A 144,179-nucleotide genomic window follows, 5' to 3' on the forward strand; every position below is an offset into this window, starting at 1 on the left:
CTTAAGGGAAACATATATATTGTCCCTTCAGTTCTCTAGAAGACTGCTCTTTAAAAAAGTGAGATGCTATGCCAGAAACAAATGTTTTTATATTTGTGGCAACTAGTGAGAGCCAAAGCTGGAATTTTCATGAAAGCCTATGAGAGTTAGGGGCTCAGCTACCAAAGAAACTCCCCAAGTCTCTTTGAAAATTCCAGCCTGAGATAGGAAAGAAGAGCAGGCTGCCCAATACTGAACTGATTGTGGGAGCTAATGAGGAAGTATTTAAAAGCAGGAAGACAGAATGTAATGAAAGAAACAGACAAAGTGGTTAACAAGGCAATGATCATGGAAGTACTTGAAGAATTCCATGCAGACTGTGCAATTGTTATGGCTATAAGAGGGTGCTAAGTTGTCAAACAAAGTGAACTCAAGATGGAGGAAGATGAATGGGCCTCAAGAGCACGAAAAATGTCAGGACAGCAGGGAAAGCAGGAGAGATTTATCTTAGATAGCAGAAATGCTGAGAACTGGAATGGTTCAGAATCAATGGATGACTCTGAGCAGCAGATGTCTGCGAGTCAGGTTTTGAAGAAAACTGGCAAATATGAGTCACACTGCATAGCCATGGAAAAAATTTGTTTCAGTGGCAACAAAAAAGAGCACAAATCCTTTCATGGCCCACCTTCCATAGCATGAGATTTTTCAGAGACATATGGTATCAGGCTTTGTAGCATCCAATCTCATTGCATGCTATTTTTACATGTGAAATTTAGTCCCCATTACTAAAAGTGGGACCTGGAGTTAGTAATCTAAACGTATATTCCATTTCAAATGTAATAATAAAGGACTGTGCTAGATAATGCTGTTTGAGCTTCCACACAAGAAATTCAGGGAAAAATATAGCAAGAGTGATAGAAAGAAACACACAGACAAGTGTCAATAATTACTTTCAAAGGCCAATTGCTGTTTGTTTCCAACTGTGAATAAAGAGTTTACTTCATTCCCCTTCACACTCTGAACCCTATCTCTCATGCAATAAATCATAAATAGTAATAATTATACGTTGTACTTTACACTTCACCTTTCATCTGAGAATGTCAAAGCATTTCATGAACAATTAGTTAACTCGATGAATTCATTAAGTTTCACACATTCTTGCCAGATGGAGGATATTGTACCCAGGGTAAAAGGAGGCGTCTCTCTATCTCTTCGCATCTACACCTGGATTCTTTTATGAAGGCTCAGTCCATACTTACTGAACACACTATTCAGTACATTTTAATAAGCTACATCAACTGATCCTGAGGGAAGGCTGCCACCTCTGTGGCTGTGATGGCGGGTTTCTCTAATGTCACTAAAACATTCGCTAGCAAAAGAAAATTTCCTTAGAACAGCATAATGCCAGTACTGGCTACCAGTTGAGAAAAGCAGTCAGGATCTTGCACAACAGTAATAACCTCATGTCCTTCCGTCCATCTGCCTTACATGAACCACTAAAAGGAGAAGCTGAGGTGTAACATGGGTGTCTGATACTAAATAACCCCTAGCAAATCTTGTGGTTGTAACAACAGCATAATTGTCATTACACGCCAAATTTAGGCTTTGATCCTGCAAACACTTCTGCACATATTTAACTTTAAGCATGTGAGTAGTCCCATTGAAACCCATGGGTTCTAAAGACATTGGTTCATATAAACCATGTTTTGCTTGTCAGTAACATCCGATATGGAACTATAATGCTGATATTTGTATGCTGATGGCACCACGCTGACACTTGATGCAGCCATCAGCCGAACAAAAAGCACAAGCTAGGAGAGGCATGTCGTAAATAAATTCAGAGTTGTCATTAATCTCAGTACACCCTTTTATTTCCTCATTCTGGTCTAAATTGTTCCATCATGAAAATTAACACGTGATTCCCTCAAATATTAGCAAACCTCTTGACTACAGCAAGACTACAGAGTTGATTCCAAATCCTCTTCTGCCTGGCAGGTAGGAGAGACCATTATGCATCTAACTGTGGGTGGGCTTTGTTCAGGTCTGCATTGTCTCAGTACAAGTTAAGGTAGCAGTATTCAACCAGTAACTAGTGTCATACAATAATAGTAATACATAGTACTTTTCAAGTATAGAAATCACAGTACTACTAAAGTTAGGTAAGCATAGAATCATAGGACTGGAAGGTATCTCAAGAGGACTTCTAGTTCAGTCCCCTGCACTCAGGCAGGACTAAATATTGTCTACACCATCGCTGACAGGTGTTTGTCTAACCTGCTATTAAAAATCTCCAATGATGTAGATTCCACACCTCCCTAGGCAATTTATTCCAGTGCTTAACCACCCTGACAGTTAGGAAGTTTTTCCTAAGGACCAGCCTAAACCACCCTTGCTGCAATTTAAGCCCATTGCTTCTTGGCCTATCCTCAAAGGTTAAAGAGAACAATTTTTCTCCCTCGTCCTTGTAACAACCTTTTAAATACTTGAAAACTGTTATCATGTCCTCTCTCACTATTCTCTTCTCCAGACTAAACAAACCCAGTTTTTTCAATTTTCCCTCATAGGTCATGTTTTCTAGACCTTTGCTCACTGTTGTTGCTCTTCTCTGGACTTTCTCAAATTTGCCCACATCTTTCCTGAAATGTGTCACCCAGAACTAGAAACAATATTGCAGTGAAGGCCTAACTGGAAGAATTACTTCTTGTGTCTTGCTTACAAAACTCCTGCTAATTCATTCCAGAATGATGTTTGCTTTTTTTGCAACAGTGTTACATTATTGACTCATATTTAGTTTGTGATCCACTATGACCCCCCAGATACCTTTCCACAATGGAGTACTTTGTATTTGTCCGTATTGAATTTCATCCTATTTACTTCAGACAATTTCTCCAGTTTGTTCAAATCATTTTGAGTTTTAATCCTATCCTCCAAAGCACTTGTAACCCCTTCTAACTTGGTATCATCCACAAACTTCATAAGTGTACTCCCTATGACATTATCTAAATCATTGATCAAGATATTGAACAGAACTGGACCCAAAACTGATCCCTGCAAGACCCCTCTTAATATGTCCTTCCAGCATGACTGTGAACCACTGATTACCAACCAGTTATGCACCCACCTTATAATAGCTCTGTCTCGGTTGGATTTCGCTAGTTTGTTTATGAGAAGGTCATGTGAGACAATATTAAAAGCCTTAATAAAGTCAAGGTATACCACATCTACCACTTCCCCCCATCCACAAGGCTTGATACCCTGTCAAAGAAAGCTATCAGGTTGGTTTGACATGATTTGTTTTTGACTAATCCATGCTACCTATTACTTATCACTTTATTATCTTCTAGGAGTCTGCAAATTGATTGTTATCTTTCTGGGTACTGAAGTTAAGCTGACTGGTCTGTAATTCCCCAGGTTGTCCTTATTTCCCTTTTTATAGATGGGCACTATATTTCCACTTTTCCAGACCTCTGGAATCTCATCTGTCTGCCATGACTTTTCAAAGATAATTGCTAGTGGCTCAGATATCTCCTCAGTTAGCTCCTTGAGAATTCTAAGATATATTTCATCTGGCCCTTGTGACTTAGGAACACTATCCCCGATAATGTCACGGCTAACCTGGTGGCTGAACTTTGTGACTTTGTCCTTACCCATAACTATTTCACATTTGAGGACAATGTATACCTTCAGATCAGCGGCACTGCTATGGGTACCCGCATGGCCCCACAGTATGCCAACATTTTTATGGCTGATTTAGAGCAACGCTTCCTCAGCTCTCATCCCCTAAAGCCCCTACTCTACTTGCGCTATATTGATGACATCTTCATCATCTGGACCCATGGAAAAGAAGCCCTTGAGGAATTCCACCATGATTTCAACAATTTCCATCCCACCACCAACCTCAGCCTGGTCCAGTCCACACAAGAGATCCACTTCCTGGACACTACAGTGCTAATAAACAATGGTCACATAAACACCACCCTATACCGGAAACCTACTGACTGCTATTCCTACCTGCATGCCTCCAGCTTTCACCCTGACCACACCACACGATCCATCGTCTACAGCCAAGCTCTGCGATACAACCGCATTTGCTCCAACCCCTCAGACAGAGACAAACACCTACAAGATCTCTGTCAAGCTTTCTTACAACTACAATACCCACCTGCAGAAGTAAAGAAACAGATTGATAGAGCCAGAAGAGTTCCCAGAAGTTACCTACTACAGGACAGGCCTAACAAAGAAAATAACAGAACGCCACTAGCCGTCACCTTCAGCCCCCAACTAAAACCCCTCCAACGCATTATTAAGGATCTACAACCTATCCTAAAGGATGACCCAACACTCTCACAAATCTTGGGAGACAGGCCAGTCCTTGCCTACAGACAGCCCCGCAATCTGAAGCAAATACTCACCAACAACCACATACCACACAACAGAACCACTAACCCAGGAACTTATCCTTGCAACAAAGCCCGTTGCCAATTGTGCCCACATATCTATTCAGGGGACACCATCACAGGGCCTAATAACATCAGCCACACTATCAGAGGCTCGTTCACCTGCACATCCACCAATGTGATGTATGCCATCATGTGCCAGCAATGCCCCTCTGCCATGTACATTGGTCAAACTGGACAGTCTCTACGTAAAAGAATAAATGGACACAAATCAGATGTCAAGAATTATAACATTCATAAACCAGTCGGAGAACACTTCAATCTCTCTGGTCACGCAATCACAGACATGAAGGTCGCTATCTTAAAACAAAAAAACTTCAAATCCAGACTCCAGCGAGAAACTGCTGAATTGGAATTCATTTGCAAATTGGATACTATTAATTTAGGCTTAAATAGAGACTGGGAGTGGCTAAGTCATTATGCAAGGTAGCCTATTTCCTCTTGTTTTTTCCTACCCCCCCCCCCCAGATGTTCTGGTTTAACTTGGATTTAAACTTGGAGAGTGGTCAGTTTGGATGAGCTATTACCAGCAGGAGAGTGAGTTTGTGTGTGTATGGGGGTGGGGGGGATGTGAGAAATCCTGGATTTGTGCCGGAAATGGCCCAACTTGATTATCATGCACATTGTGTAAAGAGTTGTCACTTTGGATGGGCTATCACCAGCAGGAGAGTGAATTTGTGTGGGGGGGTGGAGGGTGAGAAAACCTGGATTTGTGCTGGAAATGGCCCACCTGATGATCACTTTAGATAAGCTATTACCAGCAGGACAGTGGGGTGGGAGGAGGTATTTTTTCATATTCTCTGTGTATATATAAAGTCTTCTGCAGTTTCCACGGTATGCATCCGATGAAGTGAGCTGTAGCTCACGAAAGCTCATGCTCAAATAAATTGGTTAGTCTCTAAGGTGCCACAAGTACTCCTTTTCTTTTTGCGAATACAGACTAACACGGCTGTTACTCTGAAACCTAACTTGTCTAGATAATTTTTAACTTTTTCTTTCCCTATTTTTGCCTCTGATCCTACCTTATTTTCACTGACATTCAGTATGTTAGATGTCCAAGTGCTACTAAACTTTTTATGACAACTGAAACAAAAAAGTCATTTAGCAATTCTGCCATTTCCACATTTTCTGTTATTGTTTTTCCCCCTCATTGATAAACGGGCCTACCCTGTCCTTGGTCTTCCTTTTGCTTGTAATGTACTGGTACAATGTTTTCTTGTTACCCTTTATGTCTCTAGCTAGTTTAATCTGGTTTTGTGCCTTGACCTTTCAAATTTTGTCCCTACATATTTGTGTTATTTGTTTATATTCATCCTTTGTAATTTGACCTAGTTTGTAGGACTCTTTTTTGAATTTCATATAATTGAAGATCTCCTGGTTAAACCAGGTTGGGCAACACTACCTCTGTTTTACAAATAGGAGAAACTGAAGCTCCAGGATGTTAAGATCCAAATTTTCAAAACTGGCCACTAATTTTGGTTACCTCTGTCTCTCATATATCTTGACTTTAGTAAGGCTTATTGAAGTCAATAAGAGGGTTTCCATTGACTTCAGTGAGCATTGCAGGAGGCCTATGGATGATTGATGTTCAGACATGCTGGAATCGATGGAGCTGTGGGTGATCAGTAACTTTAAAAATCAGGCCACAGTTGTCTATACTTGAACACCAAAAATACAGGGGCTAAATTTTCAAAAGTAGCCTAAGTGATGCCCAAGGTCACATGACCTGTGCCATTGGCAGAGCTGAGAAAAGTATACAGGACTCTCAACTCTCATTCTGGTGCCTTGTCCACTGGATCAATCTGCCTTTTCGGGCTGCGGTTATTACATGTTGTGTATATACATGTACAAAAGAAAAAAAAATAAAAATACCAGGCAACCAACACAAAATAAATATATGAATATAAAGATTAGTGTAAAGGTCAATTGAAAACTACATTTTCAAAGTAATGCTGAAAAATAATGCAGTTGGTAGAATGGTCAAAAAATTAGAAAATTTTTTCACATTTTTCCCCTCACAATGTTCATGAACAGTGCTACTGAAATTTCCACACTGGCTGCTCTAAAAACCACACAGAAAAACTTGTCAATTTTCCCAGGGTTTTTAAATCAAAATTTGAAATTTTGACAACTTTTTATAGCAACGTTGAATTTCCAAACACTTTCAACAAGGCATAATGGCTAGATTTATGTGTGTGCTCTTGTTTCAAGATTCCACTGGTCTTACTCCATCCTTTCCTCTAACTGAGCATATGCAGACTAGTATTCTCAAGAGGCTAATAATATTTATACCAAATTTATGTGTGTGCTGGCAGACCAAGGTCACGGCATTTAATTTGATTATCTGGAATGTATTATTCCAGTTGCAATTTGAAAAAAAAAGTCAAATTTTATGCAAAGGTCAACAATTATGTAACTTCTTTCGGAGCTCTGTCAAAGCTTATTTAAGAAATAAGGTTTTAAAAAAAGCTGCAAGATTGCAGCAGTTTGTAGCATACATGTCAGCAAAGTGGAAAGAATATGACACACCAAATATATGTTTGTAATAGATCAGTGTGCAAATTAGCTGGATACTGTTAAGGTAGTGGCTAGATGGATCGAAGAGAACATGTTTTGGGATTTGTCATATTTCTTTCCACTCACTGACATACATGCCGCAATACTGTAGAATTCAGATCCAAATCTGGATCTGAATTTTGCTTTTGCTCCAAATTTGGGGATGTTCAGTGCTGGGGTTTTGATTTGTCCTATTATAAAGAAAAGTGTCAGCTGTAAAATTCATATCAAGTTCTAATTCCCCCCTTCCTCCCACTCCCTAAAAGTTCAAAGAGTTTTGGGTCTGGGATTTTGTTCAGGCCCATATCTAGTCACAGAGTTAGTCACATCAGCAGTAAGTGGGTGCAGGTCTAGTCCATAATTTAGGGTTGATGCTTTTTAATGTGGTCTAGTAGTTCACAGAGCAGATGTGAATATTTCAGTGATTTTTTATAGGTCTTTTCATCTTTGTTTTTAAGTGCCTTCATGCTGAGAGGTGAGTTGTAGAACACATCTTAGGTCTCATGTGAGCAACTCGTATTACTTTTCCTTCTCGTTTAGTATGTGATGTAAAGGTGCAGGAATGCTCCTTCTGCAAACTATTATATACTCTCACATTTTGTTACGTGTTTCTTAAGTATATTGAGCTTAGCTTGCGTACTTTGTTTTATTTGCTCAGTAATCTGCTTTGTTCTGTCTGTTATCTCTTATATTCACTTAAAATTCACCTTTTGTAGTTAATAAACTTATTTCTTGTTTATAATATAACCCAGTTTATGCAATTCCTAATGGGGTGGGGTGGGCAAGAAGAGTGTACATCTCTCTTAACATTGAGGAAGAGGGCGGATTTTTATGAGCTTGTGCTGTGCAGATTTTTCTATACAGTACAAGACAGTATTATTTTGGGTTTATCTCCCCAAAAGCGGTGTGCACGTGAGGGCTGGGAGAGGCCTTTCACACAGAGCTGACTTCAGTCTGTGGTTGCAGTGGGGTGTGGCCCTACCTATGTGTGTGTGTGCTGCAAGAGGCCGGAGAGCCTAATTCAGGAAAGCAGGAAGAGGAAACCCAGGCTGATTGAGCAGGGGAGGCTCAGTGAAATCCCAAGACATCAGGTGGCATTCCAGAAGTGGGTTCAACCCATCACAGCATGATCATTTAACTGCACAATATCTCAACATCGCTGGAAGCTGTTGAAGTCCAGTTAATCCACCTGAAGGTCTTCTCACATTGCTTTTCACCATTATGAGACAGTAGAATCTGTGTTAGTAGTGTGGTGAGATAAAAATATATCTTTTTGGCCAAACCATACCCCCATTTGAAGATAGGTCAAAGCTAGTGTAGGCACGTTGTGCAGGCTGGGGAAATCCCTATTTGTGGTATGGAAATATCTTGAAAATCTGCATTTCTGCAGTTGAGATAAATTGTCTTATCAGCAGTTTATCTTACGTCCACCTCATGGATCTCATTGATGAATATATAGTCCGTTCAGAGTTTATTTCTCTTCCTCCTTTCATGTAATACTAGTTATGGTGAATGCTGATAACACAGTTGTTCATTTGGCCTTACTTCAGACCATCTTTGGGAGGGGCGAAAAATGAATCTAAGGACTAAACATTCAACCCCCATGTTTGAGGATCATGGTTAGTAACCTGGTAATCCTTGAGCACTTTTGTGATACTTGTCAATACTCTCCAGCCACTAGCTGTGTGTTTAGCTTTGGCTTCTCCTAAACTTAAAAGTTTAAAATATTTGATGAAGAATATCTATACTGGCAATAAATTGAGTCTGGGTGGAAATTGACAGACTGATTGCTCAACTTGCACTGGAAATGTTCCTCTTCCCTGAAAAATTCATTTTGTATAAAAGTTTAATAGTTTTTAAAAGGTTTCTCTTCCATACAAATGAATAGCATGTTGGATCTACTTCATGTAATGTGTAATGCTGGCATTAATTTTGTCTTCAGAGAAAGACCCTCTGTCAGATTGCCAACAGGCAAAAGGACTACTGAAGTGATGGCTAAATGATTTAGAAATTAGTAAAATGGTGAATTAGCCATTTAAAATTTATCTAAGATAATGAAAACCAAGTAGAATGATTCAGACCATAAAATAGTATGTCTGCAGCTGAGGTCACGGGCGATGCTGTGCAAATTCCTATGTTCAGTTCACAACGGTAATGAAGAACATAGAATGTTTTGATTCTTCATGTACTAGCTTATCCCAAGAGAATACTAGATTCTAAGATCTAATATGAACATAAGCTCTTCTGTTTCCTTGCAACATGTTGTCTATGGTAATACATGCCATGTACCCTATACATTTAGGTACTTGATGTATTCGCCTTCAGGTAATGGGATATTGATATCCTAGTAGTTTCCACACTGAACCAAATGGCCAAACCTGTGCATTTTTATTCTACTAGCGTATCAGTTTATTCATCACATGCAATATATTTATGTGAAAGCAATGTACAATTTCCATAAAAATACCGATAAGGAACTTCTGCAGTCCATTTCCTTTTTATTAATTATAGTAGCCTGTAGAAGCCCCAAACAGGATCCGGGCACCAATATACTCAGTGCTGTACTAACAAGTAGCAAATCACAGTCCGTGAGCCCCAAAAGACAGTTCCAAAGAGCTTCCATAAAATTAAATACTAGGATCAAACATCTCTTGAGTGGATATATGCAAATATAAAACCATAATTTCCTGGAGTAAAAAAACAATGCATTTTTCATGTTGAACCTTTTGGCCATAACGTGATATGAAACAGGTAGTTTCTTGTATATATTTAATGTTGTCATTGTCAATTGCTTTGAAACTGTTTCCATGAAGCAGTCTCCTTGACCACATTACAGAGTGTTCATACTCAACATAATTCCAGCAGAAAAATGTTTGGGCATATGTGTGTGTGTGCTCTGTGTTGCTCTTTTCCTTCTAAAATTTAATAAGAAATTAGCAGTGGGGGAATAATCCCAGACAGTTAATTTAAGAAAGCTAAATAATGACACCTGGTACTTTAAGATATGGGGTACCCTCACCTCTGATTGACTTCAGAAACAGGCCCTAAATTTGCTGAGATTCATGTAATATAAACCTTTGCCGACATAACTGACATGAAGTTGCAGTCTACTTCCATGTACAAATGTTTTTGCACTACTGCATCTTACTAACCTTACTTGAGCTTTAAAAGCTTCAGAGTCTTGGACAAACACTTTAAATGTTAGAGAAAAATACTCTACATTTTGCTTATAAATGTGAGTTCATGCTCTTCCTCCTAAAGCCCTTCATTCTTTCATCAAATAGGCTTCTTTTAAATTCATTGCTTTTTTCCACTGTATAAACTAGATGGACCTAGATACTTACAGGAAGAATCTAAAGTGTTCAGTTGTTATTAGAGTGACGATAGCTGACTCACACATGCAAAACATTAAAGAAACCTTACAAATGTTCAAGTGATTTTTGTTTTGTTTTAGGGCTATGGAGCACCAAACCACATCCTGTAATATACATGAATCTCCCCCCTGCCCCCGCTTTTTTTTTTATTATGCAGTATCATTTAAGGCTAATAAAACAATCAAGGACAACATTTTTATTCTCTATTCCCAGCATTTTATTATTTTTATTTAAATATAACATACTGTACATTGTTGATCAGCCTTTAAAAAAACAAAAACAAAAACCCCCACCCTCTTTAACTTGATCAGGAGTCCCCTCTTATGGTAAAAGGAACTATAATACTCTGGGAAGACTGTCTGCAGCACAATTCTACCACAGTAAATACCAGAGCATGCCTATAGTGCAGGCCATCATTTTCCTTCAAGAATTTTTTATTTTTGTTAACCATCAGGAACCAACCATTCGTTCCACAGAATAGCTCCTGTCCCCATCTCTATTCACTTTAGAAAAGTGATATTTTCTATTCTTGGCCTCTGTGAGCAGCGATATGTTTTGCTAGAAGCTGTTTTAGTGTTTTGAAATCCTGTAATTATGAATGTTTACATATAAACTCCCCTAAGTCATCTAAATGGTTCTGTGAAATGAGAACCTAGTTTGTACCATAGATGTTGTTAAAGTGGTTATCCAATACTATATTTGCTCAACCAAACATTTAATTTTTGTTGTGGGTGGTCCATTATACATTGTCATATGCAATTATTACTTTAAAAATTTAAACAAGAAAGCCTCCCTCTCCATATGATAAGTTTTGCTATTCAGTCTCAATTACAAATTTAATTTTAACCTCTGAAATTCTACTGTCGGTCGATTTTTAAAAAAAATCTCATTCATCAACAAATAGGTTGGAAACCAAATACCATGAAATGCACTGGTAGCTGCAAGCCAAAATGCTGTGCCTCAAATACACTTTTTTGTTATAAAACAGACAACTTTGTTTTGAGGAACAGGAAATACAATCTGACCGTTCTTTATGTTTTACATGTTATGGGAAAGCTGCTGCTGCTGTTTTTTTTTTTAATACACAACTAATACTTAAATAACAATTAACATTGGAAGTGCTGGCTAAGGATTGACTCAAATAAGTTATAGAAGATCACAATAACACCAGCCTTTCTTCAGGTAAAACTTTAGTTAAAAAAAAATACACAATTTAGCAAAACTCTCCTTTTGTATCAAAATACAGGTTCCAAACAATAAAAATAAAACCAACTTTCCCCCAACAATACTGAAGATAGAACTGCACGTCAATATAATCTCATAGTTATCACTTAAAAGTATTTAGAAAAATTATTATTATACTACTTTTTTTTTCTCACTACGGACACCGCAGAGAAGTTTATGCATTTATTTAGTGGAATACAATGTGAAGACAGTGGTACATGTTGGCTGATGTACTGTTTTCTATTAAAAAGAAAAGGAGGACTTGTGGCACCTTAGAGATGAACCAATTTATCTGAGCTCACGAAAGCTTATGCTCAGATAAATTGGTTCGTCTCTAAGGTGCTACTAGTCCTCCTTTTCTTTTTGCGGATACAGACTAACACGGCTGCTACTCTGAAACCTGTTTTCTATTAATCTGCTCTAACAAAATGAATCTCAAGACGGCTATATTGATGAGTTTTCCAGAGCTCTCTAAATTTACAGAAATAAGTGAAGCAAAAAACAAACCTTATATTCCGTTAGGTTGACCAGACTTCATAATAGGCTTTAACTCATTTGCTTAAATTAAGCTGTGGGAATAGTAACATTTCATAAAAAGTGCCTGATATTGTGTTTTTTGAGCATTCATTTATTGTGATGGATATGAAAGACATTCTAACTTGGGACACGGTTGCTGTTTTTTTAGCTGGCTCTCATAATGTTATATGCATATGAAAGTAGTCTCTGTTAATTGCATGATCATGAATATTCTATGGTCTTTTTTCAGGAAATGGTCCCAATATATGTCTGTGGCTCTTCAAGCTGTTAATGAGGACAATTTAGTTGAACATGAAGGTTACTGAATAAGGACTGCAGGAGTGTGCTCTTTTTGGACTCACTTTTCGGGAGCCAAATTCTGCTCTCAGGTGCTTCCAACTGCACAGGATAATTCTGCTTGCATTTAAATGCATGCAATATTGCAATCTCATTAAAATCAATGGGCATGAGCCACATTTAGAGATTGTTCCAAAGGCCACTACAGGCAGTGAAAAGATTCCCATTAACTGCAATGAATTTTGGATCAGACCCCGAAGAAAGACTATACATTAGTCTCAAATACAAATCAATGGTATCTGAATTACATACACATCCCAAACACGAACGCACCTGAGTACAGATTTGGCCTCTCCATCCACTTCATACAAGCAACAAGACCCTCCTGACAATGTATTTCTTGAAGTTTGTTCTTGAGTGATGGCAGGTAGGATTCACAAACATAAACACATCCAATGTGTGTGATAAATCTGAGCACTGCTTCAGGTTCTTTTGCTTAAGTGCAAAACAGTTTAGAAGAAAACAGATTGGACATATTCACTGCAATGCTGACTTTACCTTAAAGACTTGTCAGTTTCCTATTCTCAGGCAGTCAGTGAGGTTTTGAAAGTTTACTCTATCAACCCCCGTGAGAAAAGCTGAAAAAAGGGGAAGAAATAAGGAAGCAACTGAGGAAATCATTTAAAACAAAAAAAAAAAGATATTTAACATCCTATTAAATAAATAACTTAGAGAGAAATAAAAAGGAATGAAGTTAGAATACACAGGCATACCATATTATTCATTTTGTTAGAACAGTTTAATTCTAATATGCTTATATTTCCTAATCCTATCCATTCTTCCATGAGGCTACTCCAGAAACTTCTTTATTTGTGCATATGACCCAAGTGCTTCCAGTAAATGCTTGCATGTTTAACTGTTCATTGGATCATTAGGTTTGAATGAGCAATGAAGGTCTTTGATACGAGTTAGTATTCCATAAATAACTTTCCCCGAAGATCATTCAACAGATTGTCTCACGTCCTGCAAGTTCTATCGCAGAGATAAAAAAACATTATTCACACTGGGAATAGTTCCCATCCCATTTGATCCAGCTTGTATCTTGATTATAAGATATGACACAGAACTAATTAAAAGTCCTTCATGTGCCAGCAATGAGCACAAAACCTTCAAAGGCTTCCCCCCTTTTTCAAACAAGCAGACGTCTGCATTATTTCTTTGCTTTTACTCTTCAAGAGGATTACCAAGTATACTTGACAAAAGAGCCTTTGGTTCAACTGCATCAATAAAACAGTTCCTTCATCTATGACATTACTACCATTGGAAGAAAGTGAGCTGAGGTGTTTTTCCTCCTTGTTTTCTGTCCTCTCTTTGTAGCTCCTCTTCCATTCAAGGCCACAAACATTTGTCTTCCATTGTGCTTCCAATTTAAGGATGCGTATGTGTTGTATCCATTTTCTTCTATTCTTTCCTTCAATTTACAATCGCTGTTAAACTCTTTCTGTAAGAAGAGAAAAATGAACAGGCCAGTTCAGAATGTAAAGACTTTTTAACCATATTGAGGATAAAATAATATCTTATACAATAATAACCTGAAGGATTCCAAAGTGCTTTACAACTTTTCCACATAATCTAGATGATTATTATAAAATTATACGGTTTGCTTATTGAAATATTTAATTGCATGCACATTATAACACATCGGTTATGCTACAAAATAAAAATGTAACCGATTGGGCACTAAATAATTACATATAGTAATAAAATTATATAATTCACCCACTAGTGTAATGAAGCCACCTCTGGGATGGAACATGGCAGCAATGAAACATCAGTTTCTTAGTTATAAGGTTTCTCTACATCACAGTCATGGACTCATTCACTATGTTGCACTTCTAAACAAATGCAATCTTTGACGTGTCTTGATCCAGGTTATTGGTAGCACATGTTAAATGAATCTATAAACTATAAATTTTAAACTGTAAAGACTCATTTAAACTAAAGTCCATTCATACCACTGTGGCATTGCAAAGGAGACTTTAAGCGGGTGCAAATCACTCTGACAGTGTAAATGGACCTTAAAGTGGGTGTGATGCCCCTTTAACATGCCAAAATGGTATAAAGGGCCTTACCAGAAATAAGGATCAGGACCTGAAAGATTTCAGTGCCTGGCCCAATATCCATATTGTAAGAATGTTCACAGTGAACCTAACAAAATTCTGCATGCACACTTCCAAGGATGAATGGTTTCCATTTTTCAAGAAAATTGGTATCAGTTTGCTAGGAGAGGATGTAAAACATAAAAGGCAAGTATGTTGTCATGAGAGGCTAATTGTTTCTGTAATATTTACCATACACAGATCTGCTTTTCAGGAGTGATGACAAGAATGTCTTTAATAAACAAATAGCTTCCATATTGAAAAAAGGAAGCCATTTCAATAAAGCCACTTAAATACAAATTGGAACTCTTTTGCAAATAGGTCATTTGAAACCCTGCACATTGAAATGTGCAGTAAGACACAAAGCAGTATATATTTCTGTAATTCCTACATTTCAGAAAGCAAGTTCTTATTTACAGGGAAGCCCAAAAGAACCCTACAATGGAACATGTAAACACTGACCTGACCTGCCTACCTACCTACATATGGTAATTCTAAGGCATCTATTCAAATGCCAAGACAAAAATTAACAAGAAAGAATATGCTGAAGTAATAAATTGTTATTTATGGTACAAATAAGATTATTTTGAGGTGCTTTAAACATTTTATTTTTGATGAATGTTGTTAGATACTTTGAGCATTTAAAATATAAAAACCATCCACAGATATATAGTAGGAACATTTATATAGCAGATAGTTTAAGTGAGTCTTTAAAATAATTACGTGGTTTCACAGACATTTGAAGATACATAGAGGCAATATACGACAACTACTTTACATACAATTCATATAAATCTTCACTACTTATTCCTGTAGATTTCCATTTTAAAAAGTGATCAAGAGTTCATTATACTTAGATACAACTAAGAACTTTCAAACCCTTGCTTAATCTTTCACCTATCCTCAGGGCTTTTCTACCCTTGAAGGGCTACAGCTGCATTGCTGCAGTACTTTAATGTACACACTACCTACATCAACAGGAAGGGTTCTTCCATCAATGTAGGTCATCCATCTTTCTGAGAGGTGGTACCTAGGTTGATGGAAGAATTCTTCTGTAGACCTAGCATTGTCTACACCAGGGGTTAGGTAGGCTTTACTATACTGCTCAAGGATATAGATTCTTCACAGCCATGAGTGATGTAGCTGGGTCAACCTAACTTTTTAGTGCAGACCAGGCCTCAGTTATAAACTACAGAAAGCATACTTTTGTTTTCTTCACACAGTTGACTGACTCAGTCACACTCAATTTGACTTTCAGAATGCTCTGAGTCACAGTATTAGTCCATTAGCAGAGTTATGTAAGCTTGGAAAAACATCTCCAGGGGATATGCTCTCCCTTTCCCAAACAGCTCTTTATATTCATCACTTTAGAAACCTAAAGACTGCTTGGACTTGCTTTAATATTCCATCATTTGCTTTAATGGAGAAAAAAAGGCAAGTGGCCATTAAATTAAGCAACAACTCTAAGCCACATTAATTCTCCTTCTGTCTGGTCAGTCCTGAATCTGATAAATAAATCAAATTAATGAGCTCCTGCCCCTTTACCTGCTCATACTAGCTGTAAAATACCAGTCAAAAAGGCTGGCAAATATTTTTGCTAAAAATAAAAATAACTCATTTGACTCCTTTTTCCTAGATGCAGAATTCTGATCCAAACTTTCAGCCTAGTTCATAGATGACATAAAGAGATTAGATGATGGAATCAGGTGGTAAAAAAGTTTTACTGACATAAATTTGGGCATCAAACCCATTAGTGAATTATGCAGGATATTCTAAACAAATGCCAGTGTCATGCTCTACCTGCAAGTTTATATATGGTCACCAGCCAATCAGGGTCAAGATCATGTGGCCACTCAGGGAGCTGGCTGAGGAATCCTAGAAGCTAGAATCATAGAATATCAGGGTTGGAAGGGACCCCAGAAGGTCATCTAGTCCAACCCCCTGCTCGAAGCAGGACCAATTCCCAGTTAAATCATCCCAGCCAGGGCTTTGTCAAGCCTGACCTTAAAAACCTCTAAGGAAGGAGATTCTACCACCTCCCTAGGTAACGCATTCCAGTGTTTCACCACCCTCTTAGTGAAAAAGTTTTTCCTAATATCCAATCTAAACCTTCCCCACTGCAACTTGAGACCATTACTCCTCGTTCTGTCATCTGCTACCATTGAGAACAGTCTAGAGCCATCCTCTTTGGAACCCCCTTTCAGGTAGTTGAAAGCAGCTATCAAATCCCCCCTCATTCTTCTCTTCTGCAGGCTAAACAATCCCAGCTCCCTCAGCCTCTCCTCATAAGTCATGTGTTCTAGACCCCTAATCATTTTTCTTGCCCTTCGCTGGACTCTCTCCAATTTATCCACATCCTTCTTGAAGTGTGGGGCCCAAAACTGGACACAGTACTCCAGATGAGGCCTCACCAATGTCGAATAGAGGGGAACGATCACGTCCCTCGATCTGCTCGCTATGCCCCTACTTATACATCCCAAAATGCCATTGGCCTTCTTGGCAACAAGGGCACACTGCTGACTCATATCCAGCTTCTCGTCCACTGTCACCCCTAGGTCCTTTTCCGCAGAACTGCTGCCTAGCCATTCGGTCCCTAGTCTGTAGCGGTGCATTGGTAGCTAGCCTACCCACGTCTGATTTCTAAAGTAAGTCAAAGAGTTGGTGCAGTGGGATGGCCAGTGCTGCTTCCTGAGGACCCACTGGGCCTGGGTTCAAGACTGGAATTTGAGACCAGGGTCCTGACATATACACTATAGATATATGTAGTATGTGTGTAAACCAGAGTTTAGTTCACCCATTCATGGGGTTATATTATGTGCATCTGTGAAAATGATTGGTGATAATTCATATCTTACACAAACACATATTCTATCTTTTATAGGTAAGTACAGGTTTACCAAACTCTGATTAACCAAAGTTTGATTATGTTCCTGAGGATGTGATTATCCCCCTCTCTACAGTATTCTCATGCAATAATCAGCTTTGCCCCTTTAAAGCTGGTGAATCTGTAAAGCTGACCAGTATGCTGTCCAGTGCACTCTAGGGTTGGGAACCTGGTGTACAGCCTTTAAATGTCTTCCAAGCTGTTGCTCCATTATCTGAAACCCCTGTTTATGAGGTTTCAGATGCCCCCCCACCAAATTATTGACAAACAGGATTGTACTGTAGACATGAAAGAATAAAATACTTTTAACATTTTAATTTCTTTTTAGATTCTTCCCAAATTGTCTACAGTTTTCATGCTGTGTTGGCTGCTACTTAGTGGGAGACCTGACCGGACCAGACACCAGAACAGGCCATTTCCATGACGAATACCAGCAGCCACTGCCAAACTTTAGCCTAATGAACTAACCACGATGAGCTGGTTTATGAGAGCCTGAAATTTTGATGAACAACTCCTTGCAGCTCTAATTACTAGAAAATTACAGATAACTGAGCAAGTCTATGGTTATGACTCCTGCAGGGGGGGAAACTATGGTTATGACTCCTGCAGTCCATTTTGAAAACAAAAGCAACATACTTACAGAGCCATAGACTTTTCCTTTCTTGTTCATGGCTAAGTAATAGTTGCTGTTAATCGATTTAACAGCCACAACTCCAATTTCCACTGATGTTATCTCCAATATGCCTAAAATACAAAAATGAAATAAAATAAATCAATAAATGAGAGGCTCAGCTCAAAGACTTTTAATCATTTCATTGAAGAAAGAGATCTGCCCGTTATAGAAAAAAAGAGATCAAATTTAAAATGAATCCCTTCAAATCATGCTAAAATCCAGTTAATATTCAGAACCAACCAACAAGCTTTAGTAACATTCCTCTTCAAATCACTACAAGAGAATACACAAACATTGTTTCAATTATCATGTTTCCTTTGCTAACCCTGCATTTAAAACCCCCATAAAATACGTAAACAGCTCCACCCTTAGCATAGATTTCACTAAAAGTTACCAAAAGAGACATCTGAACTACAGCATTAAATTAAATCTACAGCATATGTCAATAGAATGTCAGATTTGCCCCAATCTTCAAAAACAGTGGTAAACTATTTATTCCTCGTAGGACATTTAGATAAACTAAATCTCTCGGCTGCATTGAGCTGATAAATTCATTTTTGGCAAGTGTGTTGACATTCTGGGATATAGTAAGACTAACCTTGATGTTCACATTATCTTGGGATGGCAGAGAAACACTCTGCTCTGTTTGTAATAAATGTGATTAGCATTTTTTTGTTAAAGAAGAAAGCTTTCTGGGATACTGAACGGCTCAAAGGACCAGTAATGGGATACAGAGTCTTTTATCTTTAAGTTATTTTAATCCATATTGGATTGTGAGTGTGACAAGTCACTGCCCCATGTGTGATGTTAGTGGTTCCTGTTAATATTAGACAAGTCTTAATATCAACAAAACCACCACAAAATGTCATCCCACAGTGTCAGTAGCAGGCCAGTGGGTATGAAGATGGAGCTCAAACTGAACATGTCCACACTGGGATTCATATCTTGTTTAGGAGCCATATTTAAATTCAGGTTAAATATAGCTCATGTTAAACTGGTTTCTAACATGGCTTATGCAGCCAGTGTAGGTGAGTACAAACCTTTCTCCCTGATATATAAACAGATCTATACGACATGCTAAAATAGTGGCCTGCCTATACTAGTGCTCATCAAGTTGATACAACCAGAAAAACTGCGTGAGTGATCGCAATGGTGGGAAATTTTAGGAATAACAAATCCTAGGCCTTCCATACTGGCCAAGCAACCTTAGGAACAAATTTACTTGGAACCAGGTTTCAGCAAGTTTTCTACAGTGATGAGCTGCCAACACTTGAAGCAATGGCAACCCACAACAATTTCCCTCCAAGCTTGTGATAAACCTTGTGTCCAAGGGGTGCAAGTGCTCTCAGAATTAAGGGGTGGGGTGCTGGGGAATCCATTTGTTTTCCCAGTCACCTAAAAATTCCCTATTATAATCACAACTAGGGAAGAAAACAACATAACTAGGCATTCAGTGCATTAGCTGGCAATGTTTATTTTTTGTCCTTAAAAACCATATTGAGTACATTCAAACTACAGAACCTAATTTACTCAGTTTGAAGTGGGGCTTGGGGTGAAGACCTTATGTGAGGTCTTCCTTTCCTGGGCCTTTCTTTCATAATTGTGCTACATACAGGGAAAAGCCCATTGTGAGTGGGGAACATTGGTGGGGTGATGCTAAGAAGCTTGCAATAATGCTGTCTGGTCTGTAGTAAAGGAATTCTGCCTCTAGCATGGAGGGCTTGTAAGAGGAAATCTGTTGTTTGGGCCATGCACATTAAAAGCATTGTGAATCTATGTATGAGAGAACTAGCAGGTAATTTTTAATGGTGAACAAGCTGGTGTGGTAGTTAACATTTACCAAAAATAAAGAAAAACATCAAATGGACCCAGTCAATATTATGGATTGTTTTTTCTCACTGAAGGATATGTGGCTTCACTGGTGCATCCCGCAGCCACAGAAGTGAGAGAAGGCTTTCCACTGACCTGTTACGAGTTGGGTTTTGTACTAACAGCCTGCCACAACTAGCCGGATCTAAGCTATTATCAAGCCAGGCTAATGAGAGGTGTTAACCCAAGGTCTGTTCTATACTTAAAACTTAGATTGACATGGCTGTAGCACTCACGGGTGTGAAAAATCCACACCCCTAAGTGCTGTAGCTATGCAAACCTTACCTCACATATATATGCAGCTAAATCAATGGAAGAATGCTTCCATCAACCTAGCTACTATCGCTTGGGGAGGTGGAGTTCCTACAGTAATGGAAGAAACCCCTTCCATTGCTCTATTCTGTGTCTTAACTACAGGACTACCCTATGCCACTCTAGTGCCCATAGTGTAAACATGGCTTAACTCTTTAGTGAAGATGTACCCTTTGGCAGCATAGCCAAAGGGAAATAAGGCCGGGACAGGAGTGAGGAGCTCCCAAGTTCTAATTCTAATTCTGCTTCTATTACAGTGGAGGCTACATTGCGTCATTTCACCCTTCCATACCCTGGATTCCCCTGTAAAATGGGGCAATAATACTTCTTTACTAACAACAGAGGAGAGTTTGAGAATTAATTAATTAGGGCCAGATCTCAGATGACCTAAACCAGTGTAGCTCCATTGACTTAAGTGGAGTTAAGGCAATTTACACCAGCTGAGGATATGGTCTTTAATGTTTACACAGCTCTTTTGAAATTTATTGCCACGTTCACCTGTCACACCCATATAGCTTCAGCCCATATTGGCTTTCCTACAAGAGCATTCTATGATGAACAGCAGCTCTCTAGTTTCACCCAGCTGTTGGCCATCCATCTCCCTCAAAGTACTCCAGCTCAGAAACAAGCATCGCTAAATGGAGTGTATAGGACAAGCCTTTGGTGGGGTGAATATGTGGTGCAAGCACTCCCTCCTCTGCCAGCTGCTCCCTTTTCCTGTGTGATTGATATATTTTTGCTCTTTCCATGCCAGACAGTGATGGGGAGAACACAGACCATTATTTATAAGGAAATTTTAAATGGCTGTAATTCCTAGTGTGGTTCAAATAAAACCAGGTTGGATCCATTTCTAACAATAAAAAATCTACATTAGCATTTCAAGGGACTTTATTAATAAAGATATGTCAATTTTGATTAAACTGAATTATATTTTGTCATATTATACTTGTAAGAATTGCAACATGTTAAAATAGAATGTCATTCTATTGACCAATATAGTATCACTTTTCAATAGAATATATTTGTGAAATTTTCAAGTGCAGTTTGAAACTGGATAGTATATTACTCAAGTACAAAATTGGAATTGAATTAGCCAGTCCTGTTTTGTACTTGAATGATGCACAAATATGTTGTACGTTGATACAGTACTTTAATGCCTACAGTGCAATGAACCTTACTCAGTAGAAGATCAAATACAATAGATTTTTCTGGTAAATTGTGGTCAATCTCACACTCCATGTTATCCTCACTGATAGAGTGGAAACTAACTCACCAGGATGAATGTTATTGCACTGGAATTAGTTTGACTGCACCGAGTAATGCTCGCCTAAAATGTGGCTAGGTTCTTCTGAACTATTATCAGTTTACCATCACCATTGGTACAGGATTTATTCTCACTGAGTAAGTATGTTTTAAAAACTTGGAAGCGTGGATAAAAACCATGATTTATGTCCCAAATTATAACTTCATAAATTCTCACCTCCAGAGTCTTTCTGGAGATTTCAGTGGAGGTTCAAGTTTGAAATTAATCCTATGTTCTTAATTTACTCTCAGGTGGGTAACATCAACCAAATTCTGTGCTTACTTCCGCCCCCCTTCCCCATTGCCAATGCAACCCTGGAAACTTCAATAGAGCTGCACACTAGGTCTGTACAGAATTTGGCTCTACTAGATCACAGTGCTTCTCTCCCTATGCAATTTGGCCTAACGTATAGTCTCTTCTTTAGAGAAGTTATGTTTCAGGGCCCCAATTGAAAGTCCATTTAAGGCAATGGAATCTTCCTGTTTATTCTGTGATACAGCCATATGCATAATAAAATTTAGATGAGACCACCAGTTAATTTGACATAGGTCACAAAAGAGCCACATATTGACTTTCAGAGCTGGAATGGATTCAAACCAATGGCCTCTGATAAAAAAGATGAAAATACCTGCATACAAGTACTAGTCACTTAAGTCATTGTGTTATAAGCTGGCCCGGGTAAGAAAGAAACAGATTCTTACAGTAGAACATCCCCAAATTGTAATTAAAGTTCTTTTCACCATCTAATGATTAAGGGAAATATTTGTGGCAAAATACATTATAGGTCAACTTCAGTCAACCATTATTCCATGCATTTATACAACGTCCAGCACAATAAATTCCTGGTTTATGACTGGGGCTTGTAGGCACTGCTGCGATACAAATATTAAATAATGATACTACATCCAGGGCTTGCAGGATTAGGCCCTATATGGTGCAGAAGTTTCATATTCCACAAATACAATAAGCTTCAGCATGACAAATAAACAGAGTCTGGCATTTTCATGACTTAGTCTTTTAATTTCTATAAAATATGTAAAGTGGAAATTATTTTGTGTATAATTTGCCTTCATAATAACCACTATGAAAAACTAATGAAGCAATTTTGGGGAATCTCAGTAGTAGTTGCTCAATTCAGTTTCATGTCTTGTAGGAATTTGGAAAGAAAAAGAAAAATCTTTGTGGCCTCCATTATGGTTTTAAAACAGATATCACACTATTATTTTACAGTCGTAACTCTATAAACTGCAACAATTACAGCTAATCCCATTTTACCACATCCGCTGTAACAGCATGGTTTTCAATACCCAAATCATTTCCAACTCATTGTAATTAGAAACATTCCCAATATCAACTTGAGATGTGCCCTGTAGCCATGCATGTGTTCCCAAAGGCTAGAAACATATTCACCATAGGAACCAAATATTATATATTTACCTTATTTTACCTTAAATAAACTGTATTTTTATAGTTTATATAAGTGGTCATTATACAAATGACAAGGCTAGAGAAGAATGGCTGGCCATCTCACACTACACAGAGGAATTGTAAAAAAATAGCACTTATAGTTTTGTATTGCTATTTGCAAACTTCTTGTGTTCTTATAAAAGTGCTGGGCATCTGAACTGAAAATATTTACTGTGGAATTTAATCACATGGTTCCTTAGGAAATAGTTCAGTATTTTTTGTGATTAATAAAATATCTGATACTTTATCAAGACACTACTGCACTAATAATTGAATGCAGCTATGAGAGTTCTGTATGTATCAGTCAAAAAGGATTATAAGGCTCCAGGACCTCTTTCTTTGTGGTGTAGGATGGCCAATCATTCCTCTGTTACCTTGTCATTTGTATAATAAGCACCTATAAAATCTCTAAAACTGCAGTTTGTGGGTCTGTAAACTTAGACTGGCAGAATAATTCCACCTTCCATTGCCTGCCCCCAATTCTGAGCCCTCCGCCTACCCTTTTGATGGTGATCTCTTATGCTTTCTACCTGTTCTCTCCCCACAGGTATTGCCTCCCTGTTCCTGTAATGATCTTGGGGTTCATTACACAACAGACCAGTGAATGAGAAAGGAATAAACCTTTTATTCCCCCACTTCCAGGATACGTCTCAAAATTCCTGTATTTATAATACTGACCGTTATGAGGGAGCCTCTATAAATTACAGTCTTGCACAAACATATATTTACATTTTCCATCCTAAAAAGCCAACTAACTCACTATAAACAACTATCTAATAACACATACATTCAATTCTCAACCTGACTAGTACATTTCCGTAAACTACAATTCATATACCTAATGTATCAACTGTCTAGAGAGGAGAGGTTTACCAGCACATCTCTATACCCCATTTTCCAGGCAGGTTAGAAAGTCTCTCAGTTTTTCAGGACACTTGATCTCCCCCTCTGATCTTCTCAGTATCAGCCTTTCATTAAAGTCTGAGTTGTTGTCTTATTCCTTGACAGTTTCTCCTTTGTCCATTGATAAACGATCAGTTGGTTGGTAAATGACAGAGTCCACTGTCTACTGTCAATGTATTAGAACTTTCTGGGATTATGCTTGGATTCCTTCAATTAAAGCAAAATGTATCCCCTTGGTCCACCTGAACTCCGTAAGACCTTGGATTCAGCTGTTCTTTAATGGTACCCCTTTGGCCCAAAGTTTTAGAGGCATGATTCCTCAGGGACACTATCACCTGGGTTAAGAGATGGGAGATCACAGGTCCTTTTGTCAAAATAATATTTCTGCGTCCATTTCTGATTTTCTTTCATCTTCCATATGGTTTTGTTGTCATTAGATTTCAGTAAATTATAGGGATTGATAAATTAGATCTGATCCTTCTTTCCATGTACAGCTGACCTGGAGAAGAACCAATGTAGCTTTATAGAAATCACCTTCGCTGTCGAATGTCTTTTTCATAAGGTCCTTCTCCACCAGTAAACTCCTTTCCATAAATCCATTTGATTGGGGGTAATTTGGATTTGATGTTTTGTGATGAAAATAACCAACCAATGGCAAAGTGCCTACAACCTGTGCTGGAAAATTGTGGCCCATTATTGTTAAAGTTTGCATCTGGAATTCCATGTCTGAAAAATATTCCCTTCATGCCAGCTATTGGTTAGTCTCTAAGGTGCCACAAGTACTCCTTGACTTAGTACTAGTACTGTGCAGTGAACAAATTGCTGGATACAGAGACTAATCATCTGGGACTATTAAATAATCCTTTGATTTCCAGATAAATAAATCGGTGCCTACCTTCTCATAGGCTTTTGTGGAACTGGGTGAGGTCTCAGAGGCTCTGCCTGTTTATATGGCTTGTATTTCAAGCATGAAAAGCAGTTTCCTATCACATTAGCAATGTCATGATTGATCCGCAGTCAATATATCACTTCTCATGCCCATTGTTTGCATTTCTCAATTCCTAAATGACACTTGTGGATCTTCCATAGCATTTCTTTCCAGAGGCTTATTTGTACTACAACCTTGCTGAACCTGAAAATCATCCCATCTATCATAGTAAGTTCATGTCTGCAGTTTCAATAGTCTCTTATTCTTGGAAAACAATTGTTAATTTCTTCAGGTCACCCTTGAATTATCTCTTCTTTAAGGATCCCCAGTGATTCATGTTTCTCTGGTTCCCCTCTTATTTGTTGCAGTTTTTCATTAGCTACAGGACTTAACTTACAATCAGATCTATGTAGACTTGCATCTCTATCTCTACAGTCTTCTCTAGTTTTGTAGTGGAGTCATTGCTCTGGAAAGTGCATCTGCAGGAAACATGAATTTACCAGGTGTGTAGGTTATAACCAAATCATACTTTTGCAGTTTTATCATCATTCTTTGAATCCTTAAGTTACAATCATTCAGCAGTTTGCCAAATAATTCTAACAGGGGCTTGTGGTCCTTTTCAACATCTACAGCCCAGCCATAAATACATTGATTGAATCTCTCACAGGCAAACAATATTCCTAAAAGCTCCTTCTCAATGTGTATATCAGGTTTCCTCATCAGTCAGTGATTTTGATGCATACTCCACTGGTTGCCAAAAATCATTGTGTTTCTGTAAAATCACTGCACCTAACCCAGATTGTGAAGCATCTGCTAAAATTCCAATAGGCCTGCTTGGTGTGTAGAAGTTCAATATGGGCTCTTGTATCAGTTGTTGTCTCAAAACTTCCCATGATTCCTCCTGTTCTGAATCCTAGTACTATTCATTTTTACTTTCTAGGAGTTTCCTCAAAGCTGCTGCTTTTGTAGATAGATTAGGTATGAATTTTCCAAGTAATTAACCATTCTCAGGAACTGCTGGATATCTTTGACTGTGGACATGGCTGAAACTGCTTATCAGGTTTTACACCTTCGCTGGAAATAGTATCTCCAATAAAAGTCAGTTCTGTAATCCCTAAAACAAAATGTCTCCCTATTTAGTTTCAAGTTTGCAGCTCTATTGGAAGCCAACACTTTCCAAAGGCTACAGTCATGTTCCTCTGTAGTTGAGCCCCAGATGATGCTGTCATCCTTGAGGTGTCGACACCATTAATATATATGTAGTTCTTATGTATGGTTTTGTGGTACACTTCTGTTGCTGATGTTATCCCAAAGGGTAGGCATAAGAATCTGTATCTTCCAATGGGGGTATTAAAGGTGCATTGTTTTGAGCTTTCTTCAGTTAATTTTAGCTGCAAAAACCCCGAGGAGGCATCCAATTTACTGAAAGATTATGCATTCACAAAATGAGCCATAATCTCTTCTCTGTTGGCAGTTGGAAGTGTTCTCTTTTTATAGCCTTGTCGCAGTCTCTAGGATGTAAGCATATGTGTAGCCAGCTTTTATTTTCCTCCACAAGGACTAGGGAGCTCACCCCTTCCATTGACTCTTCAATATTTTTGTGTTACTTGCATTGTTTCCATCCTTGAGAGCTTAGCCTTGAATTTATCATGGAGTACAAATGGCATCTTTCTCCATGGATGGCTAAGTGAAGGGACCCTGCAAGCAACCCAGCCCTTAAAACAGATCATGATGTTCTTGAATAGGTGCCTCATAGCCAGGTTTGGTATGATCTTGTAGTGAGAGCACCCATTTTACCAGATTTCAGAGTAACAGCCATGTTAGTCTGTATTCGCAAAAAGAAAAGGAGTACTTGTGGCACCTTAGAGACTAACCAATTTATTTGAGCATGAGCTTTCGTGAGCTACAGCTCACTTCATCGGATGCATACTGTGGAAACTGCAGAAGACATTATATATACACAGAGACCATGAAACAATACCTCCTCCCACCCCACTCTCCTGCTGGTAATAGCTTATCTAAAGTGATCATCAAGTTGGGCCATTTCCAGTACAAATCCAGGTTTTCTCACCCTCCGCCCCCCCCCCCCCCACAAACTCACTCTCCTGCTGGTAATAGCCCATCCAAAGTGACCACTCTCTTTAAAATGTGTATGATGATCAAGTTGGGCCATTTCCAGCACAAATCCAGGTTTTCTCACCCCCCCCCCCCAAACTCACTCTCCTGCTGGCAATAGCTCATCCAAACTGACCACTCTCCTTACAATGTGCATGATAATCAAGGTGGGCCATTTCCGCATAAATGAGCCATTACCAGCAGGAGAGTGAGTTTGTGTGTGTGGTTTTTGGAGGGGGGTGGGGGGGTGAGAAAACCTGAATTTGTGCTGGAAATGGCCCACCTTGATTATCATACACATTTTAAAGAGAGTGGTTACTTTGGATGGGCTATTACCAGCAGGAGAGTGAGTTTGTGGGGGGGGGGGGGCGGAGGGTGAGAAAACCTGGATTTGTGCTGGAAATGGCCCAACTTGATGATCACTTTAGATAAGCTATTACCAGCAGGAGAGTGGGGTGGGAGGAAGTATTGTTTCACGGTCTCTGTGTATATATAATGTCTTCTGCAGTTTCCACAGTATGCATCCGATGAAGTGAGCTGTAGCTCACGAAAGCTCATGCTCAAATAAATTGGTTAGTCTCCAAGGTGCCACAAGTACTCCTTTTCATTTTACCAGACTGAGCTTTTCACAGAGTGAGACTGACACCAGGCCTAAAATTGGTGTCACCTCTTTTGGTACTACAATAAATGAGAGCCCATATGTGATGGTTTTATATTTGATGCTAGCACTGTACCTCCCCTTCACTGGTATATTTTTTCCAGAATAACTAGTTACTTTTGTTGGTCACTGTTTTGGTCTTATATTCAGTCTCTCATAATCTTGTTTAGACAGAATATTAACTTGAGCTCCATGTCCAGTTTAAGTGGAATAATTGTTTCATTCACTTTCATTGGCCGTATCTAGTCCCTCATGAGTTGTACTTCATCCCAGGGCTGGTCTTCACTACAGAGCTAAATCAGCACTGCTGCAATTGATGCAGTGGCATCAATTTAGTGGTCTAGTGAAGTCACACTCAATCGATGGGAGAACGCTCTCCCATTGATTTCTGTACTCCATCTCAATGAGAGGCAGAAACAATGTCGGTGAGAGAGCATCTCCTGTCGACACACCATAGTGTTGACCCTGTGGTAAGTAGATCTAAGCTATATCGATTTGAGTTACCCTATTAATGTAACTCAAATTGCGTAACTTAAATCGACCAGCCACTGCAGTGTTGACAAGCCCCCAGCATGTCTATGTAAAACTCCTCAACCAGGTAGTCTTCAACTGCATCCATTTGACTTTTCTGCATTTGGGATCTGCATCATTTTGCAAAATGATTTCCCCCCCACACACACTTGTGACAGAGTTTTCAAAGGCAAAACACTATTTTGGGCTGTGCTGTGATCCACACCTTCCACATGACTGTCTGTACCCCGTCTCTTCATTAACAGTAGTTTTCACAGAGGGTGGTTCCACTTTTTGAGTTGACTTCTAGTGGCTATATGCTTTTGTACTTGTATGAGGATAACCCCTTCTGGTGAATTCAGCTCTTTGGCTTGTGCTTACACAGTTTCTGCTGCTCTGCACATCTGGAATGCCTTTCCTAAAGTTAAATCTCCTTCACAGAGCAGTCTCTCTCTCTCTTAACTGTTGTCTTTACTGCCACAACTGATTCTATCTCTGACCAGAGGCTCTGTCAGCTCAAAAGTCATGGGTTTTACTGAGTCTCCTTAATTCTGGGGCATATTGCACTAACACAGTGTTTCTCAACCTTTTTGATACCAGGGAGCAGCTTGCCGCCTTCCTAAACTGTGTCAGGGAAATCTCAGGAACCAGTGTCAGCCCACAGACTGGTCACTGAGAATTTTTTTGCAAATATGTAAAAAATTGTCTCTTTCAAAGGCTTCATTCCTTTTTGGCATGCAACATTGCTCAAATTTAATTAGTATTTTACTTAACATCATGCTTTCATCTTCTTCAACTTAAAGTTGTTAAAACATCCAATGCTTCCTCCCCAACAACGTGAAAAAAAAAGACTAATGATTTTACTTCATAATTTTTATCCTCTGCCAACATTGCTGCTAAATACAATTCAAATCTCTGTCAGAATTTTTTCCCAGTTCTGTGCAACATTGCCTGGCAGTTGCAGACTGGATGGAAGTTTCAGCACATCCATTTTTGGCTTTCTTCCCTTCTGAAGGTAGCCAAGCTACAATTGTGCTCATAAAATACATACATAAGCCTTTGTACTTCTCTGCTACTCCACATGCTCCCCTTTCCTCTGATTTCAGTTTCAAACACAGGAGTTTACCTCAGAATGAATGAAGTCTCTTTTTCATTTAGCATTTCTGACACCATCTAAATATCTTGGGGTTCGCTAAACAGTAAACCAGTGAATGAGAAAGGAATAAAACTTTTATTCCAAAAAGCCATAGAGTGCATGTGTGGTAAACTTCTGTACACAGCTACACTGAATTCTCCACACCCACTGCTTCCACAGCACATCTCAAAATTCCTGTATTCATAATACTGCCCTTTAGGAGGGAGTCTCTCTAAACTATAATCTTGCACAAACATATCTCTACAGTTCTCTCTTCTCTCCTGCAGAAGAATGAGCCCAACTGGAGGGAATGTGATGATGTCAGATGGATGTTGAAACAGGCAGTTTTCCAGGTGGTCAGCTGCCTGATGACAACAGCTTTGATGGTGACGGCAGCTGCTGCTGCTGTTGGCTGGATGATGGGGGCCTTTCAGGAGGATTCTACCAGACTACGTTGTTGGAACTTTTGCTCCATGTTTATTATTGGCTGCTGGTGTCTGTTGCCCTGAAGGGTTCCCCCTGTAGGCCCAGGTTGCCTGGGTCTGGATCTATAGGGGTGGTGTTGGGGAGCAGATTAAGCAATTCATGTTTGAGGGATGGAGGTGTTGTTATTGATGGTCCCTCAGGGATGGTTTCAAGAGAGGTGGGGCAATTGGTTATAAGTGTTTTGTTGGTGGATAGTTAATTATCCACGTGCCCTGTTTGGTAGAGGAAGCCTGGATTGATGGAAAGAAAAGGGGGAGGGAGAGAGGAAGATGAGGACACTGAGTCTGCTTCTCTACTTCCTTACAACTTGTTGCAATTGTTCACACCTGTGCAAAGTGAGTATAAAATGACACCATATCAAAATGTGTGTAATTTACACTCACTTTTGCATAAGTACAGATGAATGCACAAGGTGTACAGTGATGGAGAAGCAGGTGCAATAAGTGTAGGAAACAGAGTGAGTTGAGGAAGACATGCCTTTCAGAAGTATTTTCATTAAAACTAACCTGTTTCACTGACTGCAAACATAATGATTTCAATGTAGTTGTCAGATGGCAAATTATGATACAGGGATCATAGCAAAATTATTTCCCTACAAATCCAGCAGAGAGCACCATTTATAATTAGGGGTAAAAATCTCATCCTGAACCATATCCCAAATCTTGACCCAAGAGCGAACCTTTGAGGTTGGAAAAAATTCAGAAGCTTTTAAAATTATTTTTAATATTCTCATAGAACTTCCCCACTTCCTGCTTTAAATCACGATGGAAATACTGAAATACCACAAAGAAAGCTATTGATGTGTCATGCCTAGCCCAACTCAAGCCAGAAATTGCTGGAAATCTTGTCAGAATCCTGATCATGTGAGATTTCCAATCCAATTCCCAGTTGAATGCATTTGGATAACTTTAGACTAGCATCCAAACTTTTGGAAGGTTATGGGAACGGAACCTCTGAACCTTTTACGTTAGTACAATGTCAACATAAAGTTCAACAGAGTAAGAGCATAGAAAACTCATGAAGGGCTAGATTATCACAGCCCTTACTTGGACATGCAGAGGGATAAGGAGAAGAAAGTCCCTTCTCCCTCCTTTAATTCTCAAGAAGTGGTTTGGAAAGTGGGAGTGAGAGGAGCTTTGGCTCTGCCCCCCTATTTACCAACTAGAGTAGTTGGCCAGAGTCCAGACACAGGGGAAAGTAAGCTCACCCACAAAAGGATAGTGGTAATGGAGGAACCAGGGGAGGAATGGTGACTGTCAGTCACAATTTATCCTCAGTCCTGCTCCTGGGATGGCGAAGCTACACACCACCCCTTACTCAGGGCAGTTTGTAGCTAGCCCAAACATAACAGCAATGCAAGTGAGCATGCTACTGAAAGAAACAATGGTACTGAAACACAAAAACAGTAGTTAAAATTAGTCACAGACAAGCAAATTTCAATTTATCTAGATGCTACAGCCCACATAGCCCTCTGCCTGAAAGCCCTACTGCAATGATTTGGGTTAGAATTCAGGTACATTCAATTCAGATACATTAGTTAGAAAATATTCAGTATTTAAACATTTAGCCAAAATAGGACACACATGAGAGTGGATGAACACCACACGCAACAATACTTACAAGGATTTTTTAAAAGTTGCTGTATCCAATTTAGGGCCAGATTCTACCCCCCCCCAACTCATGTTGAGTACTAGTAGTTTTCTCCATGAGTGGCCCCATTTTCTTATATAAATCATTGAAGACAATGGGACAACTCGCAGAGTATTGAGTAATGGTGACAGAATCTGACTCCGAGAACAAGGTGCTGGTTCTACACGGTCCCTAAAAAGATGATGTAATATGCTGTGTGCTTGTTTCTGCACATTTTTAAATGTTACTACATGTTTTCTTAGGCCCAGATGTGCGTTACTTTAAACTGCAGCATTACAATCTAGCTGTAGCCTGTAGGGCACATTCATATTTCAATTTAAAATGTTTTCAAGGTTAAAAAAAACCAAACTTTTAAACCTTTTCAATGAAAATTCACATAGGGGCTGATCCAAAGTCCAAATGACTTCAAAGGGATTTGGTTAAGGCCGATAGATTTCACTGATCTGGTGATAATTTTATAAGTTTCCCATCACTTTGCAGTTTTTTGATTTGTGAACCAAATCCTGATTTTGAATGTATGTGCACAAATCCCATTCCAGGCAATAGGAGTCAGAAATATGCACCAAAGGGAATAACACAACTATTTGCAAACTAGCTAAGAGAAAGAAACGTTGTCAGTCTTCTGGCGTTACACAAGTCATAATCATAAGGATTCTTATTCTTGGACTTTCGGTAGTGAACTAAAGTATATATGGGCAAATGGCAGTGGAAAAAAATCACCAGGAACATCAACCACAGGCAAAGACTAACTAGGGATTTTGTGCACTTGCATCCCAAAGGATCATGACAGAGACACCTTCTTAGGATACCACCTCAACAAAATTACATAGGAACTAAAAAGGAGGGACTTTTCTACTGTATATGACCACATGTAATATCTCCAAATCCACAGAGCTGCTAGTTTAGATTCAACTGACTGTTTTGGAAACTCTTTACAAATTAACATTAAAAATGTTTGCACCAATATGTGCTAGCAAATCAAAATTCTAAAAGAATGGTCTAAAATTAAGTCAAATAAAACATCAGAAGACAATTTGGTCACAAAGTAAAAATCTCACTGGTGAACCACACTTCATCAGCTTGTGACTGAGTGCTGAGAGCCAGTAGCTGACCCAGCACTCTGATCACTGAAGCATTAATTCACGATCCTCCCCACTCTCCAAAAAGGCCTGATGGAGGAGTGGAGTACCCAATTACTTAATCAGACTGGGTGGGGGAGTGATATGCTAAGAGCTAATTAGCTTTGAGAGGCAGTAAGAGCTCAGGGTGGTGAGATCTCTTTCTCTTCCTGGAAGAAGGGCTGAGGACTAGAGAAAACTGCAGCAACAGTTGCTGCATGGAAATGTGATGGTGGTTTGGTGGCGGGAATACAACTAAAACTCATAAAGATGCTAGCAAACAGAAAGTGTCAAGGCTGTTTGGGTGGGATCTCAAGACAGGAGGGGAGCCTGTCCTCTTATACACTCCAAATTGAAGTGAACCCCCAAAATCCATTCAGCATGAATTTCACCTTTCTGCTGATGTGCAAGATAAGTATCTAAAAAAATCTTCCTTCACTTTATAATTTATACAGCCCCCTTGATGTATCTGTGCTATATTGGGAACTCGAACAAGCTGAAGTTTGGAGGTTAAAGGAGGTTATTATTACGTGCATACATTTCTCGACTAAAGACATAATAGTGGAAGAAGAAAAGATTATTTAGTTTGAGACAAGACTGCTTCTACTGGATACAAAACAGGGCCCAATCCAACTCCCACGGAAATTGGTGAGAGTCATTTAATTGACTTCAGTGGGAGTTGGATCAGGCCCCAGATTAATAACTTTTTCTAGAGTTGTGATGAAGACCTTCTGAAGTTATTGGGAATCTCATAACATTTGGCTTAGAGTCTCTGTTTTTCAAAGATTTCAAGGCCAGAAGGGAACTTTGAGAGTATCTAGGCTTACTTTCTGAATACTACAGCCCATTGAATTTCACCTAGTAATACCTAATTGACCAGTAGATTATACTCAAAAATATGTTGCTTGAGTTTTGTAGGACTAATAAAACTTGGCATGCACTGCAAATGGTTTCCTTTGTGTGGCTCTTTACATCAGCTTTAAACAGCCTTTACCGAGTTGGGCCTGCAATCTTCTCCTGGCTTCTATGACAGCACCTGATGCTGATACTTGCCTGGGCCTGCTCTGCCCCACATTAAAATGAGAGAACATTTTTGTTTCGTTTTGGGCCAAGACTTTCAAAAATATGCACCTAAGGATGTAGAAATTAATTTGAAGCAATTTTTTTTTTAAATTGGAAAATAGGGTCACTTACATTTGCAGCTCTCAAATACATACAAAGACTCAGATAAATACAATTGTTATGTACTGAAATTAAACAAAGAAAAAACAATTAAAATTAGATGTGAAAAGTAGAGAGTTCTGAAATGATGGCTGATTAATTTTTTATGTTGTCTCTCTACTGGGCAGTATGGGGAGCAGAGCTTCATTGCAAAAATTTCAAAGATAACTTGATTCTCCTGCATTTCAAAATTGACCAATTTTTCATATTTTGAAGCTTTCAGCATCATATTTTATCTTTTTATCCATTTGTCAAACTGGAACTTCTGAAAATGTTCATAAAATTTCATATTAGAAAAACTAATGACAATTGGCATAAGAAAACCTTCTGAAAACTCAAAACCAGAAACTGAAAAGGCAACTGAAAGCCAAGAAATAAAAACTGAAAATGAGAAACAAAAAGCAGAAAAGTTTTCATAGAAAAACTGTTTGCAAATTTTTCCAAGTTTGAAAAATTGCCAGATTTCAGAGAGAAAAACAATTAAAATGTAGACCGGCTCTAATAGTTGTCTCCCTCAGGATCACAACTTATCAACTTACTGAAGTCAAATGGTGTCCAAGAAAAAGGCAGCATGTGTTCTCTCTGAAAATAAGTCAGTCACTGGCAGGCTTTCACCAATGAGCACATTAAGAAGTTGATATTATTATTAGCCAGAGAGTTCCTTCATGTTACCTCCCTCTTCTAGCTGCGTGTCTGGTGCTACTAGTCAGCTACTCTCATGTGGGTGCCTATTCACGTTAATGAGGGCCAACCTCTCCATATTATCTGCAGACAGGCACGTGGGTTATTTAGTGAATAGAGCACCTGTCATACTAAACAGCCACTCAGTAAAGACTAGAGGGGGTACAGCTTACATATTGTGCAGCTACATGAAACAGGCCCAGCTACCGATACCTCTTGAGCTACAAATAAAGTCTGTACTGGTAGTCACAACAGTGCTATCTCACCAGACAGCCATCAGTCATATAGGTGGCCTTAGCTTCCACTTAGTGGTTCAGCAGCTCAGGGCAGCACAGACAATTCCAATGCACTACAGGCTATCCCCAAAGGATCGTGGCCACTGAACTCCCACTGTTGCCTTGCTACTGCTGTGCTTCTCTCCAAGAGGTGTGACACTGCTTAGTATGTGGATCTGGGCCCAGCCAAATGCACTAACCCACTACATTAATTAGTTGTTGCTTCCACTAGTCTGTCTATCACCGCCTCACAATGGAAGAAGGAACCCATTGGATTTTAAAATCTGGGGGGCCACATGTTCACAATACTTTCTACCACTGCACAACCACAATAATTATTCTTGTTCATGTAATTATCTCAGGTGGCAGTTCCCAACAGCACACTCAGCATTTTTTTCTGATAATGCTACACCTTCTTCAGCATTTTCCTGGTACTGCCTGATCACTTAAGGGCTATATGTTCCAGTAATGGAAACTTCATAATGGATACAAGGGGCAGAATTAATTTTGCAACCCAGAGCCAGATGTAGTGTAGCGCTGCAGTAAGACAATCAATGGAATGTTCTGTTTGGTCAAGAGGTACTACAAGGAAAATGACAAAAATGGCTGTTTAAATATACCCTAAAATTCCCTCTTCCTGCTTATCTCCTGGCTGCTCCCTTTCCTTAAAATGCTCCCTTTCTCAACCCATCCAGTCTCTGACAGATTCAAAGCCACATGTTTTTATTGAGACACTCCTGTTTATGAAGGCTGGGTTATCCAACAAGGGAACAACAACAAAAAACAACATGGGGACTAAGACTCAGTAGACTAATCATGCAGTGAGAACAGCTAATACTCATAGTGAGCACTTCTCAAACAATCTATGGGATAAATCTGTTCACGCAAGTTGTCCAGCAATAATGCATAGCAAATGAATATTGTGACTTGTTATTAGATAAACTGAAAGCAGAGAATGAGGAAAAATTAGCTAAATACACTGTTTAATTGCAAATTGTTCAACCAGCTCTTTATGTTGTCTGGCTGGGATATCTCCAGTTATCAATTCAAATCTGCCTCTCTCCATTCCTACCTCTCTCTCATACAAATTATTATTGTGATGGGTTGGACCCCTTGGGAAGCTACGTGATGTGCTGAGATACCACTGAGTCTACCTGTTCTGCCAGCATGGGCCTCCTTTAACCTGTCTTGCTGAGCCAGGCTCTTAAAACCTCCTCTAACACATGCACAGGCAGGGCCACACCCAGCTGCAGATCAGCTCTGGGAAGACTCAGCTTAAAGGACTTGCTCCAGCACTCAGATGTCCACGTTCCTTGAAGCGAAGACCCAAAGATATATTATGAAATTTGCCACCTCCCTCAATGTGGAGAGAGGTGTGCACACTCCTTGCCCTCCCCGCTCCCACAGTTAGAAATTACAGAAAATGGGTTTAATAATTAAAAAAATTTTTATTAACTATAAAAGGCAGATTTTAAGTGGTAAAAGGGGTAACAAACAGAACAAAGCAGATTACTAAGCAAACACGCAAACTAAGCTAGTTTCACTAAAGAAATTGGTTACAAATGGTATTTCTCACCCTAGATATTGTTGCAGGCAGTTTTCAAAGTTTCTGTGGTTCAGAGTTCCAATTATATGCCTTTTCAGACTGGACCCCATCGCAGTCTGGACTCCATCTTCTTGGGCAGACAGGCCATGGAAAGGAGGAGTCCTTTTTGCCTTCCTCCCCACCCTTAAATAGGACTTACATAAGGCAGGAATCCTTTGTTTCCCAAACTTGACCTCCCTTCCCTTACAGTGGAAAGTTACAAGAGATCCCAGGTAATGTTTTAGTATCAGGTGACAAGACCACCTGACTCTGTAATATCACAGCATCCATGTTAGTTGCATCCGCAGGAATGCCAAATTAGGAGCATCCGCAGGAATGCCAAGTCTTTTCACAGTCCATTGTCCTTGCTGATGGGCCATGAGCCTTGTCTGGCTTTTCCATTGTTTTATCTGAAGTGTTAGCAGTGGGCGTCACCCAAAGTAGAATAGTTGAAATACAGATACATAGTTAATATTGCTAACTTCAGATACAGAAATGATACAGGCATACAAATTGGATAATCACATTCAGTAAACCTTTCCAATGATATCTCACATGAGCCATCTTGCATAAAGTATATCTCAGTTATGTCATTCATATCATAAGCATATTTTCATAAAGAATATGGAATGACACATCACACTTAATTCAGCCTAAACTACAACTAATAAAAACATGGCATTCTAGAATTGTATGGAATGCTTTAATTATATAGCTATTTATTAGAAAATCAAAAAATTACAGAGATTTGTATCTTACTTCACATGTTCAATATGCTCTCTTCATCATCAAAGGTATGCAGCAATGTTAAAGCAAATAACAAGGTCTGCACACTTGCACACAGATGTAAACAATTGCCTGGTATAATACAAGCACCTGACATACGTCTTTCACAGTGTTTTCATCTTTAATACTTGACTGCCTCCTAACCTGGCTGAATCTGGTATCTTCAGTCCCCTAGTACAAACACATTTTTTTAAACTCTGATGAACAGTGATAAATGCTGTCTTCTTAAACATTCATTCAACACCTCATCAAAAAATGGGATGACAAAATCGTCAATCTTGCACTGAAACTTAAAAGGCTGATCTGAAGAGCACGATCACTTCACACCCTTCTGTTCTCATTATCTTCTAGTCTACTTTTTTATTGTTTCCCCATCTTGCCTGCTGACATCCTCAGCAGCCTGGTATTCTGTTCTGTGCACTGGACTGCATGATCTAATTGCACAAGCTTGTGCCTCCTGTCTTCTCCGTTTGAACAAATTCTGTTTCCATAGCTAAGCTGCTGAAGACACTTTTCTTGGCTTCGAATATCTGCCCTCCTACACACACATTCACAGACCTGTGCCTGCAACCCAGTTAAATGACAGCACTTGAACTGTCGTTTTATAAATTCTTTCCATCTCTTTCATTTAACCTACCAAAAATGTTGGCAGCCATATTCAGTGTGAGGCCTCTGCTCATTGAAATCTGATAGCAAAAAAGGCAACAAAGTAACAGTTACAGTGGGCTAAATTCATGCAGTGATGTTGGGGCTGAGGAGGACCCTCCAGCACAGAATCACTGCATGGGAATGGGCAGATGTACAGTGGCCATAAAGACGGACCCAACACCTCTCTCTGTACATTAAAGCCAGGCTCAGTGATTTCTACACGCTGGCAACTATGGTGGAGACTAGCTGAGGTTAAGGCAGGGGCATGCCCACTGGGTCTGCAGTCATGTGACTTCAGAGGCCACAAACCCTGCATGGTGTGCCCAGAGATGGTATATAGGGTAGCTCCACAGGCTACTTTTAGCCTCTAGGTTGTGAATTTAATTCTATTGTCCCCACAACCACTGTGAAGTTCCCGCCCAAGAACTCTTTTACTTGGGCTAGGAGTCTATGCTCATAAATTGCACCTTATGTGATTAATCACATTAGGGCTCAGGCTGGTTTTATATATTTGAAATGGCTGATGTTTAACTCTTCCCCCCCCAACTAAGCAATACTCTACAGGGCCTGCTTTTCAGCTGGACAGAGACCTTGTAATTCCTACTGGAGTTATGGGGTATCCAGTTCCTCTGAAAATCATGCTCTTGGGTGTCACAAGATGAACTTCAATAAAGGAAGGCATCCAAAATCAGTCGCCATTTTTGAAAATATGAGCCACAATGCCCACATTTCCCCGCAATCCCCATTTTTGTGATTCGTTATGTTCTTGCCACCTAGTCATCTAAATGGCTGACAAGTCACTCCCTCTTTCCCTCAAACCAACAATGCAGTCTCCTTTCTTCTTGTAGTAACCACTAACAAAATAGCTGGGACAGAAAAAGAGTAAGTTAAAACATGTGACTAAAATTACAGTGGTTGCCTGTAAGCAGTAAAAGACTACTTATTTATTTTGAGGTTTTAAGACATACATGTGCCTGTACTGGGAGTTCCTTCCAATGTTTAAAACAACACAATAATGAACAATTACAACGCATTGTGAAAATCCACTGACATGCATATGTACAATTGCACTTCACTTTTACTCCATTATACTGCAATTAACAAACTCCTTCACCACTCTGCCCCACACTCAGCTGGTTTCCTTGTCAAGTGACCATGAAAGAATGAGAGCATTACATTGTGTGCAAACAGGTAACAAGGACTAGACCAGGAAGGAGGGAAGACAAGGGACGCTTGTGAAGAGTACACTACTGGCAGCTCTCTCTGTATAATACAGGCCATAGAACTTCTCCTCAATAACCATTAGCAAATTCCTTTGTGTAGCCCTCTTCAAGGCCTCTTACATACATTGAACAAGACACCTTGTAAAATCCATCCTAAGATTGCCGTAGAGGTAGACAAACATTCATCCCAAATCACCCTCTGGGTTCCTCAGTATAAAAAGGAGAGAAGACACTTCCAAGTAGTTCCATCCACTCCTTCCAGGGACCTCAGACATATCGACAACGCCTTTGAGGGAACGGTACAAAAGTCAACTGACAGATCCAACAAACTCAGCATGGCCATGTTGACCTCAACAAGAGTTAGAAGAGCACTAATTAATATCCTTAGTGCAATTTCAGTCCCAAACCTAGATTTAAAATTAAACTGATCAGAATCAAGAAAATCTGAAGACTTTAGATATTGATATCACTGTTTGGCTACTGCCCTATTCATGTATTCCACAAAGGGGAGATGTGATACTTGTCTCTAATTGACAAGATCATCATCATCTTTGGTGGAGGCCCTCACCAATACCTCCTTGAAAACACCTGCCATACTTACCTCTGAAAGAGAAGAGGTTACTACTTCCATCAGCTATAGATCCTAACTCATTAAAACTCAATTCTCCTCACCAGTTACTGAGTGGTAATTTGCAAAGCTGGTAATCCTGTAGGTTCCAAAGTCTATTACAGTTATAAGCTATTTTATGTGATTATTGCTATGCTATAGCACCTAACCTTATTAACTGAATGGCAAAGGTCACTACTGCACATGGTTCACAGCATCTGAAACAGAGAGTAAAATCTCTATCCACAAAGCATCTCCACAGGGATATGATGGTTAGGGTAAGTCATAGCATCAGCTTGTAATGTCATTCTAAATCACTCAAACCTGGTCAATTAACACCTCAAAAGGTTGTTCTAAGACTATTAAAAGAAAAAAATAACTGAGTATAGTGCATATAACAACACTCCTGCTCATTTCATTCTGGGAAGTGTTGTTCTCAGAGCCTTTGTGACCAAAATTGCCTACCTGTAAATCACAATGCTTTAGGAACTGAAAATTCTACAGTGGCTTACTACTGCTATCTAGCTCGTACATAGTGCTTTTTGTCAGTAGATCTCAAAATACTTTACAAATGAAGTCAGTATTATTTTCCCCATTTTACAGGTGGGGGAAATGGAGGCACAGAGCGGTGAAGAGACATTCCTAAGGTCACCCAGTAGGATAGTGGCAAAGCTGGAAAGACAAGCCAAAAGTCTAACCACTAGATTACACTGCTCTCTACTAATGGTCTTTACTCATTTATACTTTAAACCAGCTAAGATTAATCTTTGATTTCCTGCTTAACAATTCCAGTGTTGCTGGGGTTTTATTAAAACTCATACTTCCAGATCTTGATTCTTTCCAGTATTCATTTGTCTTTCATTAAGCTGCTCCTGCAAGGTGCCAAGTGACTTCTGTGAGTGTTGAGGGTAATGAAAGTTAAGGATGCTCAATACCTTCCAAATATTGGGTCAATCATGTTCTAAATTAAGCTCAGGGGAATTTTGCAATTGACATCAGTGGAAGTAGGAACAGGCCCTGAATCTGTAAATGCATTAGAAGCATTTAACTCTTATAAGATCACTGACTTTTGACAAGAAGGTAGTTAACAGGGCACCATAAACTATGTGTAAGAGACAGTGGCAGCTGATTCTGATTTCTCCTCCAGCATATGGAATATGTTACATCTACACAAGCTCTAAGCTTTCATCTCGGGCAGCTGTGAAGGTGAAGGCTTGTGGAGGTCTGACTGGTTAATTAAGTCTGACTTAAAATTCACCTAAGTTAGACTAACATGGATAGGAAGTCAGGTTCTGTTAGCTGTTCCACCTTTCACCTTGCCACACATCTGGGAAATATTCAGTTCAAGATCATAACCTTGCATTTTGGCATTAACTACCTAAAAGAAAAGAAAATTAAGATATCACCAACAATTTGCCTTTGACTGGGAAAATTAGAAGCATATTTGAGATGTAAAAACTGGTGTGCTACTAATAATGCTGGTAATGATTAAAGGCTGCTACTTTTATTATAATGGAATAAAGCAAAGTTGACAGTCTTAGTCCATGCACATTTTTAGCAAAAACAAGAAAAGAAAATTCCAGTATATCAAATTCTAAAGGGAGAGAGAGAGAGAGAAAGGTGGGAGTACTTAGAGAAGAGTATTTTCAATGAGATCTATAAATTGAAAGCAGTATGTGTAAAGCACTGTAACAAATTTGTGGTTACTCTGCAAAAATGGGGATAGATCCTAGATCCTCCTGTTCCACCAGCATAGCCCCCTATTATTCAAACTAAAGGAGAATCTTCTTCAGGTGTAAACAGGTTCGAGACTATATGTACACTGGAGTCAGCCCAATAGAGGGTAGTAGTACACGTACATATTAGCCAATTCATGAGATCATCAGCACCATCATTATTGTTTCACTTCACGGAAAATACTGTAGGTCGGTTAGTGATGTGTGTCCCATTTATAATCATATTTCTAGACAAAGGTACAGATGAGTGTCCTACCACCATGAATAGGAGACCCCAAATCTCCCTCATCCCTCCTCTGGCATTTAGAAGACACATCTTAGGACACTAGAAAGAATTTGCTGTTATAGCTATCCTAGCAAAACCTCCTCATGTAGATGCAGCTTATATCAGCAAAAGCACTTTTTTGCCAGTATAACTGTATCTCCAATAGAGCTTTTGCCAGTATAAAAATGTTGAAAAAATAATCATGCTCCTAACCAACATTACTATCCTGACAAAAGTTTCTAATGTAGACTGGGCCTTAGAAACCTCCTAGTGTTTTCTCTGACCCACCAATGATAGAGAGCTATCCGGGCCTGGTTTGTAGAAAAATTTCAAAATGAAGTTTTTACTGTTTGAACTGTCTGTCTGAAAAAGTCTGGCAATAATTGTGTACAATGAGAAAACTGGATTTTTTTTAGACTCATGTAATTCCAGAGCAGGTAAGCTGTCTTCCCTCTCTCTCACACACATACACCACTTCAGCCGACATCAAGCACAGAACATTTCTGCAGAAAAGGAACATTTCTGGTAAAGCTGTGAGTGAATGAGTTCAAGGGTTATGACTGAAATTGTCTTATAACCATAGCTATAGTGTATTGAATTTATTGAATGCTATAATTCAACTAAGACATAGCTGCAAGTTAAACTATATAAAGCTGCTAAGTGAGGTTTTGTGGCTGAATCCCTTTACATATTCAGAAAGGATGCATGGCCTTTCTGATGTAGGATTCATTCCCTCCTTTGCGGAGTAACCTGTGTGGTCAGGAAAGGTTTCTCTGCCGTGAAAGAGATCAGGTGTTTCACCCTCCTCACCCCTGTGGCTTCTGGACACAGCACCTTCTGCATGAACTATATTGCCAGGGGCTTCCTCAATGGCTGATTGCTACCAAAAAACACTTGGGAAGGTTTTCCACACCATAAAAGGGAAAGTAGTAACATGCAAGACTTTGCCCTGTGAGAGTGTGGTGGAATCTAAAGGAAACCTACTGACCCACCCCTTGCCAACCTTCAAAATCTAAGCCACTTGTTAGGTCAAGAGGAAAAGAGGTGCATGGCAGAGAGGTACCACTCTCCCTTTCTGCAGCCCCTGTAGAAGGATCTACAAACACAGGCTACCTTCTGCTAAAGTTGCTAGCTTTACCTATTACATTACCTAGTCACATTTAATGTCACTACACCTGGAAAGTCATTAACTTTAACCTTAGCAACTGTACTCTGGACTGAACAATGGGTTGCCTGAGTGGGGAAGCCAGTTTGACTAAGGTTCTCTATGGAGGGCTGATGAAGTGGAGAGGGAAATTTCTTGAACAGGACACAGGAACAGAGGTGACAATGCAGGGGTTTAAAAAGGACTCCCAGGAGGAACAAGGGAGAAGGCTTTTGGAGAAACAGCAAACTAAGGGCATGTGGGATTCCGCTTTTGGATCACCTCAGAGCAGTCTGGTGACTGTTGACTCGATGTGTGACAGTGTCATACATCCATATGCATGGCTTTATGTGTGTTGCTACCAAGTCACAGGTAGTATATCATTGGCTGTCAATGTCAGCTTCTTGGGAAGATCATTTATTGGAAAATGTTCATGTATCCCAGTTAGGAAACTTTGCATTGTACAACCAATTGATGACAATCGAACAGGTTCAATAAAAGGGAGAAAGATTAGTTCTGCACACATGGCAAGCTCTGCACATTTCTTCATCTTCTTCAGCAGTGACTTACTGTGTGATGACAAGAAAATTGGAAATAAGAATATTAGGGGAAGCACCATATTCTGCAGATGCAGCCACAGCTCTCTAGAAATAGTTTTCATCAGAGGATCTCAAACCATTATACAAAAGAGGGTAAGAGCTTGGAAAAGAGGCAACTAAGGGGGATGTGATTGAGGTCTATAAAATCATGACTGGTGTGGAGAAAGTAAATAAGGAAGTGCTATTTACTCCTCATAACACAAGAACTAGGGGTCACCACATGAAATTAATGGGCAGCAGGTTTAAAACAAACAAAAGGAAGTATTTCTTCACACAAAGCACAGTCAACCTGTGGAACTCTTTGCCAGAGGATGTTGTGAAGGTCAAGACTATAACAGGGTTCAAAAAAGAACTAGATAAATTCATGGAGGATAGGTCCAGCAATGGCTATTAGCCAGGATGAGCAGGGTTGGTGTCCCTAGACTCTGTCTGCCAGATGTTGGGAGTGGGCAGCAGTGGATGGATCACTTGGTGATTGCCTGTTCTCTTCAGTCCCTCTGGGGCACCTGGCATTGGCCACTGTCGGAAGACAGGATACTGGGCTATCTGGACCTTTGGTCTGATCCAGTATGGCTGTTCTTATGCAAGTATCCTCATCACCATATGACAGATAGGAAAACAGAAACGGCAAGTGACTCACTCAAGGTCACACAGTGAGTTTGTGACAGAGTCATGGAGCCCTGCTGACTGTCTACTCAGTTCTGTGCCTTTACTGCAAGATTATTCTCCCTCTCTAATTAACCCACATTCTTTCAGGTACCAGGTCGGACATATTAGTCAATTGGGATTTCTGACTACATGATGGGAGGGGAGTTCCACAAGAAAACCTAATAGAAACAGGCAGGATATATGATATTGCTAGTCTGCTTCAAATAGGAATTGTACTTTGGAAAGAAAAGATGAGACATCCTTTTAGCTGTGAAAACGATGAAAGAGACACCTAAAAGTGAGGGAGCAAGACGGGAATTTACTGCCAGAAATGGTAAGAATCAATCACTATCTAGTTGGGATATGTATCTGCGTGAATTTTTCTTTCAGACAAGATGACTATAGAGATTCTGTGAAATTTATTTATCTTTTAAAATCTTTTATTGATCAAAGGTGGAAGCACTTGGAAACAAAAGAATTTCATAAGAATCTAGGGAAACTTGATAGAGTTCCCCACAATACATAAACTTTTAGAAAGGACAGTGCAAGAAGTATTGTTAAAGATTGGGAAACCAGATACAGTTCAGGTTGACGAAAGCATCCATCCTGCATGTTTAGTTTCTTAAGCCTTTCATGTGTTCAAAATATCACCAGGGTCCTTTCCTCATTTTCCCCCACCACGGTGTGAGTTCAAAGAAGCATATATTATGAAAAGGCTAAATTGTAATAAAAGCTTCCCAGCAGCTTTGAACTGCAACATATAGCTTCACTACAACTTTATTTATCAAAAATGCCCAAACATCTGAGTCAAAGTAAAGTACCCTATTAATTTGTTAGTGGTTAGTGATTAGTGTATTCTATTTCATCTATCAGAGACAAAAGAAATGAGGATTTATTTATTTATTTATTTTAAAGAGGGTGGAAACTATAACCTGGAAGTTTGATGTGCACAAGGGAGGTATCTATACTGGGACTACCTACTCAGCTGCTTAAAAATAAATAAATAAAGTACTGTGGAAAATTCTTTGTAAATGAAGTGAAACTAGCCAATTTAGCTGTGGGGGGGAAGAGAAAAATCATCAAAATCCCCCCTTTTGTTGATGCAGTTTCAAGAATTTTTGTCATAAGAGAAAAACGATTCTGCCTACTTAGGTCAAGATTCTGATAGTCATTCTAGAGTAGTCACATTGACTCCAACTCAAGAATGAAGGTACTACTCAATGTGAATAAGGTCATCAGATCAATCTCTTGGAGAGGAGAAAGACTAAAATAGAGAGACACTTGCAAAATATCTGAGAAATATAACCAAAGAGATGGTCATATATGCAACATGACTTGCAAAATTCAAGAAACTAGGACATTTTCACAGAGTCCCTCAACAACTTTTTTTGACTACTTTATGGAAGGCTTGTATGGCTAATTTGCCGAATTTAACATCATCTGTGCTCAGTCAAAACACCGCACTGAATTCAACTGGGAAGTATGGCCTGAGACTATAGAGTGAAATGGCACTATACATTCAACTGGCAAAATAATTGGACTACAATTAGTGCTGGGTGAATAATGCCAAAAAGCAATCATGAATATTCACCTCAGATAATTCACTTTTGCATGTCATGCCACTTTAGTGTTGATTTTCTACAAACATACAAGAGATCATGTTTTACTGGCACAAATAAGGAAGTGTTTTTCAAAACTGCACGTGTTTGTGATGTTTGGAAACACAATCAAAATTTGCACATGCATGTCTTAGTGCTAGAAGTGCTTACAAACTCGTCCAACAAAAGGAGCAAAAACACCAACTTGTAAATTAAGAACAACCCCATTGAAGCCAGTGACATTTATCAGTGTACATTTGAAGAGAAACTTTTCTTACATGACTTATCTGACCAATTGCAACTAAAGCAACACAGCTCAGATTTTGAACATTCATGATCAATGCACATGGAGTGAAAAACCTGAAAAGCTACCTCTTAACTATATTAGAATAGCAAATACCTTTGAGGAAATCACAATCTGTTTGTGGACAACTTATAAGCAGAAAAGGAGGCTCAATTCACTGAGTAAATCATCAGCTGTGAATTTATTCACTCAGTTTTAGCTGCTACTATGAAAATCAGATCAAAATACCTTCAGAAACTCATCCCTCACAGTCTCTTCCTCTCACCCTCAGCCACCCTCAGTTCATGCCTTTCCCCTCCCTTCCTTTCTTCCCTCCCTCCTGCCCTGCCCCACCCTCCTCTCTTCAATGTCTCCTCTTCCTTTCTTGGAGCAGGTCTACACTAGAAAATTAGGTCAACCCATCTTCATCACTCAAGGGTGTGAAAAATCCACACCTCCAAGCAACATAGTTAAGTCGACCTAAGTCCCTGTGTAGACAGTGGTAGGCTGATGGACAAATTCTTCTGACCTAGCTACCACCTCTCGGGGAGGTGGATTATCTATGCTGACAGAAAAACCCCTCCTGGCATGCTACCACGGCTCAGCTGCAGCACTGTGAGTGTAGTAAGTGTAGACAGTGGTCTTTTCATTTACCCAATCCCCTCTTAATTAAAACCCCGTTCCAAAAAAGGAAAAATTGAGGAACTAACGTGACATTTGCTGCCCATTCTGCTTGTATGTTCCATCCCACTACTCTTAGGCTGTCTTGCCTATTTAGATTGTAAATAGAATGTAAATTTAAATTGTAAATACAATCATGCTACATAGGCAGAATAAGGGCAGGCTCTTTCAAATACTTCACGTGCTTCAGGGAGGTAGGGTGAATATGCTTTGCCTAAAATTGCATGTAATTCAGCACAGACACAGAGCACTACTCATCTTCCCCTCTCCTATTTCTGCCCAGAAGACAGCTGTCAGTGTTGTCTAATAGACAGATCTGGCCTAAGCTTTTTTCAAACTAGAGGCAGGAGCAGGCCAGGAGAAGCAAATAAACGCTGTCAGTAGAGGTAAGTGACTAGTGAGAAAAAGTATGCATATGTTTTCACTAATCATGAATGCCTTTTCTATTCAGCCATGTTCACACCCCTTTTTCTCCACTTTTAAGCAAACATCCATGCAGGCAGGTTTTGTTTGCAAGAATGTTGGCTAATGGCTGCTTTATGTGCATACACATACTCACCTGTTGATAAGTGTATCCACATATTAATACAGGTGTTCAGTCCACTACTGATGCCAGAAGACTTTGCAACAACACCCCCGTTTATAAATTTTCAATCATCCATTCAGTGAGCAGAAACACTACCATGTGATTTAGATAGTCAATGAATAATAACAACAACAAAAAAAGACTAGTTGACTATAGTTGAAGCAAGCAAATTGCAAATAACCTTTGGGCTGAAATATGTTCATAGAGTGACTGCAGATACATCATAGATACATTATCAAAAAGCAGTCTGCTCATGGATACTTCACAAACAGGAAAGAGGGCTAAATTTGTCAGATAATTTGTTCACTATAAATAGTTTGGCCAACTCTACTCGAATGTAGTTCTGAAATTAAGTGCCTGAAAAGTGACTCTATGAAGATGAAATAAAGGGCTTTCATAGCTATATTCTCTCAGAGCCAAATTCAGTGCTGGCCAAAGTAGGGATGACTTAATTGACTTCCATGGAAATGTGCCAGCTGGTGCTCAGCCTCAGTTTGGCCCCCTACTAGACCTCCACATCATATGGATTCAGTTTACAAGTTGATTTTTTTTTTCTTAATTGATGGCACTGCAAACAACTTATGATCTGAAAGACAAGCTCAGTTCTCTTTAACCATCCTCAGTACTAAAGATCAGAGCTCAGCGGATGTTGATGGTATACAATTCCAGCACACTCTTCCATAATAGTATTGGTTTTGTAGTATGAACTGTAGTAATATCTTTCTAGTCAGCAAAGCATGCAAAAACCACATACATTTTCAAAAGCAATCAGTAATGGCCTAACTCTGAACAGCTTTACCATTCACTTCACTGGAGAAAAGTTAAAGCAACGCTGAGTTCTTTTAAAAATCCCACCCATGGATTACACCAATTTACACACAGGGTTTACATCAGTGATGCCAGTTTACACCCACTGAGGATTTGGCCCCTGCAGAGTGGTTGGATACATGAAGAAATCTCCCACTGACTTCAGTGGAGAGTGTATACAAATACCAAAGGCCATATTGGCTTTTGAACCATGTAAGCTGTGTAAATGAAAGTAAAATAATTCTGTGGCTACTATAGATAAATAAAAATAAGATAAATCAGCAGATGATGCTATGGCTCACTTTATTCTAGGCAGGGCTGGTAGCACTGTATATTAGGTTGCCCAACACAGCCCATTACCATGACCCTATTTTCAGTTGCTTATAACTTTGCCAATATGGGCTGAAATTTTCCATGCAAAGTGTCTGCCTCAGGTTGGATTTCTGGGGAATTCTCAGCCAACATGGTTTAACCATTTCTGAGAACAAAGCTAATGAAAAATATATTGTTTTGCCCGTGTTAAAAAATTCCTGTGACCTTTTATTTGAGAAGCTCGAGCACCCCTATACTTTGAAGCAGGGCTTTTACCTTTGGCCAAGGGTGGTGGTGGTGGCAGCCTTTGTGGCAGAAAGTGCCTTTTGCCATCCCCATGAAAATCCACGCAAATTTGGCCAAGTTATAAGCCTTTAAAAAAAATCACAGTTCAAAGGTAGGCGGTAGAGATTTGCTCGAGCTTTGGCGCTAATTTCCCAAAGAGTCTGTCCATACTGAGCATGCTTCTGCCTGGGGTTGAGCAAGACTTTCCTTGCCATTGCAGCTCTGGGCTGGCATGGGTGATGCCGGGACAGGGCATCAGGACTGATGTCAGGGAAGCTCTCTTTCCTGTACTGTCAGTGGCCTCATTGCTGGTCCATTCAAATGCAGAGGGGACAAATGTCAGACCAGGCAGAGTAGACTGGGACAAGAAGCCTGAAGGGGGAACACAAGACTGCTACTGGAGGCTGCCAGGTGGTAGGGAGAAGAAAATTGGGACTGGGAGGTGGGTGGGGGGGATACTGGGACTGGGGGAATACTGGGATTGGGAGCAGAGGGGGGCAAAGGATTAATAAATGTATAGATTTGTAAGGCCAGACAGGACCATTAGAACATCTAGTCTGACCTCAGAGGAGATTGGGACTTGGAGCTTGTAAGGGAAATAGGAGGGAAAGTGGTGGTGGGGGGGAGGAAGAAATGGGAGGGGGAACAGAAACTGGCTGAACAAAGAGACTGGGACAAAACCAGGGAGACAGGAGACTGGAGGAGGATCTCGGGGAGGGAGACTGCCACTAGAAGTCAGTGGTAATGGTGAAGGTAGGTGGGAAGAGGGGGAAGAGAGACAGATCGGAAGAGGAGCTGGGATGGAGGAAAATTGACTGACTAGGCAAGGAGACTGGGGCTGGGAACGGAGAGTTGGGAGAGAGAGCGAGTGGCAGGGACAGGTAGGAACGGACAGGGCAGAAGGGATCAAGCTTGAGGGGAATGGGCAGAAGAGTCTGTGCCTTGTACAGCACATTCCTGTCCAGAGCCAGGAATGGAACACACTATTCCTGAGTCTCACCATTCCTGCGCTGTCAGCAAATAATGTGAAATACATTGGCAAAGTGTTCCATCCCGATCTAATGCTGATCCTTTCTGAGGATGACAACGCATTTCTGCTATCAGTTACTCTGTTAGTTCAAGTTTCAGAGTAACAGCCGTGTTAGTCTGTATTCGCAAAAAGAAAAAGAGTACTTGTGGCACCTTAGAGACTAACCAATTTATTTGAGCATGAGTTTTCGTGAGCTACAGCTCAGTTCAAGTGGCAGAGTTCTGTGCTGTGGATCCAAAGGTGCTAACTCTGATGATGACCTACTGTGGCTATCACTAATGAAGCCAAATGATGGCATTTCTATTTTTCCAGTTTGATTTTTAAAAACACCACTGCCCCTCTACATTTTATAGATGAGAGAAATGGGCCGCAAAGGATTTAGCCAATGCCACATCATGAATCAGTGGCACAGAGAGATGTTCCTGTCTCACCAATCCTTTGGGATCCATTGAGACATACACACACGAGCTGGGGGAATATACAAGGATCATGGGCACAAGAGCTAAGTAAAATCACAGTCCTTATTTTCTTCAAGAATTACTAGACATCCCAAAGTGCTGCAGGAATGGATAAATAGGACACTAATGCATCTATGGAAAAACACTACAAAATACTTTATTCTAAGCTGGGAAGTAGGCTTAAAATATAGCTTAATTTTGCTTTAGCTGATGCATAGGTCTAATGAGGAGTGAATTTCACATGGTGGAAGTAGGGTGACCAGACAGCAAATGCGAAAAATCGGAACAGGGGGTGGGGAGGTAATAGGAGCCCATATACGAAAAAGACCTAAAAATCGGGACTGTCCCTATAAAATTGGGACATCTGGTCACCCTAGGTGGAAGGAGCAATCTGAAGTACTGTTGAAAGGTACTGATAGGGGATAGTGGAGAGCAAATTAGACATTAGTTTGGAAATAATTTTTACGTAACTGCAAAATGGGCTGCATACTCTTGTATGCTTGCCAACAAGCTCTATAAATGTGCACACATTTTCATATATTTGCATAAATTCTGGCATGTTCTTTTCTGTTTTACAGTTATGGTCTACTACACCCCAGTGCGGAGAGCTAATTGCGTGCATGTTAGGGAGCTGAAAGCACCACGAAGTTTTTAAAAATAAAAAATATAAATTAAAACCAAAGCCATTGAAAACATTTCTTTTAAAAATAGATTTATTATGATTATTAATAATATTTTTGTATTGTGGTAGCCTCTAATCTCACTCAGAGAGTATGGTCCCATTACGTTAGGTTCTTTACACACACCTTCCTTCCAAGGGTTTACAATCAAAGTGTATGATGAGATGCAGCAGGTGGAAACAAGAAATAGACAGGGTGAGCAAGCACAAGGTAAACAGTGTGGCTATTACAATTAGCGTGATTAGTGGCGATCACAGACAGCAGTGTTTTGTAGGCACCATGTAGGTGAGTTTTAAGTAGTGATTTGAAAGAGGACAACATGGTGGCTTTGCAGATTTTTGACACAGAACTCCTTCCATGTATAAGAGGCAGAATAAGAGAAGATGCAAGGGCATTTGCAAGAAAATTGGACTCATGGGCAATAAAGATTGATGTTGCTGGCAGAGCACAGGCAGGACGCTATGGACCTAGAGCTTGCAGAATTCAGGTTTTTGGACTTGTGTTATATAAGCAATAGCATTGTGCTAAGAAGCACTGTGTTCAGGCACCACCTAGTGTTTCTCTGAGTAGACAACAAATGTTACCTATGGATGAATTCTGGCCATAATTTATTAGTGTCTGTGTGCGAGATGAGTAGGAAGTTGTTTGGTGAGTGGGGATTGTTGTGAGATGAAGGGAAAAGAGGCATCATGATGAAATCATCTCCAAATGTCAGTGAGATCTGAATCTTAAATGCCATCCATGTCGCCAATAGGGGCTTTTGGGACAGAATTGTGTTCAGCGCAGTGTTGTCAAGGACAAGTTCAAAGTCATGGTGAAATCACATGCAGGATTATTTTTCAGGAGGGTAATTGGAAAGTTAAGATGGGAATCCCCTAGTATGCTTTGGGAAACAGAAATGTAACCTTTTATTATCCAGCCTGCTTTATCTAAGCTAAAACAAAATTTTTTTAAACAATAGTTCACACTTTTAACAAACAGTCCTAAACGGTCTGAACTACTATGTTAGAAACTGATTTAGCTGGTAATGTGTTTAAATATCGCTCACAAACACCACTGAAAGGCAAGCGAGATAGAAGTTCTGGCTACGAGATGCTTTCTTTAAATACCTATTTCAACTGTGTCTTTGAAGGCCTTTCTTGTACTACAGTCTATAGCCAGGCCCAGAGAAGGCCCAGTCCTCCCCATGTTCAGTTCAAGAGGAGTTGGCCATTGACTTGAATAGGAGCAGTGTCAGATGCCCTGTCTCAGCAAGCTAACACACTGACTAATGCACTCCACTGTTATTTACCTTTCCCGGATCCAATTAATGTAGCAGGGCTTTGTACTGTGGAAAAAGGAGAAATGGCCCCAGGACTGAAACCATCAAGGTTTACTTCAAACCATACTTTATCACAAGTCTTTGGGGGGGGGGGGGTGCCAGTGAATTAACCCATTGTGCCATTTAGTTCTCAGGTGATTTTTTAAAAAAATATAAATGTGTAAATTTCCTTGGCAGGAGCTCTACCACTTCACAGTCACCGAGGTGGTAGAGATGGTCATTAGTATCTGTAAAACATTTAGCAGTAGAGTTATGTTTCACTATAACAACTTTTGGATTAACAATATACTAATAATGAAAATCATATCACTGTTTTAAATGCTACATTATTATAATTTAGGGCCCAATTTATCCCCTATAAAGGAATAACCTGTATATGGAAATTGAAACTCTTGAGCTGAAATTCATTGGAGTTACCCTACAGCCATAATTCAAAGGTGCAGGTTACTCTCCATCGGTAAATTCAAGGGAGTAGGGGGCCTTATTCACCATTCCTTTGGAGCCTGATTCAAAGCTCAGTGAAGTCAATGCAAACACTAATATTAAATTATATGAACTTTCGACTAGACCTTTAATTGTATTTATTCCAGTAAACTCAATTTCATCATTGCAAAACCCCAACTCTGGCCCAGAATAAATAATAATGTTTCATCATACTCTCAAATTATACGCACAAAACCTTCTGGGAAGTAAAACACACCAAAATTATACATTAGTGACTCTTACTGATCAGCAACCTATATGTTTTACCATGAATTGACAATTTTATACACTTTTCCTATTAATATACAATAGAGAACATTATTCTCTAAAAGTAATTAAAAGTACTTTACCAAAAGAATCTCAATTGATAAATATATTTAGATGATATTTCTCAATGGGCAGTTACCCTTAAAAGGAAATATTTAGACACCACAACTGAGCCAAGAAAAACACATAAAACAAAAAACAGACAAGCAAAAGCCAGGTGTCAGAGTTAAGTGTGTTTTGATGAATTATGCATTTCTTTGCACTTGATAAGAATACTGGTCCAGATCCTCAGCTGCATACATCAGAGTAGCTCTTCCGCAATCAATAGGACCCAGCCCAACATATTTATGTTTATTATTTGGACAGGGTACAATTTTTTCATTCCTTTCCTCGTTATTAACTGTGTGGGTTTTGTAACTGATATGATAGGTAAGTTCACTGTTGTCATTTGGCAACCCTACCTGGTGTTTGAAATGAAGTTTGTTTGTTTCAGAAATTCTATTAGTTCTGTGGTTATCAAACTGGGATCCACAGATCATTGGTGGCTGGTAGTCTGCAGAGAACTGGCCAGTCATATGCTGCTGGCTTCTTCTCCTTATTTCCAGCTGTGAAACTGCATTAAAAGGCTATTAAAATACATAAAGGCTAGATCCACTGGAGCTATTCAAATTTATACCAGCTGAGGTCTGGCCTCAATACTTTCTACTGGTATGTCTACACTTGGAGCTGTGGGTGTGATTTCCAGCTTGAGGAGACATACTCGCATTAACTCTCATCTGCTAAAAATAGAATGTAAAGCAGTGGGATGGGCCAGCCGCCCAAGTACATGCAGACTTGAGGCACACACTTGGGGCAACTAGCCAATCCCCTTGCTTACGCTGCTGCAGCTACAGTCTATTTTTGGTGCTCTAGATGGATGAAAGCTAGCACAAGAATGTCTCCTTGAGTTGGGAACCATACCCACCGTTCCAAATGTAGACATACCCTTAGTAATACTTTCCCATGCAGCTACTGTGGTTGCCGCAGCCTCCGTAAGAGTTGAAGGTTTGCATGGTTGTGAATGTGAGGCGAGATGGTCCATGGGGCACTCGTTCTATTAACATGTGGTCCACACTATGAAGATCTTTGAGAATCCCAGTATAAATGAACTCTAGTAAAGCGCTTTTTTTTTTAAAGAGAAACAATTTGAATGAAATCTGTGTGTTATTTATATCTCTTAAGGATTGTGAAAACACTTCAGTGGCTTCTTTAGAAATGCCCTTTATTTTAGGAAGCAGAGGGTTATATTCCAGTGAAATACAACCCATATTCCTGGCCCTACTCCCAGTGAAGTCAATGGCAAAACTACCACTGACTTCAAGGACAACATCAGGTCTTATAATTCCAGCTCCTATTTTCTTACTATGGTGTAACACGCTAAACAGATGCACAAAATCCCTTGAGGACATGATGCTGATTTTATCTCAGGAAGATTAGCTTTAGCTGCTACCCAGTTGCTGGAAAGAAAATGAAAAGTAACATTTTGTTAGCATACACCTGTCACTGATAAGTGATTGTGACAAGATGCCATGTGCTTGATGAAGGTCAGGCAGTTACTGTTGACTTACTGCATTAAGAGCCCATTTACCTTGGTTTTAGGCAAGGGTAGTTTACTGCTTTCCAATGAAAAAGGAAACATTAGAAGAATGTAGGCTGCCTAAAGTAAAGTCAAGGAAGCCTTTTCTTCTTTAAGGTTAACTTTTCTAACGTCTCTCTAATTACTAAAATACAGATCTCATAATTTTCCTCTTAAAGGGTTAGGTAAATAGATGTACAGATTTTACCTTTTAAAATAGGGAGAAGCACTTGTTTTATCGCCTAAATGACCTTATTTTTAGCAGACACTATCATTAAGCTATACTTGTAACTGGAAGGGCAGATGAATAGTTCTTTCTAGAGCCAACATAAATGCAGCTCGGTGTGGTCTAATTCCGTGAGTTTAGACTAAGGTGATCTGCATCCTCCTACTCAGCAAATACACTCAGGATGAAATTCACTTCACAGTGCGTATATACTACTTCATCCCCATTCAAACTAAGGGCATATGTGGTGCACAGAACTTTTTGTAGGCCCTTTGTCGCAGAGTGATTTTCACCCTTTGTGATTTTAGGGTGTGTGTACTATTCACATTGAGTTCTGCAAATCCAAATCTTATTGTTAGTTGCCTCCACCCTTCTCTTTCCTCCCATTGCTTGTTACAGTCTTTCTTGTTTTGTCTCTAAATTAGAACATGAACTCTTTGGAGCTGGGACAGTGCCTTCCAATGTGTTTGCACAGCACCTAGCATAATGGCCTTTTGGGCATTACCGTAATGCAAATCATCAGTACAGAGAAAATGTAAATAAACAGTAAATATTAACCCCATCAGCTGTTTTTATGAGGGTGACCACCTCAGGTTAACTGTAAAAGAGGACATACCTGGGGAGCCCTTAACTTACTAAAACAAAAGAAAATGTACGGAGACAAATCTGCCCTACAATTTCACCAGTGCTACCTCAAGTGACTTTAATGGAAGCTTTCCTAGTGGAGGGAAAATTTCACTCAGGATGGGCTTGTCTACATACAAACTTGCATCAAAATAGCTAAATTTTGTCTTAATTCACACCTTTTGTTATTCCACTGCAATTCTTTGTGTGGCAGTCTTATAGACTTGCACTGAAATAACAGGAAGTGTGAATTTAGTTATTTTGCTGCTCCTTTGTGACTGGCCCTATTTTTAGCTTTTTTTTTTTTGTCCAGTGGTGCTGCTATTAGAGAGAGATGAATAACTCAGTGCAGTGTGGCATCTTTCTACAGTACAATTTGGATTCACGTAATATTTCCTCCTGTTGGTTTTCACTACAGTGACGCATGGCAAAAGCACTGGTACTACTCGACTTGCGTCATAGTACATGGTTGTACCTCCCCAGAGTTAGGTCCTCCTAAAGGGGATGCCCATATCTGAAGCAATGTTTTTAAATATTGAGAAGAAAAAGCCATTTAAGAGCATTTATAAAATGTATCAGGCTGAGCTAGAACATATGGACAGACTGCAGTGCTATTCTGAGGCTGTTGAATAGACATATACACATCTGTTTTTTAAGTTGAGGGTGTAATTAACACACAGCCTGTGCTAGCAGCTGCAATGACACCAGGCATGTCTGAGCACTGGGAGGGATTGTGTCTCAAAAGACACAACCCTCATCAAGGTCTTTGGATTGTAAGGGGAGCATGCACATAGCACCATCTTTTTGGATGGTGCAGCTGGCTCCCCCCACTGTCCTTGTTCCTCCTTGCTCCCGTTCCACCCCATTTTCTGTTGCATGCACCAAAGGGGAAACATTGCTCCCAGTCATGGGAATTGCAATTGTCCGCTGTCCCTTCATGGAAGGGGATGTAGTTTCTTACACACCTCACTCTGAGCTCCATGCTGGGATAGGGTATAATCCAGCCCTTAGTGTTTTCCAAACATGTCAAATACCCCTTAGAAACCCTTTTTAATCTACATTTATCAGCACCATTATGACTCAGCTGCTGTCACTCTTTTGGGCCATGAATTTGTCAGGAGAGCAGAGACGGATTTAGCAAATGAAGTTGGCAAATGTTTACTGGTATGCACCACTGCAACATTCTGAACTACAAAATTCATCCAAGCAATCCTGCTTTTGCTGGCTCTTCCCCTCCTCCCACTAGACCGAGGTTTGCAAACCTCAGAGATGCACTCAATTTGCCTCAAGCTTGGGGTTTGTAATTTAAGTTTCATTCAATCGACTCTGGCTCTAGTCAGGATGATAAAACTGACAGAACAATTAGTAACAGACGGCTCCCGATGAGCTATGAGGTTCAGTCTAGGTAATTTTTGTTCAAAAAGTTAATATTGGCCTGTACATTTCAGGCCTAATTTTAGTAGTGATTAAGAATGAAAATTTTGCAGAGTGAAAAAGAAATAAATCAGCACTGATGAAAACTGCTGTCGTGGTTATGGGCTAAAAGGATGGTTACCCTCTAAGCATTATCACCCACTCAGTTATATGGGGATTCCATGGGTATGTGACTGCTAATCTGATCAACATTAACTCATGCACTGTTGCCCATGATGCAGTGAACACCCCTTCCCCTCAAAAGGGGTGGAGCAAAAGGACACTGACAGTCACAAAAGTGGCTCCCCCAAGACTGGGTGTACTCAGGAGTTGGAGTGGGTAGAAGTTGGTTTGGAAAGCAGCATGGAAGCATGCTGTTAAATACTGGTTTTGCTTATATGTGTGAGTGAATGATGTGCATTCTACTGTCTGACCCACAGAGAGGGCATGGGACCTACTACTAGCAGAAGCTACAGGAACTCTCTTTCAGCTTGCAGCAGGCCTGTGTTCTTGAGCACAACCCTCAGGGTGCTGGGCCTAGCTGTGTGTGTAGGTGAGTGATTTATATAGGAATGGTTGTCTTCAGACATAGTTTTGTGACAGCAGGTTTTGTGCAGAACACCTTGGTCTCTGAGACATCTCAGGCATCCCAGAATGTAGGGGACTGAACCCTCTGCCAGTTTGAGAGACCAGGGCTTTCCTCCAGAATTCTGTGGAGACTCCGTGAGTCCAAAGTACACATATCACATTACAGCATACAGGCTAAATTCAGCTCTGACATTTGCAGACACAGATGTCATAGCGTTCAGTGCTGGCATTAAGGCCAGACCCTAGCCTGTCAGAGTGGCAGAAAGGGGCAAGAAAGGCTGGCTTAAAAAGACAAGGGCTCACCTTTCATAAGGAATGCCTGGCTAGCATAGCTGGCTCTACACCACCCACGCTTGGCCAACAGTGGCAGGGTCTATGGTACAGGGTGGGGGTGGGAGCTAACCTTGTAGAATGGCATAGCCCAATTCTGAGTGATGTGTTTCCTTTGCTTTAATTAGAGAGTCTAGAAGTCTGTGACCACATTCACTGAGAGTACATGCTATAGTTTCACAGGAATTTTTCCTTAAACTGATTATGAATGCATTAAGGGCACATTCTCCTTCCAATTATCAGGTGTAATCCCAAGGACTTCCATGGAGTAAATGAAATAATTTTACCCTAAGCAATCCTGGTGAGAGAACAAAATATGAACTAAGAATAGTGCAAACTATAATAACCCTATTTAGGTTAATTTTCTTCTGTGCTTTCAAGGCAGTCAAGTAATGGCAGAAACTTGAGTCAAGGAATTTTCCATAGGAAAAGTGACCAATTCACTTCATATACCATTAGTGCAACTAATCTTCGAGCTTATTTTTCACCCATACATATAAACTGATTAAACTTATATTGCTCAACAACATGCTAAGCCCTACTAAAATTTTATTGCTTTTTTGCTTCTGGAACATTATTTAGTTTGTTTCTGCAATTTTTGAAAATATAAAGTGCAAGTGCTAAATATTATTCTGTTCAACAGGCTATCTTAGTATGACATGTAGTCTTACAGATGGGTGCTTAGAATAAGGATATATTTGAAAGGAGGAGAGAACAGTCCAGGGTGAAGACTACTTTTTCTCCAGGCAAATGTACTTGCTCCTGACAGTATGCAGGCCTGCCGATCAGGGCGGGGAGGGGGAATTACCCAGAGGCCCAGGCAATTTAAAAGGGCCCGGGGGCCCCTGGCTGTCGCCAGCAGCGCAGCGGGGCTAAGGCAGGCTTCCTGCCCACCCTCACTCTGCACCGCTTTTGGAAGCAACTGGCATGTCCCTGTGGTCCCTGGGGAGGGGGTCTCCATGCGCTGCCCCTGCCCCAAGCGTCGACTCTGCAGCTCCCATTGGCTGGGAGCTGTGGCCAATGGGAGCTGCAGGGGCAGTGCTTGCGAGCAGCGGCACGTGGAGACCTCCTGGGCCCCCCACCTAGGAGCCATTGCCAGAGGGCTGTGCTGGTCGCTTTTGTGAGACTCCCGAGGTAAGTGCTGATCCCCTGACCCTCTCCTGCACCCCAACCCCCTGCCCCAGCCTAGAGCCAACACCCTGAACCCCCTCTCGCACCCAAACTCCCTCCCAGAGCCTGCACCCTGCACCTCCTCCTGCACTCCAATCCCCTACCCCAACCTGGTGAAAGTGAGTGAGTGTGGGGGAGACCGAGCGATGGAGGGAGGGGGGATCGAGTGAGCAGCGGTGGGGCTTGGAGAAGGGGCGGGACAGAGCTCTGGTCTCAGGGAAGGGGCAGGGCCAGGGTCTCCGGGTTTGCACACTTAGACGGTTGGCAACCCTATCGGGCGGGCATGTGGAAGCCTTGGCCGTGACGGAAGAGCGTGCCCAGCAGTACAGCCGGCAGCTCACCAGGCACCAGCCAGCACGGGGCAGCACTGCCCAAATGTCAGGCAGACAGCGTCCTCGTGGGCCCATTGACTGTTCTGCTCTGGGGTCCGGAATTGCTGTCAGCCGGCCTGAGCATCGACTGACAGTTTTATTCAGGGCCAAAAGAAGGCAATGCAGCAACATCACTTCAACAAAATATCCCTCCTGGGTACGTAGGACCAAGGCCATCAAAAACAGATGATGAACTTGAATTCCCCACAGTGTAAAATGTACACAGTGCAAATATTTTATTAGCAGGAAAACTGTGTTCAGCTGCCTCATTTAAACTCTCCATCCTCCTCTGCGGGAAGCCAAATGGTTCTAGGCACTTACATAAATTTGGTGACATCTGAAAGAAGTGTTGTGCTTTGTGCCACAGACAGGTTTTGCATGGGACTATGTTGTATTACAAAAGTTATAAAGCAGCTGGAGATTTAATACAGAATCTGTGATGGATAAAATCCAGGGCTACTGGCTCTGCTACTGCCTGCCCTTGGTCACACCAATCTCCTCTCAACCGACACATGTAACATATTAACAGTCCAATAATTAGTACACATTCCTGTCTGCTACTTAAAACTTCACTCCCAGATGCAGCTTTGGTCTAATCTCAATGTTATTACCTTTGATGATTCACTGCACTTTGGAATACAGTCTCCATTGCTATTCATTAGACCCAACAGTGGTTAGGCAGACACTAGCTGAAGTCAGGTTTCTAACAGGAATGCCCTTGCTCTTATTTCATGTGGCCAAGTTCTATAAATTAGTATGAGTCTTTGTTCCAAAACCACAGCAGCACGTGTGGGTGTACATAAGCAAAATAACCGTTAATACTGGAGCAAACCATGCAGCTAGATAACACAAGTCAAATGGATGGTAGGCTAAGTAAAAGAAGATATTCAGCAGCAATGTCTATCAGTTTACATATTATTTTTCTAATGAGTACACCCACTGATCTCCCAACACCATAGCTGGCACCTTATCTGTGCCATTCTCTGTGTATCTAACAGTAACAACCTCCCACAACTAGTCTGCCAGGCTTCTACTCTCTCCTAACTCAAATTCTGCTTCTATAGAGGTGCTCATGAGCACCGAGTCAACCATGACATTTAATTTCATTTAGTGTTATTAGACAATAACTAGTTTCATTGGTTTGTGCACATGCCTTATTTTACTGCTATAGTCCTGGTCCTTCCTATCACATCTGCTCCCTACTATTTTGTTGTGTCTGAAATTAGATTATGGGTTCTTCAGTTCAGGGATCATGGTTTGTTTGTTTGTTTTTTTAATGTGGAGATGCCTACCCGAGTTTGAACACTGTAAAAATAATATGGGACATTGAAAAGGTTGGTCTTCTCCATGAAGGATTTTAAAAGTCCTTTCTATTAAAAATAATAGAAATAAGATTTCATACAAGTACTATAGTAAGGATCTGGTCTGAACTGATCAAAGCCAGGGAATGTATTTAAGGCTGGGATGCTGTTCTTCACCTGCCTTCTTGTCTGTGGATTCAGCAGAATGCTTACAACAGTAAATAACAGAAAAAGAAATTAATACACTGTTTGGAGTTAGAGCTGTTGGAAATATTAAGAGTAAAACAAGAAACTGTATGAAATTTGCCTGACTTTGGGTTTTGTCACAAACTCAAACCTCAGACCAAGTTTGTCAAAAGTTCACAAAACCTTCAGGTGAACCCAGGCTGATATTTTTGTTTTAGATGGAAATCATGCCAAATTATTGGTTTTGGTACAAAATCTTGATTGAGTTTGGCTTTGAGGGGTTGGATACAATCAAAACCCAAGATAAACCCCACAATTTGGAGGAAGGAGAGGCATACATCCTGACTGAGCGATAGCACAGAAAATGCTCACATGAACCACTGATGACTACAACTGGCAAATTTTACAGAGCTCTATTTGAAAAATAGCATCTCTTTCCTTGACTTTTGGGAGTTCAGATCATATCTTTAAGACATTGACCTAGTTTTTTCCTAGACATCATTCTGACCTGCAAAGTATGGTTTCATGTCCAAAGTTCAGAGAGATTCCCATCTGTGATAATGAAATAAACAAATAAATATAACAAGCCTCTCAATTTCCTGAGTTCAAACAATGAGTGATTGAGTGCTAGCATCCCAACAAGGTGTCATACCAATGAGAGAAGGAATGGAGTTTGTTTGCCACACTCTTAATCAAAAAGTACTTATGAAACACTTGCCTGGCCATCTTGATAATGGGAAAATCGACAACACACGTATCATGAAAGTTGGGCTGTCCAGACTGTTCAACTGAGGGGTCACTTCACAGCTTGCAAAGAGCCCAGATCTGATCCTGCAAACTCTTATGCAAGTTCTGTGTAGTCTGTACTCACAAGGACTATCCCATTGACTGCAATGGCATTATTATTAGTGGAAGTAGGGATTACTTACTTAAATTAGGGTTTGCAGAACAGGGCCCCAGGTATGCACAAAATGGAACAGATAGCAACCACTCTCAGGGCCAAAGCCATGGTTGATGTGAATCACTCCACTGACTTCAACAGAGCTATGCCAACATATGTCACTGAACATCTGGCCTTCAAACTTAAATATGTAGTGTGGTCTATAAGTCCCTGATCTCAGTGTGTACCATCTGGATTTGAGCTGCCTTTGTATGCTGGGACCAGTATTTGCCAGAGTCCTCCTCACTAAACTAAAATGAGGGTGATCAAGAGTAATATTTCAGGCAGCTGCACTTTTGGACACCTATGTTATAAAGCAAATGTTTTGCAAGTTGTCTTCTTAGCAAATTCAGCAATTAAAAAGAAGCACTACTAATTGTTAATCCTGGGCATTATAATATCACCAATGTTTGGAGTCTGTTTCAATTAATATGAAATAGGACGTTTTCCATGAGAGCAGTACTAAACTCAATTTAACACCATGTGCCAAGTCATTAAGATTAATAATTTCATTAGCTGCACTACCTTTATTACACAACATATTAGATGTTGTAAACATCATTTTTTGGCATTCATGGTTTTTAATTCAGGAACCAAAGTTGGACAGCACAGTACAACATTTGGCTAATGACTATCTTATCTTGGTTTTTGTAGTAATAATGTATAAACAGAAGTAGATATTTACTGGCAGCGGTGCACAGCAGAACTTGTGCCTTTTCCTTTTCATAATTCACAGTATCACGCTGGCATTTGTTATACATTTCTAAGCACATTTTGACAGCTAAAAATGTCCCACATCATAGCTCAGCATAATGAGCATTTTACATTATATTGTTATTTCTAATTCATTTTTTAACTCAATGGATCCATTATTTTTAGTGTAAAGGAATTCTGTGGAAACTCTATTAGTCAGTTATCCAAAAGCTGGAGAATTGTTGAGTGTTCTGTGATTCTTTTCACTGTGCTCTTATGCAGGCTAATTCAAGGTGGCTTCCATGCAAACAATGTCCAAGTTGGTTCAAGCATATGAGCCAAATCAAACAGATTTAAAAGATTATTGTGCTGCTGCTCTGAAGGAGCAGGAATGAGGTGAGACAGAAGTGAATTGCCACACTTTAAACTCCCTGGCTGACCTTCCAAGTCCTTCCCCAACTTGTTCTTCTGCTCTCAAAAGTGTAAAACTCCCCCCACTCCATTAAAAAAAAAGAAAACTGTGTTAGTTTGCAAGAAAATGAGTGATAAAAGAGATGGGGTAATGTCTGTGAAAGGGGGATAAATACACATTTCTTTCTGTGTTAAACAGAGATAATAATGGATTTCAATGCTGTTTGGAACTCAAATTAAATAGCCTTAAAGGGACACCATCATTTTAAAAACTGCTCTTCTGTCTGAAAATGTTGTAGCTTCTGTTGTTACAACTAATTTCTAGCATAATTATAACTGAAAGATTAGTGAAAACATTTTGTGATTTATTAATTTGTTTACTGTTCACACTAACAACACTTTTTGTGTAGTCACTTGGACTGTTTCCACCGATATAGTCAGTTTCCCTGTTTGTGTGGATCTTTCACACAGCAGCAAAGGAGAGAAAATATGTTTTGTAAAATAGAAAAATGTGATTATTTAACCTAAAAAATTAGCAAGAGGACTTTAGTGCAGGTAGTACACAAAATTACTTTGAACTATTTTTTAAAAAAATTGACTAGATTACAAATTGGCAATGTCCCTTTAATTCAAATAGGGGGCTGATAGAGTGGAACTTTAAAGATATTAAATGTTTTGATGGATGTTTGAGATTCTTATTACATGTGCATACTAAAGAGATGCTGTTACAATGCCACAGAGAGTACATAGCTGACTGAAATACTTGTTTGAATACACACTAATGCATCTGTAGTAGGGGGCCATGTGAGAAAGAAGCTTCAAAAACCAAAGAGATAGTACAGGGTACAGACAACTGGCTGCTTTCCTACTTTGCTAATGATAGCTTCCCCCAGATTGTTTATGTAGTATACTAGGAGTGTCAACTGATGTGGACAGTATTGGAAACTTTCAGGCATAATTAACCTCTGTAGCCTCTTAGTGCAGTTTCACCTATAATCCACAGTCCCATACTGTGGAAGAGTGTAACAGCTCTCTCAAACAACAATTGCAACATTTCATGAAGAAGTTAATGATTAAAGCCAGACATATCGACAGTAGAAACCCTCCCCCTGAAAACATATGTTGTCCATTATCTCCACACATCAGTTGTAATGGTCCTCACTCTACCCATGACATCTTTAAAAGTCAGCCAGCACTGAGAATATCTCCTGTTGATATATCTATCTCAAAAAGTCATGAACAAATCAAATTGTGCCTTCTGGCCTCAGGAGATTCTATATGGAAAAGATCTGTCACAACAGGAAAAAAAGCATTTGTTAACCAGGTGTTGTCTTCCTCTCTCTCCTCCCACCCCCCAACAGAAATTATATGTACTTTTATAATAATTATATAGAATAATTATTTATATTATGTCTACCTATGTAGATCATATCCAATGCAAATAGGTGCAACATGCAGACCACATTTGTGCAAAGCTTAATTAACATTGTTGTTCTTGGTAAAAAATGTGTTATGTTTTTTATTCTCCATGAAAAACATGCAGTTTTATAAAATTAAAGGCTAAGTCATCAGTTTGCAATCTGCCCAAAGTAAGGGGCAGTGTGTTGTTATGCTGTCTCTGAAGCAACCCTGGAGTTGCTCTGCTCCTTTTGGGAGGGAATAAACTGTAACAAGTCTATACCTGGTTGGTAGATACGCTTCTCAGTGCACCAGTGTAACTGCACCATTGGGTATGTTGAGGGTATGGAGCAAGCCACTCCCCTTCCACCCACACATGTGAGATGGGGATGTAGCAGCTCTGTGGAGCTTGTTTGCCCAATGCATTGTAAGTAGAGGAATGGGCAGTTGCCTTATGCCCCTTTACTCCCTTGTGTTGCACACAGGGCAGGCCACAACCTGACCTTAAACTGGTTAGAAAGAAATTAGTTACTTTGCAAAAGGTAGGCATTTTATGGTAAGAATTCTCCCTTTTAAATTATTTTATAAATGAAGGAAAGAAAACATATCAATCATATACAAAATAGATATAAAGGCCCACATTTTAATAAGCATGGTTACTTTTGCATATGCCTGAGTTGTAGGTGCAAAGAAGCCAAATGTACAAACCCAAGCCAAGGATTTAAGTTTCTGCAGATATTGTTGCATGGACACACCTTAACATTTTTGAGCCTAAACATGCAACCAAATCCATAGCACAAATGGAATATGAGTGCTTGTGAAACATGATGATTGGACAGTACTAGAAACTGAAGTCTTGAGACCACAGGCTATATACAGTCTGAGAAGGGGTAATACAAGCTTCCCCACAATGCCCTTCCAACGTGCCTCATCCCAGCTCTTGAGGAGTGAGTGTACTTCAATCACCGTGCCAATGCATTCCTTGAATTCTTCAATAAGGCTGCCAACAAGGGCACCAAGCTGCCAGTTAGTGCCAATTCTGGTGTTCACTTCTGCATTGGGTACAGTAATCCATGCGGAGCCTGATTATGCTTGGGACAAATACCATATACTACTGATCAGAGTTGCATCTGCTAACTCTCCAATTTCCTTCATACTCTGAATTTAAATAAAGCTGGCTAGAAATTTTCCAACAAAATGTTTTTTCATTGGAAAATGCTGTTTCATTGAAAACAAAACTGTTTGGGGGAAACGATCCATTTCAACCAATTTTTTTTACTCCAGAAATTTTTGGAAAACACTTTTAAGATAGTCAAATGTTTTGTTTCAACATTTTCTAAACAAAAAAATTATGCCTTTCTGGTTCAAAACACCTTTCCATTCAAAATTTAAACTTATAGTAAAAAATGTTTCAAAATTACTAAAAATAAAACGTTTCAACCAACCCAAAACAATATTTTTCTCCAAATTTGGGGTTTACAATTTTTTTTGAGATTTTGGCTTTTCATCCCCATTTGGGATGGGAAAAATGTCAATATCTCAAATTTCTGTGGGATAGGGAAATCATTTTCCACCCAACTCTAGCCATAAAATCAAAAACAAAACAAACCAAACAAACAAAAACCTTCCACTGCTGTGATTTCAAGATTAGGGGACAGCATGTACAAAAATATTCTATATGCCACATTTCTGATGTGGATGATATGCATGTGATACATTGCAGAGCCATGATAAATTAGTTTTTCACACACCTTTGACTGACTCACCTGCCCCCTAATCATCTCTGCCTGGACTACATCTACCATTGCAACACCCTCAGCAATTAATCTCTCCCCATCAACCATTGCAACACCCTCAGCAATTAATTTAGTATTGTACATGAGCCGCTGGAAAAATGTTTCTTTCAAAATGCCATATATTGCATCTTCTACCTCAATATTACATTAATCTGAGTTGGGTAATACTCAGTTCTTAACCAGTGGTATGGTTAAGGTCTGATTTTTTTGATGAACCATGAGGACTAGTAATGAATGACAGCAGTATATCTTCAGATAGGGTCTATTCACAACTTCCCAAAAGACTACATAGCGCTTGCTTCAATCTGTAGATAGTCCCAAGTTTTTTGAACTTCATAATCATATCATTTTTTTATCTGCAAAAATAATTCCATGTAATTTTAAGAGATTTTTAAAATTCATTAGTTATAATTTTCCTCTTCCTCCCAGAGTCGTGTACAGTTGCACAGTGAGCCAGCTTGGCTTTATTAAAAAAGGGAATTGCAAAATAGCTCCAATACAATTTGTAAAGACTCTATCACACTTTATAAATAGCCTTTGTGTAAAGTATGTGGCATATGTAGAATACATGATGGTATTCTGTGGAGTAAACTTATTATCAGAGGTGTGTGGGAAATGGTTTTCTCATCCTGGGAAATTTTTTGAGATTTTGAAAAATTTTCCCATCCCTAATCAGGATGAAAAGTTGAACTCTTAAAAAAAATTCACAAATTGACAATCTGGAAGGGCTGGGGGGAAGACAGACATAGTTTGGGTCAACTGAAACATTTTGTTTCAATAATTTTAAGAAGTTTCACTTCCATTTCAACATTTTAATTTTTTTTACTAGAATTAGATTAAAATTTGAACTTTAAAAAAACTCACTATTTTTCATTTAGAAAACATCCCATTTAATCAATTTTGAAACTTTTTAAAGTTTTTTTTTTGCAATGAGACATTTGTTGAAATCGACACAGTTTCAGTTTCAATGAATCACCATCTTTTGACAAATAAATGTTTTGCTGAAAAGTTCTTGACCAGCTCTATGTCTTGGCACTCATTTAGAATGGTAACTCTCCGGTGGCTTCAACAACAGGGGCATTCAATGAAATCGAAAGGTGACACATTCAAAACTGATAACAAGAAACAGTGTTTCACACAATGCACAATTAGCCTGTGGAACTCATTTCCACGTGTTATCATTGAGCCTAAGAGCTTAGCAAGATTCAAAAAAGCTTTGGACATTTATATGGAAACCTAGAATACCCAGAGTTAGGATAGCAACTTACAAATAAAAATAATAATCAAACCAAACCCAACAGTTTTGGAAAGGATATAAACCCTCAAACTTAGGGGTATAAACCAACCTTTAACTGTTGGAAGTTAGTAGGAAACTTTTTAGCTGCACTAGCTCAATTAAAGTTAGCACGGCTATGCCTTCGATTGCAGTGTAGACATACCCATAGCTGTAAGGTGAGAAGAGACCTTTCTGATCATCTAAGTCTGACCTCCTTCACTACACAGGCCACAGAACAGTTAATTAATTTAGATGGAATACATAGACAAAAGATGTTAACATACCCCAGCCATTGTCCAGGATAAAACAGTATTAAACAAGGTCCGGGGGTTGGTATACAGAGACCTCAGCCTGCTTAGCACCATGGCAAACACACCATTAAAAATCTTTTAAACCTTTTCTTAAAGATACAGAAAAGATGGAAAAAGAGCTAAAGCATTTGAAATGTAAAGTATTTAGTAAGGCTTTTATTTTAACAACATTTCTTGTTTCCTTTCCCTTTAGCTGGAGAGAGGCTGAAGAAAATTTTAGAAGGAAAAAAACCTCTTGTTTCACAGTCTCTTAGATGGTATCAAAGATGGCATTAGCTGCTCTTTTAGGTATAAAAAGAAGAAATTAGTTGAGATGAACTGTTACTGCTGTTGTTAATGTCTCAACCCATTTCATCCCAGGTGGTGTTTGGGATTCAGCTGGAGCCAGTAGAGGTAGTAATATTATCTGAATCTCTCTGTCTGGCCTGTCTCATCAGGACATGTTTTAGGATTAGGATGACTAAGGCCCGGGGTCTCAGGAGATAGGAGGAGAGGCAGTAATGATGATGAAGCTTGCTTCAGTAGCCTCCATCCGTTCTTATTTTCCCACCAAAGAATCTTTCTTGAAGGACCCAAAACAGGAGTTATGGGTAGAATCGCCCATTCCCTCATTATTTTGTCCACCAATTAGGCCTGCTATTTGACACAACAATTTTGGTTGATTAATTTCCAATTCCACATCTTCTGTTTTTACCAAGCACAAATTTAACATCATCCTTGAGTTATTTTAGTAGGCCTTTTTGTTTAGATTCATTCAGTCTGTCTCCCTTTTGTACCTTTTCCCATCAACATTTGTTGTTATAGGTTATTGTGACATCTTGGGAACTTATGCACACTTCTTACCATTGAGCTCAAAACAGGGGTAAATTTGTAGGCCCAATTATCAAAACAGAACCTCACTCAATAAGTGTCTGTGATAATCCCATAATAGTCACAATGCATCCAATTGTTGAAGGTTTGAAAGGATATAACAACTATAAAAAATAAAAATAAATAAAAAAATTGGAAAAATTACTAAAATTAGATTTCCATGCATCATAATGCTGTAACAGTAAGGTCTGATGGGATGGGATCTTCCCGGGCTAGCAGCAAGTGGTATGTACCCAAAGCATAAATTATCAAATTCGCATTCCTATTTCCAGTGCTCTGAAGCTCTTGTTTCTATCTCAGAAGGGTAATAAGGCAGTAAACCTTAAACCTGCCACTGGTCCAGATTTCAGCACTGCCTATTCAGATTCATGGGTCATTGTATGGAAATTCTGTATTAATGGGAAAGGAAAATGTTTCCCTAGCAAGTTTTTACTTTTCTTTTCTAAATTCTGCAAAGTTGGAACTGTTAGATGTGGTCCTGGGGGAGATGGATTAGTGGACAGAGTGCAGGTGAGGCAGTAAAAAAGGTGTATGGAATGCAATTTCCCAAATGATTCTGAAATTTATCATATGGCTATCACCTCCACATATATGGGGGACATTTTGTGCTTCCTGAGAGCTAGCGGTGGAGAAGGGACAAGGACCCTGGCAGCTATGCAGAACCTGGGAAACTGCCAGGTTTGGGAGCTAGCCCTACAACCTTTTCTGTGTGGGGCCAAACCCCACACCACAATGGGATGATTGCCTCCCCGAAAGCCCCTTCACATGGATTTAAACATGGCAGGAGATGATCTGATCCAGTGTTCATTTTTAAATAATGGTGAGTCATTAAATAGAGGTTCTAAGCAGCAGAAATCAGTGTCCATGGTAATGCTTTGTGGGCCTCCCAGGCTCCAAAGCAGCAATGGTTGCTCATTGTTTCTGAAATGGCAGCATAGGCTACCTGGCCTCTTCAAACCTGGTTTGCCAAGTGTATAAAAAAGGAAGCTTGAGAAGGAACAGCTGGAGTTTTGGTCCATAGCATTTAGCCGCCTTCATAGGTTTATAGAAAATGCCTCTTTTAATGATCGCATAATACGAGGCCTTGAGGACTGCTGTATCCTAAAACAAGAGTCAGAAACCATTCCCTGCCTGATTGCAACTTATGGAAATCCTGTCGAGTGTGAGTATGAGTGTGTATAGGAGAGATAGAACGCGAGACGGGGATGGGTGGGTGTGAAAGGTTCAGCGAGCCCCCATCTTAGTGATCAGAAGTCACTCTGGAGGCAGGTACTGCAGAGATGCTTTCACAACAACATAGTGATCATTTATTTTGACAGCCCCCTCATCCCTGAGGGTATGGAATAGGGATAATTCCAACATTAGGGCTTTAGGAATTCTTGTGGGCTGTATTATTCCAATATTAAGGCTCGTGCAAAGAAGGAGGAGATGGCGATGGTGCTAAGTTAGCTAGCTGGACAGAGCACAGGAGATGGGGAACTCATTTACATGAGTTCCTAAAGTGCTTCCCCTGCCACCAAGCTGCTCTGCAGCTCCCAGCACAAAGTTTTTATTTATTTATTTGATTTAGTTTTTTATGTCCTTTTTCTCTCCATCCCAAGATGATCTTTGCCCCTGGCCACTTCAGCCTGCTGCAAAGCTGGCATCTTTTCAGGGTTTGCACAGCCCACAAATCAATGAGTATTTTCTCCCTGGTTTGGCCCAAAGAGTATTTTTATAAGGTAGTGAAAAGATATATCTGGCAGAAACTGAAATCACAGCATCAGCAATTTGGCTACTTTGGTTTCCCAAATTCAAGAAAAAAGAAATACAAGGGATAAAGAACTGAGATTATGGGATGTAATATTTATAGAGAGAGCCACTGCCTCTCTATTAAAAGTCTCAGTAAATCTATGATTTTCAACCTGCTCGTGTCCCTTTTAATACAGTTCTTATTTTCCCCTCACAAGGAAGCAGTCTTGGTCCCTGTTCTGAGCCATGGTTAGGAAACATAAAAATTGTCATACCAAATTAAACCAGTCATCTGTATAGCCTGGCATCCTGCCTCGGACAGTGGTCAATACCAGCTGTTTTAGAGGAAAGTGCAAGAAGCAGACAGTTATAGAATTATAAAATCATAGAAATGTAGGGTCGTAAGGGATCTCAAGAAGCCATCAAGTCTAGCCCCCGGTGCTGAGGACAGACAAAATAAATCTAGACCATCCCTGACAGGTGTTTGTCTAACCTATTCTTAAAAACCTTGAATGATGGGGATTCCACAACCTCACTTGGAAGCTTATTTCAGAGCTTACTCATCGTTACAGTTATAAAGTTTTCCTAGTATGTAACCTACATCGTCCTTGCTGCAGATTAAGCCTATTACTTCTTGTCCTACCTTCACTAGACATGGAGAACAATTGATCACAATTCTCTTTATAACAGATCTTAATTTATTTGAGAACTGTTATCAGGTTTCATAGATTCATAGATATTAAGGTCAGAAGGGACCATTATGATCATCTAGTCCAACCTCCTGCACAACGCAGGCCACAGAATCTCACCCACCCACTCCTGCAGTAAACCTCTCACCTATGTCTGAGCTATTGAAGTCCTGAGATTGTGGTTTAAAGACGTCAAGGTGCAGAGAATCCTTCAGCAAGTGACCTGTGCCCCATGCTACAGAGGAAGGTGAAAAACTCCCAGGGCCTCTTCCAATCTGCCCTGGAGGAAAATTCCTTCCTGACCCCAAATATGGCAATCAGCTGAACCCTGAGCATGTGGGCAAGATTCACCAGCCAGACACCCAGGAAAGAATTCTGTGTAGTAACTCAGATCCCTCCCCACCCAACACCTGAGGTTCTCCCCTCAGTCTTCTTTTCTCAAGACTAAGCATGCACATTTTTTTTAACCTTTTTTCATAGGTCAGGTTTTGTAAACCCTTTATAATTTTTATTTCCCTCCTCTCGACGCTCTTCAATTTGTCCACATCTTTGCTAAATTGTGGTGCCCAGAAATGAAAACAGTACTCCAGCTGAGGACTCACCAGTGGTGAGTACATGGAACAACTACTTCCTGTGTCTTACATATGACATCCTTGTTAACAACCCCCCAGAATAATATTAGCCTTTTTCACAACTGTATCACATTGTTGACTAATATTCAACTTGTGATCCACTGTAACCCCCAGATCCTTTTCCGCAGTACTACAGCCTCACCTATTATTCCCCATTTTGTAGTTGTGCATTTGATTTTTCCTTCCTTGTGTAGTACTTTGCAGTTGTCTTTACTGAATTTCATCCTGTTCATTTCAGACAAATTCTCCAATTTGTCGAGGTTGCTTTGAATTCTAATCCTGTTCTCCAAAGTATTTGCAACCTCTCCCAGCTTGGTGTCAGTCACAAATTTTATAAGCATATGCTCCACTCCATTATCCAAGTCATTAATAAAAATATTGAACAGTCCTGGAACCAGGACTGACCCTTGCAGGACCTCACTAGATATGTCCTTCCAGTTTGACAGAGAACCATTGATAACTGCTCTTTGAGTACAGTCTTTCAACAAGTTTTGCACCCATCATACAGTAATGTCATCTAAACACATTTATGCAGTTTGTTTATAAGAGGGTCATGTGGGACTGTGTCAAAACCCTTACGAAAATCAGGATATATCATGTCTACTGCTTCCCCTATCCACTAGGCCAATAACCCTGTGAAAGAAGGAAATTAGGTTAGTTTGGCTTGATTAGATCTTGACGAATCCATGCTGGCTAGTCCATATAACCCTATTATTCTCTAGGTGATTACATATTGATTGCTTTGTAATTCCATTTGTTCCAATAGCTTTCCAGGTATCAAAATTAGGCTGATTTTTCTATAATTCTCCAGTCCTCTTTGCTCCCCCTTTTAAAGACAGGTACTAGGTTTTCCCTTCTCCAGTTCTTGAAGATAACTGTTAGCAGTTCTGAGATTGCTTCAGCTTGTTCATTAAGCACCCTAGGATGAATTTGATCAGGTTCTCCCAACTTGAATACATCTAATTTAATTACATATTCTTTAACTTATTCTTTTCCTATTTTGCATTGTGTTCCTTCTCCCTTATTGTTAATATTAATTGTGGTGAGTAGCTGGTCACCATTACCCTTTCTATTGAAGACTGAAGCAAAACAGACATTAAACACCTCAGCCTTCTTAGATGTCATCAGTTATTAGCTCTCCTTCCCTGCTAAGTAGAGGACCTACACTTCCATTTGTCTTTCTCTTACTCCTAATACATTTAAAGAACACCTCCTTACTACCTTTTATATCCCTTTTTAGGTGTGGTTCAGCAGTTTTCAACCTGTAGTCTGCGGACCCTCACAGGTCCGCAGATTATGTCTAAAGGGTCTGCCAAAGGTGACGTTTCAGATCCCAGAAAAGGCCTTCCATTTTTCTGATCAATCAAAGTACCCCCACCTACAGGTCAAAACCCAGAAGTGCTGTCATTACCTTAGAAGCCCACAGTTCAGTGCCCTTTCTCAGGCTGCATCAAATGTGATCTCCCTACTCTATACCCTTCATTATTTTGTGTACTTTCATCATGAACCCTCTGATTCATCTCCTCTCTATTCTAAACAACCCCAATCTTTCTTTCATTAACACACACACACAAATCTTCCCATCACCATTCCACTTCAAAAGAAAAACTCATCTCAACCTTTTTAGCCATAAGTTTTACAAATGTAAAGTTTGAATTCACCCACTCCCCATCCATTCTGAGCCAGGACTAATTCATATGGTATGTTTACAATGTAAATATTTTTCTTCCTTGGCCCTTCTATGCCAGCTCAAGATTTTTCTCCCTGGTCCTCATTTTGAATCACGATTAACACATGTTTAAAATAAAAACCTGTTGTCTCTAACATCTCAGCAGCAGATTCTCACCCATTGTTCTCTTTTCCAGTCCTGGGTCACAGAAACATTTCACAGACAAAGCCAACTCCTTCCACTATTCTAAGCAATATCAGACCAGAGCACTATAAGGGATTATGGGCAAACACTTTCTAGCAAGGGAATGCTTATGTTAGCAATGTTACAGTTGTCCTAGCTGAAGCTGTCAGAAGAAAGTCACCTTCAAGGCACTATACAAATGCTTTCCAATCTAAATCTTGGATAACATCATCTATGAGGTTTCTCTCTAGCCCTTTACTCTCCTGGCCTCAATACCCTCTTTATTTCGTTCATTTTCAAACCTTCTTTCATGCTGCCTCTCTCAATGCAGACAACAACCTTTTTACCCCAGTGTGACCTCACCTTCTCCCTTGTTTAAATCCCTCCTAAGAACTCACTCTTCTTGCAAAGAATTCAACTTACAACTGCAACGAGGGATAAAAATAATGTAGTTAAGGTAACTGCTTCTTCTGGATTTCCCATTTCATCTTGTAGTCTATGCCTGTCTTCTGGAGCGTGCGTTAGCCGGGCCACAGGCTGTCTTGAAATCTCTCTACTGACCAGTGCTAAGCACATTGTCAGCACTTAAAAATAATAAATTGGGGTATATTTTATCTTATTCTGTGCTTTCATGCTAAAACAAACTCAGATCTACCATGGACTTCCCCAGTCTGATGGACTGATATTTGCTCCTCTCCTTCCTTCTCCCCCTAGCTAGCACTGGTCTGCTCTTACTAGAAGTTTTCATACAGCCTTGCCACCATTAGTTCAAGACCCTCTCTTCAGCTCCTTCTATCTGGAACATCTTTCCACTACTGCTCTCTCTTATTGACTCTTCATCTGTTTTCAAAATCTTCTGGACACATTTTCGTCTCTCCTCATTTCTCTTTCCCTCTATTTACATGTTTCTATATTTCAACTTTGTACATGTAGTATTTAACTCTGTAAGGTGTTATAGGACAATGTCAATATGGAAGACAAACCAAATGTACTACATGAAGTATTGGGAAGTTATAATCGAGTAACCAGTCATCAATGTTCATTTTGTTAATGGAAAAAGGGAAAGGAGGAGCACATTTTATCTAGAGACTTCCAAGACCTAATCACTGGGAGTTCTTGTGAAATAAGATATTACATCGTAGGAAAGTGGATGGCAGGCTTTACCCCTTTAAACACTCTGCCTCAGTTTCCCTCTCTGTAAAATAAGAGAAATAATACAGGGCTGTTGCGAGGATTAAATACTTATTGTTTCCAGAGCACTTTGAAAGTGAAGGAATAATAACATTTTCCAATCTGGGTGCCTAAATCCATAGTTTGTCATCTATTTATTTACTGCAGGCACCCAGATTGGAATTTGAGGATTTGAACATTTTGATCTGTGTTAATTTTTTTTTTTACTGTTGCTTGAGATCCTGCTGCCCCCTCCATCTTATTAAAACTAACCATGGAGCATTCTAACATAATTGCTCAAAGTACAGCAGTATCACTATTACAAAACGTAGAATTTTGGACCGTTCGTATAGGCTACTGTAATACTTCCTTTTTTTATGAAGGACTCTAATCCAGTTGAAAAGTTTATTTTACCATCAGTTATTTTTGTTTAGAGCTATTTTAACTTCTTTTTCTCCTAATGGAAGCCAATTAGAATAACGAGGGCAAAAGGTTAGACATACATCTGGCCTCTCCATTTAACATCCAGGTTTATCTTTTACACCATGCTGACAATAATTTAGGGTGGGAAAAACCTCCCAAAACATTTGTATATTTTTCCATTACAAAAACTGCAGCCTCCATTTTTCACATATGTGACATCTGAAATAGCTCAAACAAAGAAAAAAACCATGCTTCTTAGCTTAATGTTTAATTGTTGGAGCCAAAAAAGGTGAAGAAATAAGGCAGGTCTTGTATAGCTGACACTGTTTAGAAAGTAGGGTAGACCAGGCATGGCTCTCATTATATTTAAGTGAATTAGTCTGTTTCCTTTAAAAAGGAGAGATTAACAAGCCACCAAGGGCCTGCTATGGAGTTCTGACACTTTTAGTGGCTTGTGACATATGACTTGTGAATATCAGCTCTCCTTCAAAACCAGAAAACAAATCTATCCTTCGTATAAGGAATGCCAAAAAACTGATACCAGGTTATGTTAGCTAGAATTCATTACTGGGACGCAAAAAGGAGGAAAATCCTTTATCTGACTAAATGCTGGGAATATTATTAGACATCCTGTAATCATTGAAACATTTGTCAGCCTTTATCTGACAGCAAACAGCTCCATCTGAAAGCAGAAGTACCCTATGGCAAGAGAATATGTACAATAAATCGTCCTTTAAAGGAATTCAGTCATGGGCTCAAATAATGGAATGATAACATATAGCACTTTTTATTCTGAGATTTACAGACTGAGCCTGATTCTGCAAGGCCTTGAAGTCGATCCTATAATAGGAGTGCAAGGACCATTTATGAAATACGCAAGAACATATTTAAATAGCTATGCCCTTAAGGATTCCTTTGGAAAAACTCATCCCTGAATGCCTTCTATTAGCCATGTGTTATCACTGCATATTTGCCAGTATGTGATAGGAGTTCCATGTACAGAAGACTTGCAGGATCAATCTTGGAATTTATACAATGCCACTGAGATTTAGTCACCTTTGGGTGGAGAGTTGCAGCCAACCAGTGAGAGGAAGAGAAGGATATAATTTTGGCCAAGGACACTGGGGCAAATACCAATACTTTAATGAAAAGTGTCATGGGATCTTGAAAATTCATATACAAGTGACTGAAGCTTGTTCTTCTCTAAAATCTGCAAGGAACTCAATGTATCTACATATGAAGATGAAGAATTATTTTTAAAGAGATATGCTCTAGTTCAAATGGGAATTAATTCAGGGAAGTCCTATGGCCTGTGTTACACAGGAGGTCAGGCTTGATGATCACAGTGGTCCCTTTTGACCTTATAATCTATGCACGTGTGAAGGGTTGAATTAACCTTCACAGGATACAAAACTTACAGTTCCAGGGAATTCTAGAAATGTAAAAGCTAGTGCTTAGACCATCTCTCTGGCTTTTGCTGGTTGCATATAAGTAGGGCAGATATACTGAACCATCAAAAAAAGTAAGGTGAAAATTAGCTTCCTGTGAAAACTATTCTACTTTATAGCAGTGCTAGAAAACCTTATTTAATAAATAACCTATAATTTAAAAAAATGAAACCAATATATTTTACTTCATAGGGTAGACAAATTAATTTATATGTTTGTAATACTTAATAGGTAGATAATTCTTCTTTACTACAATATTATTATATTTCAAATGTTTTTTTATGAGAAGTATGTTTCAGAAGAAAAACTAAGTTCACTCAGACCATGACTTTCCATTCAAGGGAGTCCAATTCCCTTACAAATAATATTGAGTATACAGTATAACCCCTATTTTATGAACTAATTGGGGATTGAATACTTCATAAAATCAAAAAGTTCATAAAATTGAACATCTCAGAATTACAATAGATACAGTGTATAAGTTAATCATTCCAGGATAATGTCTGTAACGAATGGTAGCAAATATAACCCCAGCTCTTCTGTCCTGCCAAATCTCTCTTTTCAAACCTGTTCAGCTGCATGAACATTGGTTGAAGGACTGAAGTCATGACAGAAAGAAGACATCGGCAGCAGGAAACTGGTTCATATAACCGGTTGTGGATCAGATCGATGTTAATAAAATTGGGGCTTTACTGTATGATCAAGTTGCACTAGAAAGCTAGAAATATAATTTTAAAGTTTGTCCGTTTTCATGCCTCAGGGCATAAAAATTATTGGTAGTTGGGGTCATTGTCCCTGGTGTTATAGCTTTGCACAGTTTGATCCATTATTCATTCTACACTTACGTGGCATTGGTCACTATCAGTGACACTATGTCAGATTAGATGAATCATTGGTTTGTTCTATTCTGGTAATTCTGATGTTCTTACATCAAATTCAGTGAAAGGAAAAAAATGACTTTGGCAGTTAGCATGGCATTAAATGGGCTTTTACATGAAAATAAATTCTGTGGTGGAAAATTCCAGTCTCTTATGAGAATTTGATACCAGGAAAGAGCATAAAATGGCAGCAGGTAAAGGAACTAAGCCAAATACAGCCTGAGATGTAGCTCAGCAGGATATAACAAATTGTTATCTCAAACCGTATGTTGACATTTTGATTTTTTTAACCCCAGGCATATTGCTTTAGAACGATCAGTTCAACAAGCCTGCCACATTGCTAATATGCTGCAGATTGTGGTTAGTGTCAATTGTTGCATACTGCCAAGTTCAACTGAACACATTTTGATTAATGCTTGTTGCATGGCTGAGGCATCCTGATTACAGGGAAAGCACTCTGATGACCAAATGTTGCCTTTCTTAGTCAAATAAAACCTCCTCTGAGATCAGTGGTCATTTTGTGTGTGTAAGGCAAGCAGGGTTAGGCCCATAAAGTGTAAAATACCAGGCTGAAGTACAGTAGCTTGTGTTATCTGTTGTTAAGTGTTGGTTAACAGTATAGACTATAACTTGAACAGAAATCATCCCTATTCACGTACACATGTGACTACAGCTGGTAGGAAGATTTTGCAAAAAATGAAATTTCAATGAAAAAGCAGATACGGAATGGCATATACGTTTCTAATTTTTTTTTGTAAACAAGTCCACAAATGACATATTAGAATACAGTATGGATAGGAGCTGATAATGCCTTTTGCTTATGCTGTAGTTGTGTTGTGAGGCTTTATCCTAATTTCATTAGAAAAGCAATTTCCATCAGTTAGCAGAGGTAACATGGTACTTAGTATATTGACTGTGGCTGACTGTTTACTATGGAAAGGCAGAAAACATGTGGATCAAAGTCCTGTTGGTGCTGTAATGTATTGTAACAAGTGATAGAGCTGTTTCTAAGGGTGTTTCCATCTCTTAAAAAAAAAACATTAAAAGAACATTTAGATTGCAGAGTCAAGCACTCTGAAGTTAGGAAATACCAGACTTAAGGTTCTTTGTACCTCAGTTCAGGCCCCTTGTGCATCTATTGGGAAACATTGGGCCACCTTAACCATAGGTGTCACTTACTACATTGCCTATAATGTAATAGCAAATTACAGGATGTTCCTGTGCACTGATCTTCTTGCTTGTCAATATCATTCAAGACTTTCCTTGTGTGTGTATGGACCTCACACCGGCAGCTTCTCCTCAAGAAAGCCTACAGATAACATAAACTGGCAATACGGATGGGATTCCGGGATAAGCGATCGCTGTTGACACTTCCTTAGTCAGTGAAGCAGCAATTTTGTAATATTTTATTTCAAGCAGCACTAAAGATCCTTCTGAGCCTATGCAGGTTGGATCGCTATGATGAATTATATGTTGAAAGACTAGAGCAAGTTTTATTATGCTAATAGCATAGCAGATACAAAAGCTAACATCCCTGTTTACCTGTATGATCTATTATTGTATACACTCACAAAACCAATGAAGTCAAAAGAGAAGAGTTTCACAGAGATTATTAAAGACCTTTGTAAAATACCTATGTCTCCAAATCCTCTTATCATAGCAAACCATTTCCTGTTGCATAAGCAGAAAGAGCAACATGCTGAGTCCACAAGTGCCTGTCTGGTAGAACTATAGAAATTAAGCAAGCATGGTATATTTTGAGCAAATCTGGATGGATTGTTTGGTGTGTGGTCTGAGGCATGAAGACATAGAGAAATGGAAGTTGATCTTCCATGTTGTCCAGCTACAGATGTCTATTTTAATGAAGACTGCAGTAAGAGAACTAGAAGAAATGACCAAGAGTGATGTACACCAGATTAACGTCATATTAGCCAAGTGTCAGACTGAATAACCTTATTGTAAGTGTTTTCTGTGCAGTTGAATAGATTATAAACTAGAGGACTGTCATTTCAAAGAGGAGTTATACCGTAAGTGCCACAAGAGAAGGCAAATAGAGGGTGTGTGTGTAAAAGTAAATTCAATTGTGACAAATTCAGGCAAAAGAATAAAGCCCTAGGATGCCAAAGGCATGATGACAATCATGAAAAAAAGGGATACCCCAACTCTAAGATATATTTAGTACTTCAAGGAGGTGTAGAGTGCTTTGGAATAGCCTAACATTGCCAAAAATTGATGCCATGATCAAATTCCTGTGACTAAAACATATAGGAGTATAGGGAAAGGGAACAGAAAGAAGCTGGACTCATGGCATATTTTCTAAAGCGTCTATAATGAATGTTTTTATAGAAATGTTTTAGAATAATTACAGAGAGGCCCAACCCACAGAATTAAGATCTATTATTGTATACACTCACAAGATCTAGACTTGAAACATCCCAAGTTTAGGTCTTTAAGATACAATCATTTCTGATGCTTAGCACACCTTGTCTGTCATGAATGTAACACTGTTGTTCTGTGTAAACAGATTTGGGTCTGTTTGTTATAAAGATAGGACCCATTTGCATCTCTAGCTGTGCTGTTTGATCACTGGCTATTATATTTTTAATGTTTGTATTTGTGTCCAGCTACTACAAGAAGCTGATCCTATAAATCAATAAATCAATGTATTGCACTAATTTTGACTAAAGGGAGTGCATGCATTGTTAGTTTGTGCTATGCAATGTAACTGAATGATCTGCACAGTGCATTGAATGAATGAGTGAATCTGTGAAACTTTGTAGGGTTGTGCGTTTGTGCTGTTTTAAATGAAAAGCATTTAAGAGTGTTGGAAATTATTATTGAGCAGTTCAGTATTTTCTAGGAAGAATTGCTCGCAATCCTCCCGGGTTTGAGACTAGAAGCAGAAGCAGTTAGAGAGGTTACCAAGTTTTATTTGATACTTTAGGGCAATTTCCCTCACTTTCAAAGATCTTTGTTTCCCTTTCCCCAACATCATTTTATTATACCCAAAATACTTGTATGAAAACATAAATCATACCATGAAAAAAAACCCCAAACCGTATGGTTATATACAAAAAGAAAATCTTGGCTCATGATTGCCTAAAAATGGTCATTTGATGAGGCAGTAAATCCCTTGTTGTTTACTTCCTCAGAAGTCAATGATATTGAAGTCTGGAGTTAAATGAAATTGCATTGAAAGCTATTATTCACCTCCTGTGACCTCTAACTTCATCTCATCTTTAGAATGATCTGAAAAGAAATAAACCTCCTGGCAGTTTGTGTACTTAGATGGGAATCTTGATTAACTGTTCGAAGGACTGAAATAATAAATGCACATTATGTAATAAAACAGTATATTGAAGTCTTCCCCTCGGTCTCTCTCTAAACTACATACACAAAAACTATGTTAAAAGAACACCATTAAGGTTGCAAAGTCAAGCACTCAAAAGTTAGGAAATGCCCAAATTAAGATTGCCTAAGCAACCTTAATTCTACCCCCTTGTACATTGTGCGTTATGACACAGTCTCTAATTATAACATCATATATGTTTTTTTCCCCCACAGGATCATGCCTCAATCAGTGTAGAGGATGGATCCGCTCTGGGGATGAAGCTTGGTTATATAGTGAAGGAGACTGGTATTTGTAAGCCCACTGCTTCATTTGTTGCAGATCCTGGAAGGTTGTAGTGAATGAGGCAAGGGATTGCAGGAAGAGAAGGGATGGTCTCCCAGCCAACTAGTTCCCAGTCCCAATTTCCTTGCCCAGCTTCTCATCCAATCTGTTTCTCCCATGCTCACTCAGTCTCAGTCCCTCCCAGTCTCTTTGCTCAGCCTGTCCAAGTCTCCCCCACCTGCTCCCAGACCCAGTCTCCTTGCTCTATCAGTCCTAGTCTCCTCTGTCTCCTAGTTCCCAGTTTCAATCTCTCCTTCACTGGCCTTCAGTCAGCCTCTCCCACCCCCAAGCTCCTTGTCCAAATCTATGCTGGCCCTCCTCCCCAGGTCTGGCTCTTCTGCTCCCTGCATTTGAATCAGACAGCTACCTGCACCATGCTGCTTGGACCCAGCGGGGGAAAGGGGGTGTCACTGAAAGCATAGGAAAGGAAAAGCTCCTTGCACTCAGTGCTGGAATCCATTCCTGGCACTTCCAGCAGCCCAGAATTGCAGGTAAAGTCTCCCCTCCACAGGGCCTTAAACTTCCATTTCCTATTAAACTGATCCATTTTCCATACATTAGAAGACTAACATACTACTTCAATACTCACTACAAATATATATCATAGTTGATACACATGTAGTTAAAATAGCTGAATATACAAACTAGTAAGGCTTACAGAATAAAGATATTTCATAACACTACACAGATCATTTATAAAAAAAAGATTCTTCTACTCCATCATCATATTAACCTGTCAGAAACTTTCCAGAACTCTGACATAACACATAAGTGTACTGAAGGACTGCGCTTCTTTTGAAAACTTTACTACACTTTAATAAACAATACACAATCACAACAGCATACAGAATATTTCCATTACAAACAAAAACAATGGGACAGTGTTAAAGTTGTGTGTATGGGTTGATCGTGAGTGATACGGGTTCTGTGGCAGTGGGGAACAGGCTTTACTCTTCATTTTCACACAGTATTTCCAAGTTTGTTCATTTTTCTAAAAATGAGTAGATTGTTGTAAAGAAAGTTTAATATCTTTGGAGTGCTGGCTACATTGCACTGAAAAAAATTCAACCCCTTAACTCTTCTAGCAAAGATTTTTTATTGTGAATGCTCTACGTAGCTGATAAACTTCTAGGGCAGTGTGTTTAAACCAAGGTGTTCTCTTTCAGTGTATTTCATCTCACCAGGACTCAGAATACTGAAGTTGTGACATCAGCTACAGATAGGAGGATATGGCAATAGTGCCTATTGTCACAGATTCTGGGGGAGGGGAACAATCTAATTCCCCATTGTGTGTGGAAGGACCAGAGACTACATAAATACTGGTTACCACTGGGTGGCATGTACAAAAGCTGCAGTGAAACAATTTCAGCCACATTACTCTAAGAAATTGTACGCGTCTTTTGTGGGTTTGTGACTTCACACATTCAGGGTGAGGGTTGTGTCTAATTAGCACAGTAGCTCGCATACTTTTAATTTATAAAGACAGTTATGTTAGAAGAATCTGAGTGACTGTGCTAATGTAATCCACACCTGCTTGGTGTGCCACTCTGTCCCCCTCTAGTGGCACCTAAACCAGCTAGAGATGGATGAGTCTGCTACAGCCTGGGCTAAGCAACAGTAATCTTCTAGCTCATGCAGTAGAGGCTCATGCATTAAGTTCCAGAGGTCCCAAGTTTGATCCCAGCCAACGCTGACTGGGGTCTGTCGGTGTTCCACTAACTCCTGCGTTGAGCCTCAGATAATTTTGAGTGTATATCAAAATGTTTCCAGACTCCTTCTCAAAACCTTAGTCTTGTCTACACCCAAAAATTGCACCAGTTTAACTAAAATCATTTTTACATCAATGTAATTAAACCTGTCCAAACCCCAATGTGGACACACTTACATTGGTTTACACCTGATTTATAATGATTTAGCTCAATTCAGTTAGTATGAAACTGACTATACCAATACCTGTGTTAATTCTTTGAGGATGTCCACTATGCACTAGATGTTTCCAGAAGCCTTAGGAGACTCAGACTGAGCTGAGTATTTGTGCAGTTAAAAAAGTGACATGCCTTATCTGCAACAAACCTGCCTCGTGAATGCACATTCCATGCCCTGCGCTGGCTATACGTCCGTCACCCTCCACACATACAGAGTTTGCAGCTGCAAAGTTTGTGTTTGTGTGTGAGGGGAGGGCGTGGGGGGGCTACAAAAATATTACCTTTCCCCAGGTTCTACACTGTCTTCTTGAGACTGTTTGATCATTCCATGGCAATATCCCTCTGAGCCCTCAGTGTGATGATGAGTAGGGAACAATACGTTTCAACAGCGGTGCTGGAACAGTTTGTATAATGGGGGTGCGGAGAGCCATTGAACCAAACTGTATATAATGGAAACCACTTCAAGCCATGGAATGCGGCAGCACACTCAGCACCTATGCACTTAAACTAAGAACATCTCCAGTCCCTTCAGTAGGATTTACCCAATAGTACATTTTCAACATTGCTAAATGAAGGCAAAAGAGAAAAATCACTCATTAAGGTAGATACTCGTAAGTAGCAACATATCTGTGCTCTTTTCCTATATTGCTCTGAAGAGGCTGTTGCTGTTATGGGGAGTGTCGTCTGACCAAAGGCAGTCTGCTTTTTTTGATACGTAAAACAGCTACAGTACATGCTAACAATCTATAATGGCAACAATGTGATTATGTTTATTATTATTGCTGCAGTATTACATTAATATAGGTACTGTCCTTTTTACACATATTCTGCATTTGTAGCCTACTACCATATTGAATCAAGAAGTTAATGGAATTAAAAATAAAACTTGATACTTTTATAAGTTATGTTTTAAGGTCAAACATCAACCACGACAACACACACAACCTCTTGCTCTTACTTGTAAACATTTTTTGTACTCGCACTTAACTGTAATACTTTGTATGCACTATAAGTCACCCTGGATGAGGGTGTCTGCTACGCAAATAAGTAGTAATACTGTAATAACCTAAATGAAAGTACTATTCCACATCAAAAAGTGTATTCTATTGATACAGGGAGTATCAAATTGTAAATTAAGAATGGATAAACTCACTCATTTCTGGGGACAGAACTCAGTTAATTTGCTCAGCTTCTTCTCAGTCACATTTTTGTTTTGAAGATGGGATTCAGTGTCCCAAAGAGACCTGTAGACCCTGTCACCAAATCCTTCTAGCTGTGAAAAGTTCCTAAGTGTGTTCAAAGCCTCCAACAGCTTGGAATTTGATTCTGATGAAGGTCCACCTCTGACAATCTCACTCTCTTGATTATCTCTTAGTTTACTAAATGTTTCCTCAACACAAGCTTATTTCTCTGGCCTTGCAGCAGCGCTCAGTAATTCTTCATTGATTAGCTCTCCAAACATGAGCAAATCCTCATCTAGTCCTCTTTCTCCATGTTGACCCGGAAGTGGAACATTGTTCAGGGCAGGGCCGGCTCTAGATTTTTGGCCGCCCCAAGCTCCGAGTGTGCAACTGCCCAAGCAAAAAAGGATGGCCAGAATGCCTCCCCTGGAACTGTGCTGCCCCGAGCATGTGCTTGCTTTGCTCTTGCCTAGAGCCGGTCCTGGTTCAGGGGGTCGTCAAACTCTTCAATATCCTCGTCTAGCACACCTTCCGCTAGCACAACATATTTACCTTTCCTGAAACAGTCGGAAATTGTTGTCAGCTTTACATCTTGCCATGCCTCAGCAACAAGATGAATGGACTCTAGCAAATTTACAATTTTCAAGATTGTCTGAACATCTATGTTAGGGTCCACATCAAGAGCAACAATAATCCGGTTTGCGTTAGTCTCTAAGGTTTCACTAGTACTCCTTTTCTTTTTGATCAGTCCCTTCATGTTCTTAATCACATCTTGATCCAGAGGTTGCATCAAAGATGTAATGTTAGGGGGGTAAGATTTCAAGCTGAATGTTTGTGAGAACCACTCCTTGGGGTGTGCAAAGCAGTTATCCAGGAAGAGGCATCTCTTAGGGTTCTGAGAGCGAAGCTGACGATCCCACTTTTTTAGCCAGCTGATGAAAATTTCACCTGTATCCCAACCAGTCGCTGAACTGACATAACTGAGGGGAAGTTTCCTGAAATCCTTTGGAAAGCATCTAGGTAATTTTACCTTCCCAATCATGAACAGCGGGCGTTTGTCATTCCCATCCAGTTACCCTGTCCTTTGAAGCTTTCCCTCCTTCTTGCTTTTTATTTTTTTTCTACATGTCCTCTGTCATAGAGCCTTTCAGATAAAGTCCTGTTTCATCAGCACTGTAGATGTCAGCGGGGAAAACTTTTCAGGAATGTGAGGAAGTTTTTCTTACTGTCACTGCTAAGCCGCTGGTTTATCCACCCACTGTTTTTTGCCGTGCTCTTCTTTGAAAGTGATATTGAAGCGTTTCTTCCATCTGGCAAACCAACCGTCACTTGCCTTAAATTTTTTTAATCCAAGTGAAGCAGCAAGCTGAAGGGCTTTTTCCTTGATTGTGGGTCCAGTAAGCAGTGCTCCCTGTGCCCTCTTCTCCTTGAACCATATAAAGAGAACCTGGTTGACATTAGGAGCTTTTCCTTCATGCCCACTCTTATGGCAGCTATTCGACTGTCCGTCTTCATATTTAGCCAAAAGTTATCCTTCTGCTTCAATATTCTGCATGCAACCAACCTGTGCAATTCCCACTTGATTGCAACTTGTTTTTGAGTAGCCCCTGGAGTGAACAGTCTTGGATAATCTGTACTTTTTCTTTCAGTGAGAGACTTCTTGGCATTTTGTCCGTTTTTGCCACACAAAAAAAGATACAATCTCACAAATGTTGCTCTTGTGCGGTGGCTATGTTACTGAGTGGACACTTCACGTTAGGGAAAATGTTCCCAGAGGAAATGTTGCTGGTAAGCAGCAGTTGTTCTTCCAAATTGTTGCTGCAAACAAGCATCTACTGTACAAGCATCAAGAGAAACACCATGTGGAAAACGAGGAAGAAATTAAACAGCTTTTTGTTTCAGCATGTTTTAATTTTTGAAGCTTGTCCCGTGTGTGAAAATTCCTCTTTAATCACAGAAGATATACAATATTGACAGATTATTTAGAGCTAAACATGGAAGGAGATAGGCTAAAGAATTATTAGCCTAACTATAAAATAAGGTAATGCTTTACTACTTACACTATGAATCTATCAAGCAATAATTGGATGCACGTGTTAGTAGCAGTAAAAAGGCATTGTCCAGTTCTCCACCTTACATGGGAATATACTTTAAGTGTTTTCTTTGATTTATGGTTCCAATTAGAACAGAATGTTCAAAGAAAGAACAAAAGTGACCTGATTTAAAAGCAAAAAGAGTGCCTTTAAAGCTATTGTTTTGCATGTGACCTGGCTCACATTTAAATTAATTGAAACTCACATTTGTGTAAAACTGTACCCCCTCAAAGAATTAATTCAGTTTTAATAATCCATTCAATGATGAAAGTGTACACACTTTTTTCCTTTAAGATTTTGGTGTTTATAGACAGAGATGGCTTTCCAGGAAACAGGTTGATTTCTTCTTAAAGCTTTGGATGGCATGTTTTCTGTCTGATTTCTTCTTTATTCTATATTGTAAAGCATCTTTGCTCATTACAGTAAGTTGGCACTAGCAACAAAGGCAACTAGTACTGTGAGAAAATCATTTTCCCAGTCCACAGAACCAAGTAATAAATACCATTTATTCAAGCATCTGAATAATAAGGAGCCTTAGACATTAAAATATTGGAGAGCCTTTTGCACTAAATATATCTTTGGGGTAAGAGAAGGATAATCTCTTTGTTAGCCATGCATAGTCTGACTAGTAATAATAGTGCATTTGCCAACATAGAAATTAAAGTATATTGGTACAGAGTCCATTTGTAAATCCTCCGTCCATTACACATCAAAGAAATTGTTTTTCATATCCTGGGGTGAGTGATGCCAATTTTTTATTTAATTCCAACAAGATAATATCTGCTATTAATATTGACAAATTTTGGAATTGTATAACTATAAGGAACACTTGTACTATTTTAAAGGCAAACAAGGTCAAAAAATGTCTTTAGAAATAAGATTTAAAAAAATACCCTGGAACAACACACTTTAACCCTCCACTTCTTGCTGCAACTGCACAGAATATTGATGACATTAGATTTGTGTGTAAACTGTAATTTTAATTCAGTACATTTTTTTGAGTAATTAAAGACTCTGAGTCTAGCTTCGGAAAAAAATGGATAGACTCTAGAACTACTCCCATAGTGGCTGCTTAATCTCTATACTGACTTTGTTGGCACCGTTTCCACCTCCTCAGCTGGAAAACTTTTGAGGAAAAACACAATATTGTGGTTCAGAAAGGATTTTTTTTCCCATTAGCACTCACGTGAAGGAGGTTTTATCCTGTTTGTGTTTAACATTCACGAATCTTCAATGTGATAAAAATAATTGGAAACAACCAATAGCTTATTTTGAGGAGACACAAAGGGTAGAAAGACATTGTTAGCAAATATAAGCTCTCTTTCAAAATGTAAGGCTCTGTAGATGAGTGAAAACTTTATTCCTACAGGACCTGATCCAACTCCCAGTGAAATCACTGGCAAAACTCCCACTGACTTTATTGGGAGCTGGATTGGCACACAAAATTGGAGACTCAAAAAGGGCATCTGAAAACATTTAAAATGCCTTCTTTCAAGATAGAGATTCTTACACTATAGTGGAACATGCTTGAGAAGTTTCATACTGCCTTGAGCCACATTCTACGGTCCTTACCAACTCAAGACTACAGAATCATCTTGTTGAAATAGCAGTGTGGGATATGTAAGCTTACTTGTCCTTGGTCTCATATTCTTCGTAGGTTCTCAGGGTGACCCAACTAATGCTGTCTTAGTCTTCTTTTGCAAGTGGCTATAAATCAGATTTATTAAGACAAAAAGAAAAAAAAGACTTCTTATAACTGTAAATTTTAAGAAATTTATGATGACGCTACACTATCAGTGTGGAGGGTCCACATGGTGGGAATGCAGTCAAGGTAACAGGAGAGTGTCATGTAGACATTAAATAATACAATTCCTTCCATATACATAAATCCCAAGTGTCTGTGCTTGTATGCTGATGGTTATAAATTATATAACTGAACTCCAGGAACAACCTAGACTTAAATGAGTTACCAGTTAAGTAATAAAAATGTATAGATTTCCTTCCCGGGAAACAAAAATATTTATTAGGAGGCAGTATATGATTTCCTGAGGTCAATATTTTTTAAAAAATTTTGAACTGTCAACAACATGTAGTAACTCTTTGTAAAAAGTGACACAAGGGAAATACATGAGCCTGGAAAGCAGTCTTTCATTTAAAAAAAAATATTGTTTAATATACTTAACCAACTCTGAAAGAATTAAAGTGATCTCATACAGTCTGTTTTAATAATATCAAGTATCAAGACAGCACTGTTTGCTCAATGTTCTAGTCTTCTATTTAAAGTTGCAGCTATCTCACTGTTATTTACAATCAAATTAAATGGTTTTATTACACCTGGGAACAGTTAAACATTGGCTGTCAGCTGTAAACAATTACAAGAGACAATGAAATTAGTAGATTTTTCTTAAATAGTCATGTATCCTTAATCTAATGTGCCACTGTTAACATAGGTGACATTGATGTAGATTTTCTTTGTGCATTATATATCTGATCCAAAGTTCACTGAAGTCAGTGCAAAGACTACAAGGGCCCACTGAAGTCAATAAGTAGGTATACTAGAAGATAAAATCTCATCTGCTGTAAATCAGTGTGATTCCATTGATTTAAATATAGCTGCATCAGTTTACGCTAGCTCAGAATCTACCGCTATGGCGTCAGCCTAATTTGAGTGTAAGCTCTCTGTGGTAATGGCTGTACCACCTCCGACAGTATGTTTTGTACAGCACTGTGCACATAGAGCCTTACTGCAAGTGAAAGCCCATGGGAGTGAATGGGAAACCTTCCATTGATTTCAGTGAGCTTTGGATCAGGCCCATAGATTTCATTCAGTAAATAAATACATACATAAATAAATAATCGGTCCAATTCTGCAATCCCTATTCTGGCTGCAGAACTTAATAACTACACAGTTCATATTTTACCCTCTGCCCTTGTTACTGCTATCCCAGTTAACATTCATATCTTCAAGGCCTTCAGGCAGTTCCCTCTGTCGTCAATTTTTTATTGTTTTTGACAGTGTAATACTAAAAAAATTTAATGTATATTTACCTTAGCCAACTCATCATAAATTATATGGGCCAAAATTCACTCTCCATTACACCTGCGCAATCCCACTAATTCCAGTAAGGTGCAACTGGGCCACATGTCTACACACAGGAATGCCTCTATCTTTACATATGCTAAAAGCTCAAAACTCTTCTTAGCCATCTCAGATGTCAAGTTATAGGCAATACTTTTGTAATTACTCAAGGCTTTTGTTTCACACATGCTCACAGTCACTGGAGAGCACTACAGCTGTTTTATTCACTTCTAGAAATGGACTTATCAGGAGCTGTAGCAAGAGGACCTTGCAGCTGCAACACTGAGGTAAGAACTAGTGCTGAGTGGTAGAGTTTCAAGGGCAAAGCTCTAGATGTAAAGAATAATAAAACAAAACCTAAACTCTCCTATTTATATCTAGTGACGGATATACTCCAGCTATGATAAATTATGAAAGCTCCCCCAGACTTCTTACAGAATAGTCATAATTCACCCGTTCCCGTTATCCTGGAGGTATGTAAAGGCTGAGGTAACAGTTCTGGTGTAATCAAGTTGGAAAACATCTGCCAAAGTAAACCTTTATTTAGTGCATACTATATAATATTTATAGAGCAAAGCTATGAATGCTTCTTGAGCCATTTTAGGAACTGGAAACTGAATTGTATTTTCTGAAGGTTTATCTTGACTTTCTCCGACTGCTTCTTTTACTTTATAGCATTTCACTGGCAAGCTGCCATTAAAACTGTTGTCTAATTACACAGCATATCAGAAGCTTGCAGCCCCATAGATAGCATTTTGTGTAGTATAACTGGATTTTAAACATTATCATCTGAGTGAAAGAAATTACTCCCCAGATTAACATATTTAAAAAATAAAGCCCTGTGTGTCAATAGCAATCATTATTTGTTTAGGGAAATGTGATTTTGGATGAGGAACTTATTTCAGAGGTTAAACACCCTAATATTTAACAGGCTACAATTTGATGGGCTCGTTAGATGACTTACCCCTTAGGTATGGCAGGAGTTTATTCACATGTAATTACACATTTAGACAATATCTTAATGATGATATGAAATACTTCCACTGACTCAGTCCATCTGGAGATTATGGTGGTGTTCTGATTACATAGCCACATGTTAAATTATGATTCACAGAACCTATGCTTTTCACTTACAACATTTTGATATGGATGTTCTTGAAATACAAGGCAACATAGGTGGGGATCATTTAACACAGTTGTGTGCTTTCATGAAGACATGTTAATTTGCATTGATATGTAGTTAAAGAATAGTGTAGATGTTTGACTCTTTTTGATCTGATAGCAAAAACTTAAATACTTACTAAAATATTATATATCCAGATGGGTTTGCTTTTTAAAGGTATTCCAATACTCTGCTTTAAATAACTGACTTCATTTAAGCACTCTCAATTTTTCATTTTGAAGAAACTGTGCCCTTCATTTACTTTATGTAAACTTTGCTGACAACAAGCTAGAATTATTTTGTAGTTCAGAATTAATGCTTGACTTACATCACCTGATGATTACCTGTTTTTTTCATTCCCTCTAAAGCACCTGGCATTGGCCACTGTAGGAAGACAGGATACTGAGCTACATGGACCATTGCTCTGACCCAGTATGGCCGTTCTGAAGTTCTTATGTGCATGGGGGAAAAAACAGGTAAACAAATCCATGTTTTATTTAATTTTTGGCACTGCGGACAAACATTCTGCAAATCTGAAAATATCTATGAAATGTCAGCAAGAATATTAACTGCTTTCTAATTTTATTATGTGTTGGGTGAAAAACAAAAAGACCTAAGCATAATGCCAGATGGATTAAGGGGAGTTGCTCCTACCTAAGGACTGTAGGATTGGAGCTCTGATCATGTGTATGTTTGTGTTTCCCTTTATTCTCTTTCCTCAGATAGGGACCCATCCTGTAGGCACTTACACATGTAGGTAACTTTATCCAAATGAATAGTTGTACTGATTAAAATAGGACTACTCACCAGAGTAAAGTTACTTGCCTGCATAAATGTCTACAGAATCAGGCCCTTAGTACTTCCCATTCCCTTCCTGAAGCAATATGCTCACACAAAATCTATTTACTTTACAAGTAGAGGAATACACATTTAGAAATACATTTATGAGAAGCACAGTACTCTGCTCTATTAAGAAACATGGTACAATAAAGGTAACAGCTAAGTACAGGCTAACCCATTGAAATGAAGTCTTCAGCATATGATTGTATCTCATAAAACTATTTTCTATGAAAATTAAAAGACTACATGGTAAAGCCAATCTGCTTTGACACCTAAAGCATTACAAACATAGGCTTAACACTGCAGAATTAACACCTGTGATAATATAAAATATGAAAATAAGTTGCTAGTTGTAGCAAGTGGAAGCAATGACACAAGAACTCAAATGAAAAAAAAAAAGCTTATTATGGAGGTGTAAAGAAAGAATGCAAGTACCGGAGAATTAATTGTAATCTTTTTTAAATATATAACATGGCATCCTGCCAAACCACACTCTGTACTTTACTTACTGTTTCAAGCAGCTCTCATTTATTTTTTAGTTTAGCAGGGCATATATCCCTAGGTATATCTGGATTTACACCTAAGACCAACCAGCTGCTCTTCACCCATAAGATCAGATAAAGTAGCTGTCTCAAACATTGGTATAGCAGGGGCTACCTTATCAACACAGGGATGTCTGCATTTAAAAGTACACTACAATGTATTGTGATTTCCTACAGTTCCCCCCACACACTTGAGACTATTCATTTTCTTGCCTGCACAAAAATTACATTTCTCAAGACTGACTTCCAAAAATATATGACCAGAGACACCATATTACTAGAAGCCTCATTGTATGGAGAGAAACGTTCACTCTGCGGGGTAACCTACAGCCATTGGAACAGCCTGGTGACTTTTACTTTGAAAATATTTCTTCTTTAAAACGCGATGACAATGAAATGTGTGTGAGGTCCGCATGAGTACAGCCCCAGATGTTTACGATGCAGTGGAAGTACAGCAGTGCTGCAATCTGAGAGCTTTCCGAAGAAAAGAGGACAACAGGACACCGCAAAGCAGCACATATGCTATTGACCACGCAGACAGGAGCATCATGTTACCAGAGAGAAGGCAGGGCAAAGACAAATAGCAGCGCTGGTGCCTTAAAAGTTAACTTCATGGGCTGCAATCACCCAAAACGCAGCAACATGCAGGGACAGAAATCAAAACCAGAAAAACACTTTTCACGGGATGGGGAGTGGAAGGATTGGGGGCGGGGGCGGAGGGCGAGAGAGAAGTAGATAAATCTTGTGGGGCTTAACGGGAGGTGGGGAATCAATGTATTGTTTTAAACCAGAGTTCACATCAAACCATTCTAATGACAGGGGATAATTGTTTTCAGACTCAGTAGAAAATACCCTCTCTCCACCCCCACCCCCCTTTACAAATCTTTCTAATTTGCTTTTCTGCCAGCCCAGGAAACCAATTGTGTTCACTCAAACCATTTGCAAAACAAATTTCTGGAGAGAGATGAGATGTGCAGATAGGAGAAGGATGCAGCGAGCAGAGTCCAAAGAGACACCCCCCTACCTCTCTCTCTCTCTCTGTCACCTTCCCAAGCAAGTGCTCTTGAGAACTAAAAGTTTGGATGGCGGGGGGGGGGGCATGTGAGCAAACGATTCACCGGTAGTGGGGTGACTGTCCTGGTTGTGTAGGGCTTTTCAGGGGGGCGAGGGGTGTGACGTGGATTGGGCTCCCTCTGGGCGCTCAGGTTTTAGGGGGTGCGGGGAGGCAGTACTTACTGTAGGGGCAGTTCTCCTTCTTGGTCCCGCTGACCTTGCCGTTCTTCTCAATCTTGAGAAAGTATTTGTTGTAAGAGTAGAGCTTCCTCCAGCGCACATCTCCCTGGAGGTGATTGTAGCTCCGCACGTGCCTCCCCGCACTGGCAGGCGAGGAGAAGGATGAAGAGGAGGAGGAGGAGGAGGATGAAGAAGACGCGTTGGTGGCCTCTGGGGACCGCATGTCCTGGCAGATGACAGACCCAGAAGACACCAAGAAGAGCAGCAGGAAGAGGCAGCCGCCGCTGCAGCAAGGCAGGTGGGAAAAGGCGGAGGCACCATTTGTCAGTATCCATTTGCACATTGTACTGAAACGCTGGGCGCTGGAAAATGTCTCATCAGAAGAAACATACTGGAAGGGTAAAAGCTGGTAAAAGGCAAGTGGAGAGCTGGTGGCTGCTGCTTCTGGTTAGAGCCCCCTGAGCTGTGATCTGGCCTGAAGTGAGTGCACCAACATCCATAACTCGGGACAAATCGCCTCAGAAGTTGCTGCCTTTTTAATCCTCCGAGTCCTCCCTCACGGAAGAAAGTTGGTGGGGTGTGTGTGTGGTGGTGGTGGTGGTGATGGTGGTTAATCCTCTCTCCTTTTACTCTCACCCCCCCTCCCCAACCTGGTCTGAGGCTTCCCCGTGGTTATTTCGTTCTCTTCCTCCCTCCTTTCTTTACCATCTTAGATGCAGAAAGGTCTGAAAAATAGATGACAGCAGAGTGAACAACGATAGCAACAATAAATAACGACTCGAACCCAAGGGGGGTACTGCAGGGGGTTTCTTGCCCCAAGCCCACACACCCTCCCCTCTTCCCCCCCCCCCCACTTGATGGCTTTTGCACCTTCTTCTGATTTCCCCACCCCCTTTCCTTGGCAAAGCGCAAGCCAGTTGTACAACTCGTCCCCTCTCACTGACAGCCCAGAGGAGGCAGTTTCTTTGTTTTGCTTTGAATCCTCCAGAAAGTACCAAAAAAAAAAAAAAAAAAAAAATTCCAGAGAGAGAGAGAGAGAAATCCCAACTTCTCTCCCCCGTCTGGTTGTAAACAGGTTGGAAGCTGTAGCCTCAGTGTATGTCAGTGATTACAAGCAAGAGGTGGGATGTGCCTCTGGTGGTCAACCCTTATTTGCAGGGGGTCGGGCAGCGGTGGGACATCTGAAACCCTTTTGCAGCTGGAGTGAGCAAATGCCTGCTGTGGAGGGAGCCTCCGGACGGAACTTCCTCCCAGTCTGCGGCAGAAGCAGCGGCAAGCAGCCTCCCGCTCGTTGCTAATTGCTCCTAAAGCGTTCTTCTCCTCCGAGTGCTGGCCACCAGCATGGCTTGGAGACTCATGCTTTACTAATTCCCCTGACTTCCAGGCTGAACCAATCCCCTCTAGGGAACCCCCCTTCTTTCCTTCCTTCTGCTTCTTTTTTTTTTAAAAATGCTTGTTTTCTAGCGCAGGATTTGATTTGATTTTTTTGGCAGTGAAGTGCTTGAGAGAACCACCTGGAGCTTGTTGCTGTGCTGACTTCCCCCACCCCCCTTCCTGGGCTAGAGAAGGGATCGGGGGCGAGACTGGTTAGAAGAATATAGTGAAGACAAGCCCTGAAAAGTAAGATTATATGTTGGTCAAGGAGAGTAAAAGGGAAGACACATAATTAGCTCCCTTTCCTTCCCCTCTGCCAGCTTCCATGGAGGTCTCGCCCCCCCTTTAATGTATCATTGATTTCTCGCTTCCGTCGCTGAAATAAAAAGTTCACACTTTAGCCTGCTCTTTCTTTTAAGCCTCTCAAGATTTATCTCCCCTCACCCTCCTGGTCTCAAATGAAATCGGGGATATAAATGACCTATGATTTCTAATTATTAACATGAGTCATTGACTGAATCACGCATCGGACTTCAAAGCAAAAAGGGGCTTTTATGGGGATTGCAAAATTTTCCTCATAAAATCTGTCTGAATGGGTTTCTGTGGGCTTTTTTTAAGCCAACAATTAACAGTACATCACACAGGGTTGCCTAAGTTGTTATACCTTAATAAGGGGCCAGGGAGTGCCCCTGCTCGTGCTTAAGGACAGTCGGTGCACAAGACATTAAACTGTACATCAGCATTCACCAATGCAGCATAATCCGTATAAAATGCAAGATAACGAAACATTATTAAGTAAGAGACTCGATTACAGAGGGAAACTGACATGTGGAAACAAAATGGGTTATCCTGTGCATAAGCATGGAACTTGTCTGAAACAGGCATAGTCAAAGGGAAATAATGCGGATCAATAGAATGCAATGGGAAAAACAGCCTCTGCCATTATATTGTTCATTTGGAATCAATCTTACGTTGAACAGCAGAAAATACATAAAAGACAAATAGTTATAAAATTAGATTGATTCATTAGGCTGGGCTCTTTAGTATATTGTTAACTTCACAGTAGAAAATTAGAAATGATTTTCTCCAATTTTGGTGTTTACTCAGTTGCAAAAGAGTCAGCTCTTAAATTTATGTGCTTAGATTCTGCGGGTGACATTTAAACAACCTTAAAAATGGAACCATTTAATGCTGGAATCAATATGTTTTATGATGTTGTTTATGTTACTTCAGAATATTTATTCTTCATATTTTCACTGTGGTAAAGGCTTCAGAAAATTCTCAGGCTTAATTTGATTTAAGATTTATTTTTGCAGTTACTAATCTTAAAGAGAAAAGAAAAAGAAAAAGTCTATTCTATAATGAATGGCTGACAACTTTAATGTGGCCACAATGTTAATTTCAATTTTCTAGCTCATAGTTTTATACCTGGGTTACCCACAATGTCTGAAAGATACGGTATAGGGTTTCTGAGGGATTTGTGTTTCAGCCAAAAGTTCAGCTGATTCAAAAAATTTAAAATGCCAAGTAATTAAAAATACATGTCTTTTAAATTGTACGTGTGATGAAACTATCTGATTATAGCACTTTGTGCTAACAAATGTTACAAAATGCAACAATTTTTTTTAGAGTTTCTCTGCACTGGGAAGAGAAAATATCACAGGAAGCTAAAAAGGCTTTACTTAAAATATTATTTAAAGCCTCACATCTGAATTTTCTGCTCACGTGAGAAATTCTACTTAGACTTATTTATAACTTCTGCTTGGTTGCATGAATGAAAAATAAAAATTGCAACTTTAGAAGTTTCATATTAAATCTGGTTCTGGCAGGTGCAATACTTAGTGCAGTACTTAAAACCACTACAACAGATAGAGTCCTTTTCTATACTGTGTGATGACAGGGAGGGCATTTACAAAACAGAGCCCAAATGAAAAGCTGACATAGCTTTTTAGATTATATCTCATTCCTTTTTCTACTTTCTGTATAGCCTTTCTTTTATAGCACAGTTGAATCCCTAAATACCCCACTACTTTGTATTGTTAGGTCACCTCTTAGGTTAGCCTGAGAAAGCCTGAGAAAAGTTCCACAGGAAAGATGCACTATTTAACGGAATTCAATCTGTCCCAATAGATTTGAATCACTAACATAAATGTATGAATGTAGATTATATCTCTGTAATGAGGCCTGAATCATTCTCAGTTACTTCAAAGGACTGAAATTCAACCTTCCTTTTTAGCAGCAACAATCAGACCTTAATGGGTTCCTTTATTAATTGTTCCACTGCTAAGTTTGAAAAGGAACTAACTTCAGTACAGGTCCTACACTAGAAGTGGTACCTACTACCTCTAAAACTGTTTCTTTCTTGCCTCCAAGCTCTTTACGATTTTCACATAGCTTACTTAGCGGCATTCTCAAACATTCAGTAACATTGACTCATCCACATTGAAACAAAGCAACCCCCCTTCTCAAAAACTTATGCAACGAGTAAAAAACATTTTTCAGGGTGATGTTTCGGCAGATCAACTTTCCTAAGAATGTTGGGGGAAATGAAGTACATACAGGCATTTTAATTGGAAATATTCATAACAATCTACTGGCTTCCTATGGTTGTATTGCATTTTTTTTCTTTTGATCAGTAGAGTTTTTTTTACAGAATGAATTGCAAGTGTTCCTGTAGTTAGATAAAATTTCATTTTTGAATTGCAGGAGTATCTCAAGGGTGGACATACTAGGCTCTACCTACTTTTGATTTCCCTCAAACTGTCATCCTTACTTGGTGTTGTAAGTAACTTCTATGTCTTTAAATTTGCAGCGTTGTCACCATCTTGGTCCCAGGATATGAGACAAGGTGGGTGAGGTAATATCTGTTATTGGATCAACTTCTGTTGGTGAAAGAGACAAACTGTCAAGCTCCACAGAGCTCTCTTCTTCAAGTAACCCTGAAAGGTTGGTTTAGGTAATAAACTTGTCTGAGGAAGAGCTCTGTGGAGCTTAAAAGCTTGTCTCTTTCGCCAACAGAAGTTGATCCAGTAACAGATATTACCTCACCCACCTTGCCTCTCTTATATGTTTAAGTGTTATTTTAGTCAGTTCACTCTGAAATACCACCAGCTTCCTGTGCAGACTTTGGACTGCTGGATAGTAATCATGACCATTTGCTGCTGACTGTGTAATTAGAGATGTGTATTCACCTTATTGGATCCAATCCTGCTCCCATTCTAGTCCATAGGAATTTTGCCAGCCACTGCAATAAGAGCAGATTTGGGCCAGTGATGTCATTGGTAAAGAGAGTGCTGCCAGAAATGATGTAAAGAATGCTACATGACAGCAATGATGCAAACAATGCAGTCTGTAGGCCAAATGCAGGCTGCAGAGTTCTACAACGTGGTATATGACCAATCCCACTTGTACAAAAGTGGCATGACAGGTAGAATCCACAAGTCCCAACATACAATACTCTGTCTCAATGTGAGGCAGGCCAGTCAGACAGAGCAATGCATGCTGAAACCTTTACACCATATGATGTACTCCCATAAACGAGGGCAGATGCAATCTGTGGCATTTTATGCAAATTAAGGTTTATGACAAGTCACCATTATGGTCTTCCTGTGAGCAATCTGCAATATAACAAAAATTATCTCTGTCCTTCTGTAGTGCTTTTCCACATATCTCAAAGTGCTTTACAAAGGCAAGCAAACATTATTATTCCCATTTTCCATAGAGTGTGAGGTATAGTAGAAGCTCAGAGTTACAAACACCTCGGGAATGGAGGTAGTTTGTAACTCAGAAATGTTCATAACTCTGAACAAAATGTTATGGTTGTTCTTTCAAAAGTTTATAACTGAACATTGACTTAATACAGCTTTGAAACTTTACTGTGCAGAAGAAAAATGCTGCTTTTAACCATCTTAATTTAAATGAAACAAACACAGAAACAGTTTCCTTACCTTGTCAAATCTTTGTTTTTAAACTTTCCCTTTATTTTTTAGTAGTTTACATTTAAAACACTACTGTACTGTATTTGCTTGTGTGTGTGTGTTTGTTACTGCCTGATTGCCTACTTCCAGTTCCAAATGAGGTGTGTGGTTGACTGGTCAGTCCGTAACGCTGGTGTTCATAACTCTGAGGTTCAACTGTTAATAAAGAAATTAAGTGACTTGCTCAAGTTCACAAAGAGTGAAACTCATTCCTATGCATAAGACCAGCACAATGCACCCTTTACGACCCACTTAATTGGGTTTTAAGTGATACACAGACCTTGGACACAGGCCCTCTGCACATGGGTGGATTTAATCCACAGTGAGTAAGTGGCAGAGATGGGAAAGAACCTACATATATTCATTTCTAGACCCATTCTCAATCCAGTAGACTGTAGTTGCTCATTGCTGTATACATTGCCTATTGCAATATAGATGACTGCCTGGGTAATATTACCTTTTGTAACACTTGAGCAACCCTTGAGTTGTTGCACACGCTTAAAATCTTCAGCTGAGTAACCAACACAATTCCATGTGTACGAGCAAGGGCTATATTAAGAGTTTTAACAGAGTTCAACTTGTGTTTGCATTTATCTTCCAAAAAAAGCTTGAATTTCTAATTCAGTCATAACCATGAAAACACATGCAAACAGCAAGTCTGAAATAAAATTGAGTTAATCAAGGCCTGACTCTGCCCTAGATCCATATTGCGGTATTGTAATGGAAACATAGAGCGTTAAAGAGAGACTGTCAGCTAAAAATCATATATATTGCGTAACTGTATTACTAGGAGCACCTTCGATGGATAAAATTGAAAGAATTTTAAAAATCCAAGATTCTGTTTGCAATTCGCTCAGCAAGGACAATGAAAACAGATGACTCACTTTTTCTATTCAGTCCTCTGGTCCAGTAATGATTCTATTGGAGTCAATAGTAAAACTCCCATTAGTTTCTGTGGGAGTAGGATTTGGCCAGTTGGCAATTTTGCTTTTCAGTTCTCATGCACTAGCACAGTGCTGCAATGTGGAAGTTGCAAACACTGAAAGGGGATGTTTAAATTCAAATAAAAACTGTTTTACTGAAATGAAAAATAGTTTCCTTAAAAACGTTCTAGGACATTTAGATTTTGTAAAAGCTCTCTCCACTCCTCCAGTTCACTTACATTTTCAGCTAAAGTCCCTGATAGTATTCTTAAGTATTTCAGGAACTGATAGCAATCTCTGACTTTACATCATCATTCACCAATATTGTACCATCTTCCAAAAAATGCAGGTTACCAGATCCAGAGGTCTTCTGAATTTGCAATGACAGATATCCAAAAGGGACATGATTTGGACAGAAGGCTTAACAGATTTCTTTGCTGCTGTCTGAGATTGAACCAATTTTAAATGATCTATTCTCTCGATATGCACACAAAACTGCCATTGATGGCAGCACATACTGAGAAGGTAATAGATCTCAAAAAGTGTGAACAAAAATTGATTTTTTGTTCTAGAGGGGAGCTGGGGAGGAGAGTGGAGAATAAGTCCTGGACCCTCCTATATCATAATTATCTGGCTCATGTTAGTGTTTTATATGTGTTTTTAAAGAGACAAATGTAAAATGCGCCACTTAAACTGGTGTGACTAGGGGATAGAGCAATGGACTGGGACTCATGATACCTGAGTTCTATTCCTGGCTGCTACTAGTGTGCTGGATGACCTTGGGCAAGTAACTTCACCTCTCTGTTCCTCAATTTTCCCATCTGTAAAATGGGGATAATGATACTGACCTTCTTTGAAAGTGATTTGAGATCGATTGATGAAAAGCTGAGAGCTAGGGATGATGATGATGATGATTGTTATTAAGGATATTGGGCAAAATGCCACTTCTCTTACTCTTGAAGCCAGTGGTATATATGCAGCTAAAGCCACCTGGATTTGGCACATCCTGTAGATTTATGAAATTTCCTTGTGAACTTCTGGTGCAAAAATCAATGAATGGATTGTTGTGATCCATAAAAATAGTTTTTCAAATGTGGCATACAAAGTAGCGTCAAACTCCATATGCTTTATTCCTTCCAGGCTCCAAGAGTTAGAGAATGCAATAGGATAGATGTGAGGATCCAAAGGGAGGAACCTGCATCTGCTGGTCCCTGAGTAACAGCCTCTGTGTTGCCAGCCACAGCAGACCAGCAATTGCCAGGCTGTGATCCTTGTGGTGCCAAATGCCACAGGATTTGTGACAGTCCATGGAGGGCCTGATTGGTAGTACTTCCAGGGTCTCTGATTGGTCAAGGTGCACTACTTAACTTCTTGGTGTCCCCTCCAGACTTATCTGTGCAATGAGGTGGATCCTCACATGGCTGCTATGACAGACTCTTATGCCTGCACCTTGGCTTTGGTTCCTGGCTTCCAATTCCCTCTCTGGCCCTACCCACTAGGCCTAACTGGTTCCACCCACTAGGCATGACTGCCACACCCTGTCTGTGACAATAGAATTGCTTAAGCAACATGTGAGAAGTGTGCACATGGCAGCATTTCACGGCATGTCTGCTAGTGAACATGATGCATGGGCTTTCACACCATTTTTTAGCCTCTTGCTTTACTCATGCTACAAGCTCCATTATGTAATAATATATAATAATTACTGGACCTCTGTATTGTGCCTGGTGTGTTTGTTTGTCACAAACGTATTCGCTAAGATGCTTGGACTCTGCACGTTAAGCAGATGATTTAAAAGATTGTTATTCTTCATAAGACGCTAATTATGGTTATTTTCCCAGTCTGTTTATGGTTATGTTATGTCTGGTACAGAAAGTATGGTAAACTTTGTAAAATAATATATGTATGCCACATAGAGACAATATCCATGTAATTTTTGTTTGATAAATAATGCTATTTTAAAAAAAGAAATTAGTAGGAAATTCATTCTAGTGGGGTCCAGTGGAACAGACTGCAGGACAGACCCCAAAACACTTAACTAGAGTCCCATAAATAGCCATGTACATGGGTTGAACTCTGACCAAGTTTGGTAATATTTTTCTGACTCTAGAAATGCATGCCGCAGCCAAATCTGTATACTCCAATCTGCAAAATCTACTTTAAAGGGCAGAATCTGCAGGGAGTTCTACCACCCTCAGAGAGTATATTTTCTTTTCTCTCTGCATACAAAACTCCCTCAAATATCGGCCGCTGAAGTCTTCCACTAAAATGAACAATTGGAAGCAAAATTGACAGACCCTGGACAGGATGGGCAGAAGAGGATAGTAGTGGCTCTGCAAGATGCTCCCTTCTGTCACCCAATCTCATATAAGCCCATCCACTCCAAGTCTGCAGCACTTGGGATCTGAGGGTCTGGGCGTACATGTTAGGGGTGGTTGATGGCTGCATCTTGTGGCATCACACACACACATACTTCCTAATGAGAGTTAAAGCTGATCGTCTCAGACACTGAGCCTTTTGTGTGAATTCCCACTCTCTCCATGGATATCTCAAGATCTATGGAATTTTCTCACAGATCTTGGGATACCCACCGGATTGGTGGGTCTTACTCCCAACCATTCCCAGAAGCCAGACCTATCATATGGAACGTTGTGATGGAAATTCGGTGTCATGAAAACCCTGGAGTGTCCTGTCCCTGTGCAAGTTTTTCCTTGCATAGGGATAATGTGGTCCTTCAGTATATCAGAACATATTAATTACTTTGAATCGAACATATAGTAAGCTGGGCTAACTCTCAGGATATAACTGAAGCAAGATTAAAAATAAAAGTAGATGGTTACATGAATAAGAAAAATACCTGTACTTTCACAAGCTTTTATACAAATAAAGTCCTGGTCTCTGAAGGGTGCTGACCATCTACAATTTCCTTTGAACCAAATCCAGATCCTCTTACACAGAGGGCACAGAGCTTGGCCAAAGATCAACATCTTGGCTAGGCTCCGTGCCTGCTGAGTGCTATCAGAATTCAGGGAAGGAGTTCCTTCTAGCCAGTGCTTGTGGAGCTGTCTGAAATGAAGTTGAGAGGTGGGAACAGCAGGCCAACACACTCCCCTCACCACAGACAACTGGAGTAGCAGACAGGCTCCCTCTTTGTTATTTCACAACTGTAGGGGCAGCTCACACATTGCCACAGAAAAGGCAATGAGTAGTAGTCAATGGGACTACTTCTGAGAATAAGCACTACTCAGCGTGAGTAAGGGTTGCAGAACCGAGTCCTGTGTTAATTGGGAAATGTGTAAAATAATAGGTAAGCAATGGACAGCCCCAAGTTTAATGTGTATCTATATTCTGACCAAACATCAGTGGGTGCAAGATCTGGCCCCTAAAGAGGTTCTATGCTCTTTAAAGGACATAGAACATAGTATGCTCTTGATACACTAGATTCTAATGGGGTGTGCATGTAAGTGCTGAGCTGAACCCCCACACCCCAAACTTCTGATCAATTCTTTTCACAGGTGTAGAATACATGTATATTCTCACCTACTATAATTTAAAGGATACTGGCATCCCTGCACAGCACCAAGTTTTAGTGGAGTCTACTCAGACATGTTTTCTGGTTTTGGGTAATCTGTATATCTGAAGACAACATCACACGCTTGAAGCTATTTAACTAAAAAAGTAATGACTAAGGCCCTACTTAATTTGTGATATTGCGGAAATTGTAAATCCCACAATATTAGGCTTCCATTGCAATTTTGTCAGCTGGCTGGCTGACAGCAGGAGTCCTGCCATATACCGTCAGCCTTGCGTGGCTGATGGGTGGGGTCCCACTATCAGCCCTGTGCATGACAGGGCTCCTGCTGTGAGCCCTGTGCATCAATAATTGTAATAAAATTGTAATATATTTTTAAAACCCTTGCAGGTTTGTTTTCGAGTTATTTGGAGTGTATATACAACCCAGGTGGCCCGTCCAACCATTTTACCATGTCCAGTGAGCAGTCATGAGTTGTTATAATCATTACGAGATTCCCAAGAAAAATAGGGAGGGTATATAGCTTAGATAAAAAATAGATTTGGAGAAAGAAAGTTTTACACATGAGGGACAGAACCGCATGGAATAGCAGTTCTACTGTTTTTCCAAATACTCTCAAAGATGTTGAGAATGTCTAGTGAGTATAATAAAGGCCTTCTACTAAAAAGTTTTGCCGTTCTTTTTTGCTGGTAGTCCGGCATACCAAGGGCTGATAGGACTTTCTCACTAATCTTTGGCCATTTCTCCCTAGCACCTATGGGAGAAACCATAATATTCTATTTCTTTGGCTCCAGTTAGTTTTGTTTTTTATCTGGCTTGTTAGATCTTCATAATGTCTCACCTTCTCTTCTACAGTGTCTTCAAAGACCTTCTCCTTGTATTCTAACCAGACTGTGATGTCCACCACCAGGGCTTTCTCTTCTTTAACGAAGATGAGGTCAGGCTTTCTTAGTTCCTCTTCGGCGGTATGCAGGTGTGATTCTTTGTAGATCACCCATTCCAATTTTCAGGCTTCCCGCTTCAACATACCGCATAGTTTGTTGTGTCTTCTTATGCAGGCTTCCTGAACTGCCGGACATTGCCCTAAAATGTGGGATAAAGATTCATAAGAAGCAGGACAATGTCTGCAATTCATGATCGTATTTGTCCGGCCACGTCCTAAATGCTCTCTGGTGGGGTATAGGTTTGGTCTAAGTTTAAGAGCCAAAAGAAATTGACGTTCTGAAAACCCACGATGGAAGTTCATCCAATCACTACTTATTGGATCGCTGTCAAAATGTTCCATTCCACTGCCTTGGCAAGGCAGATTTTTCTAATGGGCTAGTTCTGTTTCTCTCCAATTACATGGGATCGGATATATCTTCTTAGGAGCTGGTTTCTCCCATTCGCTGAGAAGTTCTGAGAAGATCTGCCGGGGTAGTCTATAATCAATAGACACTAGATCTGTTATTCTAGGAATTTCATCCTCCTTCCCACCAGCAGTCACCCATAGGTTTTGGAATTCTTCTTCAATGTTGTTTGCCAATGCAATATTCCTAATAGTTTCGTCTTCCGAGTTTGCAATTCTATGCAACCGCCATGCTTGAACTGAAGGGATGAGGCTAGCAAGTTTCGTCACTCTGAGCCCCCCATCCCTGGTTCTAGCATAAATTAAACTAGAATTACAGGTATCAGGTGGAAGATGAAGCCACTGTTTCACGGTGTTTCTGATGTTATCATCTAATGAAGATAACAAGGTCTTTCTGGTCTCTGTGTGATCAGCCAGGCAGATGATTCTAGGTGTTGTATATACATTTAACATCATTAGCTTCTGTGAAGGTTTTAGTGGAGCTTTTTTGAGTCTTTCAAGCCATGTGTCAAGTTTTTCAAAGAACAAATGTTTAGAGAACCCAATCCATGGGTCGACTTTGCGTCCCAGATATTTTTCAGATTCGCCAGGTACGATCATATTCAAATCATCTTTGTTTATCTTCCAGGCATCACAATTATTGATGGTATATGAATCGTGAGTAGGGCTGAGAAAGAATCCATAGCACTTTTTGGATTGTACTTTCAAGCCAGTTAGCCTCCAAAAGGTTTCCAATATTTCAATGTTTATATTCACGTCCTCCTAGCTATCACTGAGCATGACCAAATCATCTGCAAAGGCAAGTGATGTTATCTTATTTATCCCATAGGAGAATCCCGTACCAGCCTTCTCTAGTGTTGTAATTAGAGGATCAAGTGCCAAGTTAAATAGCAGTGGAGACATGGGATCTCCTTGTTTGACGCCAACTTTTATTTCAATGGGAGAAGTGAACTCCTTTCCAACTTGTATACGGGTGTGGACATTCTTGTAGGAGTCACTAATTATATCCACAATATGCTGATCCAAGCCCCTTTCCCTTAGTACCCACATAATGTGATCATGGGATACTGAATCGACTGCCTTGGCAATATCAACGAATATGACTCCTAACGACTTTTTGCTCTTTTTGGCTTGATTTAATATTATATGGAGAATTTTAAGGTTCTCTGAACAGCCAGATGTAGCAGTAAATCCTCTTTGATGAGCATTTATTGGGCATGCTTTAGTGAGTCGGTTCACTATTATTCTCGAAAAGAGCCGTAGCACAGTGGAACCGATGGTTAGAGGCCTCCAATTCCCTAGATCTTTCAGGGCCTCAGGGTCCGATATTTTGGGATTAAAAGGGAACGGCATTCTTTTATACCATTGGGAATTATGCCTGTGATCAGCCATGTCTTGAATAATTTCTCAAGAGCATTACCTTCCGGGTCAACTAGGAGTAGGTTCCTCAGACTGACCTTGTCAGGTCCTGGAGCCAAGTTCTTATTCATCTCCTTTATGTTTTTCATTATCTCTTTAGCCGAGAGTAAGCTTTCAAAGAGCTGCGTTATCGGCAGTCGCATGAGATTTAAATTGGCCCAATCCTTCGAAGGGAGTTTGGGTCTCCCATTTGTTCTTATATGTTTCAAGGATTTCTGCAAGAGGGACTTGGCACTGCAAACAATCGGTGCCATCGATGATAATGGAAACGAGCTTGCATCTGTCGATCTTAAATAGATGCTGGTATCTCTTATAGATACCTTTGTGAGCCACTCTTTTCTCCATCCACTTTTTTTTCTTTCCACTCTTTGAGCTTTTATTTATGGCCATTTTACTCAACCTCTTCTTCAGTTCAGGTGCTTTCATCGGGAAGGTGGAGAGGATATCAATAGAGGTGGACTCAACAAGACAGCTTATGTTACAATTTCCAGCCATCCATGTATTTATGACTTCCATGTCAAATTATATCTGACCCTGGTTGACTAGATTTTAATTTACTTTATGTAGGTATATGTCCTTCAGCCCAATAATGGTATCAGGACTATCAGTCTTTACTTCCAGGTGGCATGCCTTTGCTACAATTTCTGGGTCAGCCGTTATCAATTTGGCGTTCTTATTAAGACCTAGTAGTCACCGCTTATCTGTTTAGCAGTTTTTGTTTTGATTTGTTCTGCAATCAGAACATTTATGGTCCTTTTGCCCCCAAATGTACTATTAAAGTCAGTGAGGAGCTGTTCTTCTTCAATGGTCCAACAACTTTTATGTTTGCCCTGTTGCCATTTTGCTTTGGGCTGACTGGCTTCGATACGCTCTTGATTCCATACCACTGGATGGGCTATTCTCTTATGTTGCGAGAGCCCACTTTTGGTTTTAAATTGCTTGTTACGTATTTCGCAAGCCCAGTCACCCACTGATTCCTCAGTTATTTTCCCTTTGCATTTAGGAATATGACAAAGAATACTATGTACTTTTGGGTCAGTTTTATTACATAGGGAACACTGGAACTCCACATCTCTTCCACCGTGATTTCACTTGAGGTGTACGCTCACAGCACTTGGCTTGCCGACGTGATCACCACAAAAGGGGCACGCTGGGTCATCATTAGGCAGCTGCATTAAAGTTTTTTCTTGTGCTCCATTTACAGTTGTTCCCACTGCCTCTTCAGTAGTGGGCTCTTCAACAATGGGAGTTATGTTGCCTTCGTTTGTCCCTGCCTTTGAACCTTCCACGTCCAATTCCTCTTCATCAAAGATATTTATGAGAAGGTCGGGATTTGGTAAACAAATGGATTTAACAGTCTCTTTATATACACTGTTTATGAATGCTAATGTAGGGATTGAACTAATGTTTGGTTATAAAAAAAAAAACAAAAAAAACCCAGCAGGCATAACATAATACTTCAGTGTTTATATTGTTCCAGCAAATTTTTCTTAAACAAATAGACATTCTCTGGCTTTTCCAAATTACCACAGTTAATAAAGGTCCATGATTACTTTTCGGCGATTTTCCATGTCTTGTCTGCAACTCAGCCACAATTATTTGACAATCACCCTGCGATTCAAGTAGGGCCGTACTCATGACTGAAATACAACCACTCAAATATATACAACCTTCTTATCATTATTCAATACTTATATTTTGATATTGTGCAGAGGCTCTGATCAGTCCCCTGTTGTGCGATGTGCTGTACGGACACAGAGCTACTCATGGTCCCTGCTTCAAAGAGAGCCGATAGTTTAACTATGACCTTTCCTTAAGACGTTTTTGTTCTTACAGAAGGTATGTTCCAGTTGCGAGTTAGTTATGTCTTGTTAAATGTAAGTTAAAATAAAATCTCAGAAATTCAATTTAGTCATGATTTATGTTTATTAGCAAATTGTTTAGGTTTCTATTAAGATCAAAATACATAAGCAAAGGATAATGAGATGGTATCCTCTTTCTAAGATTGTTTAAAATGTATACAACATGTTAAAGATTTAGGAAACTCTCTGAAGTGAAGTCATCCATCCTGCTAGCCTTAGAGACATAATTTTTCTTTATAGTATATAGCTAACAACTGGCCACACAGATCCACATTACTGAAGTTTTTATCCACATTGCAAGTCACTGATGGTAATTAGCTCAAAATGCAAAATTCCCTAAATTTGACATTTGATGTAGCCTTCATCCAATTGCCAAAGAAGGAATTTGCATACTAAAAATAACTTACGTTGCGTCTTGCATGTTAAAAATGGACACAAATGTCATCCCTGGGTATTCACTAAATATTAGAAAACCACTGGAGGCATTTTTCCAACCTCCAGTATGCAACTCAGGGATGCATAGCCTTTAAAGCCAGCAGAGTCTGCCAATACAAGAAGTATTTCTGACCATAACAAACACTTGAGACCTATGCATACAATGCAGGCTAATTCTGACCATTTTCCAGAAAACTGGAGAAGCAGATTGCACCCAAACAGGCAGGCCACAGGAGAAAAGAAAAAGAGAAATCTCAGTTTCCTTTTCCCTACCTGCTCTTGTGAGGCTGCCCAGCATGGTTACATTTTACCTCTATTATTTTCATGATAAAGAGTTAATCCTACCAACCCTAACTCTCCTGAGTTGTTCTACTCACACAACAACTCACCCTGATAAGGGTTTGTAAGACTGGGCCCTTTATGTTTTATCATCTGAATATTCAAAGATAATAGGACTGTGACAGGGTGTGTTCCCTGCATTGACTCTGAAAGGGTTAATGTGGGCCCCCGAGAGGCCAATTAGGCTACCTTGCTGCACCTGGAGTGACAAGCAGGCTTAACTGAGGATGAAGCTCAGCTGGGCAGGAGCTGGGTGGTTAGTTTAAAGAGAGGAAGCACAGCTTAGAAAGGGACTGTATGGTGAAACTCTTCAGTTGTTCTCTGCAATAAGAGACTAGAGAGAACAGAGTGGGAGGGTCAAGAAAGAAGGCCGGGGCAGAGTGTAAGTCCTGGGAGTCTCACCTAAGCAGAGGAAGCTGGCAGGAGTGGCATGGACCAGGTTCTGGTGACAAGCCCTGACAAAAGGGCAGAACCTGGACTTCCAAGGAGAGAGCCTTGAGAGGCATTTAACTGAGAGAGGTGTAAGGTTAAACCAAAGAAAGATGGAAGTGAGTTTTTGTTTATACTTTTTATGTTGGGGGTTTTGTTAGGGGATTCCAGGGGTGGGCTCTGAGAGTCCCGGCACTGTAAGAAGGCTTAATTTAGAGAGGTAATGGGAAAGAAGGCCTGAGAGAGGCTCAATAGGAAGGCTCAATATTCAGGGAGGGAGCAGCAAATAGCTCTGTGGACCAGACCTTGGCTGCTGGTTATAGGGTCCCTTGGCTGAAAACTGGTGTAGTGAGAAGGTCCAGATTTTCCATACTAGCCACCAGAAAAGGTGGGGGAAGCCTCTGAGAAGGAGACCCTGAGAGATGAGTATAAGGACCACAGGGGCCCAGATTTGGGGCTGGAGATCTGATACAAAGTCTTGGACATTGGTTTGTTGGCTACCCTTGAAGGGGTGGATTTAAACTGTGGCCTGATTGGAGGGCTGAGGACCAGAGTGGCTGTTGGCAGGGGCTAATATTTAGGAAGAGAGATGCTATGCCACATCCAGATATGAGGAGGTGCTTCAGTGATGAGTCCACTCCTTCACAAGGACTTTGAACTATGAATATCAAACAGCAGCCATTTCATTCACTCGTAGTACTCACAGCCCGTGCTATTTCTCCTCACTAATCTACTGTACAAATAGACCTGTACTCTGCATTCAATCCATTGATATCAATGAAAGTTATAAATACTGAGCTAACTGTTCCCATCTCCTTCCATGACCAGACAAAAGCCTGAACCCACACACCCTAACTGGGGAGGCATAGAAGGGAGAGCACTATCTTTGTGGCTCATCGCCCATGGAAGCTATGGGTTCTGGTACTGCAGGCTCTCAGGACATGGGATGAAAATGGGAGAGCTGAGATGGTGAACTGGATGCTGTGGATTCTCTCCTGCAACTCAGTGCAAAACCTTGCAAGCCTGAAAGGCAGTAACATAAATGGCTTCATATTGTGGAACTGCTACTTAATAGATTCCAGAGGATCTGGCAACCAGGGAAACCAGTGACAGTATGTCTCCTGCGTGGCTTCCCAAGACAGAGCAGGAAGGTCAGCCACACAGTGGAAAAACCTCTGAGGGACTTTTGTGACTTCCGATGCAGGGAACTGAAATGTGCTCTCACCTTCCTTCTGCAGCTGAGCTAGTGTGGAGGTTGCCTAACCTGCTACTGGCAAATAGGCCAGTGGCAAATTTTTACTTCACTGTCTTGTCATCAGAACATTCAGAATAAAGCTAAGACAAACAAGAAAAGAGATGGTATTTGATGTAAAAACAATGCCTGATCCAGGAATTAGGAGGGATTTTAAAATCCAGCTCTGAGTTCAAGAGGGGGGTCACACCTCTCCCCTGCAAAGCCCTGCACCCTGGCCAGGCCAGAAGCTGGAGCCGGGCTGTGGTAAGAGCCACTCAAGGTGCCTGGGCTGCTGTGGGGAGCCCCAGACTCTCCACGTGCCCTGGATGGTGCATCCCAGGGGGTGGGGACACAGAGTGGGGGCTCTTCTTGGGGCCCCTTGGCTTCCTGCTCAGGACAGGTGGAGGGTCTGGGGCTCCCCACAGCAGCCCAGGCTCCCTGGGTGGCTCTTCATAGAATCATAGAATCATAGAATATCAGGGTTGGAAGGGACCCCAGAAGGTCATGTAGTCCAACCCCCTGCTCGAAGCAGGACCAATTCCCAGTTAATTCTTATCACTGTCTGGTTCTGGCTTCCAGCCTGGCCACAAAGCAAGGCTACTTCTCCCCCACCACCAACTTCCATTAAGGTTCCGGTGCTCCTGTTACCATTGGCATAAACAGAGAGTGGGGAAGATCACTACTGGTTACATGATATTTTATAAGTGCTCATGCAGGAAGAGGCAGGAAGGAAGCGCCAAAGGGGAGTGAGGGGACTAGGGCTGGGTGAGCCCAGTTATGCAGAAGCCTTAAGCCTCGGGTCCTGGGGAGAGGGCCAAAAAGTGTTGTTGGTGCTGTAAATAGACTGCTGCATGGGAATTGTTGTGGAAATGGTGGAGGGACCTTAAAATAAAAGGATACGGTAAAGGCACAACCACTTGAGTCTGTGCAGTTCCCGCAGGGAGAAGGCGGGAGAAGAGCCATGCTCCATGACAAGCTGTTAGAATATTTTGTTTCAGATGATAAGATCCCTCATGAGTTTGGTCTACCACCATCATCTTTCCATTCAAATTCAGTTATTGTCAACTCAGTGACTTCCTTTAGGCTGGCTAATTGAGACAGACTTTTGTATCTGGGTTGTTTCAATAACTAACTTTATAATAACTATAAACTTCATAATATAGTTTTGGGAAAAATAACTGCCCAGAGAATTGGAAGAAAGGTGTGATCTGTAAATTAGCAAAGAGGCAACCAGCTGGTGTGTGATAACTGGCAAGGAATAAAATTACTTTCAGTACCTGGAAAAGTGCCCTGCAGTAAACTGTTGAACAGAATCAAACTGGTCATAGATGGAAAAACTGTGTAATGAGCAAGCAGGCTCCAAACCAAAAGGATCATGTGTATGCCAAATCTTTTCATTCTGAGATGGATGATTGAGAAAGGGCTCACCTACCAGAAAGATTAGTCTTGAACTTCATAGGTTTCACCTACACATTCAACTGCATTAATAGTTTCTATGGAAGATCTTGCATCAATTTGGGCTTCCTAGAAAGATAGTGTCACTGGTGAAATTGCTGTCAGAAGGCTCAAAATGCTTTGTAAGGACAGAATGGAGAGACTGGTTTGATATCATCACTGGAGTGTGGCAGGGTTGTATCTTACCACTCTATCTTTTCCGCATTATGACAGATTTTATTATTCAAAGAGCAAAATCAAAGTAAAATTCAGGAGTTGTGCAATAAAGGAAAACTTAAAGATCTTGACTTTGCAGATGACATTGTTCTGTTGGACACAGATGACAGTGCCATTAAAAAGACCGGTTTCAAAGTAGCAGCCGTGTTAGTCTGTATCCGCAAAAAGAAAAGGAGGACTTGTGGCACCTTAGAGACTAACAAATTTATTTGAGCATAAGCTTTCGTGAGCTACAGCTCACTTCATCGGATGCATGCAGTGGAAAATACAGTGGGGAGATTTATATACACAGAGAACATGAAACAATGGGTGTTACCATACACACTGTAATGAGAGTGATCAGGTAAGGTGAGCTATTACCAGCAGGAGAGAGAGAGAGAAACCCTTTGTAGTGATAATCAAGGTGGGCCATTTCCAGCAGTTGACAAGAAGGTGTGAGGAACAGTGGGGGGGAATAAACATGGGGAAATAGTTTTATTTTGTGTAATGACACACCCACTCCCAGTCTTTATTAAAGCCTAAATTAATGGTGCCCAGTTTGCAGATTAAATCCAGTTCTGCTGTTTCTCGTTGGAGTCTGTTTTTGAAGTATTTTTTTTGAAGAATTGCTACTTTTAGGTCTGTAATCGAATGACCAGAGAGATTGAGGTGTTCTCCAACTGGTTTTTGAATGTTATAATTCTTGACGTCTATTTTGTGTCCATTTATTCTTTTACGTAGGGACTGTCCGGTTTGGCCAATGTACATGACAGAGGGGCATTGCTGGCACATGATGGCATATATCACATTGGTAGATGTGCAGGTGAACGAGCCTCTGATAGTGTGGCTGATGTGATTAGGCCCTATGATGGTGTCCCCTGAATAAATATGTGGACACAGTTGGCAACGGGCTTTGTTGCAAGGATAGGTTCCTTGGTTAGTGTTTTTGTTGTGTGGTGTGTCGTTGCTGGTCAGTATTTGCTTCAGGTTGGGGGGCTGTCTGTAAGCAAGGACTGGCCTGACTCCCAAGATCTGTGAGAGTGATGGATTGTCCTTCAGGATAGATTGGAGAGGTTTTAGTTGGGGGCTGAAGGTGATGACAAGACCATTATCAATATCAATCATGAGACTGCTGAAGTAGGATTAAGAATCAGCCAAAAGGAAGGCAATAAGGTTTAACTCAATTCAGTAAATTTAATTCAAGATATTGGAGAAAATTGTCTCTGTCACAGCTGGGTCCGTAGCTCTTTTCATCAGTAGATCATAATGTACTTCACAACAGAGATGTATCATCTTCCCGATTTTACAGAGCTGAAGTGACTTGCCCATGCTAACCCTGCCAGCCAGTGGCAGAGCTGGGAACATAAACTAAGTCTGAGTCCCAGTCCAGTGCTCTATTCACAAGACAAAACTGGTTCAACTCTCCATTTCTTGCTGATATTCATTTGTAGAATATTGCTGGCACCTCCCACGGTGATGTTCACGTACATCACACTATAAAACAATTTTTAAAATATTACCTGTTTTGCTATATTATGCGACTAAAGATCAAAAACAATTCCAAATTTTAATATATTTCTCAGTTATCTTGTGCTGAGAAGTACTTGTCTTTTGAAATGTCAGATGGCTAGTGTGAAGAAAGTGGGTGTGGTTTTCCTGTTCAATGCATATTCAAAGCTTCTTGAATGCAGAAGCAAAATTATATCAATTGTGCACGAAAATAGCTTGTTTCCTCTTAATCCTTTCATAGAATTTAACACCAGAGGAACCATTATGATGATCTAGGCAAGGGGTTCTCAAACTTCATTGCACTGCAACCCCCTTCTGACAACAAAAATTACTACACGACCCCAGGAGGGAGGACTGAAGCCTGAGCGTGGCTGAACCCTGGCGCCCCAGGCAGGGGGCCAAAGCCCCATGGCTTCAGCCCTGGGTGGGGGGAAGGGAAGGGGAATTGAGCTTGGGCTTTGGCCCCAGGCCCCAGTAAGTCTAATGCCAGCCCTGGTGATCACATTAAAATGGGGTCACGACTCACTTTGAGGTCACAACCCACAGTTGAGAACTGCTGATCTAGGCTGAACTTCCTCAGTAACACAGGCCATAGAATTTCACTTAGTGATTGCTACATCTAGCCCAATAATTTGTGGTTGAAAAAGCTTTCAGAATTCCCCCAAAACAGACTTCAAGCAGAGATGCCAGGGATGCTAACAAGATCAGAGGAAGACATTCATTGATTTATGAACCTCAAAATGTCCCAAACCCATACAACATCCTTGCTGTAATAATTCAAAACTGAAATAATGTAAAGATGTTTCAGTTACAGTATGTTAAAAGTGAAGCTGTTGGATTACAGTTAATATACTTAGCTATTTTCATTTTTTATCCAAAAATATGTTTTATTTGCTAATCTCATTAGATTTTTTGGGGTGGAGGAGACTTAAAACTCTTCCAACTAAAGAAAAAAAAACCTATACATTGTCTTAGTACTTGTTCTTAAAACAGATGAATTCAGAATGAAGAGTTATCTTTCCTTTCCTGTTCAATTTGTCTCACAGCAAATTAACTCTAAGCTATGAAGAAAAGGAAACGAGTTTCCATGTTTTCATGCTAAAAAGTATTTCTCCCTTTGGCTAAACTGGCAGAACTGATTAATATTTGAAAAAAACCCATAATTTATTAAACAAAGTTGTATAACCAAAGGCTGAAATTTCTAGAGGAGTCTGGATTAGTCAGCATATTCCTCTCTCCATTTGGAATGGAAGAAGGAAACTGTAAAGTAAATCTGGTGTTGTGGTGCCAAATTTATTCATCTGCTATTTCCTTTAGAAAAAAAAGTGAACTTCTAATGTTTGATTTTTTTTTTTCATAGAGATGCCTAAAAAAACATGTAGGTTTCACCAAATTTTTAGAACCTTGTTCAAAAGTTTGAGGTGTTTGAACACTTTTGGAAAGCCCTATTTTTTTCTGCTTCAAAGAAAGATAAAAAAATGCCTATGCCACTCCAAAGGGCCAAGACAAAACCCAACATCCAGATTACCTTGGTTTGAATTTAATGGCATAAAATAAACAAAGACCAGGCTTAGAAACAGACAGCCTTGCTACATAAGAAAGTTAGTAGTTCAACATCCTTTTGGTATGTTGACTGTCTGATCCCAACATATCTTGAGTTGCTGCTGCCATCTTAGGTTCCAATCCTGCAACAACATGTACACAAGATTAGGTTTATAGCCTGCAAATAGTCCCACTGAAGTCAAGGGGGATACTCCCTGGGCTTGATCCAAAGCCCATTGAAGTCAAGGAAAAGACTCCCATTAACTCCGGTGGTCTTTGGATCAGGCTCACAGGATGTAAACTTAAGCACACACACAAGTCTTTGCAGGACTGGTGCCTTAGACTTCATTATCCCGGTATGTGGTATTCTTGGAATGATGTAATTCCATGAGCCAACCTAATTTACATCTTTCTGCACAGATCTCAAGATGTCCACAGAGGCCCATGCAACAGTAAAGCTGCCCCAGGACTACTGTTGGCTGGGGCTCCCCTCTACTGCTGTAGAACAGCATCCACAGAGAGGAGATTGCTGGGAAATGTGCAAGATTAGCATCCTCCTTTGTTTGCAGAAGTAGAGGAAAGAATCTAGTCCTAATTTTAAATTTTTATTTGTAAGAAAATAACTCATAGTTTTGTAAATAACTGACTGCATTTCAAAGTGCAATTACCATGAATACCTACAATTTAGACAATAGAGACAAACATTTTAGTGGGAATATTTATAAATATTTTATTACTCTACACTAATATTGGGGAAGTGCCTACATCCAGCTTTAAGCCCTGGTGTGCGAGACATCATACAAACATATTTAAATGTCAGTTTGTACCCTGAAAAGCATGACAATACAGGTGGGTGAGGCTAACACTATTCCTCCTCCAATCACCCCCATGGCTTTTGGAATGTATTTGAAACTAAAATGTTAAGGCCAGATTCATCCCTGCACCACCATCGGGGACAAATCTGCCTTAGTGTGTGTCCTGTTACAATGGCTCTTATGGGTCAATGCAGAGGTGCAAAATCACCAGTGTGTAAGGACACCCTAGCCATGGTATCTCGGCCAAAATTTCATCTCCTTTATGATGTTCTGTGTCCCCACTGGCTGCCATCCTCTGCCTCAGAGACAAACATCTTCCAGTGATACTAAAATACACCTGTGTACCTGAAATACCACCCCTCTCTCTGTGCCATACCCCCACAGTTGGGATCAGAAGAGATATGCAAGCCTGGTCTCACTATAAGAGAAGGAAGTGGCTAGCGTTCTCCATGAAAGCCCCTTGCCTGTGGAACTCATATTTCTTCTGGCCTGAAATAGCTTGAATTTGAAAGATAAAGTGGGTGAGGTAATATCTTTTACTGGATCAACTTCAAGCGCTAAGGCATGTCTCTCTCACCAAGAGAAGTTGGTTCTACTACTTCACTGCCCTTGTCTCTCTCATATCCTGGAACCAGCAGGGCTCCAACAACACTGAATGTGATAGGCCATCAGACCTGCCATGACAGCCATCTATTTGAGAGGGCTTCTGTGGAAGGGTATATCTGGCTGCTATACTTCCTAGTTTGTGTCTTAACTTTTCATGTTTCATTCTGCCCCAGGGATTGCAAATGTAATTACTGTCTGAGCACCTGGAGCTGAGGTATAGGTTTTTAAAAGTACTGTATTTTAAATCTAAATAAAAAGTAAGACACTTTAAGATGCAAGCCATCATTAGCAAGCTTCTGATTCTCATAGTCATGTGTAGTAGCACCTTACTTCATGAGTAATTAAAATTAAAAGGGCTATTCATAGAGTAGGGTGCTTTTCATGAATAAGGGTATCCAAATCTGACCATATTTAGGTATAAAGTATTATTATATCTTGTCACAACACCATCAGCTTTTTATTTTTTGTCTATAATATAAGATGCACTAGTTTAATTAAAACTGTTTTTTAAATTGGTTTAGTTAAATTAGTGCAAACCCCTTAAATCAATTTAAACATGGCTTATATCAATTTATCTTAAATCAGTAAGGAATTGACAAACTAATTAACCTAAAACAGGTTTAAATTGATTTTAAGAATCCACACAGCAGTTTGCACCAGTTTGAACTAAATCAGTTCTAGAAAGACCTCTCGAGTTGAATCAGTGCAACTTGTTATATGGACGAGGATTCATTTAAGTGCCTGTCCCTTGAGAATCTAACGCTATAGTGAAGAGGCAGCCAGACTTCTATATGGTAGCAGGCTATCCCAAGAAGTCTTGCTTTTTTTAAAGAGACAGTTTTTTCAAAGAACGAACAAATCCATAGTATCAACACACAAAACAGTTAAAAAACAGCATATGCATGAAATATACTAAAACTTTCTGAATGGCTGAAAGCCCTTGTTGGTCTTTCAACAAGGACTTCTGAGCCTAGCAGAATAAACAACCCAGATTCTGTCCTAATTGCTCCTAGTCAGCAGAGCTGCCACACCTAGGTGTGTGGTTTCCCTTTATAAATTAAAAGGTCAGCCTGTCCCCTCCTCCCTTAAGGAAAACATCCTGTTCTTGTGCTTTCTCTGGCCTTAGGAAGCTAATCAGGTTCATGCCAGGGGGTTTGTTGTGCAAGGGAGTGCAGTTTGTATTTTTTATTTTTTACCCTTCCTTTTGGTAGGAAATTTTACCCTCCGCCTTCACTGTCTGTTGGAGCATCCCTGTTCTTTAAGCAAAAAAAGAGAAAACATATTCAACAAATGGGAGAACTCCCTAATCAGGCACAAGAACTACTGCAGGCAAGGCCTTAGCTGTATTATGAAACTCCTTAATTGGATTGATGGGACTCAGGTAAATGTAACAGCTGTGTTACTGCTGCAGAGGCACCCATGTTCATCTATAGGCTGGGTCTCTTTCACTGGGGATTGTCCTCCATCCCCACTGACTTGTCACAATCGAAGGAAAATGAAAGAGGAAAAAAGAAGAGCAACTGGAACAAAAAGAAAAGAAAAAAGTAAGCTACACATTTAACTTGGGATATAAGGTATACAAAACCTAAGCACCCTACAGTACTGGAAATGAAAAGACTCATGTCCACGCATCTCATTGGAGTGTCCCTTTCACGGACTGTGACATAAGCAATTATAAGAAAAAAGAAACTATCTAGAAAATACCCACTCCCACTATCTTCTTTAAGATTTTCCCGAAGAAGCATGTCAATAAGATCTCTTCATTTCTAGCACAAAAACAGGGACTCCATCACATTTAAAACGTGCAGAGAGCCACCAAAATTTTTCATTTGCGTGTATTAGGCCTTGTCTACACTAAAGGGAAAAGTCGATTTAAGATTCGCAATTTGAGTTACATAAATAGCGTAACTCAGATCGATGTAGCTTAGATCTACTTACCGCAGGGGCCACACTATGCGACATTGAAGGGAGATGCTCTCCCGTTGACTCCCCTTACTCTTCTTGATCAGGTGGACTACAAGAGTTGATGGGACAGTGATCAGTGGTCGATTTAGCGAGTCTTCACTAGACCCGCTAAATCAACTACCATGCATTGATCACCACAGCATCGATCCTCCGGTAAGTGTACACAAGCCCTAATTCTCTAAAGGTAGGAATAAATCCTCAGAATACAATACTATAAAAGTTCTCTTTTCAGCAGTGACCTTTTTGTATATTAGCACACAGCTCAAAATGAAAATACTGCGTACTTACAGTATTTTTGAAAAAAACTGGTACAGATACTAGGGGAGTAGCATTTTGCAGTGTGCGAAAGATGGTTTGAGAGAAACAGAAGAGCATTTGCCTGTTGCTATATCAACAAATGGCCCAAGCATTCACACTGGGCAATCAGAATTTTTAACAAAGTGCTCGTACGTTGTTAGCACAATGGGGTCCTGGTCCAGCGCTGGGACTCCTAGGCACTACCACAGTACAATCACAAAAAATAAAATAATAAAGTGAAGTTCATACTTGTCAAAGATTAACTTCTTTCCGGATAGTTTCCATATAATTGTTTGTTTCTCTCTCATGCTGCCAGCATGCTGACAATTTTGTCATGTCAACACCTGCTCACTGGGAATTAGGCCAATCCCAATAACTCATTTCATATTGGCCGCTACCCAGCTATCTGAAAACTTTAGGTAACTGACCTGGGCGAGATTCAAACCAGGATGAGCACTTTGCATTCTCCACAATCTGCAGTTGTTTACAGACTGTTTGCTGGGAGTATTTCATATTGGAACTAGGTCACTGCTCTCCCAAATTACCTGGGATTAATCTTATTCCTCGATTTTCTGACCTAAACATACACTATTTCTGCTTCTGCCCCAAGATAATAACTTTTATTGAGAAAATGAAAAATTCATTTGTTTATGCAAAATCTTTCACAGACAGTCATGTTAACAAATTTTGCTTCATGAGAGTGCATGCAAAAGTGAACGAAAAGTGGGGCAAACATTGTTGAAACAAAAATCTGTTTAGATGTCACCACGCTAATCAATACTTTTTTTTTTTTTTTTTTTTTTTTACTATTAGTCCATCTCCAGCAGTGACCTAGAAGTGAAAGATGCAGGATCTCATTACCACTTTCTTGAGCTTCCAACCCATCTCCACAACTCAAAACAGGTTTTGGCTGCATGACTATATAGTTATGTGCAAGAGACTCTCAAAGGGCTGTTTTTGGGAATTGCTATGTCATCTTCTCTCACTTCTATCTCTCTGCCTCTTTTCCATGTGACTCCTTATACTTGGAATACCTACCCCATCCTGGTTTGCCAAACTACCCTTTTCTGCATTCAGGTCTCCCCTAAGGACTCAGTTCTTCCATGACAGCAACAAGAACAGAGCCAACAATGATGATCATTAGTAAACATATCTCATGTGGCTTCCCAGTGCATCCTGCCTTTTCTGTGCCTGTCTTCTCAACTCTAAGATCTTCAAAGCAGGGACTGTCTTCATGTTCACGCTTTGTCTTATGTAACACAAAGCAATTTGCTGGTGCCTAACAAGCAATAATATTATGGGTGAAATTCTACTTGTTCATATATTCCTATAAATCTGGTGTCACTTTATGGTGCATATATGTATGCAAAGGATTTGGATCTTTGCCAAAATATGTGTAAAATGAACATAAACCCATTACATTTCTGAATGGGGCAGTAAAGCATGGGAATTTCAGTCATCAAGCATATAAAGCAGACGTTTATCATTACTGTACATGCAAAACTTCTAATTTTTTCTGTTAGTCTGGTGCATTATATTTTTATTCATGTCCTTTATTGTCAAAGTAAAGAAATTCCTTAAGGAGATAAACTCTTGCTGTCCCTTCCTCCCCATTTTTAACACAGCTTCATTCTGTTACTAATCTATTATGACACAACATGAAACTACTAAATGCAACCCTTTTCTTAATCTCAGCTCTCTTAAAGGATACATCAAAGTCCTGCCTGTGACACTTTTATTGTCCAGATGGTTTGTGACGTATACAGATGGTATATTTGGTAATGCACTGATTATCAAAACATGTGCTATTGTTCACTTGACTACAACTTGCTACATCGATTTGTTACATAGATTAATAGTTTTAATTAATACTAACCTACCAATTTTCTAGCTGCCTAGTGGTGGTGATAGGTTTTTTTTTGTTTGCTTGGGTTTTTTTTTGAGATGCTAGATGGCACTGCTAGTCAAGACTTTATTTTAAACAGCTGGATTTCATAAAGCTAATTCTACAAGTTACAAAAGGGCATGTAAGGTATTATTTAAACTTGACAGCTAATGCATTCTGAGAAAAATATATTCTGATGAGCTCATAATAATGTTTCCACTATAAGAGTTTCCACTACAAATTCAGGCCTATAAATGCTAGTGAACTGTGCTTCAGTTGTAAAACATTATTCCACATAAATTTCTTATGACAAGACCTATGATAGAGCATTTTGATCACGGTATTTTTAAATGCTGCATTTTTGTTTCAATTTAGGAAGCTGAGACAATGGTACAAAAATAGGACCAGTTTCTCATGGGAATCTTCAGTTTTGAAAACATGAACTATATTATTGAAGAACATAAATAAAGGAGTCCTGCAAAATATTTTCTTCTCCCTTATTAATCATAGGGACCTTTTATACAAAATTCATCTCCTCATCCTTTTTTATTTAATTTAATCCACAAAAACATTTCTTCTATGTAATTTATGACATAATCCTATTCTTTATTATTAGGTGTGGAATTAGGGTTTAGAAAAATAAACCTTACACCCAAAAGATGGGAAGAAACACCAAACCAAACCAAATCAAACCAAAAAACAACAACAACAAAAACCTTGCAGTAAAGGACTCTAGGAGTATGCAAAGCCCCTCCTGCCACATGAAGATTTGCGACTTCAAAAACTTTATACAATGTTATTGACTGTTCATTCTTTGTTTAGTTAGTATCAGATTCCCTTCTTTTGTTTATTGTTCAGTAAGCTCACAAAGAAACTGCAAATTCTCAGCCTTTTGTGCAGACAGTTGGATACCATGTCTAGGCGTTTGGAGCAACCAAACGGAACCTGCATCATTCCGACCATTGGCTGGGTCACTGGTGGGGGCTTAAAGACTCACCTGAGTAACTCGAGAAATCCCTTCAATCTCCCCTTTTGATTTAGCTTTCACAGGCCAGTACTTTTTATTTCTTCTCATCTGTCTGCTATCATGTTAACAAGCAAAGGAGAATCTCAGCAGTTCATTGGCATCATAATAAAATGGGATTTGGGTTTCAGTGTCCAAAGAATGGCTTGCTTTTAGGGCTTTGAGTCTCGTACAGTGATCAAAAAACCAACAGCTGACCACAAGAACGTCTTACCTATGTCGTTTAACTATGAGTGATAGAATGCATAAGGTATAATGAACTCTACGCAAAACAAAACAAAAAAATCTGTCTTGTTAATGTTATAGCATTAACAATGGGCATTCTTTTGTGTGCATTTATGCAGGTAATTATTTCCATCTAAATTAAGTTTGGGGATACACCTAATTCCTTACAATTCAATGAAGAATGGGCCAAATTCATTCCAGATGTAACTCCATTAAATTGATGGGATGAATTTGGCCTGTTTGTCTGCATTGGAAAACTCCTGCTTTCTATCGGAAATCCAATGCAAATGTAACCAAATATTATCCATGCTAAGTGATTCTCTCAGGTGAATATTGAACTAAACATTTCATTACTACTGAGACACGTGTCCTTGACAATATCAATTCGTGCACTAAACTAAACACAGTTTTGTACAAACAAAGGGAGAGTGTGTACATGGTAGCACAATATTGTTTATTGTGGACAGAACAATCAAGTACAATATAATGCAATATTGTGACACAGCTCTACAACTTAATATCTATTCTGAAATGCATGTAAAGTTTTCAACTTTCTAACAAGGCTGACTACAAACTAAATTAAATTGCATTTATGCTTTCAAACTACACTTTTCATATATATTTAAGTTAATTAAAATGTCCCTTTTGTCTAAGCAAAGGATTTGTTTTTAATACTAAGGCTTGTGTTTATTTTATTAAAGTTAGATTTCTGCCGAGACAGATGTTTATTCTTAATTTTTAATTAACAAAATTGCATTAGCTTTGCTTTGATAGCAGCATCTACCAATTTATGCTTTAATCTAAATTATGGGTCATCAAGTACCCTGACAATAAATGTAGTAATCTCCACTAGGATAAACATACGTCTGTGAATTAGTTTGTCAGCTGTTCCTTATTCTGCATAATGTAGATGCGGGGAACTAGAGAGGTGTGCATTATTTATAAATAATGAATGTGTGGATTAGTTTCATGTGAGAGAAAGCTGAGCACTCTACTGTGCTCTATTTATTTTTAATCAGTGCAACAGAATAACTCTTGAACTGCTCCACTGTATCATGGACACCAGTAACACAGAATGTTAAACTAAAGGCCTATGGCACCTGAAGCTTTTAAGGAGAGGTGCCCACTGAAATCAACAAGAACTTATGTCTAAAAATAATCAAGGTTCAGTGTGGCACTCTAATAAAAGCACACTGAGCTATACTCAGTCATTACTGTTTTCTAACTCGATGTCAGAGCTGGAGGGTTTCAAGTTAAGGCCACCATTCTTCACTGAGGATCACATGGGCAGCTCACTGCACCTGTGTATAGCTTCTCAGACTTCCATGGGGCTCCATGTGGGCATAGGTGTCTAGCCACATTGCTCTCAGTACAAGATTGAGGCCTAAATTAGGAACCAGTGAACGTACCGTAAACTGCTCTCCTTGGGTCAAATTATGTCACCCTCCTCCTTATTCAGGAAAAACTCACAGTGAAGCCTACCTACTGCAGCATTTGGCCCCTTTTCTCGAGGCTGACTGAAATTACAAAGGGCCAGGTTAAGACTGATTCTTACATGGGTGTACAGTGGAGATACAAGGCACAAGGAATGTTCCCCTCTCCTCTTGTCCAGATAACATAAAGGCCACACTGAGTTTAAATCTCTGCAATCAGGAGGGCAGAGGGACTGCTGCTTCTCCTGCAGATACAGGTTGCCCCAAAAGGGGTGGGGAGAGGCAGGGGCAAGGCGTCTCTGCACCTTTGTTATGGCCCATGGAGAGGGACTAGCATGCAAAAGGGAGTATGTTGCACCCCAGAAAAGGCGTGGTATTAGGTTATTCTCTCTGGGAGATTCTGGGGTGCAGCTTAGCAGCACTAGGGTGATGAGACATCCCAATATTATCAGGACCATCCCAATACTAGGGGTTTTGTCTTATCTATGCAACTATACCCTCCCCACTCTGGAAAAAAAAACCTGTCCCCATTTTTCACACTTGTTATCTGGTCACCCTAAGCAGCACCTACATACAATAAATCTCAACTGAGTCTGAAGTGAATACACTGTGCCCCTGTACTTCATTGGGGTTTTGCCTGCATAACTGAGGGCAGAGTTTGTATAAGATTTTTGAATTCACAATCAACATAAAAAGAAAAGGAGTACTTGTGGCACCTTAGTGACTAACAAATTTATTTGAGCATAAGCTTTCGTGAGCTACAGCTCACTTCATCGGGTGCAACTTATGCTCAAATAAATTTGTTAGTCTCTAAGGTGCCACAAGTCCTCCTTTTCTTTTTGCAAGTACAGACTAACACGGCTGCTACTCTGAAACAATCAACATACACTATCAACTTGTTTAATATAAAACACAACTGTATACAAGGTAATTCTGTTTCTCTTTATACTTAAAACAAAGCCTATGGGCCTGATCCTGACTCCGCTGAAGTCAACGGGAATCTTGCAATTACCTTTGATAGGAGGAGGGTTGGCTTTCATTTGTGCGTGTGCACACAGTAAATCCGAGGTAACACCCAGCCCTGCCTGACACATACAGTACTTTTTTTTTAACTGTTTCATTTTTAACCAGGTTAATTAGTGTCTGAGTGAGTAAGATGCTTTTATACCCTCTAAATACTCTCACTGCAGTGCGATCCTTGCCAGGGGTTGAAGTGTTTTTGATTAACTCTATGGGATAATGAAAACCATGCGAACAACTTTATGCAGGAGTTCCCTCTTTCTGATGTTACATATAAAATTGCGGAAGTCTTACAATATTTAACACACAACCTTTTTCTTCCCCCACTCCACCCCAAAGCCAGAGCTCAAACTAATTATGAAAGTGTGAGAAATGATTTTATCCCAAGAGTTAGCATTTTGTAAGAAGTGCCTCGGTGAAGAGTTCAACCATTTTTACTGGGGTGAAGGGACAGCTTGCACAGCAGTCTGATGAGGATATGAAATGAGTGCTTTGCTACCTGCCTGGGGTTACTGTGTTATTAATCGATGTTATCCAGAGTGACAGCTGAGTAAATGTGCATGTCAGGATGGCTAAAGGAACAAGCAAGAGACTCTGTTTCACTTACACACATTCTGTGAGCATTTTTAAACTAAACGTTGTGGATGTTGGACTTTCCATAAGCATAAGTAAGAAAACACAACTGGCCTCGTGGGACTGAACAAGACTGCCAAGTGCTAGGGGTTAAGAAAACAATATTAGCTGTCTACTCAGGATACTGTACAGTGTTATGAATACTCAGAGGCCTCCTTTTTCATGTAATTCCCATTACAAAAATGGTCTCTTTGGATGCTGGTGATTATGCTGCAAAAAGACACATCGCAGGCTCTAACCACTGTTAAAGGAACTGCTCCTGCTCCCAACAAGAGCTTTACAATGTTCTTCAGTAAGGGAAGGGCAGGGATCCCTGAGAGTTGCAGTCTTTGTAAAATACCCAGAAGGGACAAAATGTGTGGAACAAAATTTGCTGTGTCACACCAGTGTAAATCTGGACTAAATCTATTCACCCCAGTGGAGTTCAAATTTACACCAGTGTAACAGAGCTGTAGGGATTCACAGCACTGAGGGATTGATGCATCTTTCTCTATCTTGCCAGTAGAGTTAGGAACTGTGGGTGCAATCCTGGCCCTATTAAAGTCAATGGCAAAACTCCCACTTCACCCTGTAATTTTCGTCCTACTGAGTAATTATAAAACCTTATCAATGATTAAAATAAATGAGCAATTTCTGATTAAACATCCATGGTGTAGACAACTGAGGTCTTTGTGCATCAGAGAAAAGGTATGTCAGGCAGGTTTGGGGCTAAGTGGAGACCAGAGAGCCCTCACTCTATTATAGATTAATAATATTTAGAGAATAAAGAGGTATGGAGGTCTCTAAACAATTGTGCCTCAGTTGCTGGAAATATTTACATTTGGGTATTCTCAGTGGATATCGTTATATGTGCAGTGACAAAAGGAGAACATCGCTGAAATAGGATTGGTCCCTGGGTACACAGATAAGAGTATTCCAGATATCAAATGAGAAGAGCTACACATATAATGTACAGTATTACTTCACAATTGGCTTCATTGGACGAAGGATTGGGTCCAATGTGGACAAAGCAGAGTCAAAGATATACATAATTGTCATTAGTGGTACGCAAAACAACAAGGACTAACACCTAACAAATAAAGCCAACTTTCAAATGAAACTAAATTCTGTTGTATGCATTAGATGCCAACATTACACTACAAAGGAAAGCTGAAAAATACCACTAAAGTAGTATATCTCAGCAGATGTTCTGATGCAGAGGTAATCTACAGTAATTGAAACTGGTGTGTTTAGTCTTGTTTTGGTCTCATTATTTGGACTCTCTAAAGCACCCATCTAGCATGGTAAATCGATAAGAACTTGACTCAGCTTGATGCAGAACGCACGGTCATTGGTACATATACATTAATTAATTAAATCAATTTCACATAGAATGAATCAAACAGGGCCTAACACTGGCTGATGTACAAGCATTTCAATGTAGGCCTATCCTTCTTTGTAGCAAAATCAAGAGGGCATTAAATAAAGATGAAACAACCCCTTGTCAAAACCAACAAAATAAAAACAGTATGGCCTACAAAACTGTTAAATTAGATAAAACTGGGGCCATCCTAAAGGAGCCCATCCTGTCTCATTATAGTCTCACATCTGAAAGCACCGAGTTATCTGTTCTTTCCAATGCTGTACTACAAAGGTGCTAAATTACAGGGATCAAATTAACGCTCTATACATTCAGAATAAGTTTTCTCTGAAGTAACCTGGCGTAAAAGGTTCAAAGTAAAAGTATTTGCTTTGAAAAGGTGTTTGGGGATAACTGTAGTATTATTTTTTTAAACACAGCAGTACCCTGATGGCAAACAGACACATTGCAACGTCACCTTTTGACAGATATATGTTGGGCCGTGTTATGCAGCCTCATTGACCATATTGGGGATTCCACAGTGTGTAAATCTGAGTAGAATTTATTCAGTTGTGTCCCAATTACATTGTGGGTGAAAATTAATGGGAAATACAGTGATACTATTCACCATTAGGATGAAAAATATAAAATCTTACCAATGATTAAACAGCCATGGGTGTAGACAACGGGGGATTGCATTAATACATCAAAGAAACAGTGAGTTTAGAATAGAACTTTGTTTATATCATTTTATTAAAATTGGACAAATTTAGTCATGGTACAAAACTAATCTTTAAAGTGATATTCAGCAGGTGTTGCCTTGTAATGCTAATAAAAAAAAAGTTGCCCCTGACATCAGTAGCATGATATGGCCCAACGTTATTTTGACGACACTTTTTAATGCTTTAAAAATCAAATTTGAGAAGGATGATTCAGCTTTCTGTTGACTAATTATAAGTTACAACAATCACAATTTTAGAAACATTTGCTCCTAATTTAATGGCAAGGTTTTTTTCCTTTCATTAAATGACCTTAAAATACCAAAACCAATTATTTTTGTAAATATTTAGCTTTCCAATAAAGCTATGTCCAAGTATCATCCATTTGATAAAAAACATCTGTAACTCTTTGAATTTCATGCCTACTGCACATTTCAAACCATTATAGCCTAATCTACTGTTTGTTTTGAAAGCATTAATTTTTACCAAAGTTAGGCTCAACAGAATAGCAACTATTAAAGGGCCCAATCCTGTAATTATGGTCTGTCCCAAAACATGGGTAACAACTTTGAATTATACAGCTGTTATTTCCATGTAGTTACTGTGAACTATAGAAAGGCAGACATCATGGAAAGGAAAAATAAATATTACATAAATGATATAGTAGTCTCTTTTGGTCCCCTTGAAATCTATGTATCTATAAAGACTAACTGCTGTTCATATGTAATCACAGAGGTTACTTTGAAACTAGGCAGTTAATGAGATTTGTAAGAAAATGAAAGAAATATAAATGCATGAATGAAAAATGCTGTGATTATAGTTTTGAGTTGAGTAATACATTGGAGAAGTGCATTGCTGAAAATGTTGATTTGAAAACAAGAAGGTAGGAGTAAGAGCTTATTGATTAAACCCTTTTACTTCTTTATTCACTTTAGCACCTGCTCCTATTACTGAGATTCAGGATTTAAAACAAAACAAAAAACGATAGCAATGGAACTTGAACATTAGTGATAGAAGTCACTATTTTTGGGGGGCTGCCATATTTTGAGGACACAACTTGAATTGAATTGTTTCACCCGTTTAACCAAACTTTAGAAAGCAAAAATATGAAGTTAAATGAGATGAAAGGCATACGTTTTCTGACAATAATAAATACAGTTCAAAAGGGCTCTCCCGACATGTCTGATGTGGTTAGCATGTCTAACTCTTAACATTTAGAATAAACATCTCTTGTCTGTATGAATTTTCCTTTAACGCATAATGTCAGGTGCATAGATTAGGGCCCAATCCTATACAACCACTCAGAGGAGTAGCCCTATTGAGACTACTCACCTGAGTAAGGCTTTGAAGGGTCAAGTCCTCACTGTTTCTTGAACGCTTAATTTGAATAGTTTAACTTGAATAGCGCAGTGGCATGTAATCCCTTCAGATACATGCACATATGTAAATGATACTTTACAATAAGCAAACCGTTTCATTTACGTTGAGACTGGGAGAAATTTTGAAAAGACTAAACTTTTAAAGAAAAAAATAACCAAGGAATACTACTTTTCTTTTCTAGACAACTTTATAATGTTATATGTAAAAACTAACAATTAAAAATCACAGCAATATGTCTCAGTTCATTGTCACTTTCTTACTGTAACATTAAAACTCATGTATAAGAAACACATTTCAACATATTATAATGCTTAAAGCTTAAAATAATTTTAATGAAATATGTCACAGAAATATGTCATGAAATATGTTTACGCAGCTCTAGCATTTGTTGCTATACTTTGTGCTTTCAGAATCCTTACTTTATCTAAGAAACCACTGTCAGATTCCTTACATATACATTTCTTTCCTATTTTTTTGTAAGAAGCTTTTGGTTCTACCCTTCCAATCAACATATCTGTTAAACAGTCAATGAGTTGGTTATTTTGGTATCTTTGCAACAGTCCCACTTAGCTTTATCTTTCCAGTGGTGGTTTACAAATTCTTGCTAATGCAAAATTAGAACAGTAATTTCTGCCTGCTTCTTCTGTTCTTTTCCCCTTACCTTGGGTTCTGGACTGGGGAGGGGGAATACTATAAAAGGGATGAAAAGCTTTAACATACTCACGCTGCAAGGCAGAGGATAAGGGAGATCACAGCTGTCTAACTCTTGGATCTGGATCTTATTAATGTCATCGAGCGCTGAATCCTCTGTAGCTGTAGGCTGGACTCTTCCTGCTGTTAACAGGCCTCAGTCTGAACTGAAGTTCACCAAACTTTCTTCAGCTAAGTAAACTCAGTGTTACTCAGAAGTTTTCTCCAGAGTATAAGAGTACAACAAATGGCATAGTGTTAGTACAACAACCCCGTGGAACTGTTTGATGTCTGCAAATTGACTCAAGTGCTAAAATATATCATTTGGGGGCTGCCCCTCCTCCCAGCCATAACCTGCCCTCCTAAATGGAGCATAAAGTTGTGCAGGCTGCAGTGCGGTTGAGATGAGGCATGGCTGTGGTCTCTTATTGTCCTGTAATCCTTCCTGCTATCTGAACCATATCAAGCTCTGCCTTGGCTACCTAGCCTGTCCTCATTATTTTTCAAGTGAAAAGAACAAGGCAGAGAAAATTTAAGAGGAGTTTTAAATACCATACCTGCAGGGTATAATATAAGAAACAGGCTTTTGAACTATTTCTTTGTTACATTTCAGGTATTATTAAAAAGAAAGGTCCCTTGCAGGAAATGTGTTCATGGGAAATCTGATACCTTTCTGTTGCAGAAAACATTATTCTGCTTAAGAAGACGCACCAAACCTGAGGATGTTTCTTCACTAAGTATCATATTATATTTGCATCTAATTAGCTGGCCCTCAAATGGCTTGGAAAGTATAATTTTTAATATCTAAAAAATTCTTTGGCTTTTTCTGGCTTCAAAACTTGGAAACTGGTTAAGCCTGCCATTAGAAAGGCAGGATTTTCAATAATATACAGTACTTAAGGATAGCACCATTTATCAGTTCAGTCACTTTACTCGCAGAATGCTGCATGTTTGCAAAACACGATCAAGTTGCCTAAAACCTAATGACAAGTGATAAATGTGAAATGCCTTTCCATTTATAAGGGATCTCCTGTCTCAATTTTTTAATCCTTAGAGCCTACTAAATGATTGAGCTCAAGGAAAGGTGTTAGTAATGCTCCCAGAGGATAATTTGGAGGTGAGGTAGGCATTCCAAGTGACTGTCATCAGAGTTTGGAAAGAAAGTGTCATCTCAAAGTTTCATATAGCATCTTTACTGCACTACAAATAAATAGAATAACCATTGGAAGTACAGGGAAAGGCAATCACGTATCTTCCCTATCAGATCGTCATATTTCCGGAGTAGTAAGTATATTTGTCTACAAAACTATTCATAAATTTGGGTAATTTCAACCAAAAAAATTCAGCCAAAAATGGATTTTTTTCAAAAGCCAAATTGATTTATTTCAACATTTTGCAAATGAAATGTTTTGACTTTTCATTTAAAAGTTTAGCTTGATTTATTTTAAAAAGTCAAACAAAAAAGGCTAAAAAACTCACTTGACAATGAAATGAAACAAAAAGAAAGAAAATAACAACAAACATAAAAAGAAAATCATTCTCAGTTGAACAAAAAGAATCAGTTTTTTTGTTTCAACAAGGAAAAAACAAAACAAATTTCTCTTTCTAGGTCAAACCAAAACAAAAATGTTTTCAGATTTTTTGGTTTGTCCACCAAATCAAAGCACTTCATAAAGGTGGGGAAACTGAAGCACAGGTAGGTTAAAACTTACCCAAGGCCACAAGTACATCATTTGCAGAATCGGGAATACAGCCCAGCGCTCCTGGATGTCAGTCCAGTCCGCTATTTATATAAGCACTACACAGATGTTTATGTATCCTTGTATGGTTCTGTTTTTTTAAATATGGCAGAAATTACTAGTTTGTGGATTCAGTCCTGCAAACCTTGACTCACTTGACTAGTCCCATTGACCCACTGAGTGAGGATTACTTGTGAGTAAAGATTAGCAGGATCAGATTATAATTTGGCAACCTATATACATTTTACCTGCAAATACCCTCACAGGATCAAATTAACAAAACTTAACTGCTGATGGTATATAGTGCGGATGATTTCTACCCAGTTTTAAATAATATTTTTAAGAAATCAAATTAATTCACATCACAGCTGGTGATAAAGATTCTGAGAACCAGCCTGGGTAAAGTAAGAACCAGCAGCTTTTCAAAACTCAAACCAAATGGAACTCAATCTACGTTAAAACAACGAGGAGTCCTTGTGGCACCTTAGAGACAAACAAATTTATTTGGGCATAAGCTTTCATGGGCCAATCTACGTTGCAATTAATCTACCCAGCCTGAGGTAGCTGTCATGAGCCAGCCATGGGTGTCTAATTGCAGTGTAGACATACCCAATAACTGGAGGTTTATGAACATTGGGTTAATCTAGCTCTGTGTGTGCCTCTGCACTTCCTGCTTGGCAACTCACCAAAAAAGAGGTGGAGAGAGGTCTAAACTGGAGGAACTATGGCTCTTCCCCGCTATACACTGATCCTCAACTTGGTTAACTTGTATGAGGGTGGAGGGGATGTAAAATATACTCAAGGGATGTTACAAATTACTTTTCCTTGGTGCTACCTTTATGAGGTAAACTATCTCCCATTGCTCCTAAGGCAGGGCAAAGTGATATTAGCCCAGTCTTTACCATAATAAATAATACCTTACATTTTGTGGCATTCTCCAGGGCACAGTCTGGACTGATGGGTTGCTGTGTCCCCTCATTACTCCAACCAAAGGTGCCTTTTGTGCTGCTTTGCTGTGAAAGCAACCTCTCCTGGTCAGCTTATATACAAGCTCCTGTAAGTAAATAACTCCAAGCTCTATTATATGAGTGCTATAGCCAGCCAGCCAACCATGAGTTACACTGCAGGGCAACATCAGCAAACTCCCAGTCCCAGATTGTCTCCCAGAAATGTATGTCTTGCACTGCCCAGCACCCTCCTGGACAATACAAGCTCATATAAAGTCTGTCATTTCATAAATAGAAAATGATATGTAACGATCTTGTTATCTCAAATGAAGTTTCCCAAACACTTCAACCCAAACATGCACTGGTTTAGATAGAACAACCAAACACATTTCTTAACTACAGAAAGATAGATTTTAAACAATTATACATAATGAGGCATAAAAGTCAGAACTGGTTACAAGAAAATAAAAAGTGAAAATGCAATTAATATCTAACTTAACAAGATAAATGAATTCAAAGCAAAGGTTTCTTTCACCACATGCTTTAGCAGTCTTACTGGCTGGAATCTTTTTAGCTAGGACCCCTCTCCCAGTTCAGTGTTAATTTCCTTGTCCTTCAGATATTATTGATGCCATTGGCAAAGAGAAAGGGGAGGAATATTTTGGGGCATCTGTTCCCCTTTCTTGTAGGTCTATTTTTTTCTGAAAATCATCTCCAGCTGAGGTTCAGGGGAGAGAAGTCTTTGGGGATGGAAATCTGCAGCTGTCTATTAGCCAAAATGTAGATTTCTCCCTCCCACCCCTTTTTCTGCCAAAGAATGGCCACTTAATCAGGTGATAGTCCATTTGATTTTGTTGACATTGGGCTGAGGCATCAGTTTTCCTTTTGTCTTTGAGGAACTAGTTTGTGCCTGATTTTCTAAACTTGGAACATGTCTCAGTAATGTTATACAGTAAAATCTTATACATTTACATACAATGTTGCCACACATGTTACCAGAACAATAATGATCAGCAAATTATGAGTTTTCAAATGAGACTTCACAAGACATACTTTGTACAAAATCCATTACAGTTTTGTAAAAAGGGTGAACATAGGGGTACAGACTGTCACACATTTATATAACATCTTTCATCCAAAGAATCCCAAAGCTTTTCATAAACTATGGGCCTAATTCTCTCCCTAAATATTTTAAGGGGCGTCTGTTGAATTTAATGGGACCTGCAGATGTACATGAGGATACAGAGATTGCTCTTTAGATAATCATAAATGACTATATCCACCTCTATCCAATAGCTCATAGCAACAGTACACAGAGTTTAGGGCAGGACGTGAAACAAAAATATCTAGCTGAAATTGTTGGGGAACCTGGGTAGGCACAATGTCATTACACAAACTGGATATGCCTGGGACTAGACATATGGCTTAATACTCTACTTTCATAAAGTGAAGTGGGATATTTAATGACCAAGTGTTACATTTTATCTGGGAGAGCGTCTCCCAACGGCACAGTGTCCTCTAACACAGTGCCAGAATATTATTTTGGTACTGGTTGGCAGGAAAGAGTGTGATCTACTGAATCAGCAACACTACTTTCTTCAGCATCCCAGTTTTGCCTTGGAAGTCTTCAGTTCAAGACTTTACTCAACTTAGCTGTACTTTGCTTGTAAGAGGCCAAAGTCCCAGTTTAAGATGGAGGTAACATGAGTTATTTATTCCTCCTGCAAAAGCTTCCAATGGGCCAATTTAGCTAAAAGACAACAACAAAAGTTTGGCTTCTGCAATGCAGAATTGGCCTTGGAAGGGCTCAGAATTGGATTTGGGGGCTGCCATATTTTGGGGGGCACAATTTAATTTTTTGCTGAAATCTCCCTGAGAAAGGAAAAGAAGAAAACTGGGAGTCTGCACTGAGTTCCAATTCAATATCACAAGTGATACCCACATATATTTGAATGCTTTGTTTTGACTTAGACTAATTACTTAATAATTACACTTTAATTACACATCCTGTGCTGGCTCATGAATTTGGGAACTTTTTAACTACTCATTAGAACCTTTTCCTAGGAACCGGAAGCCACCTTGCTAGCTGGAAAACTCAATCTTCTCAGCTCCTGGTAAAAAAGTATGTTTAGTAGAAAAAAAAAGTTTTTCAACAGAATCTTATATTGCATGTCTTTTTAAATTAAAAATCTAGTCTGTGATTTGTGATTTGTAAAGAAATAAATGTTTCCCTATTTCTATCTGATTTCATGAATAACCATCGATCCCGTACCCCCCGCCATGTAGCCAGTGGGTGTGCAGAGGACAGAAAAGGCTAGGAGCCCTGCCAACTGTTAGATGGAGGTGGGGTTCAGGAGAAAATGCTTTTTGCTTAATTCAACCATAGTTTAATGGGGCTTGTTTAGAGTCAAAGCCTGCTTTCATTGCTGCCAAATAAGTGTGCAGGTGTATTCAGTAATACACACACGTTGCTGTAACAATGTGGCCTGTTGGGTTAGTTGTTTGTTCATTATACATTATATAGGAATCTCTATCAGAGAACAAAATGACTCTTCTCCAGAGTATTAATAATGTTCTATGAAAAATTATCTGTTTTAATTACCAACAACAAAAATCTCCAGCTGCAAACTCAAAAAGCAATAGGTCAACATTTTCCAAACTGGTGCATAATGTTAGAGAACATTTTCAAAGGCACAACGGGAAGTCAGGTGCCCATCTCCCATTTGTGCCTTTGATAAGCACCCTATAGGTCCTTATTTAGGCACTTAAATTGGTGTCTCGACAGCAGCTCCGACTGACTTCACCCAGGTCTGCACCCATTTTTTAAATCTTGGACTGTTTCAGCTATGTTGAGTCTACACTGTCAAATACTCTCTTAGGCTGAGATCAGGTGAGAAATAAAAAGCCTCAAGAGAAGCAGCTATATGGTATCCATGTACTCCAGCTGGATGGCTTCTTTTGGCAATGAAGGAGAAGGAGAAGCTATTGACAAAGGCATGATGGAAAGAGGATATATTAAAAGAAAAGAAAAAGGGATTATTTAGAAGGAAGTGATGGGAAGAAAAGACAAAAGGGGGCAATAAAACTTGTGGTGGGGAGAGGCTGCCACTTGACATAAACACTAAGCTATGCACTGGGCATATAGCCTCATGGTTAGAGCACTCCTCCAGGAAGTAGGTGATGCAGGTTCCAGTTCCCCCTCTTTCCATGAATACTTAATTATTTATACATAGTGGAAAAGTTTTTATGGGAGAGATTGAGAGCACTTTGCTTGAGAATACTCCATAGCTCAGTGGTTAGGCCATGCTGAAGGAATACTCAATTGAAGCCTAGATCCTTGGTGAGTGCTTGTTATAGCTGGGCTACAAGTTATAAGGAGGGCACTACCCTATCGCCCACTCTAGCTGTTTTGGTGTCCTCTGAGAATGCTCATCAGACTGGGCCCCACAGGTGAGATAGGCAGGAGCCCACCGCATGAAGATCCTGCTGGACCTTAGATGTGAGGTAGGAGGCTGGGTGCTAGTGTTGAGACCACAGCATCATGTCTGCTGGCAGGCTTTTAGGCATCTTTGGACTTTAACAATGGGAATGTAGACACCCACGGACTAGAGTGCCTATCAAGGCAGGAGGCACCTGAGCAGGGGTTTTGAGGATCTCAGTGGTGCCTGAATGTTCGACATAGGCATCTAAAGTGGCAGTTAGGTGCCTAAGTCCTTTTATGGATCTAGCTGCATGTCTCCTCTTTCAGTGTGTAAATAGGGATGTAGCTGCTTAACTTCAAGTACACATGTCTGAAAATATGGTTCTTAATCATCTCTGTGCTTCAGATTCATCCCTACATAAAACAAGGTTGATAATAGTATTTCCCTTGGTAAGGCCCTTTGAGACCCTTGGAGGAAAGACACTTTACATGCAAAGTGTTAACAGTTATGCTAACACAAATTCTGCTCTTAGCTGCACCAGTGTAAATCCAGAGAAATATCACTGACTTCAGTTGCTTATGGTGAGGGTCAACAACACAGAGCCACTGAGACTTCAAAAGCCATTCATAATTATTGTTGTTAAAACATTAAAGTGAATTATGAAAATGAGCAATTGAGTGCTGGCAAGAGGCAAGCAGATTGGGCAAGTACTGCACTGCCTTCTTCTTGTAGCTATCCCACTTCACCTCCGCGTTTGACCTGCACTGCCCTGAATGCTCTAGTCCTGGATCTCTGTGGAACAGTGGTGGAAAGCAGTGCCAAACTGTGTGAGATGCTCTGAATAAATAAATGCTCTCTAGGGTCCAGGATGAGACCCCTGCATTCATTTGAACTTCAGTAAAAATGACTTTGTTTTTGCAGTTATTTGGCACCATGTAAAAAATATAAGGTCAAAATCAGCTCTAGTGTTGCAACTCAACTAATTTCAATGGCATTGCGCCCATCTACACCGGAACTGAGTTTGGTCCATCTGGATCTATTTACTGAATACTCTGCTAAATGTTCAGTGCCTTTCACAGGGTTTTAGTTATGTGATTGATGCTGAATTTAATGGGAGTTGTGTGGTTAAGATCCTGACAAAGTTATGCAATTATAGGAATTGTGATAGGGCTTTGTATGAGTTTGTACACCACCAAGCAGAGTGAACCCCTGATCCTGATTAGGACCTCTGGGTACTACTGCAATATAGATATTAAATAATAACAATAAGCATGATTAATGTTTAAGGTAGCAGAATGCAAAGTGCTCTAGTAGTTAAGGGATGGAAGGCACAGACATGGGATTGCGTTGTTTCATAGTAAACTACTACTTTAAACGCACGAAGCATATGAGAGGGAGTGTAATTTTCCTAAGCATTCACCTTATGAGTTGCTTCAAAAAACATTAGAGGGGTCTCTTAATGCAGACATTTGTCAGGTAGCAAACATAGTATCATCGTATTGTTTGGGGATTATAAGAGATCTAGAACGATATAAAAACAGCTAATAATTTAAGCACTTAAATGAATAAATTAGTCTTTTCTTTTAATTTTTGGAAATGCCTGCAGATAAGTAGGTTTCAGATATTTTGATCCAAAAGGACAACTGCCAAATATCTTTACAGAGCAATGAAGATGGATTCCTCACATGTGACCATGAGGCACAATGAGAGTTGATCAAAATTTTTCTGTCATAGGCAAATTTTCGCAAAATATGTATGCTTTCTGTGGAAAACTTGGAATTTTTGTCAAACTTTTTGGTCAAAATTTTTTAGGTTTTGGGTGAAATTTTTATTTTTTTGAGAGTTAAAATTTCCTATTAGAAGAAAAAGCATTTTCTGACCATCGATAGGTAGCCCCAACACAGCTTGGTTTCTGGCCTGCATTGAAACTTCCTTGACTGATAGGAGGTTGAAGATGTATTTAAAAAAGATACAGGGTTGGAAACTAGGAATAGGATTTTTCTTTCAAATATCTTAATACGACAATACTGATTTCCACAGGCCTATCAAAACTGATCTGGGACAGGATGCAGCAATGAATAACAGCTCTAAATTCTTTTTTTCTTTACTTGTGATATTCAGTCAGATTCTACTCATCCAAACAACCAAGGTAGTGATATGAAATGACCTATAGGGCACCTAGTCCAACATTCGACCAATGAAGGTGGGCCATTTCCGATAGTCTGAAGAGCTTTCTCCAGTCAATTTCTCAGTAATTCAAGTGCTATTGCTTCCATTAGTTTTAACACTGGGATAGTCCATGTTCTAATAGATCTCCTTATTAGGAATTTTTTCCTGATGTTCAGACTACATTCCCTTGACTTAATTTCATCTTTAGTCTCCACATTTGATTCAGCACCAGCTCTTAATATATCCTGACTGACTGTTCGATGTTCCTCTTGCTAGTTATGCAAGTTATTGAAGGGTGTGTGACGTTGCACTCCATATGTTTATGGAAATATGCTTATGAGTGTGAATATAATGTAACTGAAATATGCTTTATGCAAAAGGTCTCTTGTAAGGTATCATTACAAAGCTTATAATCTACTGAGTGTGTTCATCCTATTTGTATGAATGTATCATTCTTGTATCTGAAGCTAGAAATATGAAGAATTACTCTGAAGTCCTATTTTAATTATGCCATCATGGTGGCTGAGAATCTTGATGGCTCTCATTGACCAGGACAATTGGTTGTCATAGATCATAGAATAGATCATAGAATATCAGGGTTGGAAGGGACCTCAGGAGGTCATCTAGTCCAACCCCCTGCTCAAAGCAGGACCAATCCCCAATTTCCCCCCCCCCCAGCCTTCCTGTATATGTGGGTGCCAGCCAGGAAGTAATGAGGTCTCACAGGACATGAGATGGTACTGGAATCCATCTTAAACCTGGTGCTTTTCCATTTAGAAGGAGGGGCGGGGACCCAGCTAGACAAAAGTTTCCCACCTTGTGCCAAAGCTATAAAAGGGGGTGGAACAGAGCAAAGGTGGCTGCCAGTCATGAGAAATCCCCGAGTTACCACCTGAGCTGGAACTAACAAGGTCTGTACCAGGGGAAAGGATCGGACCCAGACTAGGAAGGAGCCTAGTCTGTGAAAGAAGCTTAATGGAACATCTCTGAGGGTGAGATTTACCTGTATTCAGTTTTTTAATGTATTAGGCTTAGAGTTGCATGTTTTGTTTTATTTTGCTTGGTAGTTTACGTTGTTCTGTCTGTTATTATTTGAAACCACTTAAATCCTACTTTTTATACTTAATAAAATCGCTTTTGTTTATTAGTAAAACCCAGAGTAAGTGCTTAATACTTGGGGGGAGCAAATAGCTGTGCATCTCTCTCTCTCAGTGTTATAGAGGGCAGACAATTTATAAGTTTACCCTGTATAAGCTTTATACAGAGTAAAACGGATTTATTTGGGATTTGGATCCCATTGGGAACTGGGTGTCTGGGTGCTGGAGAGAGGTAACCTGCTGAGTGGTTTTCAGTTAAAGTCTGCAGCTTTGGGTGTGTGATTCAGACTTGGGTCTATGTTGCAGCAGACTAGCGTGTCTGGCTCAACAAGGCATGGTTCTGGAGTCCCAAGCCATCAGGGAAATCAGGATCAGAGGTAATTTCAGCACATTAGGTGACAGTCCCCAGGGGTCTCTGTGACCGAACCTGTCACAGGGTGCGTGCCAAAGTCAGTGATAAGATCAGGGAAGCAAACTTCACCTCAGCTGATCAGATGATAAAGAAAAGAGAGCTCAGTTCTGCATCCATTATACACATGTAGTAGTGCTTAATCCTGGAAGATCTCTCTTTGAAATCATTGGAACCACCTGCGAAGTAAGGGCTATTCAACATAAATAAGGGCAGCAGAATCCTGCTTCTTAGGGTAGATTCACAAGAGGGATTTAGGTGCTGCAAGTGTCAGCATTGCAGCATCTATTGTTTAGGCTCCCCACCACCAAGGTGGGATTCAGTTAACTCTGGGCTGTGAACTTTGACCCAGCTTAGGTGCCTCACTCTAGGAGAAATGTTTTTCAAGAAAAAATGAGGATGAGGGGCAAGTGGCAGTAGGCAGAGAGTGGGAAAGACTCTATGGGGTACTCACCTGGAAGATGGGTTCAGGACCAGCTTCAGTCCCCCTGCTTCAATGAATATTCAATTATTTATACACAGTAGAATAGCTCCAACAGGAGACAGCAAAGCCTGCTCCAGGTCACCTCCCCCATTCTAGGCATTTGCTCTAACCCCTGGGCTGTGAGGATCTATTTCACATCAGGCAGAGGGGGTATTTGAGCCCAGGTGAATACGTCCTGGGTGAATACTTTAATCATTGGACTAAAATGTATAAGGCAAAGGCTGGGAATACTTCCTCTGACATCTTATGTGTGGGTTTAGATATGCTATGAACATATCTACTGCATCAGGATCCAAAGACAAGATAGACAGGGGAGCACCTAGTTTGTGCATCCCACTGAGGCTTAAGAAAGAATTAGGCAAGGCACTGCTGGGTGGTGTCAGGATTTAGGCATACGTGCATGTGTCTAGCTGCCAAAATGTAGGAACCTCGGGGATGTAACAGTGGAAATTTAGGCTCCTACTGAGTTAGCTGGTAGCTGAGCAGAAGTTTTGTGAACGCCAGTGGTGCACAAATGCTGGATTTAGGTCATGTGTATACTGCACTACAGTTCATACTTCAGGGGAGGGAACAGCAGTGCACACCAGAGGTCTGTAGCTAATGTACTCAATGCAGAGAGCTAATGTACTCAATGCTTTTTTTGCCTCTGTTTTCACTAACAAGGTCAGCTCCCAGACTGCTGCGCTGGGCATCACAAAATGGGGAAGAGATGGCCAGCCCTCTGTGGAGATAGAGGTGATTAGGGACTATTTAGAAAAGCTGGACGTGCACAAGTCCATGGGGCCGGACGAGTTGCATCCGAGAGTGCTGAAGGAATTGGCGACTCCGATTGCAGAGCCATTGGCCATTATCTTTGAAAACTCGTGGCGAACCGGGGAAGTCCCGGATGACTGGAAAAAGGCTAATGTAGTGCCAATCTTTAAAAAAGGGAAGAAGGAGGATCCTGGGAACTACAGGCCAGTCAGCCTCACCTCAGTCCCTGGAAAAATCATGGAGCAGGTCCTCAAAGAATCAATCCTGAAGCACTTGCATGAGAGGAAAGTGATCAGGAACAGCCAGCATGGATTCACCAAGGGAAGGTCATGCCTGACTAATCTAATCGCCTTTTATGATGAGATTACTGGTTCTGTGGATGAAGGGAAAGCAGTGGATGTATTGTTTCTTGACTTTAGCAAAGCTTTTGACACGGTCTCCCACAGTATTCTTGTCAGCAAGTTAAGGAAGTATGGGCTGGATGAATGCACTATAAGGTGGGTAGAAAGCTGGCTAGATTGTTGGGCTCAACGGGTAGTGATCAATGGCTCCATGACTATTTGGCAGCCGGTATCAAGTGGAGTGCCCCAAGGGTCGGTCCTGGGGCCGGTTTTGTTCAATATCTTCATAAATGATCTGGAGGATGGTGTGGATTGCACTCTCAGCAAATTTGCGGATGATACTAAACTGGGAGGAGTGGTAGATACGCTGGAGGGGAGGGATAGGATACAGAAGGACCTAGACAAATTGGAGGATTGGGCCAAAAGAAATCTGATGAGGTTCAACAAGGATAAGTGCAGGGTCCTGCACTTAGGATGGAAGAATCCAATGCACCGCTACAGACTAGGGACCGAATGGCTAGGCAGCAATTCTGCGGAAAAGGACCTAGGGGTGACAGTGGACGAGAAGCTGGATATGAGTCAGCAGTGTGCCCTTGTTGCCAAGAAGGCCAATGGCATTTTGGGATGTATAAGTAGGGGCATAGCGAGCAGATCGAGGGACATGATCGTTCCCCTCTATTCGACATTGGTGAGGCCTCATCTGGAGTACTGTGTCCAGTTTTGGGCCCCACACTACAAGAAGGATGTGGATAAATTGGAGAGGGTCCAGCGAAGGGCAACAAAAATGATTGGGGGTCTAGAACACATGAGTTATGAGGAGAGGCTGAGGGAGCTGGGATTGTTTAGCCTGCAGAAGAGAAGAATGAGGGGGGATTTGATAGCTGCTTTCAACTACCTGAAAGGGGGTTCCAAAGAGGATGGCTCTAGACTGTTCTCAATGGTAGCAGATGACAGAACGAGGAGTAATGGTCTCAAGTTGCAGTGTGGGAGGTTTAGATTGGATATTAGGAAAAACTTTTTCACTAAGAGGGTGGTGAAACACTGGAATACGTTACCTCTAAGGAATTTGACCTGGAACCACACACTATGTTGAATACAAAATATGGATTAAAAACTGGCTAACTGATAGGTCTCAAAATGTAATTAGAAATGGGGAATCATAATCAAGCAGGTGTGTTTCCAGTGGGATTCCACAGTGATATGTTCTTGGCCCTACACTATTTAATGACTTGTCAATGACTTGGAAGAAAAGATAATATCATCACTGATAAAGTTTGCAGATGACACAAAAATTTGGGGAGTGGCAAATAACGAAGAGGACAAGTCACTCATTCAGAACGATCTAGATCGCTTGGTAAACTGGGCACAAACAAACAATATGCATTTTAATTAATCACATTTTAATTGTTGATTAATCGCAGTGACCTCATGCGATTAACTCAAAAAAGTATCGCGATTAACAAAATTAATCGCGATTAATCACAGTTTTAATCACACTGTTAAACAATAGAATACCAATTGACACTTATTAAATGTTTTGGATGTTTTCTACATTTTCAAATATATTGATTTCAATTACAGCAGAGAATACAAAGTGTACAGTGCTCACTTTATTTTTGATTTATTTTTGATTCAATATATTTGAAAATGTAGAAAACATCCAAAAATATTTAAATACATGGTATTCTATTATTAATGGTGTGATTAATTGTGATTTTTTTTAATCGTGCGATTAATCGTGATTAATTTTTTTAATCACTTGACAGCCCTAATTTTAATACAGCTAAATGTAAATGTATACATTTAGGAATAAGGGATGTTGGCCATATTTACAGGATGAGGTACTCTATCCTGGGATGCAGTGACTCAAAGATTTGGTGATGCTTTGGCCAAAGGAGCTAATGTGATCCTTGGATACATAAACAGGGAGATTATTTAACCTCTTTCTTTGGTGTGACCACCATTCAAGAAAGATGCTGATAAACTGGAGAGGGTTCCGAAAAGAGACATGAGAGTGATTAAAAGTATTAGACAATGTGCCTTATAGTGATAGACTCAAAGAGTTCAATCTATTTACTTAACTACGAGAAGGTTAAGGGGTGACTTGATTAGTCTATAAGTATCTACATTGGGACCAAATATTGAATAATGGGCTCTTCAATTTAGGAGAGAAAGGTATAACATGATCCAATTGCTGGAACGTGAAGCTAGACAAATTTAGACTGGAAATAACAGTGGAAACAGAATGCTTTTAACAGTGAGAGTAATTAAGCATTGTTTACAATTGTGGTGGATTCTCCATCAGTGACAATTTTTAAATCAAGATGTTATGTTTTTCTATAAGATACTCTGGGAATTGTTTTGGGGGAGTTCTATGGCCTGTGTTATACAACAGGTCAGACTAGATGATCACAATGGTCCCTTCTGGTCTTGGAATCTCTGAATCTCTGAAATGTTCATTAATGTCATCTGGACAATGCAAGCTAAACACTGAACAGGGGATCTCACAAATGTTAGCATGGTTCTATTGATGGTCTTCCCTCTGAGCCAAAAATCTGTGGATTTGGGTGCTGGCTAGAATTATGGCTAATACCTAGGGCTAGACAATTTTTTTTCTATCAAAACTGTTTCTCAATGGAAAATTGGGGGTTTGATTTTCATTGAAAAATTGAATGTATGAAAAGTGAATAATTTTGGATGAAAACTGAAACATTCTGATTTGCCACAGTGTCTGAGGAGGGGTGTTGTAGGTGAGTTGCCTCATGTTTCTATTTTCCACTCTGGGCAGGGGTCTCTGCTAGTCTGGTTGGGGAGATTCCACCTCATATTGGGACAAAGACAGCTCATCTCCCAGAGGTACTGTAGAGCTAAGACCCACCATGAAGGGGGCCGCCTCTTTTGGCTGCCCCTAACAATCACAAGTATGAACTTATGCGGGATATGATGTCTGCCCCTACATACTTCTCCACTGCAAGAGAGGAGATTTATACAATGTATAAATATCTACTAATATCCCTTCCTGATTCTGCAGCGTGTTATTACTAATGGTCAGAGGTGGACAAACTTTTTGGCCCGAGGGCCACATCTGGGTATGCAAATTGTATGGCAGGCCATGAATGCTCATGAAATTGGGGTTGATGTTCAGGAGGGGGTGCAGGCTCTAGGGTGGGGCTGGGGATGAGGGGTTTGGGGTATATGAGGGTTCTCTGGGCTGGGATCAAGGGGTTCGGAGGGCAGGAGGGGGATCAGAGCTGGGGCAGGGGGTTAGGGCACGGGAGGGGCTCAAAGGTGCAGGCTCCAGGCGGCACTTACCTCAAGCAGCTCCCGGAAGCAGCAGCATGTCCCCACTCCAGCTCCTATGTGGAGGGGCGGCCAGGCGGTTCTGTGTGCTGCCCTGTCTGCAGGCACTGCCCCTGCAGCTCCCATTGGCTGCAGTTCCTGGCCAATGGGAGCTGAAGGGGCAGCGCTTGGGGTGAGAGCAGTGTGCGGAGCCCCCTGGCTGCCCCTAAGCCTAGGAACCAGAGGGGGGACATGCCACTGCTTCTGGGAGCCATGTGGAAGCACAGCACATGAGCGCAGAGTGGCCCCCGACCCCACTCCCTGGCTGGAGTGCAGGAGCGAGGCAAGCCCCATATCTCACTCCCCAGCGGGAACTTGAGGGCTGGATTAAATCGGCTGGTGGGCTGGATGTGGGCTGTAGTTTGCCCATGCCTGCTAATGGTGCTTCGTTGTGATCATCTTTAGATGAAACATTAAACCACAGTCCCTGCAACTTGTCATTGGACAGGATTGTTCCCCTTGATTTGCGTGTGAGGAGGAGATGGGATATGGGGAAATACGTCTTCCCCCTTACCCACCTTTATTTTTCCTCTAGGATACCATAGAGGTTGCTCTTAGGATCCGCATGAGGGGAACAGGCGTTCCAAGTGAGGCTAGATGGACTAATTGTTCTCCTACTGGAAATATGGAGTTCAGAACAGGAAAAAAAAAAAAACTAGCCCACAATCCAGCCCTGATTGTGGTATATTTCTGCATCTCCTCCATAAAGCAGTGATCCTCCTCCTTACAGAGGAGGTTTCTGGAGTATTCATTTGTTGCAGGTCCACTGTCCGTGAAGCTACAGGGAGCTCTGCTGGATGAAAGGGTCAGCAAGATTCCTAGCACCATCATGGACTTGTGGGGTCTCTGTCAGGATGACTATGGCCTTGCACTGAGCCTCCACAATTTGCAAGGTTCAAAGATGGACCCTGCAGCCTGTTCCATGTTTGAAGCCCCATTCCCCCCACATGGTTTGAATAGGAAGAAACTTCAGAGAGAAGTGATCTAGAGAGATTTCCTCACGTGGGAAGGGACTCATGGGTA

At 39.9% G+C, this 144,179-nt stretch overlaps 1 protein-coding gene and 1 long non-coding RNA gene across 3 annotated transcripts; one reads left to right on the forward strand and one right to left on the reverse strand.

Moving 5' to 3' along the window:
• Positions 1-10,575: 10,575 nt before the first annotated feature.
• On the reverse strand, positions 10,576-93,669 carry FGF10 (fibroblast growth factor 10). 2 transcript variants are annotated; one of them, XM_084628219.1, is made up of 4 exons: positions 92,856-93,669; positions 18,087-18,190; positions 13,722-13,904; positions 10,576-13,041 (listed from the first exon to the last, which is right to left on the reverse strand). In XM_084628219.1, exons 1-4 carry the CDS (start codon positions 93,193-93,195, stop codon positions 13,015-13,017), a joined length of 654 nt encoding a protein of 217 aa, XP_084484345.1. In that variant the 5' UTR covers positions 93,196-93,669; the 3' UTR covers positions 10,576-13,014. The 2 variants fall into 2 exon arrangements, with proteins under 2 accessions (XP_084484345.1, XP_084484346.1); XM_084628220.1 differs by having other exon boundaries at positions 10,576-13,904; positions 92,856-93,668.
• Positions 88,465-119,632, forward strand: LOC311520635. The gene is made up of 4 exons (XR_014711648.1): positions 88,465-89,362; positions 90,606-90,713; positions 96,933-97,007; positions 118,922-119,632. It is a non-coding gene; the product is annotated as an uncharacterized lncRNA (long non-coding RNA).
• Positions 119,633-144,179: the final 24,547 nt, after the last annotated feature.

Source organism: Lepidochelys olivacea (genome assembly GCF_965140295.1).
Source record: "Lepidochelys olivacea isolate rLepOli2 genome assembly, chromosome: 5".
NCBI lineage: Eukaryota > Metazoa > Chordata > Testudines > Cheloniidae > Lepidochelys > Lepidochelys olivacea.

Bases quoted from the DNA above. Each gene is read 5' to 3' on its own strand.
- FGF10 (XM_084628219.1), bottom strand. From the start codon at position 93,195: ATGTGCAAATGGATACTGACAAATGGTGCCTCCGCCTTTTCCCACCTG. The intron at 13,905-18,086 runs GTAAGTATGTTG...CTCTTCTTACAG, and splicing joins AAGGAAAAGTCTATGGCTCT to AAAGAGTTTAACAGCGATTG. The intron at 13,042-13,721 runs GTAGTAATGTCA...CCCTTTTTTCAG, and splicing joins CAGCTCACTTTCTTCCAATG to CTTTTCTCACGGGGGTTGAT.